The sequence below is a fragment of the Leishmania mexicana genome, chromosome 33 (genome assembly GCF_000234665.1).
Source record: "Leishmania mexicana MHOM/GT/2001/U1103 complete genome, chromosome 33".
NCBI classification, from domain to species: domain Eukaryota; phylum Euglenozoa; class Kinetoplastea; order Trypanosomatida; family Trypanosomatidae; genus Leishmania; species Leishmania mexicana.
Window position 1 is genome coordinate 957,949 of NC_018337.1, and position 129,007 is coordinate 1,086,955.

General features: G+C 56.7%; 27 protein-coding genes and 1 pseudogene across 27 annotated transcripts, besides 1 other annotated feature; all 28 read left to right on the top strand.

The window, feature by feature from the left end:
- Nucleotides 1-5,471: 5,471 nt before the first annotated feature.
- On the top strand, nucleotides 5,472-8,081 carry LMXM_33_2540 (conserved hypothetical protein; the record flags this gene model as incomplete). The annotated part of the gene is made up of 1 exon (XM_003878763.1): nucleotides 5,472-8,081. The coding sequence occupies one exon, from the start codon at nucleotides 5,472-5,474 to the stop codon at nucleotides 8,079-8,081; it is 2,610 nt and encodes an 869-aa protein (XP_003878812.1).
- Nucleotides 8,082-11,348: 3,267 nt separating this feature from the next.
- On the top strand, nucleotides 11,349-13,202 carry LMXM_33_2550 (hypothetical protein, unknown function; the record flags this gene model as incomplete). Its single annotated transcript, XM_003878764.1, has 1 exon — nucleotides 11,349-13,202. One exon carries the CDS (start codon nucleotides 11,349-11,351, stop codon nucleotides 13,200-13,202), a length of 1,854 nt encoding a protein of 617 aa, XP_003878813.1.
- A 4,751-nt stretch (nucleotides 13,203-17,953) lies between these two features.
- Nucleotides 17,954-22,624, top strand: LMXM_33_2560 (conserved hypothetical protein; the record flags this gene model as incomplete). Its single annotated transcript, XM_003878765.1, has 1 exon — nucleotides 17,954-22,624. The coding sequence occupies one exon, from the start codon at nucleotides 17,954-17,956 to the stop codon at nucleotides 22,622-22,624; it is 4,671 nt and encodes a 1,556-aa protein (XP_003878814.1).
- A 1,546-nt stretch (nucleotides 22,625-24,170) lies between these two features.
- Nucleotides 24,171-25,844, top strand: LMXM_33_2570 (conserved hypothetical protein; the record flags this gene model as incomplete). The annotated part of the gene is made up of 1 exon (XM_003878766.1): nucleotides 24,171-25,844. One exon carries the CDS (start codon nucleotides 24,171-24,173, stop codon nucleotides 25,842-25,844), a length of 1,674 nt encoding a protein of 557 aa, XP_003878815.1.
- Nucleotides 25,845-28,718: 2,874 nt separating this feature from the next.
- On the top strand, nucleotides 28,719-29,336 carry LMXM_33_2580 (conserved hypothetical protein; the record flags this gene model as incomplete). Its single annotated transcript, XM_003878767.1, has 1 exon — nucleotides 28,719-29,336. The coding sequence occupies one exon, from the start codon at nucleotides 28,719-28,721 to the stop codon at nucleotides 29,334-29,336; it is 618 nt and encodes a 205-aa protein (XP_003878816.1).
- Nucleotides 29,337-35,216: 5,880 nt separating this feature from the next.
- Nucleotides 35,217-36,623, top strand: LMXM_33_2590 (putative adaptor complex subunit medium chain 3; the record flags this gene model as incomplete). Its single annotated transcript, XM_003878768.1, has 1 exon — nucleotides 35,217-36,623. The coding sequence occupies one exon, from the start codon at nucleotides 35,217-35,219 to the stop codon at nucleotides 36,621-36,623; it is 1,407 nt and encodes a 468-aa protein (XP_003878817.1).
- A 1,024-nt stretch (nucleotides 36,624-37,647) lies between these two features.
- Nucleotides 37,648-37,917, top strand: LMXM_33_2600 (putative acyl-CoA binding protein; the record flags this gene model as incomplete). Its single annotated transcript, XM_003878769.1, has 1 exon — nucleotides 37,648-37,917. One exon carries the CDS (start codon nucleotides 37,648-37,650, stop codon nucleotides 37,915-37,917), a length of 270 nt encoding a protein of 89 aa, XP_003878818.1.
- Nucleotides 37,918-41,437: 3,520 nt separating this feature from the next.
- LMXM_33_2610 (putative ATP-dependent DNA helicase) lies at nucleotides 41,438-42,889 on the top strand (the record flags this gene model as incomplete). The annotated part of the gene is made up of 1 exon (XM_003878770.1): nucleotides 41,438-42,889. One exon carries the CDS (start codon nucleotides 41,438-41,440, stop codon nucleotides 42,887-42,889), a length of 1,452 nt encoding a protein of 483 aa, XP_003878819.1.
- A 1,006-nt stretch (nucleotides 42,890-43,895) lies between these two features.
- Nucleotides 43,896-45,959, top strand: LMXM_33_2620 (putative RNA helicase; the record flags this gene model as incomplete). The annotated part of the gene is made up of 1 exon (XM_003878771.1): nucleotides 43,896-45,959. The coding sequence occupies one exon, from the start codon at nucleotides 43,896-43,898 to the stop codon at nucleotides 45,957-45,959; it is 2,064 nt and encodes a 687-aa protein (XP_003878820.1).
- A 1,325-nt stretch (nucleotides 45,960-47,284) lies between these two features.
- LMXM_33_2630 (phospholipid-transporting ATPase-like protein) lies at nucleotides 47,285-51,736 on the top strand (the record flags this gene model as incomplete). The annotated part of the gene is made up of 1 exon (XM_003878772.1): nucleotides 47,285-51,736. One exon carries the CDS (start codon nucleotides 47,285-47,287, stop codon nucleotides 51,734-51,736), a length of 4,452 nt encoding a protein of 1,483 aa, XP_003878821.1.
- Nucleotides 51,737-52,593: 857 nt separating this feature from the next.
- LMXM_33_2640 lies at nucleotides 52,594-56,929 on the top strand (annotated as a pseudogene).
- Nucleotides 52,594-56,929: a sequence feature.
- A 747-nt stretch (nucleotides 56,930-57,676) lies between these two features.
- Nucleotides 57,677-59,503, top strand: LMXM_33_2650 (conserved hypothetical protein; the record flags this gene model as incomplete). The annotated part of the gene is made up of 1 exon (XM_003878773.1): nucleotides 57,677-59,503. One exon carries the CDS (start codon nucleotides 57,677-57,679, stop codon nucleotides 59,501-59,503), a length of 1,827 nt encoding a protein of 608 aa, XP_003878822.1.
- Nucleotides 59,504-61,575: 2,072 nt separating this feature from the next.
- Nucleotides 61,576-64,308, top strand: LMXM_33_2660 (conserved hypothetical protein; the record flags this gene model as incomplete). Its single annotated transcript, XM_003878774.1, has 1 exon — nucleotides 61,576-64,308. The coding sequence occupies one exon, from the start codon at nucleotides 61,576-61,578 to the stop codon at nucleotides 64,306-64,308; it is 2,733 nt and encodes a 910-aa protein (XP_003878823.1).
- Nucleotides 64,309-65,789: 1,481 nt separating this feature from the next.
- On the top strand, nucleotides 65,790-67,664 carry LMXM_33_2670 (NADPH-cytochrome p450 reductase-like protein; the record flags this gene model as incomplete). The annotated part of the gene is made up of 1 exon (XM_003878775.1): nucleotides 65,790-67,664. One exon carries the CDS (start codon nucleotides 65,790-65,792, stop codon nucleotides 67,662-67,664), a length of 1,875 nt encoding a protein of 624 aa, XP_003878824.1.
- A 961-nt stretch (nucleotides 67,665-68,625) lies between these two features.
- On the top strand, nucleotides 68,626-70,248 carry LMXM_33_2680 (conserved hypothetical protein; the record flags this gene model as incomplete). The annotated part of the gene is made up of 1 exon (XM_003878776.1): nucleotides 68,626-70,248. The coding sequence occupies one exon, from the start codon at nucleotides 68,626-68,628 to the stop codon at nucleotides 70,246-70,248; it is 1,623 nt and encodes a 540-aa protein (XP_003878825.1).
- A 1,244-nt stretch (nucleotides 70,249-71,492) lies between these two features.
- LMXM_33_2690 (conserved hypothetical protein) lies at nucleotides 71,493-73,214 on the top strand (the record flags this gene model as incomplete). Its single annotated transcript, XM_003878777.1, has 1 exon — nucleotides 71,493-73,214. One exon carries the CDS (start codon nucleotides 71,493-71,495, stop codon nucleotides 73,212-73,214), a length of 1,722 nt encoding a protein of 573 aa, XP_003878826.1.
- A 738-nt stretch (nucleotides 73,215-73,952) lies between these two features.
- LMXM_33_2700 (conserved hypothetical protein) lies at nucleotides 73,953-74,720 on the top strand (the record flags this gene model as incomplete). The annotated part of the gene is made up of 1 exon (XM_003878778.1): nucleotides 73,953-74,720. One exon carries the CDS (start codon nucleotides 73,953-73,955, stop codon nucleotides 74,718-74,720), a length of 768 nt encoding a protein of 255 aa, XP_003878827.1.
- Nucleotides 74,721-76,489: 1,769 nt separating this feature from the next.
- Nucleotides 76,490-77,842, top strand: LMXM_33_2710 (conserved hypothetical protein; the record flags this gene model as incomplete). Its single annotated transcript, XM_003878779.1, has 1 exon — nucleotides 76,490-77,842. One exon carries the CDS (start codon nucleotides 76,490-76,492, stop codon nucleotides 77,840-77,842), a length of 1,353 nt encoding a protein of 450 aa, XP_003878828.1.
- Nucleotides 77,843-79,256: 1,414 nt separating this feature from the next.
- Nucleotides 79,257-81,317, top strand: LMXM_33_2720 (conserved hypothetical protein; the record flags this gene model as incomplete). The annotated part of the gene is made up of 1 exon (XM_003878780.1): nucleotides 79,257-81,317. One exon carries the CDS (start codon nucleotides 79,257-79,259, stop codon nucleotides 81,315-81,317), a length of 2,061 nt encoding a protein of 686 aa, XP_003878829.1.
- Nucleotides 81,318-82,513: 1,196 nt separating this feature from the next.
- LMXM_33_2730 (putative gpi transamidase component) lies at nucleotides 82,514-84,715 on the top strand (the record flags this gene model as incomplete). Its single annotated transcript, XM_003878781.1, has 1 exon — nucleotides 82,514-84,715. The coding sequence occupies one exon, from the start codon at nucleotides 82,514-82,516 to the stop codon at nucleotides 84,713-84,715; it is 2,202 nt and encodes a 733-aa protein (XP_003878830.1).
- Nucleotides 84,716-87,479: 2,764 nt separating this feature from the next.
- LMXM_33_2740 (hypothetical protein, unknown function) lies at nucleotides 87,480-88,034 on the top strand (the record flags this gene model as incomplete). The annotated part of the gene is made up of 1 exon (XM_003878782.1): nucleotides 87,480-88,034. One exon carries the CDS (start codon nucleotides 87,480-87,482, stop codon nucleotides 88,032-88,034), a length of 555 nt encoding a protein of 184 aa, XP_003878831.1.
- Nucleotides 88,035-102,449: 14,415 nt separating this feature from the next.
- LMXM_33_2750 (methyltransferase-like protein) lies at nucleotides 102,450-103,733 on the top strand (the record flags this gene model as incomplete). Its single annotated transcript, XM_003878783.1, has 1 exon — nucleotides 102,450-103,733. One exon carries the CDS (start codon nucleotides 102,450-102,452, stop codon nucleotides 103,731-103,733), a length of 1,284 nt encoding a protein of 427 aa, XP_003878832.1.
- Nucleotides 103,734-104,759: 1,026 nt separating this feature from the next.
- LMXM_33_2760 (conserved hypothetical protein) lies at nucleotides 104,760-105,662 on the top strand (the record flags this gene model as incomplete). The annotated part of the gene is made up of 1 exon (XM_003878784.1): nucleotides 104,760-105,662. The coding sequence occupies one exon, from the start codon at nucleotides 104,760-104,762 to the stop codon at nucleotides 105,660-105,662; it is 903 nt and encodes a 300-aa protein (XP_003878833.1).
- A 2,657-nt stretch (nucleotides 105,663-108,319) lies between these two features.
- Nucleotides 108,320-109,351, top strand: LMXM_33_2765 (conserved hypothetical protein; the record flags this gene model as incomplete). The annotated part of the gene is made up of 1 exon (XM_003878785.1): nucleotides 108,320-109,351. The coding sequence occupies one exon, from the start codon at nucleotides 108,320-108,322 to the stop codon at nucleotides 109,349-109,351; it is 1,032 nt and encodes a 343-aa protein (XP_003878834.1).
- Nucleotides 109,352-113,176: 3,825 nt separating this feature from the next.
- Nucleotides 113,177-115,066, top strand: LMXM_33_2770 (calcineurin-like phosphoesterase-like protein; the record flags this gene model as incomplete). Its single annotated transcript, XM_003878786.1, has 1 exon — nucleotides 113,177-115,066. The coding sequence occupies one exon, from the start codon at nucleotides 113,177-113,179 to the stop codon at nucleotides 115,064-115,066; it is 1,890 nt and encodes a 629-aa protein (XP_003878835.1).
- A 1,754-nt stretch (nucleotides 115,067-116,820) lies between these two features.
- On the top strand, nucleotides 116,821-117,342 carry LMXM_33_2780 (putative 40S ribosomal protein S19 protein; the record flags this gene model as incomplete). Its single annotated transcript, XM_003878787.1, has 1 exon — nucleotides 116,821-117,342. One exon carries the CDS (start codon nucleotides 116,821-116,823, stop codon nucleotides 117,340-117,342), a length of 522 nt encoding a protein of 173 aa, XP_003878836.1.
- A 1,086-nt stretch (nucleotides 117,343-118,428) lies between these two features.
- On the top strand, nucleotides 118,429-120,231 carry LMXM_33_2790 (conserved hypothetical protein; the record flags this gene model as incomplete). Its single annotated transcript, XM_003878788.1, has 1 exon — nucleotides 118,429-120,231. The coding sequence occupies one exon, from the start codon at nucleotides 118,429-118,431 to the stop codon at nucleotides 120,229-120,231; it is 1,803 nt and encodes a 600-aa protein (XP_003878837.1).
- Nucleotides 120,232-124,461: 4,230 nt separating this feature from the next.
- LMXM_33_2800 (putative tuzin) lies at nucleotides 124,462-126,117 on the top strand (the record flags this gene model as incomplete). The annotated part of the gene is made up of 1 exon (XM_003878789.1): nucleotides 124,462-126,117. One exon carries the CDS (start codon nucleotides 124,462-124,464, stop codon nucleotides 126,115-126,117), a length of 1,656 nt encoding a protein of 551 aa, XP_003878838.1.
- Nucleotides 126,118-129,007: the final 2,890 nt, after the last annotated feature.

Below are 129,007 nucleotides of genomic sequence, written 5' to 3' on the forward strand. Positions count from 1 at the left end.
AAAAGATGAGGAAGTAGAGTGTGTAGTATGAGGCGTGAGAGGGTGCGATTTTTGACATGTCATGAGTTTCTATTCAAAAGCAAAGCGCTCGGTTCCGTTATATAGCAACGGAGCATTCGAAGACACACATCGAAGCATTTATTTCGTAATGCAGAAATAGATACTCTGTGGTGTCACGGTTTTAGTCTACCTTCTCGAAGAGAGAAAAACGAATCGCTGGGTTCTCTGTGTCTAAATGAGCATTATCACATGCTTTCCTAAGCGTACGAGCCAAAGCTAGGCTTCAGTTCCCTGCTTTAGCCAAGAGAAGCGTGAAAGAAATAGCACGAGGCAAAGAAAGCCTTTCTGTCCTTGTACTCCCATAGGATGTCTTTTCAGAGGCGCACAGGATCGGCTCTGTGTGCTTCAGAGAGAATGGATGTAGGGAAATGTTCAGCCAAGTGATCTCGTCTCGCTCAAGGCCGCTGTGATCAGAGAACGAACTCTTGACAAATAATGCACCATTTTACTTACTGCCGCTGCGAGAATATGCCTATATTCACACCCTACGATGTAAGCACTGAGGGTCCCCAGAAGATGCGATCGACTCATGGATGCATAGTGCATCTGTGTAGCTCGCTCAGAGGAAACGATGGCAACCTACCCCCTAGCATGTAGCAGCTCACAGTTGCAAGTAACATCTCGCGGGCTTTTCTGCATTTGAAAGTTGCGTGCATATCTCAACTTCAGCACCGGCACCACGTTTGCAGCCCATGAAGTTAAGGCCAGAAGTGTCGAGTTGTCACAATCCGACTACTTAAATGATGTGCCTACCGTATCTTCAACTGGACGTCGTGGAAAGAAGAGACTCCCCCGTCGACTCCTTCACGAGTCCCATGTGCTGCGGCACCTGCAGACTTTTTGAGTGTGCAGTCCTGTGGTAAGCCTTCACAAAAAAGAGTCTAGAGGACAATTTGGAATGAAGAGAAGATTAACGAGCAGTCTCGACTAAGCACCCTTTCCATTGCTTGGGCAACAAAGCCTCCTGGTTCTGTTGGCCATTTCTGTTCGTTCTTCTAAGAAACGACAACAGTGAAGAAACGAAATCTTTTGGGGGTATTAACAGCAGTTTCGGTGGTTCTCAGCGAGGCTATGGTACAGACTCACAGCATATGCGCGGAATCGTGGACTCGAGGTGCAAGCTCCGTGACACCGGTGGGCGAATGCCGACAAATGCAAAAGTGGAATTGAAACAGGTTTAAAACGGTATGCTCATTTGCGGTTGGGTATGCAAGCAGCACATGCAGATCATAAACTCAGTTGTCCTAGCACTCATAATTACAGTAGCCACACTACAAAAAAATCTTGTTCCTTAAATTAGCTGGTGCTTTCAGATAGACACGGCAGCAGCAGCAGATGGCATGAAGAAAAGCGAAAAGGACCCGCACACGAATTCTAGCCTGTCAGTTTTTTTTTCTCATCAAAGTTCACTGCAGATCACAAGATTGAGCCGGTGAGCATGCGAGAAAGGAACTTTAACAAGACATGATTTTGCTTTACAGGGTCATAGGGAAATGGCAGTAAAGGCCCACAATCAGCGCATCCCATGAACGATGCAGGGTGTGTCGGCATCACACTTGCCTCACCTCCATTAGCTTGAAACATCTCCGCTGGTCTTTGCGACTGTTATACGTTGCTCACCAATTCTAACTGGAAAGTAAAACAAGTGCATCACCTTCCAGCCTCGCGAGAAGCACTCTCACTTTTTGTTCAAGTGTATATGAAAAAGAAAACTGGGTGTGGAAACGGGTAGCGATGAAGCTGTGGCACTTGCAAATCTTGCTTTTCTTGGCTGTTAGAGACAGAGATTTCACAGGCAGTGCACAGACCAACGCAATAAGGAGGCAATATTCAGCATTCATGTACGGGCAGGGTTGCATATACATATATACGTATATTTGCAGATATATATGCATATGCCACGCTCATTACGTTTGCGAGGCAGAGAGCAAAACTGAAAGCTTCAGCTCAAATGAAAGCCTGCATTGTATCGGTACTCAGCGTTTTTTTTTGATTTTTTCTTTGTTGGCAACGCTACGACGAGGTCCTCCATTCATCGAGGTATCCACCACTTCGTAAAATGACAAGCAAAGGGAAGTAACGATCGATGCCTCCAACCCAAGGTTCGAAGCTGCATACGGCTGCCATCGCACAGATTCGGCAACGCCAGCTCAGTCATCCGAGCATGGACTGTGCCGCGAGCTCTGCCTGCCTTCCCCACTGAGCAGGTCGCCACGCGATGCGCCTGTCGAGGTTCCTTAGGCTTCCCACAACCAGTAGGTAGTGATGGCCGGGTCAGATGCATCTGAGTCACGCTAACACCCTGCCTACTCATAGAGGTGGCACACACATGTGCACTGCCGCAGGTCGCTCCGACGCAATACCATCCAGGATCTGACCGCCAACATGAATAGCAATAAATTGCTCTGGCCTCCCCGTGTCGTAGGCACCCGACCCTGACACCACCAGAAGGGGTTCTCAATTGGCAGGGGTAGGGGGCTGCTTGGCTTACCCACGAAATGGGCACTGGAGCGAGATACCACGCGCCGAGGTGCCTCTCGTCGTCAAGGTTGCAAGTAGGAGAGACGCGTATCAATGCCTTTACTGGCGAAGTTCTTAATACTGTTCGCCCAGATAGTCCGAGATATTGGTGAGTATTGCAGTTTTCTGCATTGATTCATATTCGTCTGGACGCGGTGCAACGCATTTTTCGGCGTTTGAAATCAACTGACCGTGTCGCTTTAGACAGTGCAGACAACAGATTCAACCCCCCCCCACGCGTCTAGAGCAGCCTTATGCACTACACCTCTCCACATCACTTTTTGTGAAAGGACCTGTGCCAAATCCGCTTTTCAAGCTCAACGGGTCCTTCATTCAAGAATTGACTGCTGAATGGCCCGAACACGATTGTCCCGCCTGTTATAATAAATGAGCGGGAAAGCTTTGCATTGTTTGTGCCTCCAGCAGGTTGACGAATTGCAAATGCACTGGTGGCGCCACTCGCCTCTTCTCGATTTCAACTTCCCTGCAGCGCCGATTTTCACTTGTCGAAGTGCTGAGAAGAGTGGAGCAAGCCTGCGAGACTGCTCCTCACAATATTAGCCTGTGTCGGCTTCACAGTAGAAGTCGAGCTTGTTTATGAAATGACGTTAGCAACCTTTGGCTTTCTAGATGCCAAACAGAGGTAAGTGACTGGGTAACAGTGCCTCACCCACCTAGTGACAGTTACGGTTTGCTATATCAACTGAACACACCACTGTTGTTTACCCAGGACAAGAATTCTGGCACACATTTTACCAAATCGTAAGTGGGACGCATTTTTCAGGTTACTCCCCACTGCAGATGAAGCTGAGTTTGTTTCTCTTGGCCCATATCTTTTGCGAGCTTTTTTTTCGCCGCTGCTGCTGTCTATTTTTTCCTTGGCTCCCCTTTGCCAGCTCTCAAAGAGGGCCGCCCTGCGGAAGGAAACTCAAACGGTTGCCATGAACCAAGCGTGCACCTAGGGTTTTAACCGCTGCAATACTCCATACTAGTCGTATCTTGCGAACCTACTAGTAGTGTTGGTCTTTCTTTCAGAAAACGACTCATGGCACTGAAAGAATGAAAAGCAATGGGTAGCTGTCCGCTCCTCTTATCACTCCGGTATACGGTGCCCGAATATGGTGGTGCTGTACTTTTTTCCTATTACCGACCTGTACCCTTAGGGCCTCACCTGTGTTCGGTAATCTTCCCTAACCATGCTCTGCAAAGGTGTATACAAGCATGCACATGGAAAGAGCAACACTTGGTCGTTGGTCTTGCACTTCTCAGCCTTTGCGAAACGACCAATGCGCTGCTTCTAGGAGGCTGTTTCTGAGTCAAGATGATCAACGGGTGCACCTAGCAATAGGCAGCTTGGAGCTAGCTTTCTTTCCCTCACCGCTTATCTCCTATTAGGTTGCGTTTATTGTAGCGAAAAGGAGCAGACCAAGTACTGGGGTTATAAATCCTGCAATGACATTTTCAAGCAGAACCACAAGGTCTCTTATTGGCGTTAACTCAGGTATACGAACGCCAAGACCCCACGACAACTCCTCGAAGTGCAATTTCACAACTCGTGTGCTCCAGGTTTACACCTTTTTACTTACTGTGAAGTATGAAGACATGAGAGAAAGCTTGAGGGGTGAAGCACTCTAACTCCTACTTGATTTGTAATTTGCTGCTGTGAAACGCACGGGTCCATCCCCGTAATTAGGACTAAAATCAAAAGTATGCGTGCTAACTCTCCTTTTGAATAAGGGGTCTGGTTTTCCTCTTCGGGTGTTGAGGGCAGCTGGCTCGCATTCTGGAGCAATTCACTGAATGCTCAAATCTACTGTATTCGAGACGCCTAAATTTGTCATTTTGCTGATTTGTTTCTGATTATTTTTCATCTCTACGTTTGCTTGCGTTCTCACTGCCAACGTACTATACTCTGCCCGCCTGACATAGTTAAAGTGCATCTACAGGAGGGGCTAGCGTTTCAAGCTACATTTAGGTTTGCTTTTTTTTTTGCTCTGTTAAGTCAGTGCTGACGCTTACGTGGATGCGCACATGTTCAGCCTAAGCCTCAGAGAGTACCTTAACACATTTCTTACCGTTGCAAATGTTTCTCTTCAAACGCCTTGCATCTTTTCGAGTCTGTATCTTTGTTTTTTTTTGCTTATTCTCTCTGCGTAGCAGGACGATTGCTTCGGCGTTGTATGCCGCATATGATTCTGTACCTCAAAAGGCACGCACGGGAGTATTTTTTCTCTTTCCCTATTGCATTTACACCTTGAGTGAGAATGAAATCCGTTGGATTTTGCTGAAGCGGATACACAACAAAAACAAGAGATGATAACAGTTTACATCACTACATGTGCTCTGGTATGACTACAAAGTGTTTTTTTTTGTTATCTCCTGCTCTATTTCCGCCTGTGTGCGGCTCTGTGACAGCGGGCGTTTTAAGCGACCCCATACTACTCGTTCTACCTCATTGGGGGAGGACGTGGCAACTATCGCACATCCTGTTGCAGCTTATCGCGTGCAGCTCTCCTTGTGTGGTGAGTAACCTGCTTTCAGGCTATGCTTCCCTTCTCGCATACTACTATGTACCTTTCATTGCCCTTATTTGTGCATTATTACTGTTGTTACCGAACTTCCTATTAGTAGAGTTTTCTTGCCACTGCTCGTTGCTGGCTCACAGAGCATTTTTTTCACCCGCTTTTTCTCAGCACTCTAGAGAATATACGAAGCTCGTATTAGTTCGGATTTACGAGTTGGTGCTATACGTAGACGTGAAACCCCATCGAAGTGCTAATCTGTTTTCTGCCTGAACGGCGCCACATCGGAAGGAGCTTCTGCATGCCAGATAGTGATCTCTTATCTCCCCGTTTTCAAGTGTTTCCGCTGTTGTCTGCTGTCCAGCTAAGATGTCCCGTATAGCACCCGTCGACTCTGTGAAGCTGCTGAAGGAACAACTATCGGAAAAGGAGTTTCGTATAGGCGAACTGGAGAACCGTGTCAAGGATCTCTTCAACGAAGCCAAAGAGCTCGATGAAAAGCTGCGTATCGCGAACCGCAATGCCCGAGTTCTTGAAGAGGAAAACAGCAGCTACCACATTCGAATCAAGAACTTTGAGAAGGATGGCGATGCTTTGGATATCTTTCCCTTGCAGAAAGAGGCGATGAAGCTCATCCAAGAAAACGAGGAGCTGCGGCAGTCGCTCACAGAGGCTGAGAGACGTATGAGGGAGATATCCGGCCGCGAGCGCGACAGCGACCACGACGCTGACAAGCGAATTCGCGAACTGCAGAGCGAGTGCGAAAGAATGCGCAAGGAAAGACTGCGCGAGTACAAAGAGCTGGAGAGCACTAGACATCTGTGCGTTGACTTGCAAAAACGCCTCGATGAAGATGAGGAGACGCTGAAATCAGCAAAAGAGCTGTGGGACCAGGAGCGCGATAGGTACCAGCAGAAGATTGACGAATTACTGGACTTCAATAAGCGTGCGGAACGGCCCCTAGTGACGCGCAGTGCTCGGCACAGGGATGGCTGTGCTGATGAGCCGCTGGAGCAATTTTTGTTGAAGGAAGAGGTTGCACAACTGGAAAGGACGTTGAAAGAGGTCCAGCACAAGAACTGGGAAAAGGAGAAGACGTGGGTTCGCACCGAGACCGAGCTGCGCCACCGCATCAACGAGTTGCAGGTGAGCGGCAGCTCGGAGAGCCGTAACGACAATGCACTTTTCCAGGCCATGAAGGACCAAGTCAGGGCTTTGCAAGACGAAATTCAGGCTCTTCGGAGTGACAGTCGTGGGTCGCGATCGGCACAAGGCGTGCCAATGAGCTCGATGAGTACCCCCTGTATTGTGACACCGGCTGTAAAGAGCGGTGTAGTGGAGGAGTGGGCTGCTCGCTATGAATCCATATCGAGGGAAAACGACAACCTTCGCGATCAGGCGGACGCAGCGAAAGCAAAAATTCTTGAGCTTCAAAACCTTATCGACGAGAAGGTGGTGGCATGCAAAGAGATGGAGCTTCGACTCGCAGCTGCACAGAAGCAACGTGCAACCGCTTCTCAGGCTCCAGTGGTAGACAGGCCATCATCTATTCGCGCGACCAGTGAGTGCAGTTATGGAAGTCGTTCAACCGGTGCTCCGCATAGGCAGGGTGATGCACGTGCGATGATGGTCATGAGGCAGCGTCTGCTTGACTTGGAGGCGGAGTTGAGGAGGCTCTGCAGCGCGCAAGAGCAGAAGGAGACGATCGGCCATGCTCGCCTTAAGGAGTATGAAAAGCAGATCGTGGAGTTACTACGGGAAAATGCAAATCTTAGAGATGCGAACATGGATCAGGGTAATACTGAGGGCGGATGCAGTGTGATGGATTTTTCGGATGGGGTGATGCGTTTGACGAAGGACAAGCGGGAGTCGGTAGAGGAAGTGATGCGACTTCTTGAATTCGCGTGGGACAGCGAAGATGAGCTGAATCGACAGCTGCGCAGAGCCAAGTACCAAAATGCGGCCATGGGTGCTCAGGGCGCCGCTAAGGACGACGAGATTCAGCGCCTCCAGAAATCTGTCAATATCTTGGAAAGCAAGCTGCGAGACGTGGAACAACGGGCGCACGACAGCGACGATTTGAAAGACGCCGTGGGTGAACTACGTAAGCAACGCCGAGGTCTGACCGATGAAAACGACAAGCTGCGGAAAAAGATTGGAGATCTGGAGAAGGCTAAGGAGGAGGTAGTGCGACAGCAGAACGCAAAGCAACATGATGCTAAGCGACGCATTGAACGGCTGCAGACTGAGATTGATGATTTGACGCACAAACTGGCCAACGCGCGTAAGCCAGGCAGCCAACCTGTCTCTCCACGCCTCAGTACCCGCTCCCCGAAACCCGGTACTCACTCTCCGAGACCCAGCGCCCGACGTCGCACACCTGAGGCAACTGCTCTGTCCCAGTTATCTGTCCGCTCCACAGATGAGCAGCGTCGAAGTGCTGTCCCTGAAGGTGCCCACCTCGCTTTCACAGTCGTGGAATTAACGGATGTGCTGCGCAACGGTCGACCGATCACTGAACCCGGCCACGTCATCATCAAACTGAAGTCCATTAAGGAGAAGTACAAGACTTCCGTAAAGGTGTTGTCTTCTGTGATCCGCTTTGATGAGACATTTGTGTTCTATCTCGCGCAACCAGACCAGGATGTCATCACTCTACACGTCTTTTATAAGCCGCATGGCGGGCCCCGTGAGTTTCATATCGGGGACGCCTGCTTCTCCATGGCGACACTGTACCGAGGACTTCCTCGCCAGCGCATAGCTCCCGTGGTGCAGAGTCCTGGAACAAAAGAAGCGCGTCGTGCCGCACAGGTCGAAGTTCGTTTGCAAACGGATGACTTTGGAAAAACGACGGTGCATACGGAGGAGGAAGTGAAGGAGAAGATGCGTTTCATCGAACTCGTGAACAGGTTTGAGAAGGGCTCCCCAGAGATGCTGCACGCGGTGGATGTTTACATGGCGTCCAACGAGCTACAGTAACTTTTCGCGTGCATCAACGGCACAGGCGCAAAAGGCGGAGTCTTCGCGGTGATTTCTTTTTGTGGCATTCGTATGTGTGCATGTCAGTGGGCGGGGGTGAGTACGTGTCTGCTTTTAGCTATTTTCCATTTCCATTTGTGTAGATTTTTTTCTCCCATATGCGTTTAGTCTCTTGAACGCTGGCTTCTCGTTTGGAGAAGCCTTAGCAGCCGTGCTATAGATGCGCGTGGAATGCGAACCGTGTGCGAGCGCGCTCTCTCGCGTGTCTCTCTTTTTTTTTTTCGGCTGCATTCGGCACGAGCCGGCTTCGTTTGTGAGCCTTTGTTTCCTACGCGCGCATTTTCTGTCGTGTGCATATGTATGTATATGTGTATGCATGTGTGTATGCGTGGAGGTGCACTGGAGCCGGATTTCGAGACAAAAAGGCAAGCAAGCCGACACACATCAGCAGTAGCGTTTTGCAAGCACAATGAAAGTGAAGGAAGGAAAACACCGCTTCTTTTGTTTTGTTTATCATCACACACTGCTCTCACTGCCCTACTTCTCCTGATACGCTGTGCTTTGTTTACATCTGGCTTCATTTCATCGTTTGCTTTGTTTTTTACTGGTTGGATGCGGTATTTAAATCGCAAGGACCAGTATAGTTTTGTGTCGTTCCCTGTTCGTTTCGAGACTGCAACAGCGAAGTGTAAAATTTTTCTTTTTTTTTCGGCACTCGGCCGTCACGCTACCGTTATCTTCCGCACATTTTTTCTTCGCTTTCTCTATGCTAGCTTTTTTCTTGGTGTGTTTGTGCTCACTTGTGTTCTGCGCTGTGTAGTCCGTCAAGTCCTCTCTCTCGTGCTTTCATTCGCCCTCGCTTCCTCTCTTCTCCGTGATGGCCACTCTTGTGAAGCCTTCCACGCTTTTTTCTTTGTGTTTCATCATTGCTCTTTTTTTTCTTTCACCTTTGCCTACACGATGTTCGAGAGCGCAGCGCACTCGGATTGGGTGCACCGTTTCGCTCTTGCTCTTTTTCTTTTCTTTGGGGCGGGAGAGGGGGGGGGGCTGAGTACTGCTAAGAGGACCTCTTTTCTGTTGATCAGCGGCGTATGTATGTTATCTTGAGCGATGTAGGCACGTAGCTGTACAACATGACTTATCATGAAGTCCAGTAGAGGTGACGACGCGTCTATAAAGAAGAGAACATATTGGATGATACTCGTTTTCTTGAAGCGCGCGTCATCATCTGGTTTTCCTGTGCGCTTCTTCCCTTCATCCGGTTTTCTCATCGTTGTCTTGGCGTTTGCGTGATGCGCTTTCCTGCACACCTTCCGACATCCACGTGCGACTCTCGACACGCACCACGTAGAAGGAACAGAACGGTTACGTTTCAGCTAGGCTCTCGCTGTAAGGCCCTTGTCGCTTCGTGACTCATGTCGGGCCTTCTGTTCGCTTCTACTTGTCGTTGACGACGCTGAGAAACCAAACTGGGAAAATATGGAAAAAAACGAACGAAAGAGGCAGCAATGCTTTTGTTTTCCCTACATCTCTGCCCTCTTGACTCTCGTCCACTCCCACCCACCCCTTTCGGAAGGCATATGCGCCCTCATCCTTCAGTCGACACTACCCTGGAAAAGGCGGCGGAAGGGAGAGAGTGTGATGAAAGGTAGAAGGGGAGCCCCCCTTCTCCCCGCGCACGCAGCAACAACAGAAAAATGCTTCTGTTCGTTCCAATGGAAAAAATCGCTATCCTCCACAGCAGCCGTAACGGAAAGCGAAACGAAGACAGGCGTCCTTTTCCGTGATATTGCCTCTTCTCTCCATCTTTCTACACAAGAACACCAGGATATAAGTGCACGGGAGGGAGGCACCGCCTGGTGTTCTGCTTCCTGCTTTGGCGCGCCGTTGTTCATCAGCACGCATCCTCCTTTTTTTCGTTTCGGATTTCCGTGCTCGAACTGGGACGCTTCAGTTTCGTCCTCTTCTTGACTTGCACTTCCTTTTTTCCACCTGTCCTTCTACCATTCCTTTTGTTTTCTACTTGGTGTTTTCGAGTTAGAGGGCAGCGCAGAGATATACATGTATGCATGAGTCTGTGTGTCTGTGTGTACTTGTAGATGAGATGGCGTGTGTGCTTTTTTTTACCAAACACGAACACATGAACAACGGAAGAAAAAACATCAATAGCATCAGCAACGGCTTCGATGCAGGTATGAAAGTTGCAGTCAGGGAGCCCCATCAGATGGGAAGAGAGAGAGGGAGGTGGAGGACAGCATAGCTTGAGGCGCAGCGAGGAGGTTCCAAACATGTGCACATACCATAAAAAAGGTTCGCTGATGCGGATGCGCCTTGGCGCGCCGTGTGCCGGAGGGTATCACTTCGTAGTGTCAGTTTCGCAGTCGAGATTTATCTCTCATTTCTTTTACTGCGTCATTGCCAGTGTGCCCTATGCGGACGACACAGAGAGAGAGAGCAAGCGTATCAGCCAGCTGCCGTGAATTGCCCTTCACAAAGCCCACCCACTCAGCAGTTCTCCGCTGACCTCTCAGGCGCGAGGCTGCTGCAGCCTACTCCTCAGTATCGTTGATGTACGATGCATATATATTTCTTGCCGTGATCTTGTCTCTCTGGAAAAGAAGCCATTCTATTCCTCTCACTTGATTACTCCTTCCGCGATGCGCTTCGCACTCTCCCCTTTTCGACCGTCCCCATTTTTCTCTGCATCGCGCTACATTCCGGGCTGTCATTGCACTCTGTCTGAAAATACACCATCTGTGCCTTCTTTTCTTGCAGAACGACAACAACACCACATTCAAGCACTTCAGAAAGAACACGAGCGCTGAAGGCATCAACAGGGCACTCCCATAGGAGGCGGCGACCACTTTTTTCCGTTCTCCTGGTTAGCTCTCTTACGATTCCCATTGCTCATTATTCTGGCGATAAAAAAAACATTAGACACACGAAGCACACACGAACAACCACACGGCCACAGCACACGATTGTTGCTTTCCGACCGCAGCACAGGCACAGCGAGAGACACGCGATTACATGTCTGTTGCACGCGTGACTTGACTAGATGGTCTCTTAGAAACCTGAGCGTTTTGTTACTGTACAGGATCCTTGTCGGATCACTCGCACATAGGGCCGCGTCACCGGCTCGTGTCACCTCCTCCTCCTCTTGCACTGGCTGCCTGCGCGCGCGTGTTTTCTCGCGCCAATTGCTGTGCCTAGAACGCCTGAAAGCTGGAAAAGGAGCGGAAGGGAAAGAAGGTGCGCGGCGCAGGCATGAACTCGATCACGGATAGGGTGATCGCATTTCGCCTTCCACAAGATGGGGTGGAGGAGGAGGCTTACGGCCTGTGCCTTCGAAGAGAAGGGAACACGCTGCGCGTGATGATGTTGCAGGAGAACAACCACGAGCGACCACTGAGGTCAGTGCTGCGCAAGCTATCCGACGAGGATGCCGTCGTGAGCGAGCTCGAGAACCGCTTTCAGTCACTACAGCCGAATCTGTTAGAGGAGAATGACGAGGCGAGGCAGAAGAAGTGCCGCTTGCAAAAGAGAATGCTACAGTGGGCTGTTCGCCGATTGGAGGGGGTCGATGAGAAAGAGTGGGCACTGATGTCGCAGCAACACCGCCCTTCTGCCATGGTTAGCTCTGTCGGATGCACCGCGGCTTCCATCGCTGAAGGGAAGAGTCTTGTGTCATCTACGTGGGTTGATGCGCAAAGACTGCTCCGCAGCGGCAAGGAAATGGTGCTGCAGCTGCGTCAGGTTGGCGAGCAGCGGATGGACAGATCTCTGTATGACTCAATCGGAGAGACGTACCTGTCCGACTCGACCTTGTCTTACTCGTCCGTTTTGCAAGAGTCGCTGTCGCTTGGCGTCCTGCACAAGTGGATCACGACTTTCATGGATTACCAACGTGTCTGCTACATGGAGGACGGGGGCGCAGAGCTGCAGCAACAGATGACCGCGTGTCAGAGCAGCCTGCAATCGGCGCGCGAGCGGCGCAGCTCGCTGGCGAAGCAGGCAGATCTCATCAAAAAAGGAAATTGCTACAGTCGCACCCAGACGGTGCGCAGTGTCCCCATAGAGGACGTCCTCTACCTCATGACGTTTGAGAAGGTTACCGCCCGGCAGTACCTTCTCAAGGAGCGCATCCCTCTCGAATCGCTGGAGGAGGCGCTGAGGAAGTCGCTTGTTGGTCCGCAAAGTGCCTGCGGGTTCCGCGACGAAGAGCAAGCTAGAATATCGACGGTTTCCTTCCCTCGGGTGGAACACACCGTCACAGAACCCACACACACCAATCGCACCCCCACCGGTGCCTCGACGCACCCTTCGCCGGAGGCTGAGTCGGCGCGGACAGGAGCGTGGGCGAACGGGCGTCACGTTCCACGGCTGCGTGCCTCCACAGACGACGGCGGAAATATGAACGATGCCGAGAGTCGCTGTGCCGCGGTGCCGTCCTCGGCCGATGCATTGAGGGAACAGACGGATGAAACCCACGTTGCGAGGGGGGTAAAACGTGCATCTCGCAGGAACAGCGGTTCATCGTTGTCGGATGGCAAGGTTGCAGTGACACACGCCATGACTACCACCACTACAGCAACAGGTGCCGTCACTGCTTCTTTTTCTTCGACCACCCAGGCGGTCAGAGAAAACGGTGCGTCTTTTCCGTCACGTGAGCCTAGCGCACCGTCAGCTTCTGGTGATGCCCAGCACGTACTCGCAGATATCAAGAACCACTTTAAAAACGTACAAGAGACCCTCCTGGCATGCTTGGAGGAGTACGAGCAGCTGGAGGAGAAGTACTCTAACACCGTAGAGCAGAGTAAACAGCTTCTGCAGACTTTGGAGGAGCGCGACGACGAGATTGCGCGGCTGCGCGAGGACTTGTCACAGGCGACACAGAAGCAGCTCTTGGCAAGCCGTGTAATTTCACCACTGCAGCAGAATCAGTTCGAGGCGTCAAGCGGTGACCGGCGTAACGGACACCAGAACTGTGGTGATGAGGTCCGGCTTCAATTTACGACTTCCAGCGCATGCGATGCGGGGGCTTTTGCGAGGCACGTGGAGTACTTGCTGGATGATACGCTGGATTTTGTACGAGGGGCTGCTGCGGCCCCAGTCATGTGAGCAGGGCCACTGATGAGTGCCTAAAATACAACCGTCACGTGGCACGCTGGAGCGCGTCAAAAGTCGCGCGCGCGGTGTCTGCTCCCCATCTCGCCCTGCCATGAATGTGCTGTGTTTTTTCTTTGTGTGTGTGCTCCGACGTGTGCAGGAGTAGATCTGTGGAGCAAAGAAGTGTGAGGGAGGCGATAGGAACAAAGGATGTACAGCACACGCTGTAGTGCATGTGTGCGCCGCTCTTTTTCTGCCTCTTTCCACCCCATTTGGCGCATGTGCATGTACGATGGAGGGGTGGGGTGGGGGAAAGCACATGCGGACAGGATGGAAAGAGAAAAAAGTAGCTAAGGGCATTTACGCAACTCATGGGGTCAGTAGTTTTCAAGGATTTTTTTTTCCGCGTGACATGTTGGCATCAGTTGTCACTATGTAAACTTACTCTAGGGACGTCCCGGAAGGGAATGATTTACAGGGGCGGGAGAGAGGTTGATGAGGTAGAAAAGTTAGTGCCGCACAACCATCGTGCCGCCATTCACGTGACTCCTCCCACCTCGAACCTTTCCCCTTAATCATACAGAGAAAGGCACCCGCCGAAGACCCTTTCATCGCTTGATGCCTTTTTCCCCGTTTGACCAAAATGTTCCTTTTTAAAATTTATTTCGCGTTTACTTAGCTTCTCCACTCTTGTAGTCCCTGTTGTTTGCTTTTTTTTTCGTGGTGTTTCTCTCCTCCGGCGTTCAGTAGGGCATAGAACGATCTCGGCGCCAGCGTCTCTCTGTTTGGGTGCGCGGAAAGAAAACGAAAGACTTCGTAAAGACAGGGATGAGGTGACCAACGATACACGCGTACGCTCACACACACACACACAGACAGGCCGACAACGCGAAGAAAAAAGGGGTGGGGATGCGGTTCTTTTTTTTTTCTTATCGCTACGGTGATTCATTTTTTTTTTTTCTGTCGTGTGTGTGTGTGTGTGTGTTTGTGCACTTCTCTCCGCTGCCCCTCTTCTTCGTGCACCTGTTTCGTTTTCTTTCTTCCTTTCCAGCTCCCTCTCTTTTTCGTCTACATCACGTGTATCTTTTTTTTTTCCTTTTGTTTTCCGTTGTCGCTCGCGTGCGTACATCTTCTTACCGTTACCTTTGACCACCACCGCTGCCTTCCTAGTGCTGCTGCTTTTCTTGCTTGAGTCATCCTGTGTGTTTCTGCTTGTACGCTTTTTTTTCCAGTTTGCCTCCTCATACAGCTCGATTTCTCCACTTGGTGCTCCTGCTCTTTAGCGTGCGCTTTCGTGTCTGTCTTTCCTCCGGAAAGGAGTTACCCACGCTGTACGCTTTTCGTTGTCGTCATCCCCCACTGTGACACCTTTTTTTTATATATATTCCTTTTTGCTCTTCTCTTCCTCACCATTGTAAGCCTGGTCTCCCAGTAGTGCATACGGCTGATATGCGAGTGGGTGGGAGGGAGGGGGAGGGGTAGAGAGAGGGATTCGTGGAGGGCCATTCCATCGAACGCCGTATTTGTCGGTTCTATTGGTGCTCCTGCCACTTCTGCAGTCTTCTTTTCTAGCTTGTCTTTCCACTCTTTGTGGCAGTGCAAGACTCACAGGAAAGCGGACAGGCTCGGCTGAAAGAAGAGTTGGAAGACACACAAACAACCACACAGCGGAAGTCTTTTCTTATTTTCGCATGTCATCTCGATGCGATTGCTACGCATTGGTGTTTCTCGTGTGCACTGCGTGGTAATGTGACACGACGGTCTTTGCGTTGTAGAGGATGTGTACCGACTGCTGAATGACGTGGCGGCCGTTGCCCATGTCCATGTCCAAAATGTGCACCCAAGCGTCAGCAGAATCCTTCCCCCCAACCTTCCACACTGGCGTAAGACTAGGGTAGCGCAACGTCGGCGGCAGGAAGGATGGGGGATGCACAGGTTCCGAGAGACTAGCTTTCCAGTACGAAAAAATGGAGCGAAAAGCGGCTGCCTTCCCCCACGAAAGTTCTTAGAAACGATACAGCACGGCATGCCTGCGTTTGTGTGCGTGCGCGTGCGCACTACTCTCCCCTTCACCCTCCCCCCTTCCCCCAACTCCAGCCCACCTGCACAACAGCAGCGACATAAAAAGCAACCGGTGAAAAACGGAACTCTACGCGAAAGGAACTAACAAAGTGAATTAAGACTTTGATTCAAAGTCACGTGGCATGGCATCCGCGCGACTCTGAGCCGCACATTAACCTTTGCTCTTATCGCCTCGGTGCTCTCTCCCGATGTAGTGCGAAGAGGAAAGAGGGAGAGTTGCACTCATGCAGCCTTGCGTAGGCGTTCCGCTAATGTGGCGCGCTACTCTATGCGACATCCCGGCCGCATGCTCTCCCCCCTCCTCTTGCCCCGTGCATGGCCTCGTTCGTTATCCATGTGCTCTTCGCACTCGGCCTCCTTCGCCCTCTCCACTTCCTTCTCCTTTCCTCTGCTCATTATCTTCCTCCCTCTCGTCTACTGTGATAACGGCTTTATTCTTTTTTCCCCCATTTGTCCCTTGCGTGCGCTCTGCCGCTCCCTACATCATGGAATGCGCCTCCTTCAAAATTTGGCAGGTGAGGTCCCGACAAGTGCACGTTTGCTTCTTTTTTTTTGTGGGTTTGTGTGTCTTGACGACGAGAACGGCAACATTGAGATTCTCATTTCGCCTCGTTGACCCCTCTCTTTTTTTGATGCGCAAATCTAGAAACTAAGCAACCCCCGCCTCTCCCTTACACCACATCCACACAGAGAAGAAAAACAAAGCGAAAACAACCGAAAAAAAGAGAGCCACGTGACAGGGGCCCTTCTTTACATCGACTCTCTGCCCTCCCTCCCTTTTTTTTCGCTCCTAGCGCAGAGACCTTGCTTCTCTGGCCCCCTTTTTTTTCGTTGTTTCGCCAGGCACATCGCCCTTTCCGTATTCGCACAACCTCACTAGATTCAAAGTCTGCCCTGAAAGGATCGCGTTCGCCTCCGCTCCTTTTGACTTTGTCAAGTCCCCTTCTCCCTGTATTGCCCTTCATACGTTTGCCCTCTTTTCCGTCTGCGTCTGGTCGGACGCTTCATCACGCGCGTCCAGTACACGGATTGACGGCACAGGTTTGTACCTCCACCTTCGTCTCCCGACTTTCTCTCTTCTCTCGAGACTACTTGGTGCTCTCTCTTAAAAAGAATTCCAAACAATCTTTTTGGTTTTCCTGTTCACGGATACCAAATTGAGCAGGCGAGGAGCCCCCTTCCGTTTCCCTTGCTCCGTCTTCGGCTGCTTTCGAGACCCTTCCTCCTTTTTTATTCGAAAATTTTTTTTGGTCTCCCTCCCTCCCTCCCTCCCTCTCTCCAGACCTATTAGAGTTGACGTGTGCCTTGAGCCTACCCACCCCGCTCTCTTTTTTTCCATTTTAAATTGACCTATCTACTTGTGTACGTACCTCCTCCTTTCCCCCTCGCTGTCTCCAGAGCGATCACACCACCTAGATTTTCTTTTATGTTTATTGACCAATTCTTTTCGTGTCAAACGTTTGTCTGTTTCACTCTAGATCCCTGTCTTTTGACTATCGCCTTTCTTCTTTTACGCCCCTTGTCCTTTTTCAGACACCGGCACGAGCACACCGAGACACTCCATCTTCCGCCTCACTGTTTTTTTTTTCTCCTCTTCGCCGCTTTTCGTGTCTCACGCACCACTCTCTCCCAAGAACAAAGGCCGCTCGCTTCTCTCCCCGTCCCCCGGAAGGAGAGAGAAGACAAAGAACGACAAACCGAAGGGACGTGAAAAGACGACTGAGAACAATTTGTGGTTTCCTTTTTTACCAATTTGCCTTTCCTCGCCTTGTACTGTTGAGTGTTGTGCCTCTGCTCCGTCTCTCTCTCTGCGTGTGCGTGTGGGTGTACACCTTGTTTTGAGTTTTTTTTATCGTTTCTTCGGTTTCTTCACCATTCGCCTTTTTCTTGTTTCCTCTCCCACCCTTGTACTCTCTCTGCCTCCCCTTCCTTCTTTGTATCTCTTACCAGTAAGTCAGCTGTGCATATACATCTATATGCATGGTGCGTGTGTGTGTCCGAAGATTTTCTCGTTTTGATTTCTTTCCTTTTTTCAAAGTGAGCAGACCAAGGAGGGCAAAGAAAGCCAAGGGAGTTTTAGCGTAAACACACACGCACGAAAAGCTGCTTCGTTTCTCTCTTTTTTTTCCTCGCTCTTCTTCAGTGTCTATCTCTGTCTTTGTGTGTGTGTATCTGTGTGTCGCTTCGCTCTCTCACTCTCTCTCGTGTGTCGGAGACTTGCCCCTCTCCTGAGTTGTACACATTTACGCGTGTGCACTGTCGTTGGTCCTCCCCTTCCGCCGAAGTGCACAGTAAAAAAATAAACGAACTGTGCTGCCCCCTCTTTTTTGCCCTTTTCCTTTTTGTGCTCTTCGCAGCTGTGCGTCTGGTGTTTGCCGTTCTAAAGTTGCTCAGCGCAAAGAAGCATCGAAGATACCGAGACCGACAGGTCGTACAGTCAAAGGCCTTTTTCTTTTTGTTGTCTCCTCCCTCTCTCTCCAATCAATACATCCTCCCCACACTGCTTCGTGAGCACTACTGCTGAGAAGGGGCGTAATTTGTGCACCTAGACACTCGCCCACAAGGAGCCCGCCAGCCGGAAAGCCCAAACTACAGTCTCCTCTACCCCCACACCTTCCCCTAATCACATATATACACTCAGCTTCACTCAGCTGGCGCTGGGAGTGTTTCGAACGGTTAAAATGGCCTCCATCTCTCCTGCCCGGCCGTCGATAGAACCCTCGTTGCGGGTTCGCGAGCCGTCTGCCGCCAACACTCGCCACCAGAAAACATCCATGCCCAGCGGCTACTGCCGCCCAGGACGTGCAGTGGAGGAAACGGCAACGCTAGAGCCAGCGGGATGCATTTTCACGACCACTGTTGCTGAGGAATTTGTGCGCGCAGACGCCATGACAGTATCGATGGTCACGACCCCTCTGGCGAGCGTGCAATGCACACCGCGGCTGCAAAGAGGCAGAGAAAACGCAGTTAGGTCTCCCGAGTCCATCCTGGGCCACTGCAAACCAGCGCGATCGCCACGTCCGTCGCAGGTGGCGGAGCTCCGCTTGACTGCAAATGAAGTCGGTGTGCTCAGCACACCACACGTTGGGCATGGCCTGCGGACACGCGCTGCTTCTGCTGCTGGCGGCACTCGTCGCAGTGTCACTGACAAAGCCGACGGCTCTCTCACTACCATGGCACTCTCCGCTGTTCTTCGTCCGCGGAGAAACAGTTTATGCGAGCTGGACAGGCTCGACCTCTTGTCTGCCGTGGCGGAATCCGATGTCGGCACGGACGACCTCGCTCCCACTGCCGCCTCCTTTCAGCTCACGTGCGAGGGGACGGAGTGGTGTGCTGTGGTCGCTGCGCACACCGAAGCTGTGCACCGGCTCGCAACAATCGATATCACATTGGGATGTGGGGTCACCACATGTGAGCTTTCTAAACTGACAATGATAGCCACCGAGGCAGCTGGGCTTCAAGTTCGCTTCCAGCTCGTTACGTGGGGTGACGCACAGCGCGAAGCCACCTTTCGTCGTCGGTTAGAGATGTTTGAGTTTCAGCGTCTTACAAGACTCTACCAGACCACCGTCACCACGACGACGTCGCGTCCACCAGCGGATGGGGAGATCATACAATGGTCTCCACGCTCCGTGGAAGATAATTCTCACCTTCCTGAGGGAGTCGTCGCTTTCACCCCCAACAACCACCGCTGGGTCAGCGAAGATCGCCGGCAGCTCGTTTCAGAGTTCGAGACAACATTGGAAGATATGCAATCTATGCTCTTTCAGAAGGAACAGGAGCTGCAGCACCTGACCTCCCAGCTCGAGGAGGAGCGTCGTTGCAGTGGGCAGAATGTAGCGGACTTGCAGAACCAACTCATCACAATGCGCCTGGACCATGCGTGCATGGATAAAGAGCTCGAGAGCATCTCCGCAGCTCTCCTCGACACGCAACAGTCCTGCAACGTACTGCGGCAGCTTGTAACCGAAAGTGAGGTACGCCACCGGTTTGAGATGGAGCATGCAGAAGAAGAATACGCAGTCCTCGAAAAGGAACGCGCACAGCTCATAAACCAATATAAAACTCAGATTACCTCGTTAAACGAGCAGTTACACGTAGCTAACAAACAACTCGAAGACGCAACACACACCAAGGACCTCACCGACACAACCTACACTTCCGTTAAAGCAGACCTTGAAAGCTTTCGCACTCACTTAACCACTAGCGGTGAGCAGAATGACAAGCACGATCCGCTTGCCTCATATAGGCGCGGCATCGTGGACGCGGTGCGCAGCGAGTACGAGGCACAGGCTGCTGAGCTTGTGGACTCCGCGGAGCTTGTGGAGGCCCGTGACGCGCTGGCGGCGGCGGAGCAGCGCTGCGACGCGCTGGCGGCTGCCCACGCGGAGGCTGTTGCTGCGCTGGAGGCGAGGAGCGCGGCGTCCGAGGGCGAGCTGGCTGCTGCGCGCGACGCCATACGCGCTGCTGAGGAGCGGCTCGCGGAGGCGGACTCGGAGCACGCCCGCGTGGTTGCTGCGCTGGAGGCGAAGGCGTGTGCTGCCGAGCGTGAGGCTGCTGCCGCTCGCGCAAAGCAGGAGGCCGTTGTGAGCTGCACGCGCGGCATCGTGGACGCGGTGCGCAGCGAGTACGAGGCACAGGCTGCTGAGCTTGTGGACTCCGCGGAGCTTGTGGAGGCCCGTGACGCGCTGGCGGCGGCGGAGCAGCGCTGCGACGCGCTGGCGGCTGCCCACGCGGAGGCTGTTGCTGCGCTGGAGGCGAGGAGCGCGGCGTCCGAGGGCGAGCTGGCTGCTGCGCGCGACGCCATACGCGCTGCTGAGGAGCGGCTCGCGGAGGCGGACTCGGAGCACGCCCGCGTGGTTGCTGCGCTGGAGGCGAAGGCGTGTGCTGCCGAGCGTGAGGCTGCTGCCGCTCGCGCAAACCAGGAGGCCGTTGTGAGCTGCACGCGCGGCATCGTGGACGCGGTGCGCAGCGAGTACGAGGCACAGGCTGCTGAGCTTGTGGACTCCGCGGAGCTTGTGGAGGCCCGTGACGCGCTGGCGGCGGCGGAGCAGCGCTGCGACGCGCTGGCGGCTGCCCACGCGGAGGCTGTTGCTGCGCTGGAGGCGAGGAGCGCGGCGTCCGAGGGCGAGCTGGCTGCTGCGCGCGACGCCATACGCGCTGCTGAGGAGCGGCTCGCGGAGGCGGACTCGGAGCACGCCCGCGTGGTTGCTGCGCTGGAGGCGAAGGCGTGTGCTGCCGAGCGTGAGGCTGCTGCCGCTCGCGCAAAGCAGGAGGCCGTTGTGAGCTGCACGCGCGGCATCGTGGACGCGGTGCGCAGCGAGTACGAGGCACAGGCTGCTGAGCTTGTGGACTCCGCGGAGCTTGTGGAGGCCCGTGACGCGCTGGCTGCTGCCCACGCGGAGGCTGTTGCTGCGCTGGAGGCGAGGAGCGCGGCGTCCGAGGGCGAGCTGGCTGCTGCGCGCGACGCCATACGCGCTGCTGAGGAGCGGCTCGTGGAGGCGGACTCGGAGCACGCCCGCGTGGTTGCTGCGCTGGAGGCGAAGGCGTGTGCTGCCGAGCGTGAGGCTGCTGCCGCTCGCGCAAAGCAGGAGGCCGTTGTGAGCTGCACGCGCGGCATCGTGGACGCGGTGCGCAGCGAGTACGAGGCACAGGCTGCTGAGCTTGTGGACTCCGCGGAGCTTGTGGAGGCCCGTGACGCGCTGGCTGCTGCCCACGCGGAGGCTGTTGCTGCGCTGGAGGCGAGGAGCGCGGCGTCCGAGGGCGAGCTGGCTGCTGCGCGCGACGCCATACGCGCTGCTGAGGAGCGGCTCGCGGAGGCGGACTCGGAGCACGCCCGCGTGGTTGCTGCGCTGGAGGCGAAGGCGTGTGCTGCCGAGCGTGAGGCTGCTGCCGCTCGCGCAAACCAGGAGGCCGTTGTGAGCTGCACGCGCGGCATCGTGGACGCGGTGCGCAGCGAGTACGAGGCACAGGCTGCTGAGCTTGTGGACTCCGCGGAGCTTGTGGAGGCCCGTGACGCGCTGGCGGCGGCGGAGCAGCGCTGCGACGCGCTGGCGGCTGCCCACGCGGAGGCTGTTGCTGCGCTGGAGGCGAGGAGCGCGGCGTCCGAGGGCGAGCTGGCTGCTGCGCGCGACGCCATACGCGCTGCTGAGGAGCGGCTCGCGGAGGCGGACTCGGAGCACGCCCGCGTGGTTGCTGCGCTGGAGGCGAAGGCGTGTGCTGCCGAGCGTGAGGCTGCTGCCGCTCGCGCAAACCAGGAGGCCGTTGTGAGCTGCACGCGCGGCATCGTGGACGCGGTGCGCAGCGAGTACGAGGCACAGGCTGCTGAGCTTGTGGACTCCGCGGAGCTTGTGGAGGCCCGTGACGCGCTGGCGGCGGCGGAGCAGCGCTGCGACGCGCTGGCGGCTGCCCACGCGGAGGCTGTTGCTGCGCTGGAGGCGAGGAGCGCGGCGTCCGAGGGCGAGCTGGCTGCTGCGCGCGACGCCATACGCGCTGCTGAGGAGCGGCTCGCGGAGGCGGACTCGGAGCACGCCCGCGTGGTTGCTGCGCTGGAGGCGAAGGCGTGTGCTGCCGAGCGTGAGGCTGCTGCCGCTCGCGCAAACCAGGAGGCCGTTGTGAGCTGCACGCGCGGCATCGTGGACGCGGTGCGCAGCGAGTACGAGGCACAGGCTGCTGAGCTTGTGGACTCCGCGGAGCTTGTGGAGGCCCGTGACGCGCTGGCGGCGGCGGAGCAGCGCTGCGACGCGCTGGCGGCTGCCCACGCGGAGGCTGTTGCTGCGCTGGAGGCGAGGAGCGCGGCGTCCGAGGGCGAGCTGGCTGTGCGCGAAATGGGGTCGTGTTATGATGATGTAAGCCCTGAGAATTTTCGTGGTTTGTTTGATGCGTCTGATTCTCGCGAGTTTTTTGTTGCTGGTATGCAGTACGGTGTTGAAGTGCTGCGGGAGGAGTTCGAGTCGCGTGCGAGTAAACTGGTGAGCTGCGCGCGCCGAATGGTTGGTGCGAAAGCTGCTGTGGAGGGAGCTCGGAGGAGGTGTGCGGAGGTGAGTGCTAAGTGGGCGCGTGCGGATGTATGTGTGGGGGATGAAAAGGAGTTTTTAAAGGGAGAGGTTGTGGCGGCTCATTCTGAATTTAAAGCCATGATGGATCGCTACCTCGAGGCTGAGGCGGCAGCCGATGCGGAAGAGGACGCCGACGAAGATCACCGGTGTGAGGCAATTTTCTGTGCATTGACTCGGGAGCTGAAAGGTGCCCGTGAGAAGCTGAAGACGATGCAGCAGATTAACCGAATGCTGCGGGAGAAGTTCCGGTCTGAACTGCAGTCATCGGAGAGAAGTATACCGTATTCATGTTGACGTCGGTGGTGTTTTTTTTTTTGAATTGTACCTGTCAAGGTCGTTCAGGGGCAGTCTATTCAAGGATTCTTCGACTCAGTGCTGCCTGCGTGTGGGTGGTGGGTGCGGTTGGACAGCATACCACCGCGGAGTAACCACGAATGGAATAGCGGACTTGCAAATGCGCGTAGGGAGACCGCTATCTTCCTTTGTTTTATTATTATTCGTGGAGTGACCGCGGCAGGGAGGCCTTGGCATGGCGCCCATATCTGCACACGGGAGGTTTCTTTTTATGCTCTTTTTTTCTTTCCCCTAGCGACCGCATCGTGTGCTTTGGTGCGATGCTCACTGCGCAGATGGGGAGTTTTTTTGCGTCGTGGTTGGAGTTTTGCGCTTTTCTGCGTCACCTCGTCGTACCTCCTCGCAGTGGCTTGTGCGCACACAGACACTGCCACAGAAACACAGGGCTTCCAGCTTGTGCGGGTTTCGTTGCGTGTGGTGCCGGTTAAGCGCGCCCTTTTTATATATTTTTTATTTTCAAGTGTATACGTTTTCTTTCTCTTATGTTTGGCGATGGGAGGAGAGGAGCTGCTTACGCTCTACACAAGATATGTAATGATGCGTTTCTTGCATCGTCGTGATTGCTTCTCACGAGGGCAGAGGCGCGTTTCTCTTGTGCCTGCGAAAAAAAAAGTTGTGCCCACTCTGCCTCGCCTTCTTTCAACAACAGCATTCGCTCACGGAGAACAAAAGACGAAGGGGAGATGCATGAACAGTTAATCAAGCTTAGCACACCACTCCTTTTACAAGTGGATAGTTGTGTGCTGTGGTGGTGGAGACGTATCCGAAGCGAAAGAAACAGAAATGAGGCGTTTGCCCACTGCCCCTTCCCATCATGCTTTTTGTTTTTCTCTACGGCTGACGTCAGCGCGGAGCGCGCGTTGATATGATCATCCACCGCCCTCTCCTTTGCCGTCTTACTTTGCTGTTTACTTGTTGCTTTGCCTGGAAGCTACTCAACAAAGGAATCGAAAAAAAGAACGATAAATGCGCGCGCTCGGTAGAGCACTTGTAGAGGCGCTACGCTTAACGGCACTGATCGCGGCACGCGCGCGCGTATTCGATCGACAGAGAAAGAGAAAGAGCTCACCAATGTGTGCTTCAGCCGCTTGTTGCACCCCCCCAAGCCGTTGCGCACATTTTGGTGTGTCTCTTTCCTTGCATGTTTTCTTCCCTCGTCTGTGTTCGTGTGTGTGTGTGTGTGTGTGTTGGGACTTCGCCACTCCCTTCCTCGTCGCCCCCGTTATTTTGTTTTTGATTTTGGTTGCTCTTTCGCCCAACCCATCCTCCGGTTCTTCTCCCCCTTTTTTTACGTGCGAGACTGCACCGCACGCCTTCCATCGACCCCCACACCCGTTCATCTCGCCTCCTCTATACAAAACAGTAGCACAAACCAGTGCGCATCTTCAGCAGCACAACGCGTGTACCTTCCAGCTGAAAACGACGTTAGTCCCTCACTCTTCCGCACATCCCCACAACTCCCTTTCGCCGCTCCCCCAAAAAGGCGATGAGCGCGCTTGAGCTCTCCTGGGTGAGCGTCCTCGGTGGCCATTCAGGGGCTTGCGAAGATGCGCTGGAAAAGTTTGTCGCGAAGGTTTCTGCGGCAGCGACGGAGGCGCCTTTGATCTCCACCTTGTCGTCTCGACTCACGAAAAAGTTCGACGGGGATGGCTGGAAGGACCTTGTTGCCTCCATTCCTTCGCTGCTCCATCAGACATTTGTCTGCGAGGCGAGCATTGCGCTGGAGGTTCCTCAGGAGGCCATCACGGACGTCCAGTTTCGCCTTGGCAGCCTTTACGTGACCTTCCACGTTACCCACGATGAAGACATCAGCCAAGAGGAGATGGCCCACCGCATTGAGGAGTACCCGTTCCGTGAGATGTGGCGCCTGTACAACCAGCGCGACGGCGCCCCGGACGGCTTGGATGCTGCCCTGCAGCGCCTCAAGGATGTCGAGATGGAGCTCAAGGACAAGAATCGCGAGTTGGAGAAGGAGCGCGGTGACAAAGAGCAGAAGGTGAACGAACTCAAGAAGCAGCTGCAGGCCCTTCAAGAGGAGCTTGCCGGCCCCGTGGCTGAGCGCGAGCAGAGCCTGTTGCAACAGCTGGGTAAAGAGCAGGGTGCTCGCAAAAAGGCGGAAACCCAGCTCAGGGCCGTTGATGACGAGAGGAAGAAGTTGCTGGAGGCCGTGAAGCAGGAGAAGCTGCGCGCCGAGAAGAGCGCGCAGCGCCACAACGACCTCATCGCTGCCATCATCCAGGAGAACAAGAAGGAAAAGGAGGCGAAGGAGCGTGAGCACAATGAGCAGATGGAGGCAAAGGACTATATTATTGAAAACCTCAAGTCCCAGCTGCGCACCCGCACGAACGGCAGCGCGTCTCCGCGCAATAGCATTCTCGACGTCGATCAGACCGAGGAGTTCAACCGGCTGATGGAGCGCATGGAGGACATGGCAGCGGTGCTGCAGCGCACGCAGGAGTCGGAGAACCAGGCTCGCGCGCAGATCCAGCGGCTGTCTGATCTGCTCAAGGAGTCGGAGGAGGCGCGCCAGGCGGAGTCGGTGTCGTACGACAACAACGTGGCTGCTCTCACTCAGCAGATCCACTCGTACCGCGACACGAAGATTGCGGAGGATCACGAGCGCCGTGCTAAAGAAGACCGCCAGCGCGGACGTGGCTCAGTGGGCGAGGCTTTGAAGGAGAACGCGACGATTGTGCGTCAGTACACCACCAGCCTTGAGAACCTTATCGTTTCCCTGCAGGATCGCCTGCACGCTATCAGCGAGGAGTACAACAACTACTTGGCAGAGGCAGAAGCTGGCGTTTCGCATGAGCGTCAAATTCTTTCTGAACAAGACGAGGATAGCAAGAAAACCCGCCAGACCTTCCGCTCCAGTTCGATTGCGCTGCAGAAGATCTACTGGGGCTCTCGCGACCCGGAGGCGCAGCAGATCATCCAGAACCTCGACGCCGCCGCCTCCAACGCGGAGAAGTCGAGTGCGGCGGTGCGTGTGGTGATTGCCATGCTTGATTCCAAGGCGCGCGCTTTTGGCGATCACCGGAATTGGATGGAGCAGCAGCATAAGATGATGCGCGAGCTCTTGACCTCGCTGCGTGACCTGAACCAGCGAGCCTTTGACCGGCAGCGCGCACTGATGGACGAGAAGGTGACCAAAGCGTAGTCCTTTTTCTGCTGTCTCACTCCAGCCTACTCCCCGCCCCCTTTCTCTTTCTATCGAGTGCCCGTCCACTTCACACTTCCCTGCGTGTGTGTGCGTGTGCGTGACCATGAGGACGGTGACGGCAGATCAAGGATGAAAAAGGAGATTTAGGGGACACGCACACGGACACATACGCATACACATATACAACAGCAACAACGAGAATCGCTAGCTGCTGTCGCTGGGTGTGCGGGTGTGCGGTTGTCTCCTTTTGTGACTCGCCCTCGTCGTCGTTTCTCTTCGCTGCTGTATGCCGATGACGACCCATGCGAGCTTGTTCCTTTTCAATCCCTCCTCCCCACAGGCCGGTCTGACCCCTCTTACATTGTTTCCTTGTCTTTACAGCTTTTTTTTTGTGGTCCTTTTCCTTTTTTCGAGTTGGTCCCCGTCGTGGGTCACCAGGCCGCTGCACCTCTCCCTCCCTCAATGCGGGTGTTGTTGTTGTGTGTGTGTGTGTGTCTGTGTGTCCGCAACGACATCAAAGCATGTCAAAAGGGAAGAAAAAAGCCGTTGAAACGACGAGACGAAAAGCCTGCCGCTGCCGCGCCTTTGAGTTAGTGCTGTCCAATCTTCTGCTGGGAGATGCGTGTGTGTCTTGCGTCACAAGCACGTTTGTGTTTCCGTTCTAGGTTGTCTTACTCTTTTCCGCCTTTTCTGAAAAGCACGGCAACGGCGGAGGCGGTGTGCGATGGGTATGGGCGTTGACGGGGTTGGGGAAGGGCTATGTGATTGCGAGCATGCCGTCTTAATCCAACTACGCAGCCGCGGGCTCCCCGTTTTTTTGCCTTCCTTTTTTTAACCATCACTGAGTACGCATAGACAGGCCACACACCCACACCCACACACAAACCTATTTTCAAGCATACCCGGACTCTTCTCCCTGCTTGCTCGCCAGGGCAAGGGAATACCGAAGAAAATGGGGCGGGTGTGTGGGCGGGGAGGGAAGGGCTGAAAGAAAGAGTGGGGGAGCCAATTTACCGCTGGCCGCCACACCTTACATGAGCAAGCTGTATGCGGGCGTATGCGTTGGCGGTGCCCTGCAAATATGCGTTAGCATGCCTTCTTTTCCTCCTCTCTGTCTCTTTCCTGATTGCCCCTTCCCTCCTCCGGGCTGGATTTTTTTGGGCGAGCTGGGAGGCTCTTCAGGTGATCATCATCACGGCTTGACGGAGGCGACGTAGTAAATGGTACCTGCTCTTCTTTTCTTCCCCTTTTCGTTGTATGTGGGTCATGTTCCGCCGCATTTGTTTTCGGGGGGGGATTCTCTTTGGCTTTCAAGTTTTTTTTCCCCTTCACCAGTTGCTTCCCTCACTGAATGCGTGCGTTGCTGATGCTCTGTCTGCCACCGTTAGCTTGTATTTACTCACTCCTCTGGTTTAGTGTTCTGCATCATTTAGTGCCACGTGTGCCGCAAGCATTCTTCTGTGTCTGTCTGTCTTCCTCTCCCTGTGTGTGTGTGCCGCGTTGTGTGTTGGTATTCTTGTTGGGTTAGGGAGAGGTTTCCGCTCCTCGTTCAATAGTGAACTCATTTTCCTTTGTGTGTCGTTTTCCCCCTTTTCTCTCTCTTCGTGTTCTGTTGGCTCGTCTCCGCTCGCACATGGAGGAAAACAGGACAGCAACACGCGCGCACATATGGACCAACTCCTTTTTTGCGTTGTTGTCGTCGTCTTGCCTTTACGGATCTGCACGTCCTTTCCTCCCTCCGTTTCTTGTTTAGCCTTTTTTTTCAAGTAGGGAGGTTCAAACAGTCGCGTGGCAGATGAACATACACACACACTTGCCAGGACACGCAAAGGAGGAGGGAAAACCACAAAGCAGCGGCACTATTTAGCCCACGAACGCAAGAATGCCCAGACTGCCGTCACACCTTCGACTTTGTGTTGGGTATCCCTAGAATGTACGGGAAAGACGTTGCAGATGTGTTTGTGTGTGTCGGGTGCGGGGTAGTGGTGGTGATGTGGAGGCGCTGGTGATCGTTTTTTTGTTTTGAGTTGTTTCTTCTCATTCACTCGTGAGCTGACTGTTGGTGTCATCATCCTTTACTTTGGCGTGCTTGCGAAAGGGCGGACGAGCTGCTGCGGCATACGCGGGGAAACCCTTCACTGCCCCGAAAAGATAATACCAATCGACATCATGCGGCTGAAGAGCGAATACGACGACAAGAAGTACACACACACACACTCGTGTGTAGCGGGGGGGGAGTATCATACGGACGGTAAACCCGTCGAGCAACGGGACGCTTCCAATTGTGAGAAGAAGGTACTGGAGGATGGAAGGAGTTGGAAAGGTTACTCGGGAGCGGATGGCTCTGTTTGCGCGTTTCTTGCGTGCACGTCCTGCCTGTTCCCCCATTCTCGCCCCTTTTTATCTCCCCAAGTACTGGGGACTTCTCTCTTCCACGCGTCTTGTATGGTGCTTCCTCCTTGCTTGCCGTGCGTGCTGCACCGTACCTTTCAGGCGTCTCTGACGACGGCCGTGTATGCGCATCCCTGCTCTTCTTTTCCTCGTTTATTTCTGTACCTGTTTGTGCCCACCGCTTTGGTTGTCTTCTGCATTCTTCGCAAACCCGCACGGCTGGTTGGTCGGTGTGCCCCATACCCGTGTCTCACCTCCTCTACCCGTCCTACATGTCGGTTTGATCCACCCTTTATCATCGTCCACATACGCGCCCTGTCCCCCTACTCGTGGACGGTTTTCACAAAAAAAGAATTAGCCTTCCTTCTCATCTGCGTTTTCGAAACGGTTTCGTCTCTCGCATCGCAATACAAACTGCCTTACTCTGCCCTGCATTTTTCCCCTTTTTACCCTCGCAACAGGAAAACCCGCTACGCAGCAATGCCGCCGCGTCCGTCCCGTGATGAATACCGCCGCGTCCGCGAGGGCCGCGAGAATCGCGACCGCCCCGAAGGCGCTGAGAACGAGGTGCGTGTGACTGCTACCCATGGCCAGCACAGCTACATCTCGTACGTCATCGCCGTGCTGAACGGTGAGGACGGCAAGATGCGCAACGACACGGTAAAGATCAGCGGCATGGGCGGCGCCATCTACAACGCCGTCAACATCGCCGAAATTGTGAAGCGCCGCATTGCTGGCCTGCACCAGGTCACTGAGCTGGGCTCTGAGCTGGTCCGCGACGAGTATGAGCCGATCGACCGCACCCGGAACCCGGAGAACGTCGTGGTGGAGCGCAAGGTTTCCACAATCCTCATCACGTTGTCCCGTAACTGCTTGGACAAGTCCAACCCTGGTTATCAGGAGCCGATCCCGGATAGCGAGGTGACGGAGCAGGAGAGGCGCGACCCCAATATAAGCCGTCGCGGCGGTCGTGGTGGCAGCCGCGGTGGCCGTGGTGGCAGCCGTGGTGGTCGTGGTGGCAGCCGTGGTGGTCGTGGCGGAGGCCGTGGTGGCCGCGGGGTAGGGGCCATCGATCGCCGCGATGACCGCGAGAACTAGAAGCGCTGGTAAAGAAAATAGCAGGAATCGGGGGAGGGGGGTTGGTTGGCTATTTCCTGGCGTGCATCTGGGTGGCGCGTGAGTGTTCCTGCCAGCTTTAGGGCTGTCCATGCCTGCCTTCGTCACATCCCTGCCCTTGCAGCTGCACCATCGTTGCATGTGTGGGTTGCTCATGGTGTGGGCCCTCAGATTGGTGATGCTGTGGGCGGACACTACACGAGAAAAAAACCACGCCGAAGCAAAAATCAAACAGACGCGAGACTCAAGAGTGAGATAGATGATGAGGTGTATTAGCGCGCTTGTTTTATGCGGTTTTCTTTTTTTTTTCACACACATACCGTAGTTGTACCACTCCCCTTCGTGCCTCACCCACTTTGCCTTTCTTTGTTTTCGGTGTGCTGGTGTTGGTGGTATTGCGCCGCGGTGCTTCGGCTCGCGGTGTGGTGATCGCAGCAGCGCCTAGCTCGATCTACTTGTATCTATCTTGCTTCCGTATCAATGTATGTCTTGGCGTGTGCAGGCGCAAGTCACCCGAAACGAGGCGAAATGAGCGCGGAATCCAAGATGACGGAAAGCAAAAGAGGGGTGATGCCGCGTGGGGTTTACGGCGTGCGCGCGAGTGACGAGAGAAAAAAAACGAGGGGATTGAGGCAGAGGAGGAGGCGGGGGAGGGGACCGAAGGAACAAAGGGGCAAAAGGGCCGCTTGTTTTTTTCCCCTGCCTCTGCCTCCGCCCCCCCTTCTCTGCCTCTCCGACTTCGCCATCTCCGTGCGCGTTTTTGTTCTCCCTCTCCTGCGCACATCTGTCGTTTCTTTTGATGTGTTTTGTTGCGGCTTGGTTCTTTGTTTTCGTTCTTTCTTGGTGTTTTGACGATTTTTTTGATTTTTTTTGATGTTGAGGGGAATGGGTGACGACCCTCTTCGTGTAGTGGTTGGACTGTCTCTCTCCACAGTGGCTATGCAGTCCGTTTTCTTTCGGTAGTATGCACAAACGCGTGTGTGGAGCCCGGTGAAAGCCTCACACTTTCAAAATCAAGAACACACACACACACACCCACACGCACACGCACACACCATGAGCAACGTGACGTCGTTCACCCTCTAACCCTCTTTTCTATTCTCTTTTCTTTTTCTGTGTTTGGTTGTTTCTTCTCTCTCTGTCCCCCTTTTTTCGTTTCTCTCTTCCTCTTCTCGTCAGACAACAGTGAAGAACACACACACACACACAGAAAATATATACAAAAAAGAGGAACAGGCTGTACGTGTATCTTTTCAAAGTCCCCCGAAACCCTCTCTGCGTCCCGGCGATAGTAACTCTGAGGCAAACGTAAACAAGAAACCAACGAAAAAAAAAAGAGCGCAGACGAAAACCCTTCCGTTTCCATCCTCTCTTCTTTTCTCGGTCGGGACGTCTCCTTGTCATGTTTGCCGTGCCATTTTGGAGTGGTGCTCCTTTCCACGTTTTTTTTTCGTTCCCACTCGTTGCTCCTTCCTCGTCCTCCTTCTTGTCGCCCTCCTCGTCCCCCCTCCCTCCTCGTCCTCCGTCCTCCTCGTCGCCCTCCGTCCCACCTCCTTGGCTGTTTCGATGAACCACAACAGGGGGAAAACAAATAAGAAATGCGTGCGAAATAGAGGCGAGAATGGGAGAAGAAGCGGCAGGACGGGGAGGGAATGGCCACAAAACAATTTATTATTATTATTTTACTGGGTAGGGGAGAACGGCGAAAAGCAGACGAGTGGGTACTTCGTTTTCGATTTCTGGAGAGAGGGCTTTGCATAGAGGCTTGCGAAACGGAAAAGAGAGGGAGCAAAGGGTGAAGGGAGGGAGGGAGAAAATGGATGTCGGGTGACAAAGCCCTCGAAAACCCGCCACGTACAAAGAACAACAACAGCAAAAAAAAGAAGAGAATCAATCTCTCTCCCATCACTTGTGAACGGACATGAACATAAATTCACACAATCGCTCTTCCAGCACCAGCCCTCCTCCTCCTCCTCCCCCCATCCATCGACCACTTACTCAAGAGTGAAACTAGCAAAGAACAAAGAGCTTCTCTGCCCCACCCCCTTTTTTCCCCTTTTCCCCGACGCCATCCGTGCAGACGGCATTTTGTTTGGCTCTCTTTCTCTCCACCCTGTTTAATGAAGCACTTTTTCCCCTCTTTTCTTTTTCTTCTCTCTCCCCGTTCAGTTAGGTTTCCTTTCCCTCTCAACTATTACGCGCCACCACCAGCATTATTACCTCTCTTTAATTTGACCCGTCTCTCTCTCTCTCCATCAGCCCATCTCTTGCCATTCTCGTTGTTTCGTTTTTTTTTGTTTTCTTTGTTGTTGTTCTCTCGGGCGTGTGCCGTGAGCCCGCTCATCATCGCGTCTTTTCCGCACAGCCTTGTATGCATGTCTCACGCAGCATGTGAAAAAAAAGGACGAGGCACCGCGGTGAGGGGACAGCGGGGCCGTCGCGCTCTCCCTGTAACAACAAAGAAACAAATAAAAAACAAAAAACAAAACAAACAACAGGAGAAGCTCAGGCATAAAAAAAGGGGATGTGAGGAGGACGCAGAGGAAAACGAAAACGCAAGAAAAAAAAGAAAGAAAAAAGAGGAAAAGAAGGCGAAGAAAGAATCGAACAAAAACAGGAATGCACCCACACCACCCACACACCCACTCACCCACCCACCCACACACACACACACACCGGCACATACACGCGCGCGCGTACTATTTTCGTTTGATGCTCTTTTTTTGCGTGGAAGAAAGAAAGACACCATCTCACACATGACGAAAAAAAACAAACAACAGCAAAAAACAAGCAGACCAAGCGTACACGTGGAAGAGGGGGAGGGGTAGACGACGCGCGAGAAAAGAGCAAAAGAGGCGCATAACGGAAACTAATATATATATATATGATGCGTGCATGCGTCTATATATGTGTGTGTGTGTGTGTCTGTCCCTCCCTCACTTCGCTGTTTGTTAGCTCGACTGTGCTTCACCTTTTCCCCCTTTCTCTCTCGATCTCTTTCTTTCGTGTATTGTACAAGGGAGATGTAGGATGGATGATACAGCACGCATATGCAGCGGTGAGAGTGACATTGGCTGAAACTGCGCAGGAGCGCGAGGAAAGAATACGTTGCTCTTCTCTCTTTGTGTCTCCGTTACTCCGCGTCCCGTTGCTGTTATCACCCCGAATCGCACTATCATTTTTCGCTCACTTCCTCGACTTGCCCTTACGCTTTGTTTCTCACTGTGCTCGTCGGTGTGTTTCGTGCCTCCGTTTTTTTTTCTTTTCGGGTTCTCTCTGCCTACTGTGTCCACTGCTGGTGTTGCCTCTTTTTCTTTTTCCCTTCGGTCCTCCATCTCCATTCACGCTTTCGTTTCTCTTCCCTCACTGACGCAAGCACACGTTATGTGCTTGTCATCGCTATAAAAAAAGAGAGCGAGGGATAACCGTGACGGCTGGGTATATGTACGGGAGGCGAGGACACGCGTGGCGCAGACAGCAAGAGAACGAAACAGAAAAGGAAAACAACAACACAGGCAGAGGGCATTGCTAGGGTTCTCGAAGACCATAGCCAACCTGAACGCACTGTCGCCGCCGCTGCCGCAACGACAAGAAGACGCACAAACCCTCTGAAAAGTGTTTTTTTTTCAATCTTCTTTTTTCATTTTTTTTTCACCTTTTGTTGGCGTTCTTCAAGTGCGATTGACGACGACGACCGAACAACAGGGAGGAGCGAGGAAAAGACAAGGAATGTACGAAGTGTTTTTTTTGTTTTTCTTCGCTGTAGGGAAAAGGAAAAGACCGAACCATCGAGGAAAGAAGAAACGGAAGAAAAAAACAACAGAGAGAAGCTCCTCCCCTTCCCTCCGCCTTCCCACCGCCCCCCCCCCAAAAAAAAAAAAGAAACAGATAAATGCCATATATCGAAAAAAAAATGGAGAGGAGCGAAGAACATGGTGCACGGAAGAAAACAAAATCAAGCCGACCCATCTTCTTCCCCTTCCCCCTGTTCACCAGGAGAAGAAAGCGAAACACGAAAAAAAAAGCACACCCACACGAACACATATGCGCAGACAGATCCTCAAGTTCGACGTTTTCGATCAAGGGAAGTGCGTTGTTCCTGAGCGGCGTCCCGCAGTGACAATGACAGTAAAGAAAGAAGATGAGGCTCAATATGGTAAGAGAACAATTTGAATGCACAAAAGGGCCACTGCACAACTGAAAAAAAGGTGGGAAAAAACCATATGCACAGAGAGAAGTCTGGTGCCCGGTGAAGCGAAAGCAAGAAAAAAAAAGGATCTTCCACGCTCCTTTTTCTTTTTTTTCCCTTCTCGCGCTTTTACTTTGTGTTTATTTTTTTTTTCCACTTTTGTGTGCGTTGCTTTTCTTTTTTTGGCTGCTGCTGCTACCAGTGCGATTTTTTTTTTCTTTCCACTTTTGTTTCTCCTTCGTTATCTTTCTTTTTTTGTGTATGTGTGTTCGGGTGATGCAGCTGTGTTGTCGTCTCTGTTGGAACTGCTGTTGTGTGCGTGCGTGCTTTTTTTTTACCGTTCTACTATCTGAATCCATCCCCCTTCCCTCCCCCATGCAACGCCCTCTCCTCTCCTTGTGTCGTCCATATTATGGTTCCTTGTTCGCTCTCGGGGTTTTTTCTCTTCGCTTTCTTTTTTGCTAAATCGCTCACTAAAAAAATGACGTGAAGCTCTGTGTGTTCGGTCGCACGCTTTTGTGGCTACGAGGACATCGAAGACACGCACTTCGCCGCAAACGGACTTGTCGCCTGCGGTGTTTTACCAAGGGTGAGACTATGAACGAGGGACGCATCGCCCAACGGCGATGATTTTCTCTGCCTTCTCTATCTTTGCTTATTCTGCAGACCGGAGATGGTGACGTTGCTACTGAGGGGAGGGGGGGGGGCAGGCGCTGCCTTCTGCGCGCATCTTTCTTTCTCCGCCACGGCAAGCACTTCTGCGCTTCGACCGAATGCGAAATATGAGGCGTTGGCAAGCACGACGTCACGATGTCGAGCAGGCATGCATCTTCCCGCTATCTCCACCGCAAGTGCGGGCGGCGCAGGAGATACCACGTACGCATTATCCCTACATTGTTCCACCGGTCTCTCTCTCTCTCTCCTTGTCTCGCACTTTCTGCTTACTCCAACCGATTTTGACGACTGGTGCCGTCTGGTGTCTCTTTCTGGTGTGCACCGTTATTACCCACTTTGTGCCTCCCCCCCCGTTGTAGCGTGCCTGAGAAGAACGCGCGGCGCCTAGGTGCAGAGGGAGCCGGTTCGTGTAAGAGAGGTTGTCACAGAATACTCTCCCACCGACTGTTGCTACTTCGTGCTCCAGGAGACTTTCATTCACCAACACGCTCACAAGAGGCAAGACTTCACGACCATCTCGTTGGCGCTGCCGTCTCCACCGCCTCGCCTCGCCCTATTTGCCTTCTCTTCACATGCTCTCCCCCTTTTTTACATACACGCATACGTCTTCTCGGAACGCGTATTGTACGTTATCGTGGTTTGCCTCTCGCATGGGTCACGCTTTATTGGCGATACACATGTATATATACATGTGTATGTAGACGTATGTGTATTGGGGGGTTTTCGCTGTGTCTTTCCTTATCTCCTCTTGTTGAGGCTGCATTTTATTTGGCCCACACCCTCTCCGCCGGTGCTTCCTTCTCCCCTCTCCCCTCTCCCCTCTCCCCTCTCCCCTCTCCCCTCTCCCCTCTCCCCTCTCCCCTCTTGTCGCCATCAAGACGCGAACAGGCAGGTAAAAGGTGGGTGCGGCATCTCCTTTTCTGTGTCGTTTCTCTTCTTGTTGCCGGTGGTGTGTGCATCGTGTTCGCTCTCGACGTCTTGTCACCCCGCGGGGCATCATGCTGTCATGTATTTTTTTGCTTAATGAGCATGGCGAGGTGATGGTGGAGCTGCAATTTAGTGAGCGAATCCCGCGCTCAACGTTGGAGGGATTCTGGTCCACCTATATGGCGCCATCGAAGGGAGGCAGGGAGGCGCCCGCGGCCATCGTCGCCTACGGCGGCACCGTGTTCTCGCACATCCACCGCAATAACGTGTTTCTCGTCGGCACACACCCTTCGGACGATACGGCGCTGGTGGTGATTGAGCAGCTCTGCCTCGTAGCCCGCGTTCTCACAGCATACCTGAGCGAGATGACGGAGAACACCATTCGAGAAAACTTCTCTACCGTCTATCAGCTACTACAGGAGATGTTTGATTACGGCTACCCCCTTACCACCGAGCTCTGCGGACTGGAGGAGCTGGTGCCGCGGCCGACGCTCGAGAACCGTGTGCGCACTATGCTGGACACGCCGCTCGTGAGCAAGGTGATGCCAGTTGGCAGCCGCACTGCCATTGGGGTTGGCAGCCGGCAGGCATCCAGCGTATTCGGTGGTGTGCCATGGCGGGACCCGGAGACGCGTCACAGCACGAATGAAATACTCTTTGACGTGGTGGAGTCGCTGGACTACTTACTGGACAGCGAGGGCCGCTGCGTCAGGGCTGCTGTGCAGGGGAGCATCGAGGTGAATTGCCGGCTGAGCGGCATGCCTGAGGTGGTGCTGCGCCTGCGCGATGTCGATGCCGTGGTGGACGACGTGGCTTTTCATCGATGCGTCCGTCTGGACCGCTATGAGCACGATCGCACGCTCTGCTTCATTCCCCCCGACGGCAAGTTCACGCTAATGAAATACACCTGCAAGTCTTCCCTGTCGATGCCGCTTCCACCGTTCTATGTGACCCCGCAGGTCACTTTCAACGCCACGGGTGGCCGCTTCCATTGCATGGCAGGCATCCGCGGTGGCGGAGCGGGCTTCTCTTCCGTGGCAGAGAAGGACAAGGATGTGCAGCGGCTGTCAGTGCGCCTCCTGCTGCCGCCAAACACGTCATCGCTCACAGTGACGAACTGCTCGAGCGGCACGGCCGTTTTCGACCGCTCCAAGGCGACGCTCACATGGAGCGTGGGCAACTTGACGCATTCCGCAACACCGTCCCTCGGCGGCGAGTTCTTATTGGTGCCGGAAGGTGGTGATAGCAGTGACGAGCGGGGGCGTGACAATGCGGCGCCATCGGGGTCGCTGCGGGCAACAACCCGTGGGGCCGGAGTTGGAAACGCCACCATGGCCGCCGTGTCGTTCCAGCTGCCGAACCGAATCATGAGTAGCCTTCGCGTAGATTCGGTTCAGGTTTTGAATGAGATCGGCAAGCCGTACAAGGGTCTGAAGTATCTAACGCAGTCTTGCAACTACTTCATCCGGGGCGCCTGATGCACATGCAAGGCCCAACGCATCCCTCCAAGCGTGTTCAGGATATCCGTGTGCGTCCGCGCATCATCCTCTGTTTGGCGTCACCTCCTCTCGCACTTGAGTTGTATCAGCTCACTTGCTTCGCTAGCGCGTGTGCTTGCGTGCTCCTCGTAAGCTCCCCGCTTCTCACTCTCGTCCCTTCCACACAATACACGCGCTTGTACTAGCCCATACATAACCACGCCACAAGCAAAACCACAGCAAACAGGGACAGCCGTGCGAAGCGCGTGGCCGCTGCGACTCGGAGGCGTCCCTCACCTTTCCCCCTTCTTCATTTTTGTTCGCTTTCGCGTGTTGTCGGTTACCGAGTGCCACGAGGAGGCGTTGCTGGACCTCCGATGATCACATACAACGCGGACCTAAGACCCTGCTAAAGACGACAGCGGGGGCCCTCCACACTAACCTACTATGTCCTGTGAGTGCCGCGGTCCAAGTGCGCACGCCCGGGACACGTAAGGCGACTCAAAGCTGTTCGTGAACGCTTCTGCAGTCGATGCATTCACACTGCAAGCCCCTGCATGTGTCTCGTTGAAAGCACGCCAGCTGCGCCTACCGTTCGTTGCTTGCCCACTGTCCCGCTCTTCCTCGATAGAAGGCCGCATCGACTACCTACCTCCTCCCTCCCCCTCCTCCGCGCCTCGCTGCTGCCCCTTCGCTTTTTTGTTTCGTCTCCTTGCGGCAGTGCCGCTTCGTCCACACCGGCGATACCACATTGGGTCTGTTGGCCCCGTTTGACTCACATACACACAATCATATTCCACACTCAATCGCGCACGCCCCCCAGGTGTCTCTCACGCGCTAGCCGATTGCTCTCTATCGTGGCTGATCCGCTACCTCTGCCCCTCCCCTTTTCTTTTTTCGCACCTCCTCGCACATCGCCTCTGCTTTTCCGTCACTAAGCGCTGGCGCTACTGCATAGGCGCACTTCCATACCCTATCCGCTCGAGAAGCGAGAACTGCGAAGCCCAAAAGCAGCCAAAAAAAAATGTCTGCCGAGGAGTTTGAGCGTTACAAAAAGTTGGTCTCCAACCTGCAGTCGAACCTGTCGATTCCGGAGAAGATCGAGATGTACGGCCTGTGGTGTGTGGCGACTCAGGACAAGTGCACACAGAAACAGCCGTCCCGTGCCAACCTGGTAAGGTACAGCAAATGGGCTGCGTGGAAGAAGTACGAGCACCTTGGTCAGAAAAAGGCCCGCGAGCTCTTTGTTGAGAAGGCAAAGACTATCGTAAACAAATACCCATCCAGGTTGTGATGGTGTGACCACGGAGGGGAAACACGTGAGCGTGCGAGGGAGAAGAGTCCTCTCTTCGCTGCCTTTTTTTCCTTCCCTCTCTTTGCCTGCAGTCAGGTACATGCTTAACGGCTAAAGTCTAACATCCGGACACCTCTATCGAGGCACGAAGACGACTGCTGCTACGATGGCGAATGGCGCTCCAGCGCTTCCTTGGAGAGCTCAGACGGTCGCTAAGAGTACTGCTGACTCTGTGAACGGGACGCGTGGCGGTGGCGGACGGCTTTGATCCGTGCGCGCCATTCTGCAGTCCGCCTTTCTCTGTATTTTTTTTTTCTTTTATGCCTTTACCGTGTGCCTGCCCCAGGACAGTCCTGCTGAGGTGAACCGTTCGATCCACCCCGAGCATGCATTTTGTTTTCCGCGTTACGAGCATGAGCGTAGTCTTTGGAGAATTCTCAGGACTGCCTGCTTTCATCACTCCCGTGGAGTTTCTAAGGCTCTTTTCAGAGTGCCGCAGAGCCGTAGAGCGCAGTCGTGCGTTGCTTGGGGGATTGGACTGTAGGTTTGTGCCAGCGATCGATGATGCTCGCATTCTTTGCGCTCGTCATCGCCCTTTTTTTTCTTGTTCACCTCAGAGGCGTAGCACCTGCTGCAAGTGGAGCGCGGCGTGCATACGCGTATGCACGTGCATAGGGACGCCCAGCGGGCAGCACCTTCGCGTTATTGACACCCCCTGGATCTGCGACGGACTCGCTCCCGGGGGTATTAGAGAGGTCTGAGAAGAGGAGCCCCCAATGCTATTGGCAACCATTACCAAAAGCCCTCTAGGCCCGTTTCCGGGCTTCTTTCAGTCTAATTTTTTTTTCGCGGGAGCCGCATTTCCGATACTTCTGTGCGTATGCCGAGCGGCGCACGCGCTGCTGTGTTCTCGTGGAATACCGTCGCAGCGGTGGTGAAGCCCCACAGCAGCTGTAACACAGGAAGAGGCTCCAGCCAAAGGCGGCGGCATAACCCGTTCCCATCCGTGGCATGGACAGAGGAAAGGGGCTATTCGAAACGAAAAAAGAAAAAAATGCCCCCAAAAGTGGATGCAAAGCGTTGTCAGCTGCTACGCCACACGGATCCTTCGCTTGGGAGGGGGCATGCAGCTGTGCAGTCATCCGCCGCCACTATTCGTTTATTTTGTGTTGTCGCTCGTTTAAATTTCGTTGCTCGTTTGTGTGCTTGTGTGGCTCCTTCATTGCATCTTCTTCGTTTTCTTTTTTTTCCACGGCCGCGGCCCCCGTCCTCTTTCTCTCTCTGTCGCAGAACGCGGCGTACGAGGACAGGTGGGGGAGGCGGCAGGGTACATACGCGCAAAGGAAAACGAAGAACAAAAAAAATAGGATACCACCCCCGCTTTGACCAACGCACGGATGCGAACACAGAGGAGAGGAGGTGCTTGCGTGTGCGCGTGTGTTGAGGAAGCGGGCAAGGGGCAAAAAGGTGGGGGGAGGGGGGAAGAGGATATCTCGGCTACCTGCGGCGCTTGACTTGTTCTCCTTAAGGCTGCGTTTCAGAGAAGGCCACCGCTGATAATCCCGCCCGCCACCGTGCGTGATATCTCAGCGCCCCGTGCCCACTCTTTAGGGGGAGGAGCCAAGCAGCCTGCAGGCCCGCCCTCGGGTACGGCTGGCGGGGGACCCGTGGTGTCGGCAGGACAGGTGTGGGGCTGGCGCTGTGCCGAAGAGACTTGCGGGCATGATGATGCTTGTGCGAAGTCACTACGAGTGGTGTCGACGGCTCAGCGAATATACGCGTCCACCCACTGTTTTTTTTGTGCGTAGGCTGCGCGATGTGGTGAATGTGGGCCCGGTTCCGTGGCAATGCTTCGATGAATGTCTGCATTGTGCAAGAGACGCATGTCACCCCAGAAGACCTGCGAGGCATTTGATCTGCCGGGTTTGGAGGGTTCCGGCGCAGCAAGAAAAAAGCGGCACGGCACTGGCGTCTCGGTGCTTACGCAATAGGGCATATGCACAGGTGTGGGGTCGATTACTTCATGTGAAGAGTCGCCATACCGTATTTGCGGGATGCAGCGGCTTCAGGTGACTGTGGGAGCGGCGTGGCATGCAGGCAGAGCACAGGGTGTCACAGGACCCTGACCTGCGGCTGGCCGGCATCGTCCCTGAGGTCGTCCGGCATTGACGGATGCCACCGCCTGTTACGTACACGACTGACGCCACTGCCTCTGTCCTGAAGGCGCGACCCTGGACGCTGCCCGTGTTGACCGAGGCATGCGGCCCGCCCGGGTCCGTGTGGCGCCCACCGCGCAGCACGTACCCGAGGAAGGGACGAGCAAGGAGAGGATGCGCCGGTACGACGCATGGGGCCCGATGGAACGGCAGGCAGTGCGTCCATGGCGACCAGGATGTAGCCGTGGTGCAACAGAGGCGTGTGAGCTGTTGGTGCATGCTTATATTTTTACTAGCTTTGTTCGGCGCAGGGAGAGCATGTTACAAGAAAAAAAAGCGCATTATAAGGCTCACCAGGAGAGAATTGGGTTTCTCTTTGAAGCGCGAGTGGCATCTCTGCTCTCTTCACTGGACGGCGCCGTGAGGAGAATGGAGGACGTTCCCCTGCAGGCACCGCATGCCCTCTCTCCTGAACGGAACCAACAAAAAAGTGGGGAGAAGTTTCTACTCTCCCCCGCCGTCTGTGCTGCTCTGCCGTATGACACATATATATATATATCTACTGTATTTGATTTCTTCTTCCACTCTCTTTCTCTTGTCGATGTGCATGTTGCGTCTAACCCGCACTTGGCTGCGCTTTGTTTGTGTGCTTTGTGCTGATTTTGGTTCTCTTTTTTTTCGACTCGCCCCATGCCGCCGACGCGTGCCTCTTTTTCGTGTGCGCCTGTTCCCTCCATCCGCCTCTACGAAACGCCGTCATAGTCGCACACACACACAGGCACACAAAAGCGCACGCACAGGAACAGCTGCAACTTCCATTGGTACAGCGATTTCTCATTCAAGCAAGCAAGAGCAAGCGAGCGAGCGAGCGCGAGAGATTGTCTGCAGCGGCACAGAAATCGTGCGTCTGTAGACACGATTCGCCATTGCCCAGCACCTGCACATACTTTACCATCATACACACAGACACAAAGTTGATAGATACCTTGTTTGGTGTGATCTATATTTTTTTTTTCCGTGGTTTCCTTTTCTGTCAAATATATAATTATTTTCCATCTCTCCGTTGTTTTGTATTCGAGGGAGATTGCTCTTCCATTCTTTTCTCTCTTGTGTTGCCTTCCTCTTCCCCGCTCCCCGCGACGCAGCGCGCGCTCTCGCTTTCCCTATCCACGCGCGGGAACGAATAGTCGTACTTCGCGGACTCTTTTCTCACCGCTGCTCGCATTGGCGGAACTCTTTCCCGACGTATTTCTTGGAGTGCAGACAGGACAACTTCGAAGACACTACGCGCACTCGATAGGCGCCAGCGCTTTTTTTCCCCCTCTTTGGTTTAGGGCGACGCTGCATTTCCTACGCAGGGCTCAATGGCGGAGGGCCCCATTCGTACTGTGGAGGCTCGCGACCTCACCCGGGTGGAGCGCGTCGGCGCACATTCCCACATTCGCGGCCTCGGCCTCGATGACACGCTCGAGGCGCGCGTTTCAAGTCAGGGCATGGTGGGTCAAATGGAGGCCCGCCGTGCGGCTGGCGTGGTGGTGCAGATGGTGAAGAAGGGCAAGATCGCAGGCCGGTGTGTGTTGCTGGCTGGTGGGCCGGGCTCTGGTAAGACGGCCATTGCGATGGGCATGGCGCAGGCGCTTGGCCCCGAGACACCCTTTACCATGATCGCTGGTAGCGAGATCTTCTCTCTTGAGATGTCCAAGACGGAGGCGCTGACGCAGGCGTTTCGTCGCAGCATCGGCGTGCACATCAAAGAGGAGACGGAGATGATCGAGGGCGAGGTGGTGGAGGTGACCATTGATCGCCCGTCTACGAATCCCGCCGAGGCCCATCAGCGCACCGGGCAACTGGTGCTCAAGACGTCCGACATGGAGTCGACCTTCGACCTGGGGCAGAAGATGATCGAGAGCTTGCAGAAGGAAAGGGTCCAAGTAGGCGACGTTATCACGATTGACAAGGCCACCGGCCGCATCAACAAACTGGGCCGAAGCTTTGTACATAGCAAGGACTTTGATGCCATGTCCGCCAACACGCGCTTTGTGCAGACGCCAGAGGGCGAGCTGTCGAAGCGCAAGGAGGTGGTGCACACCGTGACGCTGCACGAGGTGGACGTGATCAACTCTCGCCAGCAGGGCTTCCTCGCTCTCTTTGCTGGTGACACCGGTGAGATCAAGCCCGAGGTGCGCGAGCAGATTGACCAACGCGTCGCTGAATGGCGGGAGGAGGGTAAGGGCGAGATCGTTCCCGGTGTACTCTTTATCGACGAGGTCCACATGCTCGATATCGAGTGCTTCTCGTGGCTGAACCGCGCGCTGGAAAGCCCATTGGCGCCGGTGGTGATCGTCGCGTCGAATCGTGGCATTTCGCGTATCCGTGGTACACAGTACAAGGCGCCACATGGCATCCCGATCGACCTGCTGGATCGAATGATGATTATCACCACGAACCCGTACTCGCAGGAGGAGCTCGGCAAGATTATTAACATTCGGTGCGAGGAGGAGGATGTTGAGCTGACGGAGGACGCGTTTGTCCTCCTGACGACACTCGGCCAGAAGACGTCGCTGCGCTACGTGCTGCAGCTCATTACGACGGCGAACATGGTGGCGCAGAAGCGGAAGTCGTCGACCGTGTCGGTGGACGACATCAAGAAGGTGTACCTTCTCTTCATCGACCTTCGCCGCAGCGTGGAGCTGCTGCAGGAGCACGAGAAGGACTTTCTTTTTGGCGAGGAGGACGCGCACGTCGAGAACTCGACTCGCGTGCGCGTACGGGACGGTGAGGAAGATCGCGGCAACGAGGAGGATACGGTGCGGTAAGTCGCGTGCGTGTTTGCATGTACGTGTACTGGTCCTCAATGCGAACAAGGCGGCGACCGTGAAGAGACTGCGGTGGCGTTAGGGGACCTGGTCGAGATGACACCGATGGCACGTTTTTCGTTTCCATGGCGCTGTTTGCTCTTCGTGCCGCTCGGAACGTCTCAGGTGTCCACATGGTACGCGCGAGGGTTGCCCCCTCCCACCCTTTATCTTGTGCATGAACACCTTGTCACGGTGCACATATATATCTTGTTTCGCTTGTCCCACGTGTCTGTAACGACATCACATAACACAGCTCACAGCCCAAGCGCGGCAGATGACTGGTAAGAGAGAAGGACGACCATGATGGGCCTGAATGCTCGTGGCTTCTTGTGTGTGTGCGAGGAAGACGGGTGGGGGGCGTGCGAGGGAAGTGCACCCTTCGCTCGATGTGCATTGAGGAAGACGAAGAGGTGAGGGAAAGCGAGGTGGGAGAGGAAGGGGGGGGGCAGGTGTTGACCTCAAGGAAGGGGATGCGCTAGCGCGCTCGTCATCTTTGCGTCGCGACTCCTGTTCTCTCTCTTCTTGTCCTCACCCTCTGCATATCCTCTCCTTGTAAATGGGAATCGTTCACGAAGGAACATGTTTCGGTATCATATGTCTTGTACCCTACGCGCGCGCACTCCTCAGCCACTTGGGCTTACTTTCACTTCGGGGGGAGGGGCATCGGCCTGCATGGATGTGCTTCGTACATATGGCGATTCTTTTCCTCTCTTCAACAGTGTTCGTTTGACCGTGGTCTCACTTGCTCTTTCCCTTCTCTCCTCTTCGAGTTTCCGCGACGCCGCGCATTGTTGATATATATGTATGTATGTATGTGTGTGTGTGCGTCGATGGCATATGTGCACAGGCAGCTGCAGGCGCACCATCACGCCGACACGCGTCTGGCAGCTAGCCAAAGCTCTGCGGGGCGCACTAGATTATCGCACCCGTATTTCTATTGACGTGCTTTGGTGACTGCTACGGGATGGTCTGGCGACGGCCAATTGCCGCCGTTGGCGTCTCGTGGCCACTCGCGTCGCCGGCGAGTCTTCGCCTTGTTCGCGCGGCTTCGCCATCGCCTTCGACGTCTGCGCGGCAGCATCAACTGCACAATGTCTGTGACGCCATCTACCGCAGCGGCACGGCGAGGGAGGCTCTTCGCCAGGCGATACACGAGCCGTCGCACGAGAGTGCCCTCCGCTTGCTTGAAGAGTTTGAGAAGGATCCCGGCGTCTGGCGGGACGAGGCGTGGGCCACCGCTTTCCTAAACGCTTCCTCGCACCTGTCACGCCAGATGGACCTCTTGCTTGTCCGCTTCACGCAGTGGCACACAGTGCGCAAGGCGCCGACCAAGGTTGCCATGCACAGGCCATGGGACTGGTATCCGCAAGCGCGTCTCATGCGCCGACGCTTTATCTTCCACTACGGCCCCACGAACAGCGGCAAGACGCACGCCGCTCTAGAGGCACTGATGCAGGCACGCAGCGGCGTCTACTGCGCTCCTCTCAAGGCGCTGGCCGCACAGGTGTGGCACCGCGTGAAGGAACGCGTGCCGTGCGACCTGCTCATCGGCGACGAGCGCGTGTTTGGCGGAGCGGCGGAGCACGTCTCATGCACGGTAGAGATGACTCCGGTGGACTTGCCGGTGGACGTCGGGGTCGTGGACGAGATTCAGATGATGGCGGATCGCGACCGCGGGTGGGCCTGGACACGCGCGCTCCTTGGCCTGCCCGCGCGCGAGATTCACCTCTGCGGTGAGGCTCGGGCATTGCCGCTCATCCAGAATCTGCTCTATGCCACCCACGAGCGGAAGAACTTGTCAACAGTGGAGCACAAACGTCTCGTGCCGCTGGTGGTTTCCCCGAGCCTTTGCTCTAGACTGCGGCTGGAGACAGTGGAGAACGGCGACTGCTTCGTCTGCTTTTCTAAGAAGCAAGTACTGGACCTGCAGGATAACCTAAACCGTCTTCCCGGCGTGACGAGCTCCGCCATCTACGGCGCCATGCCATTCCAGGTGCGAGAGGCTGAGGCTGCACGGTTCAATCGCGGTGTTACCGAGTACATCAACGCTTTCGCTTCCTGCAGCGCCAACGCAAAAAACAACGCAGCTGACTGCAGTACCACGTCGCCGCGAGGCACTCAGCCTCGTGAGTCATCGCCGGAAACGGCGACGCCCACAAAGCACGTTCTCGTCTCCACGGATGCCATTGCCTACGGTCTGAACATGAATATCGAGCGCGTGGTTTTCACGACACTGCGCAAGTTTGATGGCAAGGGCATGGTCGAGCTGCCTGCCGCAACTGTCCAGCAAATTGCAGGGCGCTCCGGCCGCTTCGGCCTCACTCGACAGCATACTGTGGGCCGCTGCACCGTGCTGCACGAGTGCGACATGACAGCGTTTAGTGTCGCCATGTCCACGCAGCTGGAGCCGCTTGCAAAGGCAGGGTTGCTGCCCACAGGCGACATTCTTCAGCTGTTTGCCGAGCTGGAGTCTGCCAAGGCGCGCAAGGCGGGTAAGCCAACTTTGGGTCCAAGTGACGGATCATTTTTTGAACTGATGTCGAGGTTTGCCGCCTCGTGCGCGGGGTCGCAGAACTTTTTCCCCTGTGATATCCATCGCTCTCTGCTGCGACTGGCTGAGCTCCTCGAACCGGTGCGCGACCTTTCCTTGACGGATCGCATTGTGTTTTGTTATTTGCCGCTAAGTGACACGAGCGCTGCGTCGCTGCAGCTGATTGTGGCCTACGCCACCGACCACGCCGCAGGGAAGCCCGTGCCCTTGCGGTTTGACGCTTGGTGCGCGGAGCTGATGCAGCGGGCGGAACGAGAGGAAACGTGTGGTGTGGGAGCCGCACCTCCGCACCAGAGGCAGCAGCCGCAGCTCTCCGTGAGAGACCTGGCCACCGAGCTGGAGCGGTGCTTTCGACAGGCGGAGATGTACTGCTGGCTCTCCTGGCGTTTCGGCAAGACATTTGTGGAGCGCGAGAGGGGCCTCGAGTTGAAGGCCTCCATCACCGCTGCCTTGACACGGCTGAACGGGTCTGCGTGAGGTTAGGACTGGAGGCGCACTCTCTTCACCTCTCCCTCGTCTTTGTCTTGGCGGGAAAAAGAAAATGAGGTCGTGGTTGTGTGGCAGGTGCCCTGCCCCCACCGCTCCCCATGTGATCAAGATGCGCAAGACAGAGGGAGGCGGAGGCTCCCGTATCCCCTCCCACGGCTCCCGTCTGACTGTGAAACCTGCCTCTTATTTGCGCAGCCATCAGGGCTGAACAACACATCTTCTCTGCTCACATGCGCGCATGCCACTTGCACGTCCCCCCAAAAATAACAGCAACCCAGCAGCCGTGGCAGCGAACAGACGAGCACACGAAAAGAAGAAAGCGAGCCGGCTGGCAAAAAAAGGATGTGTCATTGCTGTGCGCCTTTCGACTAATAGACACTGGACTTGGAGCACCTGTGCGGCACCCACGGCCCACGCGCGCCGTTGCGTTCCCTGTGCAACTCCGTGGCATTATCGTCTGTACCCCCCCCCTCCGTAGGATGACGACGTCGCAGATTACAGGGGCAGACAACGGGTGCGGACTCGATCCCATTCAGTGACCTGTCCAAACGCACGCGCACCATCTGCGTCACTCTACTAAACGTATCACCCCACTTCCTTTCTCTTGCGTCATCCTCGGTCTCATTGCTCTTGTTCCTGGTCTCAGCTTGCGTTTTGCGTCTCGGCAGGTCTGCCTACCCGGTCTGTAAGCCACCCGACAACGCCTGTGAGGCGCCTTGATAGTGCGCTCCGTCTTTGCTGTATGGCTTGCGTTATTTGCTGTGTGCTACTTCGTTGCTCCTCACCACATCACGAAGCCCGCGTCTCTGCCTCTGTGTTTGGCGCATGTCTCTTTTTTTGTTGTGTGCGGTTTCTGGCTTCCCCTCTTCCTCCCTCCCCGACACACACACGCACACACGCGCGCAGGCACACACCGTATGCTGAACTCTTCATGGTTCGCTCCTGCATAGGTAATATATATATATATATGTATGTATTGTTTTATTTGTGCCTGCGTGCTCTGCTCTGCCATTTTTTCTCCTCGCTCTCTCTGCGTCCGACCTGTGGTTCTGGCGCGTGCGTGTGTTTTGGGTCTCTCTGCCCCCCTTCTCCCTCTCTCTTTGCCTTTCACGGATTCTCCTCCGATCCGCTTCAAAGTCTCCCTGCTCATCCTCTTATCCGCTCTTGATGCGGTGGTGTTGTCCCGACCCCTCCGCACTCAATGATTCCGCCCGTTATGCTGACTCGTCTTCTCACCCCTCCCTTCCCCATCTCCTCGATAGTTGCATTTCGTTCGAGGTTATTCGTCTTCGGCGGAAGACAGAACGTGAACGATGCGAAAGTGGGTGCAACAGCGGTTTGCCAAGCCGGCGAAGGACCGCTCTTGCGAACAGCGCACGATTCAGCTCGGTGACCCGCATGGCCGCACCAACTTCTGCGACAACCGCATCTACAGCTCTCGGTACAACATCTTTACTTTTCTGCCGCTGAACCTGTGGGAGCAGTTTCACCGCCCCATCAACATTTACTTTGTGTTGGTCGTGGCGCTGCAGTTCATTCCCTCTGTGGCGCCAGTCAGCCCCCTCACGACCATCTTCCCCATCACCGTCGCATTCCTCGTCAACACCGTGAAGGAGGGCATCGACGACCTGCGCCGCCATCGGCAGGATGTTGAGGTGAACGAGCGCGTGTACCAGCGCGTGCGGCCCGGCACACTAAAGTTGGAGGATGTGATGAGCGCCGACATCCGTGTCGGCGACGTTCTCATTCTGCATCCCTTTGAGGTTGTACCGAGCGATGTGGTGATTCTGCTGACCTCGCATGACGGCGGCAGCGCATACATTACAACAGAGTCGCTTGACGGTGAGACCGGCTGGAAGCAGCGGTTTGCGATCATGCATCAACTATTCAGGTACTCCCAGGCCGCCGCCTCGCCCGTGCCGTCTCTGTCGCATTGTGATGGCCCGACCTTCAGGGCGACAGCAGCGCCTGACAGCGACGCAGCCGGCGTGCACGCCTCGACAGAAAAGACAATGGGGGAGTTCACAGATGCTCAGGTATGGGACTCGCGGCGCTGCTGTGGCACAGCCGAGGATCACCAATTGCACTGCCTCCGGTACGCCTTCTGCTCTCGCCTGGTGCTGTGCTCTGAGGGTCCGAATGCGCAGCTGCACTCATACCACGGAGCCGCCACGGTGCGTGCGCCGCGCAGCTCATCGCAGACCTGGAGGGAGAGCTGGCCGTCGAGAAGCAGTATCGGTGGTACTGCCGGTGATGCGGTGAAAGCAGGAGGCGCGGCCCCAGAGTCGCCGCCTGGCTGCTGTTACGGGTCCTTTCCCGCTCCAGCGGCGCTGCCGATATCAGCGGACCTGGGCGAGGCATTTCCGTGCCATCTTCCGATGCCGGGGATGGTGCCGCTCCCTCTCCGCCAGCGCGCAACCCGTACGCCATACTCAAAGGTTGTAGACTCTTTTCCGTCTATTGTCGAAGAGCGCAGCCGTCTTCTGGAGTCAGATGGCCCATCGCAGGCGAGTGCTCTGCCTCGCCAGTCCTCATCGGAGAGGCAGGCAGGCGCATACGACTACTTTGACGGCCCGGAGCAGACCCTCTCCGTTACCATCGACAACGTTGTGTACTCGTCAAGTCGCATCGGCAACACGCACTTCGTCATCACCCTTGTCGTCTTCACTGGCCGTGAGACAAAGATGAGCATGACGCGCAACGTGCTGCCGAGCAAGTGGGCCACGATTGACAACCGCTTCAACTACCTGACGGTGCTAATCTTTCTGGTGCAGTTCATCCTGGTGTCGACGTGCGCCTTTGTCTCCTGCTTGCATCTCAAGGCCCACGCCCCGCTCTGGTACCTCGGCGGCTCGGTAGACCCGGTGAAGGCCAGCGAGTACTTCCCCATCCTGCCGCTGCGGTACCTGATGATGCTGTCGCCGATGGTGCCACTCTCCTTCAAGGTGATGGTCGAGGTCTCAAAGGCGTACGTCAGCTACGTCATCCGTTGGGATGAAGACATGCGCACCGAGGTGGAGTCCGTGTCGGTAAACAACTCCGCCCTGGCCGAAGAGCTGGGGCAGGTTGAATACATCTTGTCTGACAAGACGGGGACACTCACCGCGAACACCATGACCTTCCGTGCCTTGGCCACCGCCGACGACACCGTCTTCTCCGCAACCACCGAGGACTTTATAGAGTCGGACCTGCACCGCCCCCTGGCAGAGGTGGGCAAAGCCATCAAGGCAACGACGGTGCGTGGCCAGCACGAGGACTACTACCTCATGCTCAGTATGGTCTTCTGCAACACAATCGAGCCAACGCTGTCACTGCAGTTTAGCGCGAACGGCAGCGTGGCTTACGGCGCTCGCAGCACCCGCAGCAGTGGAGTCAGCACAAACGGCAACGCGTCCTTCTCAAGTCGCTGGATGTCCTCATCACCGGATGAGGTGGCCCTCGTTGAGGGCGCTGAGCAGTGCGGCTTTCCTCTGCGTCAGCGCAGCCGCACCCACGGAACGGTTGGGCTCTGGGGCGAGGCTGGTGCGCTCCTGGAGGTGGAGGTGGTGCGCACGCTGCCCTTCAGCTCCGACCGCGGCATGATGAGCGTGCTAGTATGCTGCCCCGCTGTGGCCGTGAAAAGTGCAGAGGCGGAGGTCAGCGACACCGCCAACGAGGGTAGCGCTTTTTCACCCATGAGCTATGTGCTGCTGATCAAGGGTGCTGACGAAAAGGTGCTGCCGCGCTGCACGGACGCCTACAGCCGTTCCCACCGTGAGGACATCGCGAACCGCCTCGCCGGCTTCTCACGCGAAGGACTGCGCACGCTCGTGTACGGATACCGTATCGTGGCGGATGAGGAGGTCAAGGAGGCACTGCGCCGCTTCGCCGCGGTAGAGGCAGGCTTCGCCTCCGCTATAGTTCGCGAGGCGGAACTGCAGCACATTTACGCCCTGCTCGAGCACGACTTCACGTACTGCGGGATGACAGCGGTGAAGGACGAGCTGCAGGAAGGGGTGCCGCAGACGCTTACTCAGCTTCGCCATGCCAATATACGGGTGTGGATGCTGACGGGTGACAAGACAGAGACGGCAAAGCAGACGGCGGTCGCGTGCGGGCTGCTGACGTCCGCCGACCGCGTCATCACGCTCACGCCGCCCAACGAGGATCTGCTGACGCCGGAGGATCACCTGGCATATGTTTCGGAGAAGCTCTTCGAAATAAAGGGGCTCTTGGTGCAGGAGGGATCCGCGGCGGAGATGACGATGCTGACGCGCTGGCAGAAGGTGCGCGGGTGGTGCCGCCGCTTCTTCTTTGAACGCTCCGGTCTCGAAGATTTTGTGCACGAGTTCACGCAGCCGGCGACGTGCGAGCGCATTCGCCCTGTTGACCACCCTCTCCTCACGCAGCCGCTGAGCGCCGTGCAGTCTCGCTATGGCCCAGTAAGCCAGTCAGTCACGGACATGGTGCCAAGGGTGTGCGGTGCGGCGCGCCGGGAACCTGGCTTGCACTTCGCCTCCGCCTTCAGCGCTTGCTCTGAGGTCGACACGTGTGGTCTAGCGCGAGGCTACTGCGTTACGCTCTCTGGCAAGACGCTCCGTCTGCTGGAGAGGGAGGATGTCACGTCGCATGGTCATAGCCCGGTGTTGCACCTCTTCCAGCGGTGCCTGTTGCAGGCGCGCGCGGTTGTGTGTAGCCGAACCGCTCCCTCTCTCAAGTCGTACGTGGTGGACCTTGTGCGGCGCTCTGGCCACATCACGCTCGCGATAGGGGACGGTGGCAACGACGTCCCCATGCTGCAGGCGGCGCACGTCGGCGTCGGTGTGAAAGGGCGGGAGGGGAGCCAGGCGAAGCTCGCGTCCGACTTTGCGATCGGCCAGTTCCGCTTCTTATCAAAGCTGATTCTCGTGCACGGGCATACCGCCTATCAGCGCACAGCCATGATTGTGCAGCAGAGCTTCTGGAAGACGGTGCTCATTGCGTGGGTGCAGGTGCTCTTCAACGTGTACACCGATTTTTCCGGCGTGTCCTACTGGGATTCGCTTAGCCTCACCTTGTACAACGCCATCCCCACCGTCCCCGTGACGTTTCTGTGCGTGATGGACATACCTCTCTCGCACTGGCTCCTGTGCACGACAACGCAGCTCTACACCATGTCCCAACGCGGCCGGTACTTCAACGCCACCACCTTCTACGGCTATGTTGCCCGAGCGCTTCTGCACGGAACCATGGTGTACTACTTCTCCGCCGCGCTTCAGCGCGGCGCTGGGGCGATCATGACGAATGGATGGGTGCTCGACCGCAGCTGCGACTTTTACGCGCCGTACATCGCTGTCGTGACGGTGCACACTTACACGGTGTGTACGGAGTCTCACGCCATCACGATCGCGCACTGGTTCTGCTTTCTCTTCTCTATCTGGACGTGCTTCCTCAGCTTCTGGCTGTACGCGCGCGCACCGGCGTCGCCGAATGAGACCTTCTCGGTGCTCCTCCGGAACCCATCCTTCTACTTGTCGTACCTGGGTCTGTTCACCTCCGTGTGCGTGTCGCTCGCCATCTATGCTATACCGAAGTTGCTGTGGTTCCCCGATACCCTGCAGCTGGAGAGGCTGCTGCTGGTGCATGTGCGGCGGACGCGCGCGTGGCACCGCGACTTGCCAGTCCATGTCCTCCGCACCTTCTTCCAGGAGGACAATCCCTCACACTTTTGGAAGTCCATTTCGCTTTATCACGCGCTGCGCTACTCTCCGCCTCCGCGGCAAACCTTCACTGTCGCGGCGGATTAGGAAGCGGCGGCTTGGTTGATATCCGTGATGAGACGAAGTTGCTGGCTGCCCCGTCCCTCCTCCTTGAGCGGAACGGAGAGCCGGAGAAAAGGAGAAAGAGGCACACTCGCTGAGCAGGCCTAATGTGCGAGGAGGCACTCGTCACCAAAGTCGAGCCGGGGATGCTGTCGTCAGTCGCGCGCACACAGCTTTCGTCCCCTCCTGGCTGACACAGGGGTGGGGTTCATGTGTGCGCGTAGCGGGTATTGGTCGTATGGGGTCTCTGCTTCTCTTGCTGCTGTCTTGTGCTGCAACCGTTGGCCCCTCCCCCACCCTCACCTGGCTGAAAGAAACAAAAAACGGACAAGCGCGTGCAGCTTCCTTGACCGGCGCGGAGGTTGGGCCATCGCGTCATCGCTCAGGCCAAGGTGACTACACAGCGAAGCGACGCGCCCTCTTCTCTTTTTCATCTCTGGACGCACCTTCCCTCGCCGTCTCCAGCCGGACACGTGCTCGCGCGGGGAAGGTGGTTTGGAGGAGCGCGCGAAGGGAAGGCGAGGGTTCGCGGTTTGGGTTCCACGCCTTCGACACGTTTGATGTGTTGATGTGCGCGTTTGCGCGTGTTGCGTGACACGGAGGCACGTTTTTCATGCTCTACATTCTCTTACCCTCTGCTTCACCTTGCCCGCGTCTTTGCCTCTCATCTTTGTTGTGTTACTTTCTTGTTCGCGCCGAGCAGACTCGCTCACGACACGGACGGACACAGAGGAGAGAGAGCGAACAAGACCGCCGGGCAACCACGGTCCCCCGAGGTGGCCACTGGGCGGCCCGCTGCGCGTCTTTTTCTCTTGTCTTTCTTCACGCATCTTCGATGCCGAATGCTTGCCACTCGCGCTTGCTTGCTCGCAGCATCCCAGCGGCGGGCTCTTTGGTGGCCACGCGCTAGTCAAAAGCCAGACGGCGTGAAATGCGCGCCGGATGATGCGATGGGAGCTTGTTTACTCCCTGACGCGGTGATTGACGCGTGTGTGCCACGGCGAGCAGCATCTAGCGTGGCCTCTGGTGCCTGTACGCCATGGCCTCCTGCTATTTTCGCGTCGCTCCTGTTACGCATTCCGTCTGCTCCAATGTGCCTGCGTGGGTGCGGCGCGGAAACTAAAGACCAACGAGCATCCTTGCCTGGTGAGGTACTGCATGTTAGCCATTTCTCTGGCGAGGCTTCGCAGACACCGGCGTGCTGCACTGTCGGCACGCTGTACGACGCACTAGCCCACGCACAGCGCTGCTCCTTGACTGCGGCTCCTTCCCTTGAGGTGTTCTTTGTGCATCTCGCATCCTTCGCGCCGCTGTTTCTGCGCCTTGCCCCCGCCAGCCACCCCGGTAGCACCGCCCGCCAAGACAGCGCTGAGATGCTTGTGGGATACTGTGCGGGGAGGACGGCCTCGTTATATTCCACTTTGCACCCCTTCATGCGACGGGTGATTCGCGAGGTGCGCGTGTCATGGCAACCGTGGCTATCTTCGCCCAAGATAGCAAGAGCCATTGCTGCTGCTGCTGGCGGTGCTGACATTGATGGGGGTAACGAGCGCTCTGTGCGCGAGCACGTCTCGCCGTCTTCCATGCGCAAGTCCGCGGCTTCTTCTCTGGAAACGATGCGTTGCTTGCCCGGTGACGGTGGCTGTTCAAGCACGTGTGCAGGCGAGCATCAATATGCGTGCACGTCACAGGATGCCGTAACGGCTGAGAACGCGTGGCGGCCACTGCTGGAGCATGTGCCGCCGTTCTTCGTGGCTACTGCGCGGGTACAGGCGAGTTTGCGGCGCGCGTACTCAGACAAGGCGCTGCGCCTGTTGGATGCGTGGTCATCTCAACGCCACGTGCATGTTGTCGCACCCCTTGCCGCCGTGGCACGCGCTGAGTGTAGAAATCCTTCACGTTTGCATTGGAAAGACAGCCGATGCTGTGGCCCGTACGTGGAGGCGACGCCGTGTGGAACGGCTATTCGAGCTCCATCGCTAGAGCAGTGCCTGCAGGCCGGCTGTCCCGCCCGGCTAATCTATAATCCGCCGCACACACCTGCCACACTTCACGAAAAGTACACGCTTTAACATTGCGTCGACGACTGCGAACCGGGGCTGATGCACATGGCACTTGCGCTGGTGTGCGCCGTGGTCCCTTCGACTCCTCAGCCACTCTCTGTCGTGCGCCAGATTTTCTCAGACCACCAGCAGCAGCAGTGCTCGCTCCAGCAGCGAGAAGGGCACACTGGAGAAGCAATGAAAGCGGCGGATGGGCTGGATGTTGCACCGGCAGCGGCTCGCGCCGTGTGCGCGTCTTTCTTCCCATGTGTGGAGGTGCTGCTGGACCATCCACAGCTCGCTTTTGCAGTGCAGGTGATAGACAGGTCAACCGGCTGTGTGTGTGTACGCTTTCCGGTACCAAGCGAAGCTGGTGCGAAGACGGCAGCGTCATCCAGAAGACTGAAAGAGCTTCAGTGCAGTTGCATCCGTTGTTTTCGCATGCGCAGCGTGGCAGGGCGGATGCGGCGCTCTCTGTGCCGGAGAAGATGCAGCACATGGCGGTGCTAACGGAGGTGCCGCGGCCTCAAGACAAGCGCGTCGCTCCTTTCGACATCTCACATGTGTGCACTGTTCGATTCCACGATGCGAGGGATGGGGTATTGACCGAGTCGCTGGAGGCTCTGCTGCAGCTGCTGGAAAAACAGGCAGCAACGACGCTTGCACTAGGGGGCGCATCGCATCCAGAGCAGGTCTCTTTTGTTGGCGTGAGCGAAGTTACAGGTCTCGGTGACGAGGCTCCCATTCAATGGGATGCATCGACAGCAGTGCATGAGGCATGGAACGCTCAGGAATCGCCGCGCCTCGTGCTTCTCCTCACCGCTGTCCGCAACGATTCAAGTGGCATGGATGTGGTTGCCGTTGAGGGACGTGCACTGTGCTCGCAGCTGTGGAGGATGAGGGCCGATGACGCGACTACGTCTGCAGCGGACAACGAACAGATGACAGCCGCCAAAGAAGGACTTTTGCCCTTTCTCGCCAGACTACTGCGCTCGCCGACGTTGGTGAAGGTGCTGCCATCCTCCGCGTTCGCGGAAGACTCTGTCTGTGGCGTACACAGTCTGCGGCAACACGGCCCTTCTGCCGTGCGCTGGCTACTCGACTCCCTTCGCAGTGAAGCGCTCACTAGTGTGTGCAGCCTTGAGCGCATCGTGCACTACGTCGGCTACCCGGTCGACGGTGCCATGCCGCTTACGCTGGCGAGCGAGGCCGACTCGCTACTAGCGTCCACCATCCTTGCTCGTTACAGGAGCGCCATTGACACAACAACAACACAGCGAGAGAGCGGCAGTGATCGTGAGACTAGAGTCTCTGCGCTAGAGCAAAGCACGCCTGCCCGTGTCATCTGTGGAGCTGCGACGATCTCTCTCGCTGCCTCGCTGCTTCTGCAGTATCACGCGCAAGAGCACCGGTTGCACATGCCCGACAAAGAACGCGGAACGGATAATGATCGGAGCGCGACTGAGTCGACACTGGGGATGGCCCTGTCGTGCGCCCTGCAGCGTTGGGCGCGGGAACCGGCTCTGGCGCGCCAGCACGGACTCGCCCTGCGCCTGGAGCGATTTCAGCGGTGGCTGGCACACGCTACGGCCGCAAAAGTGGACGATCTCATCGTGTCTTCTCGGGTCTCTTCCGATGCGGAGGCACGGCACCTTACCATGGCCTTTGCTGCCAAGCAGCGATGCCTTGGCAGCCCGGAAGTGACTCTTCGGGACCTTGTCTGCCGCTTTGGGCCGGAGCCGCTACCCAGCCCGTGCTGGATGCGTGGAGGGCAAACGGCACACGGCCAACAAGTCAAAAGCCGTTGTTGCGATGCCGGTGTAGCAGCGGTGATGGACACGGGGGCCAGATAGTCCGTGCAAAGAGACCCGACTCAGAGGAAGGTTCTTCTCTGCCGTTCTCTGCGGAGGTTTCTGCGTCGGAAGGACACGTGGATGTCGATGCTCTCGTGTATGACGCGGTGTTCCAGGAGGCGGCTGCGGTGCTTCAGGCAGTAGAAAGGCATGCGTCGCTCACCAAAGTAGGGGACTCGGGCGCCGCGACGAGCACTCCGCTCCATAACGACACCGGTCTCTCACTAACTCCAATAGTGGCGTCGACCGACGCTGCATGCTCTCCTCCCCCTCCGCCCCCGTGTTCGCCACGGTCGGGCACCTGCGCGACGTCAGGTGCGGGTGGTTTAGTCGAGGAAAACTCGCTACGGAGTTACCTGTCGACGCTTTTCGATGAGCATGACGCAAGGCCGATGACAACGACATCGCTGCAGACGCGTATCCCGGCTGCGCAGTCATCTGCTTTGACGTCGTCGGCACCGCGACCGGAGAGGGTGACAACAGGCGCGGAACCTGTCGCGGCACTGAATGTGATGCCGTCGCTGCGATCATCTAAAGCGACTTATGACGCAACGGATCTGTCCACTGACCGCCTCCCCGCCGCCCCTGCCTCTCACCCAGCTGCATGTGGTTTTGAAGATAGCGGGAAGGACGACCCACCCACGGCGAAGGACCCGGTCAGCAGCACTCGTGCTTTGCCGATGGGCTTTCTCTACGGCCCCGCCTCCCCCATCACCACCTCTAAATCTTCCACAGCACCAAGGCTGGCGAACGCGAAGAGCGGCGCAGGCGAGCTGAACCACCCCGTAAACTTTCCAGTGTCTCCCGGCTTGCATGGCAGTCAAGAAGCGCCGCGACAAGGATGGCCGCCGGCGCCGAACCAGTCAGCATTCATCATGGAGTCCGAAAAATCAGCACCGTCCTCTCCGCAGTCGCCTTCGGCAGTGCTCGCCACATACCAGCCACCATCGCGCGACGCCAACTTTGCACCAGTGGCGCGTTTTGACCGCTTCGCACCGTGGAGGCACTCAGGGCCCAGTGCACCAAACCGGCAGGGCTCACCTCCTTCTCCGCCACCGCAGTCGCTGTTCTCCTCTTCATGTGCGATGCCGTCCACGCGTCAGAACGAGTCAGCCCACCCGCCGCGGTCAGCGTCTCCTTCCTTCGCCGCACCCACGTGGTCGTCACTGGGGACGCTTTTCTCCTTCGACCCCACGGACGGCGAGCGGGTTCGCTTGAGATGGCTGCTGGTCGACACCCTTCGCAGTACCACTAAGCGACCACCGCCATCGCCGCGCCGTTGACGACGTCACCACCTGCGCCCCGCATCGACTCCGCATGGAGTCGTTTTTGTTTTGTCTTTAGCCTTGTTTTTGCGTGCTGTTACGGCAGCGCCACGCGGGTTCCCCTACCCCTTCACCTGCCGCCTCCGCACCTTGCGTGAAAGAGCGGCGAAAGCGCAAGGCGGTGTGCCGCCTCACGTCGAGTTGCTTCGTCTGATTTTTTTTTCTTCCGTGCTTCTTCTCTGCTTTAGCTCTGCTCTTGCGCCGCTTCTTGTGTGCGTGTATGCGTGTGCGTGTGTTTGGTTGGCTTCCGCTGTTTTGCGTGCTAAAGAATCTTGGTCCGTCTCTGGGCTTTGGGATGTGTGGGTGTGGGTGGGAAGATTGAGACGCTGCTGCACCCCGCACCACTGCTGGGGATGCGTGCCGCCAACCGCCAGAATCGGACAAAGGGACAAATGCCTACTCGCAGTCGACGCCGTCGTTGCCGGCTTACCGGTCCTCTCATGTGAGACGTATACGTTCTCTCTTCCTTGTGCACACCCTCCTTTCTTGTGCATCCTCCTCTCCCGTGTTCTGGCGCGCTCACTCGCCCATCACCAACGTCTTCCACCATCAACCTGTACAGGTACTGCATACATCACAGCTTCGTTTGGTTTCTTGTGTTGCTTTTTTTTGTGACGAACTTCACAGCCGTCTCCCCATCTGTTCCTCTCACTTTCTCGTCTTGCAGTCTTTCTCCGTTCCCCCCTCCCATATTTGCATGCTGCGATGCTGTTATTCTCGGCTGGTCAAGGCAGAATGCGGCTCCAACTTCCGTTCATGTCTGGCCGGCGCTCCGCCGCGACGCTGTCGCTTCTCCAACTCCTTCTTGCCCTCGTGCTAGCACTCGCTGCGTTCCAGGCGACGGCGGCCACAGCGGCCATGGGGGCTAAACACGCTTCCACGAACCATGCGGACGACGGGATGACAGCGGAGGAGTCAGACGGGGGCATTGGCGCTTCTGGATGGATGTCGCTGATTGTTGTTGACTCCATCTTCTTGCTGTTTGCCGCCCTCTTCGCTGGCCTGACGCTGGCGTTGCTCGGCCTCGACACACTGTCGCTCGAGATTATCGCGGATAGCGGCTCCGAACCAGACAAGACGTACGCACAGAAGATTTTGCCCATCCGTCACCTCGGTAACCAGCTCCTGTGCACGCTTATTTTGGGCAACGTAATGGTGAACACCCTCATCGCGCAGATCACCGACTCGCACATCCACGGCTGGGTGGCGACGGTGGTCTCCACCGCGCTGACAACGCTCGGCGGCGAGGTGATTCCGCAAGCCCTCATGTCAGCGCACGCGCTGCAGGTCGGCTCCAAGTCGGCGCCGCTCGTGAAGTTCTTTGTGTGCATCTTCTGGCCTGTCTGCAAGCCTCTGAGCATGATTCTTGACAAGTTCATTGGCAAGGACCCTGGCCAGATTTACGAGCGAAACGAGCTCAAGAAGCTCATGTTCATGCATGCCGCCCGCAGCGCCGAGTCTGGCATTGGCGCCGGCGAGGTCGATCTTATGGTGGGAGCCATGGAACTGCACGAGAAGACGGTGATGGAGGTGATGACGCCGGTGAGTGATATGCTGATGCTGGAGGCTAATGAGCGGCTGAACGAGGAGACTATTCAGCTGATCTCCGACCGCGGCCACAGCCGAATCCCGGTGTACCAAACCACAAAGAACAACGTCATTGGCGTGCTGTTCGCAAAGGACTTGCTCATGGCCAATCCGCAAGAGAACACGAAGGTGCTTCTGCTGGTGAAGTTCTACAACCGCCGCTGCCACGTTGTGCCCTCTGAAACAAAACTGATCTCGATGCTCAAGTACTTCCAGACCGGCAAGTCACACATCGCCCTCGTGCAGGAGGTGCAGCAGCGCCCCTACGGGGACCCGTACTACGAGGTGAAGGGTCTTGTGACCATGGAGGACATCATTGAGGAGCTTATCCACAGCGAGATCTTTGACGAGTATGATGTTGACCCGCATCAGATTCAGCACACAGCGCTTGGCAACACCTCTAATTTGGCGAAGCGGCAGATCGGCCTCACCTCCAAGTGCTCGCGACGCGTCCACCTGAACTACAACGAGCTGCGTGCCGCTGCTCTCTTCCTGTGCGAGTCACTGCCCGAGCTCAGCATGGAGGATGTGTCGGCGCTGATGCAGGGCATGATGGAGTGCACCACCGTATACCGCGTCCGGACACCGAAGGACTCACGCGGCATGACTGACGACGACAAGCAGAACGTGTGGCTTTATCGCGAGGGTGTGCCGTCGTCCGTGTTCACCCTCGTCGTGTCGGGACGCGTTGAAGTGTTTGCGGGAAAGGACTCGATCGCGCTGGAGATGGGCAGTTGGTCATTGCTAGCGACCGATGCCCTTTCCTCTGACCTGTTTGTACCCACATTTAGCTGCCGTGTCGTTCAGGACTCGACACTCATGCAGATAACGCGGGAGGCCTATGTTGAAATGCTGCGTATATGCAATAACCCCGTAAGCGACACCTCGAGGACCGCCTCGTCGGCGGCGAATGCGGAGCGCAAGGCGTCCATGGAATCTATCTAGAGGAGGAGAAAACAAATGGGAAAAAATAGAACAGGAAAGGCGATCCGAGTCTGCATGTTGGCATGTGCTGGGCCTTCCTCATCTCGATATGTATACGCGCAAGACGATGCTCCCTTATTCTTCGCTCGCTTGCTCGTTGTGTGCGATCGACTTGACATCACCGCAGAGATGCGTTTTTCTTTTTTTCTCTCGCGTTGATGTTCCCCTTTTCATCGTTACTGTGTTGTTGTCTTCTGCCCTGCGTATGTGCGTAGATTTTTGCTCGGGCGCCCATCACATGTGTGTCCGTCTCTGTCTCTCTCTGTGCGTGTGCGCACGTGGGGATGCATGCGTACCATTGCGCCGCCGTTGTCGTCTTCCTCGCCCTCCTCTTCAGTGGCCGCACCGCAGCCCTCACGTGTCTTTCTCTGACGCCCTCTCACTCTGCCCTGTACCGCAGCCGGCTCTTCCGCCTCTCCTTACGTGTTTTACCCCGAAGGACGCCCGCCCGCCCTCGATCGATATTGAATGCGGCACTCCACTCTTCACGAAGGGGGAGGGGGGACGCGCAGCAGCAAACGAAAAGGGAAGAGGGGTGGTGGGGGCTGCGCCTCATTGTGAGCGGTAGAGAATGGGCGGCGAGGGTGCAAGAGGAGGCCACACGGAGGTGGATAAGAGGGAAGCAGAAGGGGCTGATAAGCGCAGCGATACGCCAGGGGTGGCTGACGACGACATGCGTTTCGCAGCTCGCTTGTTTAATCCCTTTCTTTTGGTCCTGTTTTCACTCTGCGGCCTGCTTCAGGCTTTGTTCGACTCCGTCGCACGTCTTTTTGCGCATGTACGCACGGGAGTAACATAATGGGGAGGCGCAGGGTGGGATGAAACGCACGCAGCGGTGCATCTTTACATGTGTGCGTGTGCAGAGAAGACCAAAGGTGCTTAGTCCCCCCATCTGTTTTTATTTCCCTTCCGCTCAGCGTGCCCGTTTCTCTGCCATAAAACACGAGGCTAGGCTCTACTCTGCTCCCCACCCCCAGCCCTGCCACAGGCCCTCCATCGCATGGTGCGAGGCAGCTGCAGACACACGCACTTTGCAGCGAGGCCCCGACGCCCCCGTCTGAGAGCGCGGCCCCTGCCCTCAAACGCTACCCACACACATACAGCCCCACAGGTCGCCACACAGCAGCTCCTCCCACCATGCAGGCCGCCACCCCGGGTGCGTCCCCCCTCCGGGCGGGGCTCCGGCTCCCCACACCAGTTCGCAGCGAGGCCCGCGTGAGACGTGTTCGCATTGCGCTGGCACTTCCCCCATCACACGGATGGGTCACACCGGTGCACGGTCGCAGGCCGCAGCGATGCCACGCCAATCCACCACCTGGCCGCCAACAGGAGTAGCGCGACACATCGCACTCACCCTGTCAGCGCCAGAAGTGGCTCGGCATGGGCAGGGGGACATAGGAGAGAGGGGAGGGGTGCCGCTCAGCTCCCCCGCACGCAGAGAGAGCGTTGGTGGTGGGAGGGCTGTGCTGGACCCTGGGAGAGAGAGCACGCACGGTGAGGTGCCCCCCTTACTTGATCCGGAGTTCCACTCTTCTCTCAGAGAAAAAAGGCCACACAGATCAGCAGCATCTGCCCAACTGCATCAATGAGAAAAAGAACGTTAAAAGAACCCTGAGGGTCGTGAGCTTTATACAGACCACTCGGCCGGGCGCACACCTTTGCAGCGCTCGAGGCAGCGAAAGAAAGTGACTCATAGATTTGTGCTGTCGCTCACAGGTGCGGCGCCGCACCTGTGAGCTCACGTGCTGTTGAACAGCACGCGGGCTTTGCTTTAGTGGTGCCAAGAGGACGGGGATTTTTGCAGCGTGCAGCGCCCTCCTGTCCTGTGCCTCTCTATGACGGACCTTCGTTTTTTTTTCTTCGCCCCTTCTCGATCTTCTGCTCTTCACTTGGCTAACGGAAACTGCGCATAAGCAAGCATTCTGTGCCTTGATGGTAAACACGTGTGGCTCTTCTTCCAGAGGAGGAGGCCTGCCGCTGTGCACTTTGACTGGTTTCCCTTTTTGTTTGTGCCGCGTACGAGTACATCGCTGATGAGCGGCGGTGGCAGCGAGGCTGAAACCGCTGAGCTGGTCTTGTATCGGCTCGAGGAAATCGACGAGCTCCTCGCCGCTGTCAACAGCGACGAGGATGACTCGCAAGCCGCCACCCTGGCGCAGTACCTGCGGGATGGCCAGGATCTGGAAAGTGCGTTGAGCCTGCATGAGGAGCGGCTGCGCGGCTTTCGAGACACGTTCATCCAGGCCCATGCCAGCCAGGCGGAGAAGATTGCGCAGCTCTATCACGAGTTCAGCGCGTGCGAGCGACACATCGTTGACTTCGAGGAGGAGATTTTGACGTTTCAGCGCAAGCTCGAGGGCAGCGCAAATGACATTGTCTACATGCAGCAGCAGGCAGACGCCTTGGCGCGAAAGGTGAGCAACCGGCGCCAGGTAAGCAACAAGATCAACGAGGTCTACACCGCCCTTCAGAAGTGCGATTCGTTCTGTGATGTCATTTCGAACAAGAGCGTTGACGCCAACTATCTGGCCAACTTGCGCGAGCTGAATCGCCGGCTGGAGTTTCTCTCCGGCAACAAAGCCCTCCAGTTTTCTGCCGTGGGCAACGAAATTCGGCCAAAACTGACGGCCACCGCGCACAAGGCGGGCGATAAGCTGCAGCGCTTTCTCACCAAGAAGATTCTCGCGCTCGCCGAGGACCCATCGCGCACCGCCGACGAGCAGCAGTCACTGGAGGAGAGCGCGCAATTTGCGTTTCGCTTTCTTCAGCTCTATAACCTACCGGTTGCGGTAGATGTCACAAAGCTGTACATCCGGTACATGTCCCAGTCGTACGTAAAGCAGTTTCGCCTCTTGATTGCCCAGCTCTCGGAGGTGTCGGCGGTGCACGCTGACCCGCTCGAGCCGCTGGTGTCGGCGGAGGAAGCGCGTGACATAACGAGCAACCGTGACATCAGCGCCCCGTCTGGCAACCAGGTAAACCCTGTCCCTGTGAACTTCCCGGGGCGAACGTTGGCGCGTCGCCAGCGGAGCGTGTCGCAGCACATGCGCGGCTTCACCGGCTTCATGTCCAACGGTGCGGCTGTCTCGAGGGCTGAGTCGCTTCGTCTCTTGCGCGCAGCTACCTTTGAGGACGCTGTAAAGGCGGTGAACGCGCTTCGGGTGCGTCACGGCAAGCTGCACGTTGACGACGCCGTGGCAGAACAGCTGGACGAGTGCAACAGCTGGACGTGGCAGTTTGTTCGCTGCTTCCAGACGCTGGTGAACACATGCGAGTCTGAGTGCCGCTTCATCGGCAACTTTTTCTGCGTGGCTGGCGACGTCGAGGGTGGTGAGGACTTCACGAGTGCGGAGCGGATTGCCCGCGCGGTGCTGGGGAGCGCCGTGCACAGCGTGGAATCTTCGATCGTTGACGACCTGTCGATCGTGATGGAGCGCACCGAGGTGCTGGCGGCGTTGCGGGTGTTGGAGACGGTGAAGCAGCACCTCTGCACCTCGCTTGATCCCATCCCGCTCTTGTTACTGAGTGGCGTGCTAGAGATGTCGAAGTCGGCGTTGCGCAACTCGCTGCGGACGGCCTTCGAGAATGATGGGCTCGCTTTGGCTTTCCTGCCGACGCTGAAGCTTTCTCCTTTCTACCGCGCCGCTGCCGAGAACAGCAGCTGGGCAGGCATCCTTGGCAACAAGCCGTACTGCGCCACGTTGGGCCCTCACCCGGTGGTCTACCGCGTCTGCGGCGTACTTGGTCAGCTTGAGTACCTGAACACCGCGGCCGTGCGCGCCTCCGCGTTCACTGGTGGCACTGGTGTTGCCTTTGACCCATCTGTCGCCACCTTCGTGAAGAACTGCCTCGCGCACATGATGGCGCTTGTCGATCAGCTAAAGCGCCGCCACACGAGCCCGTTGGCTCAGCAGGTGTTTGCGTGCACCAACGTGTACACGGTGATGGCGACGTGGCGGGAGCTGATGTCGCTCAGCGGCGACGGTGAACCAAGCTCGCCAACTGCGTCTCGCTTAGCTTCTCCTGGAGCGAGGAACCGGAGCCCGAGTGGTGGACGCTCGCATTTCGACACGGGCGAGTCGGAGCTGCCGAATGTGTCACAGACAGAGGCTCCGGCTTCTGGCCGTGGTGCCGCTGCCAGCGGCATTTCTTATCACACGCAGTACCTGGAGGGCCAGCTGCAGAATGCTATTCAGGGGTGGGTGAGCGCCGAGCAGAAGAACGGCGAGGCATCGTGGAATCACCTTCTCGCGTTTGTCGACGAAGCGACCAAGGCGCTCGGCGAGGGTTTCTTCAGTTCCGCTAGTCAGCCACCACCTACTACGTGTTGCCAAAATTCGACGTCGGCAGCTCAGCGGCCATCCTCGCCGCCACCGGCCTCCGCACTGCCCGCAGAGCTGAGCGAAAGCGCCGCACTGAGGGTAGTCACGCAGCTCCACTCGCAATGGCATTCTCAAGCCAAGGCGGTCGCCGAGGTGGTGAGAAAGGCGGTGCAACAGTCACTGGGCCGCACTGTCAGCAATGGTAGCGGTGACGGCACGACTGCCGGCTGCACGGCGGCCGCTGCTGCAGTCCGTCAGCGGCAGTGCGATGAGCTGTCCACGCTTGTGATGTGTGCCATCTTTTCGACTCTGACGGAGTCCAATCAAAAGCTGGCCGTCTTCGTGGCGCACTACTACAGCGGTAACCGAGAGCTACAGTTGAATCTGGTCAGTAACGCGACGATGCTCCACGAACTGTCCCATTTACTGGAGTCGAGCTCGTAGTTCCGTCGTCACCTAGTCATTGCTGCGGCGCTTTTGGTTGTAGTCGATCCTGATGTTTCGCCCGACAAACGTGCGCGATGGCTGTCGTCGCGACGAGTATGGGGCCTCCCTTTTGGTTGCCGCACCGCGGTCTCTTTGTTTTGGCTGCTGTGCTGTGTCTGCGCGCCTGATATTCGTGGTCTCTGACGGGACGGCTCTCTCCCCCTGTCGCTGGGGGACTTGTCTGTGTGTTAATACTCCGTATCGCCACAATGCCAAAGACGGTTTCTCCTTTGTCTGTCTCTCGTCCTATGACTGCGTTGTCCGTTGTTTGTGCTTGTGTCTTTCTTTCGCTGCTCGCCCTCTGTATCTGTGACTGGGCTCGTCGTACGCGTGCCTCTCGCAGGCTTCTTCAGCCCGCTGCTTGTCCTGTGCAGCCGTCGGTGAGTCGAGTGAATGCACCGCACCCCCGCAGATATGGAATCACCCATGAACCTCCCCGCTTATCCTCTGTGCAAAGGCCACAGTCCCGGGCACAGCTGTGAACTGCAGTCGATGTGATCGACGTGAGCTTCGTGCCCCCTCTCACCACTCCGCGCTTTTCATGCTTGTCCTTTTTTTCCACCGCGGATAATCCCGGCCGCCACCGTGCGTGATATCTCAGCGCCCCGTGCCCACTCTTTAGGGGGAGGAGCCAAGCAGCCTGCAGGCCCGCCCTCGCGTACGGCTGGCGGGGGACCCGTGGTGTCTGCAGGACAGGTGTGGGGCTGGCGCTGTGCCGAAGAGACTTGCGGGCATGATGATGCTTGTGCGAAGTCACTACGAGTGGTGTCGACGGCTCAGCGAATATACGCGTCCACCCACTGTTTTTTTTGTGCGTGGGCTGCGCGATGTGGTGAATGTGGGGCCGGTGCCTGGACGTAGCTCGAGTGCAGCTGAAGCAGAGGAGGTGTGGTCGCGTGCGTCGACTTGTTCGCTGGCCTATGGTAAAATGGACACTTCGCATTAGCGGAAAAAAAGAATCTCATGAGTGACGCGCCAACCACCCTCTCAGGCTCCGTGCATGCTGAGCAACGAGAAGCGTCCTTTCTTTCACCCTTTTCACTGTGCTGATAGAGGGGCCTCGTTTAACCGAATGCATGCATCCGCGCACATGATGCACCGGCGTACATGCTACCATGGATGGGTGTGTCGTTGATGACGCCCGTGCCGTATGTAGAAAAATGCATTTGTGCACCACGCCTCTCTCTTCCTCATTGACAGAGCCATGCCACCTCCTCTCTTCACCTATGCCCCATCTGTCGAGTACTCGTGTACCCCCGTGGTTTGTGCGTAGGTTACGTCTTTACCCTCGATTCTTGATTGCTGTCGCGCATGGGTGCTGTGGCGATCAGTGAGCGATCTGCGTGACACTCATATCCGTCTGGTTGAGCCAGCAACGACCACAACCCCTGGTATCTTTGTTTTTCTGTTCTAGCGTTAACTCTTGGCCAGTGTGCCCAATGACCAGGCTTACGATTCTGTACGGGACGCAGACTGGCAACGCGGAGCGACTAGCGCTGCGCATCGCTCGACTGGCACTTTGCCAGGGGTTCGAGTGCGTCTCGTGCCTGCCCGCCGATGACTTGCCTATCGCTGAGTGGCCGCACACCGGAGGGCCTGTCGTTCTTATCTGCTCCAACGCGAATCAAGGTGATGCCCCAAACACGTTTCGCCGGTCGTGGGCGTCGCTGCTACAACCCACCGCCGCAGGCAGCATGGAGGGCCTGCAGTACGCTGTCTTCGGCTTGGGCGACTCTCTGTATCTCAAGTTCAACCACATGGCCAAGATGGTGCACAACCGTCTCCGGCAGCTTGGCGGCACCCCGATGGTGATGCGCGGGCTGGGAGATGAGAGTGACGCGAAGGGCGTGGAGGAGACATTGCAGCCCTGGCTCGCGGAGCTGTGGACAGCACTTGGGAAACCGGGCAAGCGCGGTGCTGCCGCACGTACGCCGGCTTACCCGCTGGCGGACCTTCCTTTCTTTCCTCTTTTCAGCATTGCACCCGCCTCGGCGTGCGACGAGGCAACAGCTGGCGCGCCGTCTTCTTCCGTTAACGCCTCCGCCGCGCCACTGCCGTATTTTGCTGACTCTGTATTCTCCTGCGAGGTGGTGGCGAACAGGCGCCTCACATCTGCTGCGTGCGAGCAGGTGGTTCATCACCTGGAGCTTCGCGCGGGTCCGGACAGCACGGACGCCGCGGCGTACGATGTCGGCGATGCGCTCGGCATCTACTGCCCCAATCGTGAAGAGCTAGTAGAGGAGCTGCTGCGCGAACTGCAGCAAGACGGGGCAGAGATGGTGATGGTGACCCCAGACGCCTCGCATGGACTCGTCCGTCAGCCCGCCCGCCCCTTCTTTGGGCGGCCTCTCTCGCTACGTTCGTTACTTCGTCACTACTTTGACCTGGACGCCGTGGTGTCACAAGAGTTCTTGTGGATGCTCGCGCATGAGGTGACTGGGGAGGAAGAGGGCGCGGTCGACGTGCGGGAACGCCTCTACGAGCTGGCAGATCCGGCCAACGTGAACGATTACCTGCAGTATGCGCACCGTGAGAAGCGCAACATATGTGAGGTGCTGCACGACTTCAAGGACCTTCATCCATCTCTGGAGCTGGTCTTGTCGTTTGCGATGCCGATGCTGCCGCGCTACTTCTCCATCGCCTCCGCGCCAGCAATGGACGGCGCAGGCCGTTTCGACCTCTGCGTAGGGCTGCTGGACTGGCACACGCCACTGAAGCGCCACCGCACCGGGCTCTGCAGCTCCTACCTAGTGAAGGCCGCCCCCGGGACACGGCTGACGTGTTTTGTCTGGCAGGGTTCCCTTGCACTTCCTGCTACACCGACGCCGCTGCTGTGCATCGCAACAGGGACGGGCGTTGCGCCAATTCGCAATGTTCTGCGGCAGGTCGCCGGTCTCTCCGCGCAGGGCTGGGAAGATGTGCCGGTGGTGCTTGTGTTTGGATGCCGACGTGAGGCGGAGGATTACCTGTACCGCGAGGAGTGGGCTACGCTGAAGGAGACGGGCGCACTGCCCACCCTCCGAGTGATCCCGGCCTTCTCGCGGGACACCGACAAGAAGGTTTACGTGCAGCACAAACTCGGCCAGCACGCAAAACTGACGTCGTCCTTTTTGCAGCCCGAAGGTGCCGGTGTCCCGCCTGGCGTGGTGTACGTGTGCGGAAACGCGAAGCAGATGCCGAAGGATGTGCAGCACACCCTAGAGCAGATTGTCGAGGCGACCGTGGCGGAGGTGCAGGACGAAGCCGGGGCGGCCGCGCACATCAGGGCTCTTGGCCGCGTGGGTCGCTATCAGGTCGACTCGTGGTCGGCGTAGGCGCGAACATGTGTGTGCGTGTGTATGTTACACTCTTTCAACGGCACGTTCTACTTCAACTGATCATCCTTCACCACCCACACCGCGGTGCCACCACGGTCGAGTCACAGCAGTCAAGAACATGAGGCAAGCAGTGCGGTGAGGTGAGGTGTGGGTAGATTGTTTGCATGGTCGTGCGTGTTCCTGCTCTTGATCCTTTGCCTGCTTCTGCACCTGTGCGACTAAGAACAATCTCTCTGGCAAGGAGCCCTGAACTGGGGGACACTCACCGGGCTGCTTGAGCTGCAGAGCTTGCGATCATGTGGTCATAACCATTGCCCCTCTGCAGGCGAGCTCTCCTAGCGCACCATCCTCTACTGGGTTTGCGCGACGGCGCTACAACTGGTATCTTTTCTCTTCCTCTGGTGCCCCCCTCTTCTCTCCCCGATGCCATCTCCGTCCTCTGTTATCGCTTGAGCCGCTCTTGACGTGTCGCGTTGCTCGCCCAGCCGTGTTCTCCCGTTATCCACGCGTGTTTAGTCGTCGTGCGCGTGTCTTCGGCACTGATCCTTTGCGCCCGCGGCACGTCGTGCGTGCAGGAAACGCAAACGCACGCACAGCGCTCTGCTTGCCCGTCACACACCCGTGCAGGCTCCTTCGCCATCTTGAAGGACACACCGCACGCAGTCTCTGCGCCACATACCGAGCGCTTCTTTTTTTTTCTGTTGGTTGTTGGTTTTACCCGCTCGCTGTCTGTGGCTGGTGTGACTGTTGACTACTCTGCATGAGCTAGAGCGGCGTTTGCGAACGCGTGTGTGTTGTGGACACTTCAACGTCACCGTCACTCAATTCCGGCGTCGCTCTGCGTGATCCACACTCTCAACAGTTCCATCCTCCCTCCCTCAAAACGCTCCTTTCCTCCCTCCGCTTCGCCTCATCCTAAACTCGGGCGATCGCGCCGTCGTCGCGGTTGAAGAAGGCGATGGCTGACAATACCGCTTCCTCGGCCGCGTCGCAGGGGGCTGCGAGCGCCTCTCAGCACCAGCGCATCCTCTTGCAGAAGCAGCTCACCGAGGCGCGGATGGAAAACACTATCCTGCGGCAACAACTGTACCAAGTGAGCACTCTGCTCGACATCGCCGTGAGCAAGCTGGGGACTATGGGTGTGTCGCTCGAGACACCCATCGACATCCGCGCACTGCGTACGGAGGCGTTGCAACGGGCACATGCTGAGACGGCCCAGGCACAATACAACGCAATAGGAGCCTCACCAGAGAGTGGAAAATCCCCTGCGCAGCATCACAAGAAATTCCAGATGCGCCAGCAGCTGCGCGAGCACACTAGGGCGGTGCAGTGCTGTGCCTTCTCCGACAGCGAGGACCTCATCGCCACTGGCGGCATGGACTGTCGCCTGATCGTGCAGAACTACTTAAGCGGGGCGAAGCTGTGGGATGCCACGGCGCACGAGGAGGCAGTGAGCGACGTTGCTTGGATGAATCACAACTGCCTGCTCTCCGCGTCGTACGACAATACGGTGAAGCTGTGGGATGTGAACGGCGGAACGACGAACAAGGACGTGCTGTACCAGTACACCACCCACGGCTTTGTGCTCTCTGCCATTCCGCTAGGACCGTCGCTATTCGCCTGCGCCGACTCGCGACACAAGACGGCCATCGTCGACGTCCGTGTCGGCGGAAAGGGTGTTGTGCAGGAACATGACTACCGCATCAACTCACTGAGCTATGACAGGGCCGCCCAGCAGCTGCTGATGGGGCAGAGCAACGGCGTTGTGTCCATTTGGGATATGCGGCGGCCTGATCAGGCTATGTCCACCGCCAGCAGCAGCATTGGTGGCGTCCTGCCAGGCTCGTCTTCGCCACCGCCGCCGCCGCAGCAGCATCAGCGGTGGGGCTCCATAAACGACATGAACGGTGCTACAGAAGGGGACGCCACACCTATGCCGACGATGGAGGACGGCGCTACCGGTGGCAGCAACACTCCCGGATTAAGCAGCGGTCTTGTGGCAAGCGGCAGCGTCAGCAGCGTTGGCGGCCCACCCCGCTTCACCCGCGCCACGGAGATCGAGAATGAGCCGTCGCGCTCGCCAATCTCCTTTATTGCCCACTTCCACAACGACGATGACACGTGTCGGCTTCTGTGTGTCTCGGGTGACAACATGGTGCGGCTTTATCGCGGCAACTTCAGCGCCTTCACCGGCGGCGGTCGAAAGGACGGCACCGGCCTTTACGTGCTGCGCAACGTCCTCGCAGGCGTGCCGACGCGCGGCAACGTTATGCGGTGCGGTTTCTGGAAGGGAGAGCGTGATAAGACGGAGATGTCGGTCTTTTTCGACGATGGCGAGATGGACGGCGTGGCTCGGCCGCCGCGGCGTCTGACAGAGTGCGACTTGCTCGTCACAGGCGGGCCCGACAACACCGCGCAGGTGTGTGACGTTACCGATGATGGCGGTGCGGTGGTGCTGGAGCGGCTGGAGGGTCACCGCGACCGTGTGACCGGGGCAACGGTGCGCCGCTTCCGCAAACCGATCATTGCCACGATGAGCGCAGACTCCACGGTGCACATTTGGATGCCTGTCAAGTCCTGATGCGGGGCATGTGACGGGCGTGGGAAGGATTGCCGTGGGCGGCAGGCCGTCCTTTGGGACGGGCTTGCATTGCATCTCTGCTTGTGTGCCGCCGTTTATGCGCCTCTACGTGTGGGCGTGCTCCTGCGCGTGTGCGCTTGCGCATGGTGTGCACTTGATTGTTGCTTTTATGGACAGCGGCGCCTTGGTCTATTCGAGGACGCTACTCATGCAGCTCGACTTTGGGCACCGTATGCCCTGTGCGACTTGCCGCTTCTCTTTTCTTGCTTGTGGCGCTCGTGCCTCAGATGGACAACACACCGACACACACACACACACACAAAACGAGAAACACACCGTGATGTCTTTTCTGGAATGCGAGCCTCATCCATTCGTCCCCGGTGGCACCCGCACCTCGTCCCCTTCCACTGTCCCAGCAATGCGGTCGGCGAAGCGGAAAACAGACATGTACACGCGGTCGGTGCCCGGGGGAGGGGAGGGGAGGGGGCGTGGTCTCTGTCCACAACGTCTGCTGTGTGCTACGTTGTTTCGCTTCCTCTCTCACAAGCATACGGTTCTTCGTCTCCTTGCGCCACCTTTCTTGTCTCTTGCCAGGTCAAGCTTCAAGTGCCCTGGGGCAGCGGAGGACCCTCCCAGGCAGACGCGCGAACAAATTCTCCACACACGCACACATCCCTCCTGTATGTATACATATATCTATCTATATATACATACAGATATACAGACACGCTCTGACCAGCGGAGACAGGCGCTTTCCTTTTCCGTTTCACGCTTTCCTGTTGCTGCATCTGTGTGGCGTGGCACGCACACGGTTCTCTCTCCCGCACGCATCACTCACTGACGCCACCACACCCTTTGACGGTGCACGTTTGCTTGCTTGCTTTCAGTTTCTGTGTCCATCTTCACCTGCCTAGACTTAGATCCGGTAGCACCGCCACCTTCTGCTGCGCGTGCGCTCCATCCTTATCGTTTCCTTTCGTCTGTTCTGCTCGTTGACCTGCAACCTGGCTGCAATCACCACTTCGTCAGCCGCCGCCGGACGTTGCCGTGGGTCATCGAGTTAGGGAAAAGGCTGGAAACCGCTGCGTCGTTTTCTTTATGCGTATTGCTATATATGACTGCTACGCGGTTGCGTCGCACCACCACTGCATCTCCCGCTAAGACAGTGGTCGTTGAGTGAGGCGACACAGGCACACACACACACACACGCAAAGGCAATCACCAACGCTCATACACGCTCACGGATGACCTCTGCACCACAGGTTCACGACTCTGCAACTGACATCCTTGCGTTTCACGAGAGCCATCATGATTTGATAAAGAGCACACTCGCGCCAGACCTGCATGGCAACCTTCCGCGCCACCTTCGCAGCGAGATTCTGCAGACAAACCCGGCACCATTTCGGCTACCAACTACAGGCGCGCCGCGGTCCTCGCCGTATCGCACGCCGCAGTGGACTGAGCTCAGCGAGTGCATTCGTGAAGTGTCGCCATTTCTCTTCCCAGATGAGGATGTCCATCGCGTCGCCGGATCCCGAGCAGAGCCGCTTTCTCACTCGCCATCGACGACGACTTCTTTGCCAGGATATGCGGTGGTAAGGCGCCTCGCAGATCTTTCGCAGGCATCCGATGTCGACCCGGCAGCCGTCGAAGCCGCTTTGCGAGAGGCTGAGAGGGTGCTGAAGTCTCCCCCGGACGCCGGCAAAAACCGTGAATATGCACACCGCAGCGGTGCGATGGCTGTCGAACGCTCCACAGACGAGGAGCGCTTACCTCTGAGTCGTGTACGAGCGACATCGTCGGTCGCGTCATCCGCCTCTGCCGGGCCTCGCGAAGAGGATGTTCAATCACGATGCCCGTGCCACCCCCACGAGCGCCGGCGGCATCAGCGCCACCACTGCAATGGGAGCCGTGCACTTTCACCCGACCACGTCACCGCAGCCTCCGGATTAGAGGCAGCATCTTGCTTCCACTGCCCCTCATCGTGGGGTTGGCCAGCCCCAGCACCCGTCCTTTCCAGATCGCCGGCGCCTCCGCGTCCCGCTCCCACTGCGACAAATTCGCCAGGGAACAACCACGGCAGCCCCCATGTATCTTCCAGGACAGCGGGCGTTCTTGACCCCACCATGCGTTGGTATGACGTGTACTACGTCTGGATGCTCTACTATCAGCAGGTGTACGCTGCGCAGGTGCTGCAGGAACGGCAGCGGCAGCGCGCGAAGCGAGGGAGAAGAGAGAAGAGAGAGAGTCACCGCAGCCCTCACGGCAGGCACGCTGCCTCTCGCGCAGCCAGCTCAGGGCCGGAGGCGTCGACAGGAAACCAAGAAGATGGCACCCACTACGCTCACGTGCCGCGACAGTCTCGCGCCGTGGCACAGGTAGAGCGATGCGGCGTCCCCGAAGGAGGCAGCCGTGATATGGCCGAGGCTTCCGTGTCAACGAGTGCACAGCCGATTCGCCATCGTCATTTCATTTCTCCACCAAAACCGAGTTTTCACACTTGCGCGTCGCAAACACCACGGGTGCCGGATGAGAAAAACGCCAAAGGTGCCGACCGGGCGGCGCATCTCCGCGCGGAGATGCGCCGCCTCGAGGAGAAGTACGCGGCATTGTCGTCTTCGCTGGTCGATGCCGAAGAGGAAGAGGCGCAGCCTCTGACCTGTGCTGATGGTCGCATCAGGCACTCTGCTGCTGCCTCTTCTGCCGCAGGCGCAACCATCGCAAGAGCGCGGCCAGCGTGGTCACCTGCGCCGGCAGAGCCTCGCACGCAGGGGGGTAAGTCGTTGGGCAGCCGCGACGACGCCGACCCAACCTCGCACCGAGGTTCTGTGGCTCCAGCGGAAACGTGGCAGGCTCTCTCGGAGCGTCAGCGCAACGGAACCTTTCACCCGATGGCGCGCGTCCGCACAAGTCGTGGTTTCTCACCACAGCCTCTCTCACGTCAGCGACCACAGTGGCGACATTGACGGCGCGCCGACGACGGCTGCGCTTTGCTTTCTTCCCGCCGGTGTTTCGGCGCAACGGTGCGACGTTACAGTGAAGCACAGGAGCACATGAGGAAGGAGGCAAACCACGTGAGCCACCGAAGCGCAGCACTCCAGCTCACTGTGCCGTTGTCGCACAGCCATGCCTGCAACACCGAAGACGAAAGGATCAATAGGATCTGGCGGGGAGATTAGCGCAGGGGGGGGGGAGGCGCAGAGCGACGGTTCCTTTTGTACGTCTTCCGTACGACTTGCCTTCAAGGGAGACTTGAGGGAGCTGCAGAGGGGGTCAGTAGGGAGACGCCGATACTTCGCAGGTGCCATGTGTCCCGTGCTATACGCCGACAGCGGCAGAGGAGCCGTGACTTTTGTATGCCTCCCTCCCCCTATGAAATTACTCTGCAGTCGTGCCCACTCCATCCACGCATTTTGTCCCCCTCTTTCAACTCCATTCTTGATCCTCTCTCTTTCTCGCCGGAGTTACCTACACACCCCAACTGCGCAGTCAACAACCGGAGGTGGATCACTTGACCTTCCGTGCTTATCCGCGCGTGCCGGCTTTTCTTTTCCGTTATCCCCGAACGACCTCTGTCCTTTTTCCCTTCTGAGATCTTTAAAAAACTTTTCTTCTCCGTTAGTGCCCCCATTCCCCATCATCGTCCACCCTTGTTTCTCCGAGCGAGCATTCCTTTCCATTCTCTCGTCGTCATCCGCATCACCATGTCGAACTGGGCAGATGCCGCGCAGGACGAGGAGCAGTACCAGGCAGCGTACGACTCTGACGACAACGACAGCTCATCCGAGTACGAGGAGCTGAAGCCGTCATGGGATACTGCCAAGACGGAGATCACCTTCGAGGTGGACGCCGATGGCAACCGCTTCGAGGTGATGCGGAAGGTGCGCTCGTACCACGTCGATCGCCCGGTCACGATGGCGGACATTCGCGCAAAGCTCGCGCACTTTGGCAAGGGCAAGGGCGACCAGTCGACTCTCGTCTCCGCGGAGCCGCCGCTGGCGCTTGAGATGGGCGCGGTCGACCAGTTCGAGCGCGAGAGCCGTGCTGAGGTGAAGCGCATGATTCACGAGGCTAGCGGTATCGACGTCGTTGTCAAGGACGAGCACCTGCGCGTTGTGCGCGAGATGGAGGAGAAGGCGAAGAAGGATCCAAGGGTAGTGCGCAGCGGCGCCGGCTCCACCTGGGGCGCGATTGCGTCCAAATCTACGGACAACCGCGAACAGTCAACCACCGGCATCCGTATTCGCAACTTGTCCGACGACATCACGCAGGAGAACCTGTCCCGTATTTTCGAGGGTCGCGGGTGGATCACGAAGAACGTGCGCATTCCTCGCGGCGACAACAACCAGACGCGTGGTTTCGCGTTCGTGATCTTCGAGGAGGCGTGGATGGCGGATGCGGCCATCAAGGAAGGCAAGTTCCACTTCAAAAATGTTGTGCTGGACGTCTCGCGTGCCGAGACCCGCACGTAAGGTGCCGAGAACACCTCCCGCCCGTCCGTTTTCCCTCATGCAAGTCGACGTTACTCCCTCTTTTTTGGTATTCGTGTGATGTGGTGTATGTGTGCTTGCGTATTAAGGGTTTGCTGCAGTGGGCCCGTGGTGTGTGTGTGTGTGCGCTCCATGTGTGCGACACCAATCGCAGAAGCCTCTGCTGTGCGTTGTCGACTCGCATGTGGGATCCCCTTGCGTGCGGTGCCAGCCTGCGCCTAAGTGGCGATAAGGGGGGAGGCGCCTGAAAAGGAGGCAAATGGCGACGGTGGGCGACACCTCCGTGAGGCTTGCGGCTGTCATTGCGGTTGGTTTCTGTCTTTCTCTGTTCTTGTTGGATTTTGGCCGTTTGCAGGGATACGGACGTGTGTTGTGGGTGCGCCGGGGCGCTCGTGTATTCCCAGACAGGGGCAGCGCACGCGCTCTCGTGTGTTGGGGTTGCTCGCTTCATTTTGTTATCATTATTAAGTGTATGCCTCCCTCCCTAAGGCGGAGGAAAACAAGCAAGAAAAACGAATCGAAGAGGACAACGCAAGAGACATGTGGTGTCGACGGGCGCCAACACACCAATGACACGAGAGCCAAGAGGGATTACCACACAGAGACGCCAAGACAGCGAAGACAGCTTGGCTCAGCGAGTCGTGTGTGTGTGTTGGTAGTGGGGAATTTAGTATGCTACCACCCACTGTTTCGTGCTGCCGCCGTGATTCTGCCAAGCGACGCCGGCAGCGGCAAGGCTGCGTCGCCTTTCGCTGTCTTGCAGGATGCTGTTCGGACGTGCCATGAACAAACACAGGCTGTGGGCGGCAGGTAGAGAAGACCGGCCCGCGGCGTGCGTTCCAGTGAACTCTCCCCACCTGTGGGGGACCGCCTTTACCCTCTCGTTCTGGATCTTCACAGGTCGTGGCCGTCGGGCTGTCTCTACCGTGACGCGTATCGACTCCATCGCACCTCCCAGCCGCATCCGGCTCCGGCGATCCCCTCTTTCAGTTCCATCATCTTCCTTTTCTCATCCTTGTGTCATTGCCTTTCTTGCTCCCTCTCCCTCCCTCTCGGCTTGCACAGTCATTTGTTTTGGCTTTGTCCGCTGTGGAGCCTTCAGTGGAGAGCGCAGACAAGCACGCACACGCGAACATAAGGGGGGGGGGCGACGGCTTGCTTCGACTGCTTTGGTCTTGCAGGCGCTTGGGTTTGTTAGCTTACCGGAGTCTGTGGGTGTTCGTGTGCTGCACCACAGACACATACACAAACACACACATACACACAAAGTGACGCCAGCTTTATATGCTGTGGCGCCTTGATCACGGGGTCTATCACCGGTGCAAGACCACTGCTTAACGCCACAACCCATCTGTATTTTCTTTGTTTTCGGCCCTGCGCTGATCTTCTCTTGCTGTGGCTATCTGTCTTGCTCACTCTCTGCGTGTGCTCACGTGTGTGCGTGTGTATCCCCTGTCATCGTGCACACTCTTGACACGTGTCGTGCTGTAGAGGCCACGAGGGGCGCTCTTGACGTTTGTGCGCGAGCGCTTACCGTTTTCCAGGCTCCGTGTGCTCTTGGTGCGCCGCTCATTCGTGTTCGTCTTTTCTCGTAATAACCGTGCGTCGCCCTTCATATTCCGTTGGGACTCTCTCGGTCTCGCTTTCGGTCCCAGTAGTGTGTTTCTTTTGTTCTGCTTTGACGTGGCGTGCGACAGGGTGTCGTACAGTGAGCGCATCACCGACAACCGATCGCATAAATTCCGCGCGCCATGCCTTCCAGGCGCGGCCGTCAGTGGCAATCATCGAGCAGGGGCGATGACAACGACCTTAGGCGCGACTCGTCGGCGGGATACTCCAGCTGCGCGCACACAAAGCCGCTGCTCTACGGCAACGGAGGTGGATTCCGCAGCAATGACTCCAGGAGGACATTGGACAAGTCGGACCAGTACTACGACATGTATGCACTTCAATGGGGCTGTGCATCGGCGAGCGGTGGGACGAGGGCCGATCGAGTGGATGAGGTACGAGGGGGATCCAGGTCTCGAGTTGGCCGGCGACGAGACGCTAGTCGTGGCAGCGGAATGCGTGGACCGGGCGCTCGAGGACGGAGTGGACGTGGTGGCAACGGGCAGTACGACGCGTCCTCCTTGTGGTCTACGTCATCCTACACCTACTCGTACTCAGGCAGTGACTCCAATGGCGACTCCTCGAGTGAAGAGGGAGCACGGGGCCGGAATAGTGTCTATGCTGGTTCGCGTGCACGAAAGCCGGATGAAACCAAATCATCGTGGCCAGCGCCACGCGGAAGTGCCAGATCCCCACTACGCGTCACAGCCGTTGGGCCTCCTCCGCAGGACGCGCCGCCGGCCGGTGCGATTCGGTGGGTGGACGATGGCCGAATAGGCAGGGAGGTGCATCGCGGTGAGGATGAGGCAAAGACTGGCTCACTGTCGCGCCAGCACACCGACGCGGATGAGCAGGATGCTGTGGGGATGAAGCCGGCGGCGTCGCACCGACCCCTTTTGTCGGCCAGGATACCTTCACTGCAGCCGACAGGCTTGCTGCGGCGTGTCGTCGCGGCCGTTGCGTACTGCCGCGGTGTTCCTCCACCGCCGTCCGTCCCGCCCGAGGTGATTCTCGCTTTTGACGAGTACGTGTCGCGTGGGTCGGTGATGCTGAAATTCACTTCCCGCGGTCCGCCTCACCAGCGCTTCTTTGTGATTCGCTTCCTGGACGTTGTGGCGGGCTCGGTACGGGTTGGGTGTGAGCGGGCATATGACCAGGGGCCGAACACTCTTCATGCGGTCTTGTCGTGGTACCGCAACGCGTCCAGTCGGCACATGATTCGCTTCTTGCCGCTTCACGACTTGATCGAGGTGAAAGCGGACGGGACAGATCACCGGTACGTTCGCCGGCGAACGGTGCAGCCCGGCATCTTACGTGGCCCACGTTCGGGATTCGTGACGAAGTACGTGCGCGCTGAATTCGTTGTGCAGTTTCGCTTCTGCTCACGCCTTTCGCGGGCAGAGGATACACTGGCGCTTATGGCGGAAAACCGCACCCAGTACTTGGCGTGGCTCGTGGTGGGCTCATTCATCAGCCAGATCGGCGAAATTTACTAGGACCGAAGCGAAGAGCGTTGTGCCTGTGGATGGGTGGTGTGATGGCTTGTTGTGACACAGTGTTTCCACGTGTCTGTAGACTTGTGCGCGTGTCTACGCTCAGTGCCGCACTCCTTTCTTACTTGGCTCCTCCACTTGGGTGACATGAGTCTCCCCTCCCTCCTTCTTCCTCTGTAACCTCGGAGGCGGTGCGTGCTCTCCGTTCTGCTCCTGTACAGCTCTAACTTTGTTTTCTCCCCTTCTTCCCTGTGTACCACTACACTTCTGATCGTGGCGAGGTCTCAACAAGCTGCCTCCACCTTCATAGTCAACAAGTTGATAATGCCGCAGAGCAGAATGCCCGCGCTCACTGGAGCTCCGCTTCTCTGAAGCTCTGCCATTCGCCGCTTAGGTTTCGGTTCGGTGCTCTGCAATGAAGCCCGACAGGGGCGGGGGTGGGGTAGGCTCGTAGTAGCGACTAGCCATGCTGCCCTTGTCTCACCCTCAGCGATCGTGGCAAGCACCTGACAAGAAGGACACTCACTCGAGCACGTCCCTTAGGGAGACATTGACGTGTCCTTTCTTTGTAGGTGTATGTGTTTTGCTTTGTGGCTTTAGCCGCCCCGCTGCCACGTTTTCCTTGTTCTGTGTGAATGCTCGTCATCGCGTCGGCGGCTGCCTCCGTGCTTTTACGCAGGGGAGGCTGTAGCGGCATAGTGAGCGAACATACCTAGACGCGAAAAAAAATGCGTTCTCGCCCTCTTCTTCCAACGTGTCTCTCGCTCTCTCGCTCCCTGACTCCGTTCTCCTCTCTGATGTTCTCTCTCTGCCGCTTCGTGGTATTTCCCATCCAGGAAAAAAAAACAATATTTTGTTCTTCACGGCATTGTGGCACGCGGCACTCTTCCACAGCCGCTTCGTGCACATCGCTGTGCATACTCACTAACGCGAGCACACACACACACACACACATACACAGGCCGAAGGCACTGAAGGATCCAGCGCACTCGTTTGCACAGTCCTCGTCACTTTCTTCTCTGTGGCTGCCTTTTGCTCTTTTTTTTTGCCTTTGTGTTGTCGCGGTTGTTCGACCGTTTTTGGGTTGGATTTGTGAGGGAGAAGGTGCAGGGGGGGGGGCGCAATGGTGCGCCCTGTTCATCCTTCTCCGCCACCCTCTCTCACTTACCGTGCGTTCCTGTCTTACGTCTTTTGTTGTGTTTCAAACGGGTCACTCTTCTTCTTTTTTGTTGCCACTCTCACGATAACGCGATCGCTTCTTCCGTCTTTCTCCCCCAGCAACGAACAACCCTCTGCGAGTGCGCGCTTCTCTCTCTCGTCTCGCTCCCGTTCCCCATAATCTTTTCCCATCGCCCACTGCACACGCATATAGGCGCATGCACAATATCCACTATGTGCGTGCACCCACGCGAACTCGATGAGGGAACAGCAACACGAACGCAGAGAAGCAACGATGCAGGCAATTTTTTCCAATACGGTTGAGGAGGTGAGACACTACACGACGAGCTTCCGTGCTTTCTTCACCATCCCGCCGCTTTCCGAGTCCATGGCCGGCGTTATCATTCTCTTCGTCTTCATGAACAGCATGGCCACCTCCATCTGGATGTCCAACGCGTGGCCGCCATTTGTGTACCTTCTCTTCAACAATAGCAACCTTGCCGTTGGCGTTGTTGCCGGTGTCAACGGCTTCTTCGAGCTGTTCTGTGCTATTGTCAGTGGCCACGTCGCGGACAAAGTCTGGGGCCCGTCTCGCACGCTCATCTTTGCGGTACGATTGGGCATGGTGAAACTCTGCATTGTAGCCCTGGCAATCTGGATGAAGCATCATTGGCTGCTCATTGTCGCGCAAATGTTTGAGGGCTGCTACATGGGGATGAACCTCACGTGTGTGGAGTCCGTGTTTGCGCAGTGCCTGCGTACAGGCGAGCGCGACCGACTCTACAGCTTAAAATTTAGTGTCGAGTCTGTCGGTCCCATTGTGGGGCTCATATGCTCTCTGTTTCTCTACTTTGTTGTTGGCACGGAATGGAATGTTCAGGTGCTGCAGATCGTCATGACATGCGGGTTGGTGCTGCACCTGATGTCCATGATCATCTTCTCGAAGTTGTTTGTGGCACGGTCGTCCCACCTAGACCAAAAGCGGAAGGTTGCCGTGGCGACGGATGTTGTCCTCATCGACGACGTCCACTGCGAGGGCGGTGGCGTGCCCAGCGCACCCGTTCGCACGTACGATGTGGAGGAGCCGCGTGTCATGAACGCTGCGGGCCATGAAGGAGAGGTAGATGAGGAGTTGTTGCCGTCGAATCTCGTGCAGAGGGACACGACGGACACCACGGATTGCGCTCGTATATCTATCGCGCACACGGCGAACGACAACTGCTCCCCTCCGCTAGTGAGTCATTACGGGCCCTCAGTGGGTGCCACCCGTAACACGGATGCTGCTGCGCTGCGGAGCAAGCAGAGTAGTGCGGCTGCAGGGATGGCGCTGTACCAGCAGGCCGCCTCGGCTGGCGAGGGAGCGACGAACGTCGCGGTTGGTCTGGATGGCGCTGGAAACCCAACGTCGATGATCCCTACCCGGCAAGGTGGTCCAAGCTCACTAGTGGACATCCACAAGATCCCGCCTGGCGCACATATCGAGTACGTGGACCGCGAGTACGAGGAGGCTTCCGCCTGCCGCCGCAGGGTGATGGACTGCTTGCCGTTGCGTGTCTACCCTATGGCCATGATCGTGTGCGATGTTATCCTTGTGTTGGGCAGCGGCATGATCACACGATACTTACCGCTGTTTTTGATGAAGAGCTACAACGCATCCCTCGCTACGATTTGCGTGCTGAACCTGTTCAACTCGTTGCTGATCGCGCTTATGGCCATCATCAACGGCTTTGTCGGCAAGCGGTACGGCCGCATTCGCGCTACTATGCCACCCAAGGTGGTCGGTACCTTTTTACTGCTGTACATGGCGCTGGCGCAGAAGACGCGGTACGGCCCGAAATTCTGGATGTCCTTGGCGTATGTGTTCCGTAATGCCTTGATGAACTGCACGGTTGGACTGTCTCGCGCGCTCATTATGGATTTAGTGCCCGAGCATCGCCACAGTCGGTGGAATGCGCTAGAGTCGGTGCAGTCTGCAGGTTGGTCGGGCTCGGCCATTCTCGGTGGGCTCATGGCGGACAAGTTCGGCTACGGCGCAACCTTCATCTTCACGTTCTTTTTCCACCTCCTCTCCACATCAGCGCTGCTCCCTTTCACCGTGCGAAACGATGCACGCCTGCCGCAGCCGGTGCTCGTTTACGACGGTCTTCCTCCACAGACGTCGGAGCGCGAAAAAGAACGCGGGGGGGGGCTCACGTCACCAACGCAGACGCCCGCGCCGCCCCCGATAGCGGCTAGGACGAAAGCAACGGTGGCAGAGCTGGCGACTGAAAATGTGCACAGAATCGCTTCATGCACTTCGGTGAATCAGGAAGCGGAGTAAGGCATATTGGAAGCGAAACGTAGGAGCGAAAAGTGACGTCTGCTGCGGCGGCCGTGTGCACCAAACAACTGTGTATCTGCTCGCCTGTGTGTTTCTCTTTTTTTTGTTTTCGAGATCGTCACTTCGTTGACTGACATACATATATCTATATATATCTGTGGGTGTATATATATATATATTTGCAGTGTCTTCCCTCACAACAACGGAATGCCGCAACCACAAGCTGCGTGAGCGGAAGAAGGGTGCTTGTAGGCTGAGGTGTGCACGCCTGTAACGCGGTTTACTGTTTCTTGTAAATTTTCGGTCGACTCTCCTCGCAGTGCGACGATTACGTCGCACAGAGGACGAGATGTTTTCGCCGACGGTGGCGACTACACAACGCTGATGCTTTTCCCCTCCCCTCTCCCACAACAAAACAACGATGGCGACGATGGCAACAACAACGAAAAAGCGTACAGTACAGCGCTCGTAAAGACCAAAACCAACAACAAAGGAGGGGAGAGAGACGGTGGGAGGTCGCCAGGGAAACAGACGAGGATGTTTCGCGCGCGTGCCACTCTCCGGGCCCTTCGCGGGAGTCTCACATACATACACACACGCTTAGACCGACACCGTGTAGGTGGGCAGCGGTGGTTTCAGGAAGGGCTAACGTGCCAGCAAGACCGAAGTGAGTGGCAGGGTTGGTGGTGGTGGTGGTGGCGTGTGAGCGGTGTCTTTTAGGCATACAGATGAACACCTCCATCTCGGTTGGTGACCACCCCCGCCCTTACTCTGTCGCCAGCGCCTGCCATCGAAGCTGCTATAACTGTCGACTGTCTCCTTTCCCTTGATGCTCTGTGTCTGTATCTGCGTCGCCCGCTTCACTCACGCCATGTGCCTTTTATTCACCTTCCCGCCCCTCCATCCCTCCCCGCGTCATGCCCATTTTGCAGATGCGGAGGCGAGCGTAGTGGCGAAACAACCAGCGAAAAGAGGGAGGAAAAAGTCACAGCGAAGAAACCTCAAGATTCCCACCACAACGACGCACGCCGCCAAACCTGCCCTCCTCTTGTCGGTGAGGTGGCGATTCTCCAAGGCTCATGGAACTGCTCTGAGGACGTCTAGTTTTTCTTAGTATTTATCCTGTTCTAGACACACACACACCACACACACGCACACACTTATACACACATACCGGTGCACTGAGGGCTCTCTACATGGCGCACGGCGACATGCATATTTTGGAGCGGCGGCAGAGCGCTTCGGGTGTGCTACTCGCCTTTGCAGTTGTCGTGCTCACATGGGTGGCGGCGGCAGCGACGGCTTCCTCGCACCCCTATGCAGCTAATACGTCGCGCCGGTACTCAATGATGGTCGAAGAACTGACGGGCAGTCTTGATGAGAGAGGCACCACCCCTACTCTGGTGTCTGTGGCAATGGAGATGTCTCTGACGCTGCCGGCGAAGCCTGGTGCCGCGATGGTGTGGGAGGGCGATGCCGAGGCGAGCGAAATCGACGACGCCGCAGTCCAGCGCTTGACTTTCGACGATGACTTTGACCCAATTTGGTACTACGTGCTGCGTCGCCGTGGCTTCGAGCGCCTTGACTGGTGCGGGTGCGGCGGCAAGTGGCGGCCCGAGTGGTCCATATCGAAGGCACTGTCAGCGGAGAATGAGAATAACAGCGTCTTGTTTGGCCGTCTGCGGCACTTCCTCGCCCACCACGCCGTGTGCACCTACTCGTCTGTCTCCTTCTGCGGCGCCAGTCACGAACGGGGAGCGGCGAGCCAGTTTCAGTGGGCGGCCCAGTTTGTGTCGACTCTAACCTCGTCGCCACTGAGCTGGACCGCAGCAACGCCCCGGCACTCGAGACCAAACGGGATCGTCATTCAACGCGCCCCCTCACACGTCAGCGGCGGCGAGGATGCGTACTGGTGCTCGTACCACCTCGTCTACCACGACACTCTGTGCACGCAACACGTGAGCCCCCTGCTCAACGGCGGCCGCTCCGGCCGCGGCGTGCAGGAGGGGCTGCCTCAAGGCATCTTCAACGCCGCGTTTCCGTCTTTCGTCACGTACTTTGGCGCCCCGTTTCAGCATTTTACCGTGAAGGCGACTCAGGAGCGTCTCCCCGGGAACAGCACTGTTGCGCAGCCGCCGACGGTGCGGCTGAAGGTCGAGGTTCGCATGAGCATGGTGGTGGGTGATGCGTCGGACTTGGAGGCGCTGAGCGAGGTGTGGTCACGCGAGCTGCCCGCCTACGCGCGGGATGGCCGTCTTCAGGTGCACATCGGCCCTGGCGGGCTCTCTCAACAGCTGCGCAGTGCGCTACCAGCCGTAGCGATAGTTTCGTCCCCGCGCGAGGGGCAGGCGATAGCGACGCCGCAGCGGCAGGCGTCGGCCTCTGCGAGCCCATCGTCTCGGATTGGCCGCTCCCCAGAGGTGCAGTACGAGGTGCGCGCCCACGGCAAGGATCACGGTTATCTGACCGTGAATCTACAGCCGGCTCTAGTTCTACTTGACCCCCACGTTGGCGTAGACGCGGAGAAGCACGAGGGCTCGGACGGGACCGAAGAGGGGTCGGGGCTACACCACTCGTTCCTCCTCCGCGAGGGCGACGTGGTCCGCACCCTTCTGCTCTTTCCTCTGCATCTTGTGCGCCCTTCCCTGTACAACATGGAGTCTCTACTTGGCTCCACGCGCATTGTCCACGCTCACGTGGACGTTGTCTCCAACACGCTAGCAGTTCTCCTCGAGACCACCGTAGCGACGGTGCACGTCGCCGCCTACGAGGCCGCGTATGCGCATGCCCGACAGTGCCACGAGATGGCCGGCGGCGACGGCGCCGGCGGTCGAGCCTGCCGCGCTCACGACGGCGTCCTGCTCGGCCGATTCCAGCTTTTCTTCGGCTGGTCGGCGCTGAGGGAGATGCCGCCAGACGACAACAGCAACCGACTCGTGCCGCAGCCTGTCGTTGTAATTCACCGCGCGAGGTCGTCGGCGGACCTCGGCGCGGCGGAGGCGTCATTCCAGTCGGATCTCTGTCGCATTCAGCGTCACCACGCCGCTTCGGTTGGCGCGATACCCCAGCTCGATCACGAGGACTCCCTCGCCGCCGTCTTCCAGCTGCTCAACCGCAGCGACGCGTTGCCGGACGGCAAAAGGGGGTCCCTGTCTGCCATGATGGCGACTCTCAAGGGGGACGACGCATGTGTTTACTGGGTGCGATCCACCGTGGCGAGCGGGACGACGATCCCAGGCCCTGATGGCGCCATGGTCTTCAATGTGCTCTCACTCGGACTCTTTTTCTTGTCTGCTGCTGCAGGCACGCTGACGCGGCTGACAAGGCGCTTGACGTGCAAGAGAGAAGATCTCGTCAATTTGCTTGCGCAGGAAGGCGCCACCACCGTCGTCAGGTGATTCCTTTTTCTAAGACCCCCCCCACACACACACTTTCTCTCCTCACCGTCACAGCATGTGAAGACGGTTCGAGATCTCCACGCTTCATCTTTTTTTTTTGCGTGGGACTTTCCTACTGGTACGCGAGCCGACTATGCACAGGTGGCTTCGTTTCTCTCCTGCGGTGCTTCGGTTTGTGTGACCGGCAGGGACTCGGCGGGGGCATACTGAAGCACTCGGGAGAGTGTGAGGGCAACGGTGCAGTGCGTCACTGACGAATAGTATCTGGTCGAGGTGTGCATGTGTACATGTGTCTGTGTGTGAGTGCGTCGGCCTCGTCTCGTGGTGGTCTCGCTGCTGCGTTTATGTGCCTGGCCCATTCACACCCGCCCGTCGCTCTCGCTATCCTCCCCATTTTGTTTTTCCTTTCCGCCTGCGTTGTTGCCCATGGAATCGAGGGTACCAAAAGAAGAAGTAACGCTGCACGACTTGTCGCAGGGCAAAATGAGTGCGAACACCACAGCACATTGGGCGAGGGAAGGAGCGTATGGCAGTCCCTTCTTTTTTTTCGATCTTTCGCTGTGCGTGAAGGCCCTGACGACGTTATCCTTTGCGCACATGCGCGTCTTTTTAGTCGAGAGCCGCATACAGCAGTGCGCATCCCACACTAGTGCACCAGCCGAGCACTCCATCGCTTAGTGCAGGACTCTCATGCATCTCACGAGCAGCTACATCCAGCGCTTTCCATCTCCGTAACTCGTCACACCCTTCACTCCTCTCTTCCGATTCCCTCTCCGTTTGCCTGCTCTCCATAAATGCACCGTTTCTGCAACGTCGTTGACGTCTCTCTCGGTGTCCATGCCACTTCCTTCTTCCCCTCTCCCTCCCTCCCTGACACCGACACGCCACATCTTTTCTCAACCTCACACGCACGCCGTCCCCGTGACCTGCGCCTTCTTCGCGCCCCTGCGCACACCTGGGCATCCTGTAGATTTTTCTCTGCCATCATTTTTCCACGCTCACAAACAAACAAACAAAAAAAGCAACAAGCAAAGGGTTTTCTCAAACGCGCCGCCAACTCCGTCAACCGCCACGACGACTAGTGTACCACGCTATCTTCTTTCTCTCCCTCTCCCCATTTGAAGGCTACCACAGTTGTGCCTCTGATCCGGTCTACGTGCTGTTCCTCCTCTTCTTGTTTCTCGTTTTCCTTTCTTTTTTGTTTTCTCTCTCTTCGCGCTTACTGTTCGCCATCCTTTCCTCCCATCTTCGGGTTTTGGTTTGGCTTGTCTATCTACCTCACACACCCACCCACCCACCCACACAACCTCACCTAAGCCGCTCCGCGACGGGAAAGCAATCAAACAAAAGGCGAAGGGAAACACAGCAGGAAGGACACACTTGACATGAAAAACACAGCACAAAGGCAACGAAAATATCAGTAAAACACGCGCATCGTACGCACTGTTTCGATCTTGCTCTGCCTCCTTCCCTCTTCTCTTTCCTATTCTGCTTCTCCCCTCCCTCCCTCCCCAATCTTACGTTTTGAGAGGCGGACCGCACACCAAGAGGGGAAGAGAGAACGAGTGTATGCTCTGCAGCACGAGAGAAACAAGGATACGAGAGAAAGTGCACAAGGTAAACCACCGGTAGTGTTGGAGGATTAAGTGAGCGACCCGTCGAGGTCTCACGTACACCAAGAGAAGAGTTCACGGAAGCCACGCGAAGCGCTCGCGCACAGCCCCTATCCTCTTTCTCGCCCCTCCTCCCTCCCCCCTTTCCCAGTGCGAAGAACCACTGCAAAAAAAAAGAAAAATAAAAGTGACACGAGAGCAGTGTTCGTCTGTCCATCTCTGTGTGTGTGTGTATGGGGGCGTTTTTCTTCTTCGTGTGTTCCTTCTGCTGGTCCTGCTAGTTTTATGAGTTAAAGAAGGATCTGTGTCTTGCGTTTTTTTTTTTCGCTCTTCTTCTCCTTCGGTTTTTCTCACTATTTATTTATTTGTTTCGATTGAACAACTCCGCTCTTCTTCTTGTGTTTGCCATTTAGCATTCCAATATCACTCTGTTTCGCTGTCTTTGCTGATTTTTTTTTTTCGTTCTGGTTCGGCCCCCCTTCCACTCTCACCTCCGTGGATATCATCGCGTCCTCCTCCATCTTTGATTATCATTATTATTATTTTGTATGCCGATTGTATCCTAGAGCTTTCGCTGGCTCATCTCTTTCTTTTTCTTTTTTTTGTTCAGTTGTTGGTTGTTCTCCTCCTTTTCCGTAGTGGACGCGACTGCACAACTCGCACACAACAACAAACACGCAATCAAACACGACCGAAACGACGGAGGCACAACCGCGCGTGAACGCACGAGCGTACGGTACACGCACCCATTTGCGAGGTGACGGAAATCTTTATCTGCGTGAGCCGAGACGCAAGGGACTTGCCCAAGGGAAAGGATTCATTATCCAGGAGTCTCAGAAGCACCAAAAAAAGGAAAAATGAGCCGTCTTGCCTCTGCCGCATGCCCGCTGTCAGACTGCACGCTCGCGGTCGACAACGCTGAGAACATTCGTAACAGCAAGGATGCCACCCTGCTGGGCCTGAAGGTTGCCACTGCCGCAACAGTAATCCCAAGTACTCCTCGCCAACGTGCTCTACTGCGCAGTGTCAAGGCCATAAGCCGCGCGGCTGCTGCGGAGACGGTCACCCCGTCTGCGTGTCGCGAGCGTGTTTCCGGCTTCGCATACCACAAATACGTCGCCGCTTCGACGACTGCTGTGAACACCGCCGCAATGATGCCGCTCTCCGCCGGGTGTGTGGCCTATTGCTCCTCCTCGCTCGATAGCCACGTCTTCGCCAAGCCCTTCACGCCTGCCTCGGCGCCGCACCGGAACGACCCGTACTCGCCGTGCCTGCTGAAAAGCAGCTGCACCCCGGAGGACAGCTTCTACGCGTGCTACAGTGAGGTGGAGGAGACTCCCGAAGTGGTGGCGGTGAACCCTGCAAACACGCCGATCCGCTCGCACGTCGTGGGCCAGAAGGCTGCGTTGCCGACCGAAACCCAGGCGCTGCTCAAGTTGATGTCAAAAGCGACCGCCTCTTCGTCCCCCTTCACGTCCCCAATGGCGACGCCGCTGAGGACGGCGGACAGTATGGAGCAGTCTCCCGCATCTTTGTTAGCGGGTGGAGGACTGACGACAGCCCCGTCGTTGGCCTCCACGCCGGAGCGCGCCGCCTCGCCGTCATCCCGCCAGCCGCCTGCCACCTCGGCCCGTGTGATTCGCAAGGTGGTGAGCTGTGGCGTGGACCGCACCTCGGGTCGCCCGGTACCAAAACCGAAGGACTAGGTGATGATGGCTGCACGGACCGTGCTTTTCCTTCTCCTCGACGCTGAATTGCGCCTTCTCGCAGGAGGAAGAGAGACAAGCAGGGACGCGTGCTGATATATATATATATACATATATAGATCGATGCGGCAACGAGAGAAGCGGCGGATGTGCGGGGGAGTGAAGAGCGACCAATAGTGTCGCTCTGATTTCATCAGGAACTGCAGTCGACAAAGGCGAAGGGTCAACAGAAACAGCAACAACAAAAAAGGAGCCGAGAGGTCACAGGCAGGCGTGCGTTGTGTTTCCTTCGAACTAGTTTCGTTCTCAGCTGTTCGACGGAGTTCTTTTTTTCCCTGTGTGTTCACATTGTCATCCTCCCCATGCCTCACTCCGCCAAGCTTTTCCTTTCCCAACAAACACGCACTCTTATCGCAACCGCATTTTATTCTTGGACGCCTTCCACACCCCCTCCTCCTCCTCCTCCTCCTCCCTCTCGCCGCTTTTCTTTCGATTCTATTTGGCCCTCTCCCACGGTTTTTACGTTTGTGTGGTTGGTGCAGGTGTGCTTGTATTGTGTGTGTGTCTGCCAACGCGCCGCTGGTGCGCGTAGAGTATGGTGTCTGCGCGTTTGCTTTCTTTCGTTGTGTGTGTGTGTGTGTGAATGCTGTCATTTTTTTTCTTGCCGTCTTTCTTGTCACTTTTTCTTCCTGTACACGCACTGGTGATCCTTTTTCCTTGCTGTCGGCTCTGCCCCACTCCGGCTTCCTCTTCACATGCATATATGTGTGTATATATGCGTGTGCGTGTGCGCATGTGTCTGCTCGTCCGTCGCTTTCTGCCGTCGAGTCCATTGCGGTTGACGACCATGCCCATGGGAGGGAGACGTCAGGGGTGGGGTGGGGGTAGGAGAATAGGGGGAGGGGTTGCACGCGCACTCCCTGTATCTCGAAATGCAGGCGCATTCACACACGCACAAACGAGCTTTGCTGTTTTATTTCGTTGTCGTCCTTACGAATTGAACTACGCACCCCCCGTATCTCTCGCTTTCGTTTTTGTTTTAAAAGGTTTATCTGTTGGTTTCATGTTCTCTGCCGCATCATGTCTATCGTTGTTTTGTTGTTGAACACAGACATACACACTCTTCCTCCCTCTGCTTTTCTTCCCGTGTATGCGTGTGTGTGTGTGCGTGTGTGTGTGTCTGTGTTTTCTGTGATTTGTGTTCGACTAGCTTTCTAACGTTGCTTTTTTTTAGATCTCCCCCTTTTCTTCTGATTCTCTGTTTGCTCTTCTGTTAAAAACCCTTTCTCCCCGCCTTGCCTCTATGTCGTTCATCTTCTACGCGTGCTTCAGTGTGTGTGTGTGTCTTCCTGCCCTCCTGCTCTGTGTTCGTCGACATCGCAAGGGAGGTGGCGGAAATGAATGAGCCCGTGATGATAACGATGGCGGCGGACGGTGGTGCGACAACGCTTTCTTTTTCGTTTTTTTTTCGCGTCTTTTCTCTCTCTATCACGTACTCTAGCATTAACGGATTTTAGTTTGATTTTGCAGGCCGGAGAGGGGGCGGTGCTCCGTCTCTTCCCCCGGCTTGTCTTCGTTTCATTCATTTCTCTGCAGCGTTGTCTGCGACGCCTCTTTATTTCGAACTGTCCTAATGCTTTTTTTTTGTCCCCCCCTCTCCCTCACCTCTGAGTGGCACCCACACCACCGGCATAGCTACGAAGGCAGACGATGCACACTTGCTTACGCACGTTTCCATCTTGTTACTCTCTTCCTCCTCCTTTCCCCTACACATACATACACACACCCAACTACCATGCCAAGGCATTTTATACAACGGTGGTGTCGCTCTACCTCTCTGTGGATCTCATTTCCTTCTTTCTTCTCTTTCGTTGTCGGTGGCTTGTTCCTCGCTTGCATACGTAGATGTGCTTGTCTGCGTGTGCGCGCGGCTCTCTCTCTCTGTCTCTGGCTTGATCTTTTTTTCCTCCCTTTTTTCGCGCCTCTGGGTCACACGTGGTGCGAGAGTGCCTCTCGCTCTCCGAATTCGCCTCCTCTTTTTCTCCTTTGAATGGTCTCCCTGAGTGTCGACTCATCGTATATCGAACTAGCAACAAACGCCAAGAATCCATTACCCACATCTGTCTATGTGCATCGGTATGTCTGTGTGCTCGTGAGAACGTGTAGAGTGTGCCCTTCTCTCTTTTTTTTCTGTATTCTGATGCTCTCTTTTTTTCTTGGCTGTTCTGCCCTCCCTCCTCTTCTGTTTGGTGGTTCTTGCGGGTGTTTTGCGGTTTCGGGACTGGTGGGCCTGTGCGCCGTCCACTTCCATCGCTACACCTGTGGAGTCAGGTCGGACTGAGGAATGACAGCAACAACGAAAAGAAAAAAAACGCAGTGCCTACAAGTCTGTGCACGGGTTGAACTCCACTGAGAGATGTGCGAGTCGACGACGAGGGACGCGCAGGAAAACACGACAGTTATGTAGGGGAGCTCCTTGACGTTTCTCAAGAAAAAAAATTTGGCGGATGAGAGAGGGGGGAGTCTGTGTAGTTGTGAGAATGCGAATCATTAGTGAACCTCGCATAGTTGATGCATCTCGTCCCATGTTATCCCCCCACCCTCCCATCGCAGCCGTGAGCAGAAGCTTGGCGCTTCAAGGACATCGATGCTGTAGCCTTGTCTCTGCACGTGCCTTGCACTCACACAGGCAGATAAAGTGGAGGGAGGAGGCAACTCTCAGGAATCCAGGCTATTTTTTTTCTTCCCTTCGTGCTTTTCGTTTTTTTTTTTCGGGGGAGAGGGCGGAGGAGATGGAGGAAGATTACCATCACGCGCATTGCCACACGCCTAAACACACATACATACACACACATGTGTATGTGATGACTGTGCACGACGAGCGGGTGAGTGAATGAGGTGAATGCCAAGCCGACCAGATCCTTCATCTGGTAAGCGATGAGGCCAAACACACCTATGGGACAGGAAACAGTTCTCGCACGAGGCACGTGCGCCTTATCGAGCCAAACGGCTATGAGTGATGCAGGCCACGCTCTCCTCCCTGCCTTTCCCCATCTCCGTCATCTTTAGCACGACTGTGTTCTTCACATGATCATCTCCGATTCTTTTTTATGTTTTGCATTCTTTTTTTTATCTGGAGCTCTCCATTGTGTCTTTCTCACGGCCTCCCATCCCTGCACGAAACCGCACACAAGCCAACTCCGCACACTGTGGGTTCTCATTTTTTCCTTTTTTTGTTTACGCTGCGTTTTGTTTTTTTGCTGTTGCCGATTTTTATTGTTTTTTTTTTCCCCGTAACCGCTCTCTCCTTCTTCTTGTCGTAGTTCCTGCCTGACAGCCTCTGTCTTCTCTTCTCTCTGACGTGTGTGAGTGTGTGTGTGTAGGGGATTCACCTTGCATTGACGTGTATGTCGTTTCTCCAGCGTATGTGCGCGCGTTTGTGTGTGCCCGCCGCTCTCTGTCTCCTCTAAATTTTCAATTTCCTCCTCCTCTTCTTCGGATTTCTCCAAAGTCGATCTGTTCGTGCGTCTTTTTTCTCCTTTTCACATATGCATGCTCTGATGGGGGCGTGCCTTTAGACCGTGAACGCTGACAGCCAACTCTCGCGCTTTCTTTCTTGTGATTACCTCCTCCTCTCTTTCCTATGCGGACAGGCGAATGCACCGGTCCCTGGGGAAATAACGTTCTTTTCCTCTCGTATGCTTTACTTTGGTAAGCATTTCTCGGGACACAACGGTGCGACGAGATCGAGGGTTGACGAAGATGTTTTTTTTTCGTTTTTTTTTTTTCAGCGCAGAAAGCTGAACGGACGGGGGGGGGTCACCGCACTCTCGTCCCTATACAAAATCATAGCATATACGTGTATGCATACTCTTGTATAAGTGACGCACTCTATTCCTATCGGTATGACCTCGGTGTAAGCGGCACGATCGCGCACACCCCAGAAACTGGACCGAGGCTCATCGCCTCGGTGTAGCCCTCTCTCGCTGCTTGAAACGTTCACCTCTTTCCCTCACGCTGGCGAAGGAAGGAGCGCACCTCCGTAGATGTGTAATTTTCGTTTCAGGCAGCAGTAGCGAAGCGACAAGCAAAAAAAGAAATGAGAAATAAAAAAAACGCTACAAGGCCCAATTGTAGTGGACGACTATACGAAGATGGTGTTGCGCACACGCACACACGCACGCACATACGTATACGCGCGCGCGCACACACATACACGTGCATGCTGGCAAATTCAACGAGGCGAGAGGAAAAGAGGAGCCAGTGATAGATTCTACAAAAGAAGTTTGAAAAAAAAAACAAGAATGGGTGCATGCGCCGAAGCACACAGGCGCAGCAGCGACAATGCGACGCCACCGTCACCGTCGACTGTGGTGTCTCCATTTCGACGCAATGTGAGTGGTGTTCGCTTCCCTCTTCGTAGCGTGTGCAGATGTGCGTGCGCATTCATTTTTGTTCTCCTCTTTTGGCGTCTCACAAACAACAAAAATGTTTTCCCAACCCAGCAAGCGACCGAGCGTTCACAGACAATGGCCGAGGAGGGCGAGGAAATCGGCCACATAAAGCGATGAAGTAAGAACGCTCGATAAAATGAAAGAGAAAGGATGTTTTTTTTTTCCCTTTGTACTTTACACGGCTTCTTCGCTTGCGGCGTCTCCCGCCCCTCTTCCTCCTCCTCCATACCCGCAGCGAGCAATGAAGCTGTGGTGCGTTGTGTGTCTGTCCTCAGCACATACACAAAGCGCGCACGCAAGCGGTAGAAGCGTCCTTCTACGCGAACAGCAACAAAAAACGTAGAGAACGTGTGCCGAGTTCCCTGTATCATGGCTCGGTGGTAGACAACGGTGTCCTCGCGTGTGTGTGCATTTTACCTTTTTCTTTGTTTCTTATTTTCTTCTGTGCTTGTGTTTACTCTACTCCAAGCAGAACGTAAAGCGAAAGTGGGCACTAAAATACACCCTCTTGCGCTTTTTTTTTGTTGTTCGTCGGCGTTTCTTTTATTATTTTATTTCGGATGTTTTCTTCATCCCATCATTTGACGTGTGTTTCTTCGTTGTCATCAAAAGTGGTAGCGGATAAACACATGCAGAGAAGAAAACAAAAAGAGCGGGGGGGAGGAGGAGGAGGAAGAAGAGCAAGAAATGGAGACACGTGAAAACGGGAAAAAAAAAGATGCGGAAAACAACAACAACAAAAAGAAAAGGGCACACAAACTTGAGAACACGGTCAAACCACGTTTTGCTGCTTTTGTTTTGTGGTGCCTCTGCTTTTTTTCTTGTTTTTCCTTTTTTTTTACTGTTGCGTTTCTTTTTTTTTTTTAACGCCGTTTCTCCGGTCTTCTCAACGCCTCGCTCACCTCCGCTGGACCTCTTTCTTCTTGTGGCGGTGTCGGATCCGTTTTCCCTTTTGCGCTCCTTTTCTTAAATTTTTTTCTTGTGCTTGCTTGCTTCTTTTGACATGCTCTTTTTCTTTCCGTTGCGTTGTTGTTGTTGTCGGTGATTTGGAATTGCCTTTCTGAGTTTACCGCTGGTACCCCCCTCGGGCCCTCGCCTCCCTGCCCGCATGAGGTCGTTATCATCAGCCGTCCTTCCACGAGCAGTGGCCGCTACACGCTATACACAACACGAGTGCAGCCATGGCTCTCCCCGCCGATGTTTGACGCAGGCGGAGAAAAACGATGATGGAGCGACTTGTGAGGGCATGCAATGAAAGGTAAACTCGCCCTCTTCCTCCCTCCTCCCCACACTGGCGTGGGGTAGAGGTGTGTGTGTGTTCGTCGTTGCTTTCTTCGCGCTCTTCGGTGCTTTTCGCTCATTAGCTTTATTCTTTTTTTTTCTGCCGCTGCTCTCACGCTTGCCTCCTATGACGACTGAGTTCGAACGCATATTTTTCCCCGTTTTGGAAGTTCCTGCTTCTTTGTTTGTTCGACTGTCTTCAAGCACCTTTTTTTTGTGCCTCTCCAAGTTGCCCAAAGGGAGTGTGTGTCACCTCTACTGGCTCCGCCTCTCCCCCCTCCCCTATCTTGCCCCCCCACCCCACACACACGAAACACATCATTTCTCTGTGGCTAAAAAAAACACCAACAAAAAAGGAAAGAAAACGGGAACGAAAGAGCGGGCCGAGAAATTGCCGGGGCTGACGCATGTGTGTCTGTGCTTATGCATGCGTGATTGTACGCTTCTCTTTTTCTGGATACATCTCTGTCTCTCTGTTTTTTTTCTCTTTGACCCTCCTTCTAGTCGTCATCTCCATGCCTCATTCCACAGCTGTCTCCTCTCTCCCTGAGAGAGGCAGATTGGAGGAGGAGGAGGAGGAGGGGGCGAAGCAAGGAGGCGCACTCACTTTTTAAGATGATGTTTCCCCCCTCTTCGCTGACAAACAAAAAAGGGCGTTCGCCCTTTTGGCCCTCACAACGAAATGCGTACTTGAAAGGGACAAAGAAAAACAACAACAGCAAAAGATGCATGCTGTGTGCTCGGCATGCTGAACTTCCCTCCCTCCCTCTCCTCTCCCCACCGCAATGAGTCTTCTTCTGTCGGCGGGCAAACGGTGTCTGAAGAAGTCTATCACAGGCACACAAGCGAGGAAGTCGGTGGGCAAAAGCGGTGTGTTGAGGTGAGGCTGCACTCTTTTTCCCTGCTGTGCTGTGTCTCATGGTTTGTTTTTGCGCTCTCGCGTTGCGTGTCTGGTACGATGGGTCGTTCATGTTGTCTGATGCGGGAGTGATCAGACCACTCGAACGCACTGGAGAGGGTTGGTGAAAGGGAAAACAACAACAGAAAGGCAAACGGAACAGAGACACGCACGTTTAGGCCGAGGTTCCTGTTGTGGTCGTTCTGGAAAACAACGACGACCACCATCAACGCCACCAACCAACCAATGACCACACCTCGAAAAGGACAGAAAAAGAGCGGTTTCACTGTCTGTAGGACTGCGATACGTTGAATAATTGAGGTGGGGTGCATCGAGATACACCGAACGTACATAACACTTCCTCTCTCACACGCCAACGATCCTCCTGTCACTTCCCGTTCTCGAATCTCACCTTCTGTGTTAACTCGCACTGTGACAAGGTGGCGTTCGTGGATGCGTTGCAGAAGTGTGCGTACATTTGCTTGTGCGCGCGTGTTTTTGTGTTTCGCATCTGTGTCGGCTTCGTTTTGACGCAGGCGGTCCTTCTCTTTCCCCCACGGTTCTCTCTCTTCACGCTCCCCCGTTTGAACCGCATTCTGTTTTCTTGTCGTTGTCTCTCCCGTTGGCGGTCTTCCGTGCGGTTTTCCTTTTGATTCGCTTTCTGTCCGCTCGTACACTGTTGGCGTTTGATGTTAGTTGACGCTGCTCCTCTGCGACTCCCCCCGCGCCCTCCCTCCCTCCATCTGTCTGCTCTTTCTCTCTTTTTTTTCCTCCTCCTCGTTGGTTCTCTTTGCTTTCTACCTTTTTTTTTTGGCTTCTCTCCCTGTCTGTGCGTCTTCGTCTTTATCTTCATGTTTATCCCGTTGACCACTACACACAACCATGTCGCTCTCCACGTCGCCCCCCTTCCCCCTCCCCCATCTTTTTTTAGTTGTTGTTTCCCCATCTATCTGTATCTATGTGTCTCTCTTTTCTTTTCTTTTGCTTACTCGCGCAGCCAAAAAAAAAGAAATGAAATGTAGGGTGCACCACAGGAACTCTGCTTTCTCCCTCCCCCTCCTCTCTCTCTCCTTGTTCTCACCCTCTTTCCATATCCCTTCTGTGTACCTTGTGTGGTCTTTGAGTGTGTGTGGGGGATGGGGGTGGGGGCGTGTTGGGAAGAGAGGGGGAGTGGAGAAGGGTAGGAGGGGACACTCGCTCGACAGATCTGAAGCAATGAGAAGAAAAAAAGGGTACACATCCCCATACATAGATGTACGCAGGCAAGTGCTTTCTTTATATTTCTTTCGCGCTCGTCTTGCTTCTTCTCTCTTTTTTTTGCTTTCGTTGTTTACTTGCAGTGCGCTTTCTTTTTTGTTTATCACGTGAAGTGTGCTTGCTCTTCTCCGTCCTGTGTTGCGTTACCTCTTCTCTTTCCCCCTCCTCCTCCCTTTTCCGAATCAACGTCCGCATACTATGCTTTTCGTTTTTTTTCCTGTGTTCTTGTTTGCCGGTGCTTTCTCTTCCCGCGTTCTTTTTGTTCCCTGCGCGTGTGTGTGTGTGTGTGTTTTTTTTCGCCCATCTTTTTTTTTTGGTTACGTCTATCCTCCTTCTATAACGGACTCTCCCCTTTTTCCCCTTTCTCCCCTCACTTAGCTTCTTCTTTCCAATGTTTTTTTTGTGTTGTCTTCACTGGCTCTTCTCGCCGCACCTTTCCCCCTCCTCTCGATTATACTCGATCTCTCCCTTCCACTCCGTCTCTGTTCTCGTATAGCTTCTCTTCCTTTGCTTCGTCAACAACGCGTTTGTCTCCCATTTTGCACTGCATCGCATTTTTTTTGTCGTTCGTGTGATGTGCGTGCTTGACCCCCCCCCCAAGCGTTGCACCCTCCGCTTCCCTTTCTCACACGCAAACGCAAACGCAAACGCTGCTGCTGTGGTGCGCACCACAGCAGCCGACTCAGGCAGTGAAGTCGTCAATGCTCTCCGTGAGTGCACACCCACGCACATGCATACGCAGACACCGAAGGGAAGCGCACACACAAAAAAATGGCGAACACCGCTTCCGCACATGTTTTTTTTTAGTTGTTCTGGCAGGGAAAGTTATGCTCCTTTTTTCCCTTTGTTTCAGATACCCTGTGAGTCTATGTGGATGTGATGTGTGATGCATGCAGGTTTTCGACATCCACATCTCCTACGTTTCTCTTTTGCTATCTTATCTAGCTTCTTTCTCCACGCACGCTCAGTGAAGAGGATGCGACCGGTGCCACACGTCTCCTCCTCTATATCATTCAACCGACGAAGGCGCTGCCTCTTTTTTCGCGTTCGCTCTCCCTCTCCGTGCTCTCGACAGAGCGTGGCCTTTCCTCCCTTTGTTTCACTTCACATTTCTTCTAACTCTTTTTTCTTTTTCTTGGCTCTGCCGTCTCGGAGTCTCACCACCGCCCACGCGTTTGTTTGCAACGGAGAGTCGCTCTCCCACTCTTAAGGCCTCCAAATGTCGTGCTTCCCTCTCCTTCTTTCCCTTGCCGCGTCATTCGCCCCTTCCTTGGTTGCGTGCCCTCCGTCGATAAAAGAAGACAGCGACCTCCTCCTCTTCAGCCCAGTCCTCCCTTCTGTTGCTCATCCTCAGTGACTCCATTCTGCTCCCATCTTTTTTTTTTAAACGGTGTATTTTCGACGGCAGCGGCGCATATCTTTGCTCTCTTTGGTGATTGCCACCTTCGCAGCTGTCATCTACTACCGCAGAGTGAGAGAGGAGTAAGGTCTGGTCCGGGTCGGTGGCGGGCACGAGGCATGAAGCGGGAGGAGGGGTGGCTGGTCTCTTTTGTTGTTCTTGCTCATGTCTGGATACACGTGCATGCGCGTGCGAGAAACGGCGGTGGAAAGGGACGAAGACGGCGCACACACGACGTGTGAAGAGGTGCGATGAGAAAGGGATCAAAGGGATGGCCATGAGGGGAGCACAGATGCAGTGGCAGCCGTGACAGCAACAGCAGAGGGAATAAACCGGATACACACGTACAGTGTGGAAGGAAGAGTTCGACTGCCTACTTGTTTTTCGAACATCAAGAGCGGGCACTTTCTCCATTTTCTCCCTTCTGCATTACATTCCTGCCTCTTCTGCTGTCTCCCTGTTCGCGCCTCTCTCTCAACTCCTTCCCTTCCGCTCCCCCTGAAGCAACGCAGCCCCCCCCCCTCCCCCGCCACCACCACTTCCCTTTTTTTTCGTCACGTGTGTTACACGCTCTCTCTCTTCCCTGAGGGGCACAGCGGCGCCCGCCAAGCTTGTGCTCTCTTTGCTTTCTTTGTTTCTTTCCATTCCTTCCGTTTTTTTTGTGTGGTTTCTTCACTTCATCTCTCGCACACACGTGTGGGCGCTTGTCTTCGGCGCGAGCACTTTCATTTTTTCTTTGTCGTCGCTGTCCTTCACTCGTTTTGCCTTGCCTTCGTTTGGTGATGGCGTCATCTTCTCTATGGTCCCCTCTTCCTCGAGTACTTTGTTTTGTTCTCCTGTTCTCGCTCTGTCCTGTGCTCCTGTATGCTCCACGGCGCGATCCGGCTCGCTGCACACCTTGAGGAGAGATGTGGCTCGGTGACGCCATCGATGACCCCAAACACCGGTGTGAACCTTCCACACAGCGGACCGGAAACTGTGCCGTACCGTGATTGGCACATCTGCCTGCAAAGACCATGCCCACCACAGCGGCGCAGCAGCGAGAACGCGCGGGCTTCGGAGTGCCGCGCTAGCTCCGACCATCACCGCAACCCGACGACGCACCACGGAGGGAAGGCATATCGCACATGCCGTTACACCCAAAACCAGCGCCACCACGCAGACGTACACCTGCAATGTGTCTCTCACGAATGCGGTGAAATTCATGACCAGACTTACAGCCAAAACCACCAGGAGAGCCGCCTTATGTGCTGGAACCTTTTATCAATCATTTCCAACTCCATAACTGATGCGGTCGGAAGCTGCTTTTGAGAAGGTACTCTGTGGCTCGCGCGAGCACCTCCCCCCCCCGCTCCGGTATGTCCATCAATGGGCTCCAAACGGCCGGTCTTGAAGGATGGGCACAGTTCTGCGACGCCCTCTCACCCTCTGGGAACCTAGATTTTGAGCACGGTTTCCAGCCTATCCATGTCCCCACCCTCCCCCCTTGCACACGGCGCACATCAGCAAACAGACGGGGAGACCGCGAAGGTGATACTTTGAAAAAAAAAACAACGACTATTGGTAGCCGTTTTCATCTTTTTTTTGCTTTTCTCTCCGGTCGTCCTGATGACGGCGAACAGGCGTCTGTGCGTGCTCTCTCTCCTAGGGTCCAGCACAGCCCTCCCACCACCAACGCTCTCTCTGCGTGCGGGGGAGCCGAGCGGCACCCCTCCCCTCTCTCCTATGTCCCCCTGCCCATGCCGAGCCACTTCTGGCGCTGACAGGGTGAGTGCGATGTGTCGCGCTACTCCTGTTGGCGGCCAGGTGGTGGATTGGCGTGGCATCGCTGCGGCCTGCGACCGTGCACCGGTGTGACCCATCCGTGTGATGGGGGAAGTGCCAGCGCAATGCGAACACGTCTCACGCGGGCCTCGCTGCGAACTGGTGTGGGGAGCCGGAGCCCCGCCCGGAGGGGGGACGCACCCGGGGTGGCGGCCTGCATGGTGGGAGGAGCTGCTGTGTGGCGACCTGTGGGGCTGTATGTGTGTGGGTAGCGTTTGAGGGCAGGGGCCGCGCTCTCAGACGGGGGCGTCGGGGCCTCGCTGCAAAGTGGATGTGTCTGCGGCTGCCTCGCACCATGCGATGGAGGGCCTGTGGCAGGGCTGGGGGGGGGGTGGAGCGGCGCCCGATCTCGTGTTTTATGGGAGAGAATAGAGGTATTGAAGAGAAGGAAGAAAAGGCCCCTCTTGTAGGCTTTGTTTTTGCCGTGCTCGGGCTCTTCTTCGGTGCAGCGGATTCATTGATTTTCTCCCCTGTGCTTGTGTTAGTTTTTGTGTGTGTTTTCTAGAGGGAATTGTGCATTAACGTAGTAAGGTATTCTGCATCTCCTCCTCTCTTTTCTCTCTTGATGCGTTGTGGTCAGGGCCAACCTGTACTTTGCTGTATGTGGGGGTGAAAACCGTTACTCTTCCCTTATGGTCCATCTCTACGGTACTTTTCTTTCCTGGGCCCTATTCACAAGCGCTTCTTTGTCTGAACCGCGCAACGAACTCCCCACCCTTGTGGGTTGAGTTTGAGCGGGAAAGGACGTGCGCACGTGAGGAGAGTCCGACATCTGTGTATGGTGGGGGTGTCTGTTTATGCTTTCTGCTGTGTCTCAGCCTCTCTTGCACGTATCTTCACGTTGCACAGGGACTGCTTCTCCTCTTCCTCTTCCATTTCTTTATGTGCGACGAACGCGTCTCCATCATTCTCACACGACGTCATCACCTCCTTCACTGTTCTTTGTTCCGATGTCACTCTCCCGTTCTTTTTATTCTCTCCTGTAGTAGTTTCTTTTTTATTATATATATATATATGCTCCGTGTGTGCTTCCCTATCCTTGCCTTCTACCACGTTTTTTTTTTTGAATACACTCATCTCTCGTGTTTGTGTCTCTCTAGGATTTTTTCGGCGATAAACTGGCGCCCTGCCGTCTGCACGACGCACAACACCGGCTACCCCGTAGATCTCTTCCCACCGCCTTCATCTCTGCTTGGTGGCACCACAGCCCGTAGTAAGTACCACAGGAGCGCGACAGCGGAGACAAACAGAGATGCACCGAAAACAGCCGTGCCTTCCTGTTTTTTTTTCTTCCGTTGTTTCTCTGGTACATGATTAGGTTGCTCTGCTACGCTGTTCCCTCATTTTGTCGGTTTGATGTGTGCATATACGGATGTGCTTTTCTTTCTTTTGCTATTTTTTGTCTATGTGTGTGTGCTGCTTTGCTGCCTCTGCTCTTCGTGTGCGGCCCTTCCCACTTGCTTTACTCTGTTTTCCATAGTTTCTCTCTCTGTCCCTCTCCACGTTCTCCTTTGAAGCCGGTTTGGACTCCCTCTCTCTCTTGCATGACTGCTCTACGATCTCCTCGTTCCCCGCTTCCATACTCCTCGTGCACCCTTTTGTCGCTCTCGCTCTCGCTCGCTGTCCATATGCGCCTGAAGACGTGAAGGCTTTTGCTGGAGCCGTGCCACGGCCGCAGGAGCATGTGCACTCGCAGAACAGGAGAGGAGAGGGGAGGGCAAGACCGGAAAAAAGGTGGAAGCACGCAACAACGACAGGAAAACAGTGATACGGACGAGAAGCAGTCGCGCGCAGAGCACGTGCCCAGCAGACGCTTCCATAGGCCGCGTCAAGACGTTCATGGTTCACTGTATCACTATTATTATTGGCTCGCTTCTGGTGCGTCCATCACATAGGAGAAAGCAGAGGAAACGGAAAGAAAGGAACGGCAACGACGAGGAGGCCCCCCTCGCCTCGCCTCCCACCCCAAAACAAACGAAAAGAAAAACAGAAGTGACGAGCATGGGACGCGGAGGGAATTGAACTTGGGCAAGCAAGCAGCAAAGGCAGACAAGCAGAAAAAAAACGAAAACGAAAAAAGCGCACCATTAAGCGCTACAACCTCATGAGGTGGAGGGGGATATAAATATATTTATTTAACATGTATAGGAAGCGGGAGAGAGAGAGACAAGGATAAAGGGACGTCGTGTTTATCAACGCGTGTGCCTGAATGCGTATGAGCACGTTTCTGTAAAGTTGCTGGCGGAGTTGCTTTTTTTCTTTGTTGTTTTTTTTTCTTTGGGGGCTCATATGTGGATGACCGTGATAGGGTGCAGAGTAGAGTTGTAGATCACATCATTGACGACGCCCCTACTCCCACGGCTACCGATATATATATATATATGTTTTTGTGCTACTTTGTTTATGTCGCCTGCGGACCTCCCTTGTCTTCGCTTTTCAATGTGTGTCTGTGTGTGCGGATTGCTTTTGCGTCTTTCCTCCTCTTGCCTTTACGGGCAGGAAGTGTGGTAGTAGCCAATGCCAGCTGCATGGCCCTCTTTCCATCTTAAAGAGGGCATGAATAGAAACAGTTATGATAATACACCGAGGAGGAGGGAGGAATATAGCAGCAGCCCTCACGAAAAGTGAGGGAAGACGAAGGATAGAGTTTGGGCCCTATCCCTTCGGAACGCATGGATTGGTGGCACGGTGGGCAGGTGGGAATCCTCTGACCCTTTTCGCCCCTCCTTCTCCGCTGCTCCTCTCTTCACCACTTCCAGTTTTTCATGTGGCGTCGATGATCGCATGTGCCTTCGTTCGCATGATTCCCCCACGTTCAGCTCGCTTTTTTTCGAGCGGGTGCGGTGCGTGGAATCCACGCGGATGGGGGAAGCACGTCACCGATGCTGGTGGACAGGACTCTTCCGTCCTTCTCAGAGTTCATCTGCTTGTGTTGGGCGTCGATGAGGGCTTTGAATCCTCCTCGAAGCCTGCTATCAAGTGTGATCGGGATCGATACTTACCACTGTACTTCCTTGTTCTCCACTCCTTTCTCTTTTGTGGTCTCCCACGTGCTCACCTTTTTCTCCCTTCCATCGCCTTGGCCCCCCCTCCCCCACACACACACGCGCGACTCTCCCTCTATGGGGTATGCCGTACCACCACAGGTGTCGCTGACGCTTTTGCTGTTGTTTGGTGCTGCTCCGTGCACGCGTGGAGTTTCCACTTGCTCTCAGCACCCCCGCAGCAAGCAAAAAAAAGCGGGAAGACAAGGAGCAGGTCCATCTGTTAGCCTTGCACGAAGGAGAAAAGAGATACCAAGGATGCCGGCCCCACGTCCAGAGCTGGAGAACCCGCCGGAGGTGTTCTACAACGCCTCCGAGGCACGGAGGTACACTGTGAGCACACGTGTGCGCAAGATTCAGCGGGACATGACTCTGCGCGCGCTGGAGCTGCTCAACCTGCCAAAGGACGACGCGGCGGCAGCCGCCGGTGTGAATAGCTCGGCCCTGCTGCTCGACATAGGCAGTGGTAGCGGCTTGAGCGGGGACGTGCTCACGGAGCAGGGCCACGTGTGGATGGGCGTCGATATCAGTCGTGACATGCTGCGCATTGCCAAGGAGGATGAGCTGAGTTACTACGACGTGAGTGCGGCACAAAAGTCGGCGGAGACGGAGGAAGCGTGCCTGACAAGCAGTAACAATGCCCGCTTCGACACCAGCCATGTGAAATGGGGCCTCATCACTTCTGAGGATGACCAAGAGGAGGTGAGCGAGTCTGAAGAGGGAAAAGGTGCTGACGGAGATGATGATGACGGCGCGAGCAGTGACTTGTCTAGCAGGGCAGCGGCAGGTAGCGGCGCGGGTGGCGCGGCGTCAGGGCCGCGCATGGTGGAGGTGCTTCAGAACGACATTGGCGCCGGGCTGCCGTTTCGCCCTGGTACGTTCGACGGCTGCATCTCCATCTCGGTGCTGCAGTGGCTATGCCACAGCACCAAGAGGGGCGAGGTGCCACAACGAAGGCTGATGGCGCTCTTTCAGTCTCTCTACAATGCGCTGCGTCGCGGCGCAAAGGCCATCTTTCAGTTTTACCCCAGCAGCCCGGAGCAGGTGCACATGATTACGCGAGCTGCCATGAAGTGCGGCTTCGACGGCGGCGTCGTCGTCGATTTCCCCCACTCGGCGCGCGCCAAGAAGTACTACCTGGTGCTGCAGGCGGGTCAGGTGCAGGGTGGGTTTGTGCCGCCGCCGGCCCTGACAGGCGAGGTGGAGGGCGATGGCGACGACGATGACGACGGCAGCGATGGCGACTCCGAGTACGATGGCGAGGAGTACTACGGCAGCGGAGAGGACGACGACGAGGACGACGACAGACTCCATAACCCGAATAGCCGCAAACGTGTTCGCGTAGAAGGGCGGGACGCCCATCACGGCAAGCGCGGCCGAGCTTCCTCTGCACACGGGCAGAAGCGCCGTCGCAAGGACAACCGCCCCGTCACCGGCACCCGCGAGTGGGTGTTGCTCAAGAAAGAGGAGAGGCGCCGGCGGGGTTATCAGACCACCGCAGACACCAAGTACACGATGCGACCGCGCAAGCCTCGGTTTTGAGCCGAGGAGAGGGACAGGGAAGGGCCGTTCTTGTCGCTGGAGGTGCGCACAGCCCCGAAGAGCTGTGCGAAAGACGGCGTTTCGGTTTTGTGGTCAACTTTCTCTGACACTTGTTTTGTTTTCCGTTGTTTGACTCGATTAATCGGCGCTGCGTTTCTTGTTCGCGCTGCATGCTAACAACCTGTGTGCGTGTGTGTGTATATCTGGTACACGGCCCGGGACGCCTCTTCTCCCTAATCCGCAAGTGCTCGTGTCTGAGGCAGGGATGACTGGCGCGGACGCGTCACCCGTGTTATGTAAGCGGTCTCCACAGCCGCACGAACCAGGAAGGAAGCAGTACCACGAGTCTACCGTCGTGACAGGCATGAGGGCGAAAGAGAGACTGGGAGGGCATGTCCTGACACACGCTGCACCATCTTGCTGCCTACTTCGTGTACGCGTGTACTTTTTTTTCGCTTCTCCCTTGTGGTCCGTGTGTCACATCGATGTGGTTCGTCCTTCGTTGTTCTCTTACTCGGCGTCTACCCTGACGGTGGGATGTGCTCGCGCCTTCTGAGCGTACGCCGTCCACATGGATGCTTCCGCTTCCGCTGCGTGGAGGCGCTCGGGCAAGTGAGGCACGTACTGTTGAGTACGCCGAAACGTCTCTCTTTTTCTTTCGTGCGCATACGATACTTTTGCGGTAGGTGTGGGGGTTTTGTGCAACCTACTAGACACACACACACCACACACACACACACACACACACACACACACACGTGCTTGCCTTTTCGCCGCCCCGGTGCCCATGCTTTCATGCCGTCTATTTTTTTGTTTTTTTTCCTCCCCCTCTTCCTCCGCTTCTTGTGCGTCTCCATCACTCAGCGGGGCAGTTCTGTAGCAACCATCGAACTCTCCAAGCGCACCACATCACGAAAGCACGCCCGCACACACGTACACCCTCCCTCTCGGGAAGCTAATCCAGGCTTTCCGGTGCGCCTGTCTACTCACCACGCGCGTCTACTAGTTGCCCCCTTCTTCTTCCCAATGAACCCGGACGACGGGTCCGAGGCGGGCAGCATTGCCGAGCCGTTGCCGCAGGAGCAAATCACGATGCTACTCAATGTGCAGGACTTCCAGGAGAAGGTTGCACAAGACCTGGCAAACCTGTGCTGTGTGATGGTGACGAGCACTCTATGCCGTCATTGCGGCATTCGCCGCATCCCGTACCCGAAGGCGGCTCGCCCAAACGACAAGACCAGCAGCAATCAAGGCGGCGAAAGCGACGACGAGGACGCTGACGCTGACGGCGATGACGGTTACGGCGACGAGGAGGACTCACAGGCCGACGGTGGCGCAGGGCACAGCGCCCGGGCTGGTCACTTCTACCGCGATATCGAGGAGCACCTCGTTCACAATAGCGACACAGCGGCACAGCGGCGGCACACGCGCTTCTTTCACGTCTGCGCGTGCATGGAGGAGGAAACGTGCGTCGACTTTTTGGTCGCTGCGGACCCTGCGTACAGCTTGCTCAACAAGCAGCCCACCGCACACGAGCTTGCGCTTCTGCATAAGAAGGCTCACCACCAGCTAAAGGAGCTCCTGAACTTGCTAGAGGTGCGTAGCACGCCGTCAATGCGCTTCTACCTTACTGGGCAGCCACTGCGGTACTCGGCGATGCTGTCGAACTACAATGACGCTGCCGCGCCGAAGGATGTGACCGCGGAAACGGATGTTCTGCAGGTGTCAGGGGCGAACTGGATCAAATGGTTCCAGGTGCTGCAAAACGCGGTGGTGGTGCGCAACGAAGTGATGCGGTCGTACGACACAGAGGAGCGGGAGAAGGCGCGGGCTGCGCGTGCGGAGGCGCGCCGGGAGGCCCGTCGTCAGCGTAAGAAGCAGGCAGCCGCGGACGAGGAGGAGGACGAGGAGGGCGAAGAGGACGGCTAAAAGAAGCGAAAAGTGTACGGCCTGCAAAGGATGAGAGACAGGTAAGGACGATTGCGCCCCAGCTCCACCGTCCCTGCGGAGACGGTATACCCTCTCCCTCTCCTCTGCGTCAGGGGTGGAACTTCTCCTTTTTCTCCTCATGCAAGTTGACTTGTCACTTTTATGGGTGCAGAGGTTGGAGTGTGTATGTGCCTGCGCGCGTCTTTGGCAGCCATGCAATCGTAGCGTCAAGAAGAAGAGGCCGAAAGGTAGAAGATGTAGACTAGCGGATAAGCACAGCGTCATTCTTGTCCGTGCGCGTGCGCGTCCGACGTTTTGAGTCGGCAAGTGTGCTCTGTGAGCAACACTGGACGAAGGAAAGAAAAAAAGGATAGCGCCCCCCCCCCCATTGGGGCGCACCACTCCCGCGTATCGAGGGACAAATTAGATCAGGCAGACACGCACGCCAAACCGCGGAGTCTGACGAGTGCAGAAACCCCCTGTAGTGGCACCTCTGCATGGCGGCGCTGAAGGTGGTAGCGAAGAGGAATGGTCACGACGGAAGCGGGCTATCACAGACGGCTGACGTAGTCCGCGCTTCTGTGAACACTCCCCAACAATGGCGCCGTCTCAGGGGTACGGTGATGGTGTCCCTATGCCCTTTGTAACGTCCTGCACCGCCCTGGAGAACCGCCCCGGTTCTGTTCACTCGCTCTAATCCATGCTTAACGCTGTTCTCCCCGATTTTGCTTCTACATTCACCACCGCCGTCTTGAAACGCTCCCGCTCCATACACACAAGCACAGGAACTTGCATCTCCAGCAAGTGCGCTTTCTGCGGGTCACTCGTACTCTACGTCATGGATAAGCAGCACCACCGCGGGATCACAACAGGTCCTTGTTGCCGCGTCCCGGGGTCGTGGTCTGCGACGAGGTCTGACGTTTCCTTCCTTCTCTCCTAGAGTCGTTTCCGATTGTGCTCTTCCCATTCCCATCCAGACACCTTCGCAGTGTCTGTGCACCGTCCTTTTTGCAAGCCTGCTCGGGTGTGGCCATCTCTGCTTTCTCCCATCCCTGCATCTCTTGTTGTTTTCGCTTTCCTTGACGGCGGGCGTCATCACCGATGACGGCGAACAGGCGTCTGTGCGTGCTCTCTCTCCCAGGGTCCAGCACAGCCCTCCCACCACCAACGCTCTCTCTGCGTGCGGGGGAGCCGAGCGGCACCCCTCCCCTCTCTCCTATGTCCCCCTGCCCATGCCGAGCCACTTCTGGCGCTGACAGGGTGAGTGCGATGTGTCGCGCTACTCCTGTTGGCGGCCAGGTGGTGGATTGGCGTGGCATCGCTGCGGCCTGCGACCGTGCACCGGTGTGACCCATCCGTGTGATGGGGGAAGTGCCAGCGCAATGCGAACACGTCTCACGCGGGCCTCGCTGCGAACTGGTGTGGGGAGCCGGAGCCCCGCCCGGAGGGGGGACGCACCCGGGGTGGCGGCCTGCATGGTGGGAGGAGCTGCTGTGTGGCGACCTGTGGGGCTGTATGTGTGTGGGTAGCGTTTGAGGGCAGGGGCCGCGCTCTCAGACGGTGGCGTCGGGGCCTCGCTGCAAAGTGGATGTGTCTGCGGCTGCCTCGCACCATGCGATGGAGGGCCTGTGGCAGGGCTGGGGGGGGGTGGAGCGGCGCGCGAACCCATGCTGTATGGCAGAACGCACATATTGCAATGAGTTCCCCCTGTCGTGGCGGTGCTCGTCTCTCTCATTTTCTCTCGCTGCTGAGTCCCCTTTTTTACTCCCACCCTCCTTTCCCCTTCTACCGGGTGAGTGACGCGATCACTCACCACCACCACCACCGCCACCATGGGCGCATCACCTGCGTTCCGCGCCACTCTGCAGCACCCATCGCAACCTTGGTGCACGCAAACACAACGAGAAGCAACGGCGGAAATACACCGAATCCATCAGCACTCTTCGACGGCCATCACCACTGCAAAAGCGAAACATTGCTCGAACTACTTTGCACTTTCCTTTCATCCCGTTCCCACGAGCGGCATTTCTTTTTTTTCTTTGTGCTTCTTGTGTATGTTTCGTCTCAGATACGATATATATATATATATTGCTCGTGCTCCCGCGTTAGCCTATCTGAGTCTCGTTTGTCTGTCGGCGTCTGTGTGTGTGTGTCGCTGATACGGTCTGGCGTCTCCATCGGTGTTTCCCCTTCCGGCTTTCCTGGCGGCTTGTGACTTCGTCGGCGTGCTCTCCTTCTGCCGGTGTTGTCGCTCGCTCGCTCGCTCGCTCGCTCTGTCTCCCTAATTGCCGCGTTTCGCTTTCCCGCTTTTCCTCCGTCGTTTCCTCCTGTGGGGTGAGTGGTCGTTTTGCGTTTGCCCGTTTCGCTCTCTGTGTCGTCGACTCCCGAACCTGCGCCTCTTTTGTTCTTCCTGGTTATAGCCCTGCTTCACTGTGCCGTTGCCTGGTACTCAATCCTTTTTTTTGCTCTCTCTGTGTGTGCTAGTGTGTGCTCGACTGACGCGAGCTCGCTTGACCTAAAAGCCAAGCTCTAGTCCAGCTTAGTTGGGGCTCTGAGCTGCACCAAGCTCTGCTCTCACCCCTCTTTTTTTCACGCTTCGGTAGAGGGAGCAAAACCTAGCTGGCTCAGATCCTCAGCTGTCTTCAGATGCGGCGCCAATGGTGAAGCAGTCTGCTGCACAAGTCCCTCTGCGCGTCCCTTCCATGCGAGGGCGCGACGAATCGCATTCTATCGATGCTGACGGAAAGCGTAAGTGTTGCCCCACCTTGAAGGTGGTCGGTGCCGCTGCAAGAATACCTTCGGCTGCGCTAGCGGACGCACCGGTGCGCCGCAATCGTGTCCCTGCTGTACTGTCGACACCCAAGCGAGTAGGAGGGTGGAATGCTGCCTGGCAGCCCCGACACGGCTCTTCTGGCACCACTCCAGATGAAGATAGTCGCGAAGCTCGCGAGCATCTCCGGCACTCTCCCTCTGGTAAAGGACGAGGTAATAGCATTGGGCACTGCAGCCATAGCGCCGGCCCTTCGCATCACGCTCAGCGCCAAGCGAGCGACATGGTCACTGTAGGTCTTTCGCGCATGTACTCATCCCCACAGGCGGTGACGTCTGCCCCCGAAAATGGGCTAACCGACGACGATCTTCTTCTTCTGTGCGGCATTAAACCTGGGTCCTCCAAGGCTCTCTGGTACACCACGCTGCGCGCGCAGCTGGAGGCTCGCGCGCTCGCCACGTCAACGGAATATAGCGACCGGGGCGACAGGGCGACTTCAACTAGACCGAAAACAGGGGTGGACCCGTCGTCATCGTCGTCACACTTGCCAATGCACGGAGCTGACGCTAGCTCTGGACCTCTCGTGCTGCCTACGGAGCTCTTGCTTCTCACCGAGCCATCTGGCCCGAATGCAGACACCATGGCCGCGTCACGGTCTGCTGCACAACAAATAGAGAAGATACCACGTACTCACTCGGGCGAGGAGGAGGCCGAAAGAGTAGACGAGGGCGACGGTGCTAGCAGCATTTATACCCGCTCCCCTTCCCTGTGCTCTGAAAGAGTGGCGAACGCAATCGCGGTGCAGGGCACGCCTAGCGTGGTTCCGCTGGTCCCCCTCCAGAAGCTGCGACTCTCACCAAATCAACTAACGCAGATGCGTGTCTCGGTTCTCTCTCTTCAGACCCTCGCCGGCTTGTGACGCCCGCTGCTTATCCGGCGTTGTATCCTTTTTTTTGTTTGAGATTACGCGCCTGCCCGGATGGTGCCGGGCGCCACCGTGCGTGATATCTCAGCGCCCCGTGCCCACTCTTTAGGGGGAGGAGCCAAGCAGCCTGCAGGCCCGCCCTCGGGTACGGCTGGCGGGGGACCTGTGGTGTCGGCAGGACAGGTGTGGGCCTGGCGCTGGCGCTGTGCCGAAGAGACTTGCGGGCATGATGATGCTTGTGCGAAGTCACTACGAGTGGTGTCGACGGCTCAGCGAATATACGCGTCCACCCACTGTTTTTTTTGTGCGTGGGCTGCGCGATGTAGTGAATGTGGGCCCGGCTCCGTGGCAAAGCTTCGATGAATGTCTGCATTGTGCAAGAGACGCATGCCACCCCAGCAGACCTGCGAGGCATTTGATCTGCCGGGTTTGGAGGGTTCCGGCGCAGCAAGAAAAAAGCGGCACGGCACTGGCGTCTCGGTGCTTACGCAATAGGGCATATGCACAGGTGTGGGGTCGATTACTTCATGTGAAGAGTCGCCATACCGTATTTGCGGGATGCAGCGGCTTCAGGTGACTGTGGGAGCGGCGTGGCATGCAGGCAGAGCACAGGGTGTCACAGGACCCTGACCTGCGGCTGGCCGGCATCGTCCCTGAGGTCGTCCGGCATTGACGGATGCCACCGCCTGTTACGTAGACGACTGACGCCACTGCCTCTGTCCTGAAGGCGCGACCCTGGACGCTGCCCGTGTTGACCGAGGCATGCGGCCCGCCCGGGTCCGTGTGGCGCCCACCGCGCAGCACGTACCCGAGGAAGGGACGAGCAAGGACAGGATGCGCCGGTACGACGCATGGGGCCCGATGGAACGGCAGGCAGTGCGTCCATGGCGACCAGGATGTAGCCGTGGTGCAACAGAGGCGTGTGAGCTGTCTGTGAATTCGTATATTTGTCGACGTGTTCGTGGAGGAATGACTTGTTGAGGACGAAAAGCAAACTCTGAGCGGGTTGTTGTGTGATTTGTTTTTGAGCTGGCGGGTTGAATGACGAGCTGATGCACGACGGGTGCTGTTGGGCAGCACTGGCACGCACAAGAGGGAATGTGGAGGATGAGCGGGGGAGGAAACGTGAGGAAAATGAGAGTTGCAGGCCGCAAGGGGTGGTGCGTTTTTTTCCCCCACTGCTGCGGTACAGTATGACATACTCGTTTTCATGTAGTCTCCACTTTCTTTCGCGATACCTCCGTTCTGTTCGCTACCGCCTGTTTCGTTTCATTATTTTTGTTTTCCGTTCCGCTTTGTGTGGCCCTGTCGTTTTCCAGTGGCGGAGTCATCTCAGCGTGTGGGAGGCTGTCCCTGAACTGGATGGGCGTGCTGCTGTCGCGTTTCCTGTTTCCGGAATACACGTGTGTGTGTATTTCTTTTGTGTGTTTACCGGTTTCTGTCCTGTGTACCACTTTTTATTGCACTTATTCCTGGTTTCTCTCCCAGTGAATCTGTTGGAACGCTCGCTCGTCAAGAAGCGATGGACGAGCCACCCCTGTCGTTGTCCCTCGTTCCCTTCGCCTTATGCTAGCTTTTCGCGTGAATGGCTGTTCCCGAACTGTGAGGGCACGGGAAACGCATGCGCGGGGATCACTCGTTTGACGGAGGCGTTGATGTGTGTAGAGGTTGAAGGTCAACGGATGAGCTGACGTCTTGGCACTCGGCTGCTTTCATGCGACACAGCTGCGCATGCTAAAAGCGCTGCCACCTTTGTCGCCAGAGCATTCCGCTGAGCCTCTCTTGCCGCTTTCCTTCGACTCATCCTCAGCGCCTCTAACATCTCTCTGCTATCGCTTTGCTGATACCCCCCCCTCGCCTTCATTTCCATCTCCACCCACATCGCGTGCCGATCGTAACGGACTGCTGAAAAGTCGTGTTCGCACGCTCTGCTCGCCCTTTCGCACGGCGAGCAGCACCAACGAGATATCAACAGCAAAAGATGATGTCGAGAGGGCGTCCCCCTCCCCCCAAAAAAACAGCAGCGGCACGAAACGAAGGGGAGCGCAAGAAACACGTTTGTGTCTTGGTGACCTCCCTTTCCGTGGGTGCCACCTTTTTTGTCGCTGGGTAAGCTGTATGTTGCGGCTGCGACACCGTATTCTGTCTGCTTGTATGTGTGTGTGTGTGTGTGAAGAGGATGCCGTTGGCTTTGATCGGCGACGCTTGAGCACCATGTCTTCTCGTTTTTTTTTGTTGGCAGCGGTGCATAAAAACCACGTTGCATATCCGTTTCCAACACACACACGTGTCCGTGCTTCCGCACTCATACACGCCGGTGTTGAGTTCCGGCTTCTCCATGCCCTCGCAAACGCTGGCTCGAAAAAAAAGCAAAACACCCACACGAGAGCAGGGCTCAAGAGGAAGTGACGTGACGGAGACTTGGCCGCCTTTTTTTTTCCACCCCACCGTCTTTCTGTGCCCGTGTTCATGTGGTTGCGGACGGTGCCTCTTCTATCTCTTCTTCTCTCCCTTCTAGCCTTTTTTTTCCTTCTCGCACCTCTACACTTTATGGTTTCTGTGCGCGCGCCGCTCTCTCTTTCTGACAGCAGTACGCCTTTCTCCGTTGGGTACGCTTCTTTGAAGCGACGTGACCCGCTCTTTCTCGTGTTTTCTGTCGCTGCTTTCTCTCTCCTTCTCCGAGTTGGCCTGCTCGGGTGTGGCCATCTCTGCTTTCTCCCATCCCTGCATCTCTTGTTGTTTTCGCTTTCCTTGACGGCGGGCGTCATCACCGATGACGGCGAACAGGCGTCTGTGCGTGCTCTCTCTCCCAGGGTCCAGCACAGCCCTCCCACCACCAACGCTCTCTCTGCGTGCGGGGGAGCCGAGCGGCACCCCTCCCCTCTCTCCTATGTCCCCCTGCCCATGCCGAGCCACTTCTGGCGCTGACAGGGTGAGTGCGATGTGTCGCGCTACTCCTGTTGGCGGCCAGGTGGTGGATTGGCGTGGCATCGCTGCGGCCTGCGACCGTGCACCGGTGTGACCCATCCGTGTGATGGGGGAAGTGCCAGCGCAATGCGAACACGTCTCACGCGGGCCTCGCTGCGAACTGGTGTGGGGAGCCGGAGCCCCGCCCGGAGGGGGGACGCACCCGGGGTGGCGGCCTGCATGGTGGGAGGAGCTGCTGTGTGGCGACCTGTGGGGCTGTATGTGTGTGGGTAGCGTTTGAGGGCAGGGGCCGCGCTCTCAGACGGGGGCGTCGGGGCCTCGCTGCAAAGTGGATGTGTCTGCGGCTGCCTCGCACCATGCGATGGAGGGCCTGTGGCAGGGCTGGGGGGGGGTGGAGCGGCGCGCGAACCCATGCTGTATGGCAGAATGCACACTTTAAAAAAAACACAATGCCTTCATTGTACACACATCTCTTCTTTCTCTCTCCCCTCTGCGATTGGTGCTTCACCCCCTTGCCGAGCTGCAATAAGCGTTGGCGCTCTCTCCTCGCCGCCAAGAAGTTCGCCGATGGCACTCGGTGGCCCACAGCTTTACTTTCCTCGTGATCGTACTTACCTGTTCTTGTCCTTGTGGACGCGGTCGCTACTAAGCGGTTTGCTCACTTGAGAAGTAAAGTGGCAAAGATAAGAGAAAGCGTACAAAGAAGGAAAGCGGAGGCGGTGTGCGTGCGTGCGTGTGTGCCCTTGCTGATCAGGGAGCCTATCACCACCCGGTACAGCAGCAAGGGAAGTCGTTGTCGAGACCTTCGCAACACACAATCTGCTTCCGTAAAGAGTGCTGGGCACAGCTGATCATCACCGAGGATTACCTGCTGTCTGTAGCAGTGCCAAGATGTACGGGTTTGACAGTAGCGATGTGCTCTATTACCTGTATGACCCAAATCTGGTCCCCCCCGCGCGTGGCAAGTACACCCGAGTCATTTCAGAGCTCCTTGCCGGCTACTCTGACTCTTCCTACGTCGACAACATCGATATTATGGACATCCTGCGCGGCGGGACGATGGAGGCGGTGGAGCTGTGCGAGGATGCCAAGAGCATTCTCTCGAAGGAACCCACGGTGCTTGACCTTTGTGTGAGTGATGCGGACGATTTTGTTTTTGTAGGCGACATTCATGGCCAGTTCAACGACTTACTGCACAGCGTTTTGTCAGTGCAGCTGGCCAGGTCAGCGTCAGTGTCGCGAAAGGGCACTAAGGTGGCTACACAGCCGGGACAGCGCATGGATGGCGAGGATGACAGCGGTGAACTGAGCTCCCCACTGCCAATCGCTGCCACCCCGACACTGTCGTCAACCTTAGCACCTGTGTCCTCCAGCACCGCCGTGCCGCGCCACCACGACGACAGCCACGGCTTTGGGCAAGACGCGGGAAAGATCATACGGTTTTTGTTTCTCGGCGACTACGTTGACCGCGGCCCGCGCGGGCTGGAAGTCATTGTGCTCCTCCTGGCTCTCAAAATCGAGTACCCGCAGCATGTCTTTCTCCTGCGCGGCAATCACGAGGAGGCGCAGACTAACCGCCTGTACGGCTTCTTTGACGAGTGTCGAGCGAAGTTCTTTATGGCGCACCATGCCCATGACCACATGTCTGTCGTAGAGCCGGGGTGCGACGGTGCTTGCTCCTCCCTTATTCAGCGCTCGCCGATAAACGTTGCGAAGGAGGCGGTAGGAGCGGAGTGCCACAATTCGCATCAACACTTTTCGCACCTTGAAGGTGAATGTGCTACCCATCTTCCTGGCACCTCTGGCAGCAACCGAAGCAACAACAGCAGCGCAGAGGTACACTCTTCCTTAGCCGATACCGATGCGGACGCGTGGATGTCGTTCAACGCGACCTTCTGCTGGCTCCCGCTGGCAGCCGTCGTTTGCTGCTGCGCGGGGTCTTTTTTCTGCACGCACGGGGGGCTGAGCCCCACTCTGCGCCGCATTACGCAGCTGCATCGCCTCAAGCGCGAGACGTACGGGACCGGACTGTGCGAAACAATCACGTCACCGCTGAGCAGCGGCTGCAGCGTAACGAGCAGTCCGGAGCGGTCACCTCGGGGCATCTACGGCAGTACTGCCTCAACGCGGGAGCCGAACCAGATTATTGATGGCCTCCTGTGGTCCGACCCATCTGACCACGGGACAGGCTGTCACGTGAACGTGCGCGGGTGCGGCTACTCTTTCGGCATGGACGTTACGCGCCGCTTTCTCGACGCCAACTGCGGTTATGCCGCCTCACAGCCATCCTCGCTGCGGGCGGAAGGAAGCAAGGATGACGAGGAAGAGAAGCGCTCGTGTCCCGGATCCGCACCTCCGAGGAACGCTCAGTACGGCAAGTCTCAGCGCATGCACTTTATCATGCGCGCTCACCAGTGCGTCAAGGCTGGTTTTCAGTGGTCCCAGGAGGGGTTGATGGTAACGTTGTTCTCCGCCCCTAATTACTGCGGCGTGAACGGCAACAAAGGCGCCATCGCGATGCTTCGCGGTGCGGCACAGGCTTCTGGTGAATCGATTCGGCTCGAATTCAAGGTGTACGACAGCTACAAGTGTGCCTTGTTCACCACTGGTGGATCGAAGGTGACCCTCGGTAAACTTGAGCACAGGAAGAGTGGAAGCAACCTTTCGGCGGCTGGCGGCGCACCGCCACGTTGCCCGGCCTTTCCTCTGCGTGACCGCAATGTTGTGAACAATCCCATTTTGGAGGCATACTTTGGCAGCATTGCAAAGCCGGACATCTGACGTGACAGTGTGAGGCGGATATGTGCTCATTGCGTGCACGTGTGTATGCGCTTGTGGGTGTCTGCCCACCATACCACTTGCCCAAGGGGCCCCTGGTCACGCGCGGCCCCATCACCCACTTACGCGTCCGCTGATCGAACGCTTTTTTTTCAGCTGTGCTCACCTGCCTATCGCTCGCGATCTGGGCTGCTATTCCACGTATGGAAGCATCACCAGCAACACCGCACAGGCATCTTCTTAGAGAATGGGGTACCCAGGACTCTGAAGATTCCCCCTCCCCCGAAAAAAAAACGCTGCAACGCAGGATATGTCCCAGCACCTTCACCGGACCTGCTTCGTTCACGGTCCACCTCGACCCCATCCAACGGGGTCGGCGATCTTGTAAAAAGTCGTGCCGTCGGTGCGTGACCACCGCTGCGAAGAGTTCCCCGAGCGTCTGCGGTGTTGCCCGGGTCTGGAAGAAGAACAGCATCGTCACGGAATTGCCGACGCCAGCGCTGCAAGGATCGCCTTCACAGTCCCCCTCTACCAGTTCTTCTGTGAGCTGTTTGGACTGCCCGACCCATCCCTGCCCCCGCCCGGGGAGGCACCCGACCCGTCTCCACCGTCGGTGCAGACCGTCCAAAGTGCCTCTCTTTCCATCGTTTCTGCATTATGCGCTACCTCGGCTTCGCGCTCTCACCAGCCAGATGGAGAGCGGTTGCCGGCGGGAAGAGTACGTGAGCCAACGGAGAGAAGCTTCCGTGCACAGGAACCTGTGTCGCCAACCAAGGTGAGTCCCTCGGCTTAAGTTTCTGCGCGGGCGCACACACGAAGAGGAGCTCGGTCACAGAGCGTCGAACAGTCACAGATTTTGCCTCGCTGCAGTAGTACTCGACGCGATCATTCCTGAAAAAAAAATACATCGTGTCTTCTATTTATCTATCTATATATTCCATGCCTGCTTCTACCAGGTCCTATCGAGGGAGTGCTTGTGCACCTCACATGCCCCCCACCCCCCTCCAACGGACGCAACGGTTTTTTCTTTATATATATACATTCAGATCCCTCCAACCAGTGGACTTGACGTTTGCGTACATCTGGTGTGTGTGTGTGTGTCGGGTTACATGTATATATATGCACGTTTACAGACACATCTATATATATACCTGGATAAGTCAAGCTGCGGCATTCACACAAAAAGAGAGCGATACACAAGCACGGCTTTTCTCCCCCCCCCGCACCCTCTGAGGTGTTGACGTTCGTTGAAGTGCACGCTGCTTGCACGTGCTGGAGGTTTTTTTTTCGTTCTGTATTTCTTTCCGCATCGGTTCGTGACGGTATGCCAGGTAGGTCGAATTCTCTGTCGTTCCTCTCCGCTGTGTCTTGAAGGTCGCATGGGAGAGGCAACCCACCCCACTTTCCTCCACCCGCTCTAAGCATGCGGTGTTCCGCAGTGTACAGAACAGCACATTTTCCAGGCTCACCTCTGCATCACGTTCTAGCTGCGTGGACAAGGGAGAGGGAAGGCATAATTCCTTCAGGGTATCGTCCTTGTTGGTCTTGCAGCGCTGCTGGTGTACTTATGGCGACTGGCAGTCTGTCTGTGTCTGTGTCTGTGTGTGTGTGCGTGTGAGTGCTTGAGCATTGCCTTCTGACTACTCCTGCTATCCTCACCCCTCTGTTTTAACCTCGCGCTCGCGCTCCGTCCTTTTGCTGTCTGTTGCACAAATTCCTGCCCACTCACACGTACATCCGTGCCCTCGCCGGCTCGTATGTTTTTCATTAGAAAGGTGACAAATCCATCTTGCATCATGGCTGCTCTGAAGAACAAGATCCGTCGCGTCGGCAAGAGGAAGGGTGCGACCCTGAAGGACGTCAGCGCTTGGCGCTGGATCAAGACGGCGGCGCGCCACTTCAAGCAGGAGGGCAAGATCTTTGTGCCGAACTGCACCGAGATCATGAAGAGCTCCCACGGCCGCGAGCGCGCGCCGCAGAACCCGGACTGGTACTACATCCGCTGCGCCGCCGTCCTGCGCGCCATCTACCTGCGCCCTGGCGTGGGTTACGGTGGCCTGAGCAAGCGCTTCGGCAACAAGAAGAACTACGGCAGCCGCCCCGAGCACACCGTGACCTCCTCTACCGGTCCGCTCCACTGGGCCTGCAAGTCGCTGACGAAGCTCGGCCTCGTGGAGCCTGGTGCGCAGTCTGGTCAACGCCTGACACGCAAGGGTCACAAGTTCGCTGACTCCCTGGCCTTCCAGGTTCAGATCCGCAAGTTTGGTGCCAGCAAGTAGCCTCATTCTTGGGCAAGCGTAGCCGCTCTGTCGCTGTCTCTCGTATCTCTCTATCACGCGTGCATGTGCGGCGAAGCAGCAGAGGGAGGGGTGGGGGACGGGGCAAAGGAACGTGAGGAGAGGTTTTCGCTCTCGTTTTCCTTGCGTCTCCCACCGCGTCTCGCTTGCAAACGGGCACACACTAACGGAGCGAGGGCAGAGTGAGGGCAGAGCGCGGGCTTTCTTGGTTCGTCTGGCAGGTGCGCTGTGTCGATTGATTCGTCCCTTATTTTTGTTGTTTCGTGTTTTTGCTTGATTTCGTGTCATTTTTCCCCTTGTTCCCAACGCTTTGTTGGGGATACAGTTCCCACAACACCTTCCAACGAACAAGAACAATATCAACGAGCGGAAGTGCTCTTGGCTGTGTGATCGCCGATGTCGGATGTGTGCGGTTGCATCAATCAGAGCTGGCGTATTGGTCGAGAGTCTCGGTCGCCCATACGGAGTACTCGACGGGTGTCGCGGACTAGGCGGTGATTCACCCTGATACGACAGGTGCCACTCACGATCTCATCTGTCCGCTGTGGTGGTGAACTCGCTCGTCACCCAGACCTCTCCTCTTCTTTCTCTGCCAGCGTGCAGCGGGTGCCAATCTGAAGTGCTGCTCTCATGGGGCGAGCAGCGACAACCAAACAGAAATTCGCTTCTCGGCTGTCAACCTCTCCGCACTACGAGCACCCTCTTTTCTTTCGTTGTTACCTAAATGCCCGGGGTACAATTTTCCCGTCCTGCGACTGCTTTTATGTGGTGTGACGATACATCTGAACGCGCGCGCCATCGATACACACACGCACACACTTATTCATGCAAGCCCGATCAGTGCCTTTGCCCCTGAGCACGAGCGTGTGCGTGCCCGTGCAGACATTTCCTGTGACTTCTTTACGAATTGTGGCGCCTCTTTGTTTGTGTGTTTTCTTTTTCGCACCGATTTTCGTTGTATCGGGCGCTGCCACTGACGTTGTGGCTATCTTTGCGTGCCGCACTCTTGTCTTTACCTCTCGCATTTCTAGTGACGCGGCTGCGCTCTCGCCGCCATCACACCGAACCATGGCGTTGGACTTTGACTTGACGCTTTTTATCAAGGAAACACAGCTGCAGCACGGTCTCCGCGCCGAGGACTATGTCCGCTATCACCACTACACTACGAACCGTCTCGCCACATTGCGGGGGCAGCTGAGCTTGTCGAACGACAAAAAGAAGTTTTTGCACAAGGAGGTCACTGCGCAGAACGCGACGGATGTTCGCCATCTGATGCTGCTCGCCTTGTATGCTGAGCGTTGTTGGGCAGAGGCGGAGGCGATGCAGGTGCAGCTGCAGACTAAGAAGGAGTCGCGCGGCACCGATGCCAACAAGCCAAAGGGTGGTGTGCCACCGCAAGATCAGTATCGCAAGCGCCTGAACAAGTCCGTCAAGTGGGCCTCGAAGCTGCACGAGGTAGCCAAGGAGGTTGCCTCAGACCGCGTCAAAAAGGAGTGCACAGCGTACTTGAAGGACACCGCCGGACGCTGCCACGCCTCGCACGGAAAGTTCAGGGAGGCGAAGGAGGCGTTTTTGGAAGCCCGCAAAACTTACGCGACGCTGCGCTCCAATAGCAGCGAGTCGCAGTGGGTCGTGATCGCGTGCAAGATGAGCGAGCTCGATGACCGAGTTACCTACTGCATGCAGCGCCTCGGCGAGGACCCCACCACCTACCGACCCGCGCCGATTTTCGTCGCCGCCAGCGGCGATGGTGCGGCCACAGACAGTGTGGTGCCGATGAGCGGTGCGTCGCAGCTGTCGTGGAACGGACGCACTCTGAATGTCTACAGCATCAAGGTCAAGGATGCGCTGCGCGAGGCCCAGGCGGTGGAGGTGGAGTTGAGCGAGGCAAAGGTGCAGGAAGGACGCGGAGTGGTGCCGGTGGGCCAGTCGAACCGTGTTCTCGATCTAATGGACCGCCGTATCAACTACTACAACGATGCGCTTGCACACGCTCGGCAGGACCTGCGCACGGCGCCAGAGGGCGCCGGCAAAACCGAGTACCAGCTTATCGTGCACTACATTCTTTTCCACGTGGCTCAGGAGACACTGCGACGCACCCGTTTTCTGGCGGATCTTTACCGCCGCCGTTTCGAAGCAACGGAGCGGACACTGAAGAGCACCGCTGCCTACTCGGCCCCGTCGTCGTTTCCTCGTGGGCACAAGCAGCAGCAGCATCGAAAGAAGAGGGCGGAGGTCGCGCCAACGCAGTACGTGTCGCCACTGGAAGTGGTGCGCCTCTACCAGGCGGCGGCTGGAAGCGTGGACGAGATGGAGCTGCTGCCCGGCGTTTCGGGGCGTGAGGACGTGGAGGCGCTGCATGCTGTCTGCTCGGCCGGTCAACTCTTCTTCACCGGCGAGAGCTGGCGGCTGTCAGAGGCGTGGTCGACGGCGATGACGTACTACTGCGACGCACTGGCGCTCCTGCGGGAGGTGAAGGGTCAGCATGTGGCGTCGATGCAGGAGCACATCGAACAGCGCTTGATGCAGGGGGCTGCCGAGGTGGTGCTTTCCGCATCATCCATGGGTGCGGGCGGCAATGCACGAAGATCGACTCCGTTGATGACTTACCTGGTCGACGCAGATGAGGAGACGACTCAGGTGGCGCAGGGAGTCGTGCGCTTTCCGCCCGACTACCAGGCAGCCCCGTGCAAGCCTGTGTTTGTTGACGTAGCGTCGACCTTCCTGGACTACCCGGCGGACAGCGTAGACGAGGCAGATTCAGATGACCGTTCGAGCGCAAAGACCACAACTATACCGGCAGAGCCGAAGAGCGCGTCTGTAGCAGCTGGGCAACCGAAGAAGGGGTGGATGTTTGGCTGGAGAAGTTAGCTCGGTTGTCAATTGAGCAAGAGACAACGGGACACAATAGGGTGTGCTGCACTGCGGCGTGCGGAACGCTGCGTGAGGGACGCTATATGTTGATTACACTGCGCACTCCTTCACACATCTTTTTTTTTGTTATTCCTGTGTAAGAGGGGACTAACGCACGTCTCCCCCTCCCCCGTTTCCATTCCAGCGTTGGTGCGCCTGCGTTTCAGCCTCGAGGCTATTGCTGCCCTCTATCTGTGTGTGTGCGCGTGGATGCTGGCCTGGGTGTCAGTCTGGGTGTATCACGTTTGGTTTCTCTTGTTCGCCATTTGCGCTTCGGTTAGTCCTTTCTTGGATGCCATTTCCCCCCTTTTTGCTTCACTGTGACAAAGGCAAGAGTTGGCGGTCAGTGCAACAGAACACCTCGATTGTCGTGTGTGTGTGTCTGACGATGGGTGGCGGGGAAAGCGAGTATGGCATCGTCGCCGCTATAGATTATGGGGCGCATCACTGGACAGTAGGTGGATCCTGCGTGACGAGTAAAGGCAACGTTTGCGTTTGTCCTACCTCCTACAGCTTCTGCCTCTGTGGCCCCTCCTCTGTAAGCACACAGTGAGGGACATACTACACTAGGGAGCGGCTATCGTGTGTGCCCGCCACTGCCCAGAACACGTGTTGTGCAGCGCTTCATGTTTGCGCATGTAGCCGTGTGTTGAGTGCGATGCTGCCAATGCTCTGTTCTTCGTCGGGCCTTTCTCTTTCCACTGCTTATGTCGGCCTCTCACGCGCTTCAATGCATTTCGTCATTTTTCAGCAGCGTCCCGACGACGGGAGACACAATCACACACACACACTTAGGCACGAAAACCTTCACAATCGAGGCTCTTCTGCCGCGGTTTGTGCACTCCGGTTTCCGCGTGTGCCTGCAAAAATCTTCTGCAGCGACTTCCCTCTCCCGCCCCGCTTCCTTTCGCGGTCTTTGATATGCTCGGAGGGACACTCACCCCTGAGGCACGTGCGCGTCCACAGCGGCGCCCTTGCGCGTGCATGTACCATCACAGAATCGAGTACAACATGGCAACACAACACAGGAGCAGGGTCAAGGATGAGACCCGGAGCTGCCGTTTAGCCAAGTAGAAAGGCGCAGACACCTACAGTGATTCTTTGTTATCCTTCATTTTCCTTGAAGGAGGCTTGTCCGTGCGTGCGCACGTACCGACCCCAAGACGGCCATGACAACAACACTCTTGCTACTGCGCCGGCGCTGGATGGTGCCGCCCACCTATTCTTGCTCATTCTTTTTCTCTTGCAGAGGTGTGCCTTCGGGTGGCCTGCGGGGCGCTTCTTCCTTTATGGGTTTTGTCTGACGCTGCCGAGGCGACTCCGTCCGCTCCGCAGTTTACTTTTTTGTTGTTTGCTGCGTCTTTATGTTCTTTTTGTCTCCATCGTGGTCAACCCTTGCGGCTCCTCGCGTTGCGCCTTTTCCCATCCCTGCATCTCTTGTTGTTTTCGCTTTCCTTGACGGCGGGCGTCATCACCGATGACGGCGAACAGGCGTCTGTGCGTGCTCTCTCTCCCAGGGTCCAGCACAGCCCTCCCACCACCAACGCTCTCTCTGCGTGCGGGGGAGCCGAGCGGCACCCCTCCCCTCTCTCCTATGTCCCCCTGCCCATGCCGAGCCACTTCTGGCGCTGACAGGGTGAGTGCGATGTGTCGCGCTACTCCTGTTGGCGGCCAGGTGGTGGATTGGCGTGGCATCGCTGCGGCCTGCGACCGTGCACCGGTGTGACCCATCCGTGTGATGGGGGAAGTGCCAGCGCAATGCGAACACGTCTCACGCGGGCCTCGCTGCGAACTGGTGTGGGGAGCCGGAGCCCCGCCCGGAGGGGGGACGCACCCGGGGTGGCGGCCTGCATGGTGGGAGGAGCTGCTGTGTGGCGACCTGTGGGGCTGTATGTGTGTGGGTAGCGTTTGAGGGCAGGGGCCGCGCTCTCAGACGGGGGCGTCGGGGCCTCGCTGCAAAGTGCGTGTGTCTGCGGCTGCCTCGCACCATGCGATGGAGGGCCTGTGACAGGGCTGGGGGGGGTGGAGCGGCGCGCGAACCCATGCTGTATGGCAGAACGCGGCAGAGGAAAACAGAAAACGCTTCTTATGTGGACGTGTTGGTGTAACTGGGCGAGTGTCATCGGTAACCTTTATTCGCTCTTTTCTGATGTGCTGTGCCGCTCGCTCTGTGGTTTCTTCTTCGTCAGGCTGTGCGTTTCTCTCTTTTTCCTCGGCATTGAATCTCCTATGCTCTCATGTTCTTCGTGTACTGGTGCCTGCGCTTGTGCCTGTCCAGTATTAGCTCTACTCACTGGGTCACTTTCGCATTTTGGAGAGCCTTCGCCAACATAGGGAACCATTGTGTGCTCGACAAACTGTGTGCCGTCATCCCTCTTGTGTGCTTCCATCTCTGTCTATCTGTCTATCGTATCTCTTCTGACTTTTTTCCCTCCTCGTTGTTGCAGGGTGTGCGTTTGCGTGTTTTTTGTGCGCCATTGAGTGCCATGCGATGACGAACGTGCGACAGCCACTCATGGGTCTGAACACGGACCCGAACCTGAGTCGATCTTGCCTGTGTACGAGCACATTCACGATTGCCTCGCCGCTCTCGGCATGGAGGTTTCTCTGGACACTGTGTGCATGAAGGGAAGCGGCGTGGATGAGCTGCTTGCCTCCTCTCATGCGCACTGCGTGCCACCGTGGGCGTACACGAACCTTAAGCGTGCCCAGGCGATGCGTCAGCTGCAGAAGGTGTAGGGCGATGACGGACAGCTGAAAACGCTAGTGAGGCGTCTCGCGCCGTTGCCGCACAATGAAGGACAGCAGGAGGGCTGCCACAACAGGAGCCACGCCTATCCATCACTGAGCGAGGTGATTTACTTACTCCACTGAGCAGGGCGTTGGACTCTTTATGGACAAAGTTCAACACACCGCCGCCTTCGGTTCGCTATGGGACAGTGTCAACACAGCGCGAACGAAGGAGCAGAGGCAGGCACCTGTGCGTGTGCCCTCTCTCTTGAGAGATGCCTGCAGGTACTCGGCTTTCTGTGTGCGTCCACGGACTTCGTGCTCTGTCGATTGCTGCTGACGTACTCCTCGAAGGGGAAGGGAAGCAGGGGAATGCGATTTAGCGTCCATTCGCTTCTCCGGATATCGGTGTTAGTCAGGCCACCCGCATCAACTGCAGGCAGCGAGTTGGTGGCTGGACGGTGGTGGTGTTGCCGCTGTGCGTGATGCTATGGACGTCACCAAGGCCGAGCGCAGCATCAGCAGCAAAGGAGAACAAAAAAAATAGAGCCAGATACACGAGTTGGCGGTAGTGCTTCACCTACCATGCACCGCATCCGTCGAACCTGATGTTGACGTCATTTCTTTCGTGTACTTGTGTGCCTGCTCGCTGCTCCCTTGCTCTTCCCTCCGTCCCCCTTCTCCTCTCCACATCTCTCGTTGGCTGCGGATCTTTTTATGCTGTTTTTCTTCACAACGGTGCTCCCTCCTCTCTTGCCCTTTCCTGTCGTTTCTCTTCGCTGATGAAAACACATGTGAGGTTTATACAGGCCCGCACACTCCCACCCCCTCATCCTCATAGAGCGAACCCACCCAAATACGTACGCCCCTACGGGCACTCGCGTGCGCAGGAGGGAGGCCAACGGCACGGATGCCCGTGGATGCGTGCGTGTCGGGACCGGAGAGAGCGGAATCGCTGCATTGCTGCGGAGAAGGCAAGGCCACAAATACACGCATCAGCAGGAAAGAGGGGGGGGGGAACAACGAGGGACGATTTCGGCCACTTTGTGGCTTCGTCGGAGCTGCGGAGGCAGTGCCTCAACTCTTTTGTTGCTTTGCTGTAGACGCAGAGGCACAAACATGTGTGTGCATGCGCAGGGAGGTGCGCGCGGTACGTGTGTAACATGATTACTCCTTGTTGTCTCTGCACCCCTCACTCTTGGTCTTCAGTGCGTAAGAGCACCGTCTCGGCGACGCAGCGCTCCAATGCGCTCTGTTCTATCGCAGTCAAGGTCGAGCCTCCACTGCATCGGCGCACCAGTACGCTGCTGTGCTTTGTCACACAATGACGGCTTTTGCTACTTCACTCGCGCAGCTTTCTCTGGAGCGGCACCGACAGCGCCATCGGGTCTGCCCGCGTGCGCCTTGGCAACGCCAATCTCGACGGCGCCGCCGCTGCCCTTCCACCTTACCCGTGGCATGGCGGTGAATGCTTTTTTTGCGAAGAGCACAAGCGCCGCTCTTGCCCCCATCGCGGAAGGCAGCATAAAGTCCAAGATTGCTGGAACCGTCTACGCCGTTCACTTGCAGCATCTCTTTCTGTCGCCCATCATCGAGGTCGGCTCTCGCGTCTACATTGAGCACGGCAAGGACGAGGAGTACGTCGGCGCCGTGGTTGGCGGCGTCGTGGTCCGCGTCAACGGTAACGGAACGTATGGGGTGTTGCTCGACAACAACAGCTTCGACATGGCTGTTCCCACAGAGATGGTGCTCTTTTCAGAAGGCCGAGGCAAGTTGGCGAGCGACGCTGAGCACCGCGAGGTGCTGGAGTGGTTGCGCAGGGCCGGAGTGGCGCGAAGGGCCCACCAGGAGACTTTTGCGTGCGTCCTTTTTCATCGCGGCTGGCGCGCGCACAGGTTGTACTTGCTGCAGGCCTCCGACGTGCACTGCCTGACACACATTCCCAAAGCGGTGCGCATGCGCGTGTTGGATGAATCAGAATGGCAGAGAGACCACCATCGCCAAATGCGGCAGTTGCTAAAGGAGCGGGTCATGGAGCGGGACTTCCGCTACAAGCTTACCAAGTACAGCGGTGTGGTGAGCGCGTCAATGGCTCTCCTGGGTATTGCCTTCGCGTTTGGGTGGAATGTAAAAAATTCGCGCACGCAACAGCGTGAGCATCAGCTGAAGGTCGCCGTCAAGGCTCTCATGCAGACGCTGAATCACCAACACAGCACTCTGCAAGGGACCACATCGATGACACAAAACTTTGTTCGGCGCGACAGAGAGGAGAGCGCTGTTCGGCAGGCGCTGCGTCGGCTCGATGTGGCGCATCCACGAATCATTGTTTTTACTGGCTTTCACGGCTGCGGTAAGAGCACCCTGTGCCGCAACGCCGTGCTGAAGGAGCGAATACCGGCTGTCTACGTGGATATCCGCGGCACCGAGGACACGCTGCGCAGCGTCGTCAAAGCGCTTGGTGTGAACAGAGTGGAGGTGTGCTGCGACTTGCTGGAGTTTGTGGCAGATTCGTGTCGGAAAGCGAAGGCTACTAACGGCCAGACACCGTTGCTCATACTTAAGTTGCGCGAAGGCAGCAGCTTTCAACGAGTGTACAACGACGCTGTGGCGCTGGCGTGCGACCGTCGTCTGTGCCATGTCGCCATTGAGGTGCCCATAGAGTCGCTCAGCATGGCAACCGCAGGGCTGCCGCGCCTCGACTTCTGCATGATAGCCGCGTTCAGCCGCGAGCAGGCCTTCGCGTACACGCAGCACACCATCGACGCCGTCAGTCTTAACCACTTTGTAGACATCATTGGAACGAACAGCAATGATTTAGACGAGCTCTTTGCGGCCGTACATCAACGCCGCGTCTCAGCTGCACACTATGCGAATGAGAAGTTGCTCAAAGCAATGCGGCAGCTGCAGGCGGCGTGTGCCGGCCGCCCGCAGCTTCGTTTCGCGCTACAGCAGCTCTCCGCTCTCCCCTACGGCGACGGACAGCACTCCGGCGGAGACGCGGCGGCGCTGCGGAGCGCGGCGCTAAGGGATATAGTCTTCTACGATCCCGTGCAGGATGTGTGGCTGTTCCGCAACAAGCTTTTCCACTCCGCCTCCCGGTGCTGCTGGCGGTAGACGCGCGGTGAGATGAGGAGGTGGTGGGGAAGGGCGGGTGGTGTATCTGCGCGAGCGCGTGGGTGCCGGGGTGGAGGGGAGTGTGCACTGATGTGGGTGCGGCCTCGCGTGCTGCGACTGGCACCCCCGCCCTCCTCGCCCCATGGCGCGCACACGGGGTCGCTGCTGCGCGCATCCCCTGCTCTTTGGTGATGTTCCTTTTGCTTTTTGTGGTGCAGGGCTGCGGCGGTGCGGGGTGAGTGGTGCAGCATCCCGCCCGCACAGACACCGAGGCCGCCCCGCCCCCCACCCCCTGCACACACGTGGCCATGGGCCTCACGCAGGCGCCCCTAGGACAACGCGGACCAGAGAAGAGCGCAGCAGGCAGAGCGCCAGGCGGTGGGCTCTGCGACTGCGGGCCTTTGCGGTCTCTTCCCCTCGTCCTCGCTGTGCGCAGCGCCGCTTTCCGCTGGCGCGGCCAAGCGAAGGAGGCGGGGCCGAGAAGCACAGAGGGGGACGCTGCGGGTGCGATGGGTGGGGCGAGGCGATGCGGTGAGGGGCGTGGGAGGGGGAGGGGGGGACTTCCCGGATGGTGGCAAGCACTGCCCTCTGTCCTCTGCGCTTGGCCGCCGTCTCGTGCGCTTCCGCCCCCCTCCCACGTCGCTGCCGTTGCGGTGCGTCGCACACCCAGCGGCCTCCTCTCGTGAGCCTTTTCGCTTGTGCGCATGCCATCCGGTGACCCATCTGCTGCCGCTGTGCACGCCTCGTCGTGTCACCTGCCTGTCTCGCCACCACTGCCTCCCCCAATATCTTTCTCTCTCCTCGCCTACTTTGTCTCTTGCTCGCGTGGCCCGTCCCTCTGCCGCCCTCTCACGACACACGCGCACGAACGAACGAACACCGACAACGCGTACGTGCACGTGCACGTGCGCCAACAACAATACGCATATGGACATACATAGCTAAGGCTCTCTTCGCCTCTCTCCGCTTTGCCGCCCTCCTCCCTCCTCGCCAGCGCTGCTGCGCCATCCCGACTCCCATGTGGTCCGCTTTCAGGCGCACCTGCGCTTCACGTTTCGCAGAACTGCGCCGTGAGTTGGCGAAGGAGTTCAGGACAGGCGTGCTTATCTACGCCGTCGTCCAGCTGCTCGCGTTCCTTTTTGTGCTGATCGGTACGCCGCTTGATATGTTTCGTGGTGACCGGAATCAATTTGACGAAAGGCCGTGCATAACTTTATGGGGTTTTAAGCTTGAATGCGACACCATCGTTTATGTCCTCGACACGGACGATCGGTGGATGACATGCCACAACCGACGGGATCGTTTCCGCGCTGCTGGAGCGTTTTCTGTCATCTCCATCATGGTGTACTGCGCGGCGTTCGTCTTGGGAGTCATTAGGCTGTACTGCTGCTCTTTCCTCCGCTGGGTATGCCTGGGGCTCAACGTCGCTGGCATCATCACGCTGGGCATCACCTGTGGACTCATGGTGCTAAGCTACGTTCAAGACGATGGGGGTCTCTGCGTGCCTATCCGGATGGACTTCAACTTTGGTGTCGGCTTCGGTCTCTTCTTGGTGGCCTGGATCCTCGATGTCGTCAACATCTTCTTTCTGCTGTTCCCAGTATATGTTAAATACTCTGTTGAGGTTGAGGACGCAAAGAATTACCGAAATTTGGAATAGGAGAAGAGGTGTTTCAAGAAGGTGGAGGCGGAGTGGCTATCTGCGCGGTGGGCGTGCGATGACCCGCTGACGGAGGGGCCGGTGGAGCGTGTGTGAGCGGGACGGAGGGGGGCGAGGGCTGCGGATACTCGCCCCTGCCTTGCGCCGGCAGCTCTCCCTCTGTTGCTCGCTGCCGCCTCGTGCGTGCGCGTGCGGCGGACCTGGCGCGTTGTGGAGGCGGCGCAGACGTGCAGGCGCGCTGTGGCACGCTCATGCCGAGGAGCGGCTCTCGCTTTCTGCGCCTCCGCGTCTCTCTTCCCCTTCCCGTCGTGCTGCACTGCTCTCGGGTGCGGGTGCGGTGTATGCGAGCATCTGCTGACGAGTTCGAGGTTTCTCCCTCGCCGGTCGTCGTCTTGTCGTGCGTGTGTCTTTTGTTGAGCTTCCGCCTCTCTCTTAGCTGTTGCGTTTTCTGCTGATCTGGACAGCGGTCTGCGTGCTGTGGTGGGCCGCTCCCCCTTGGCGAGACGAGAAGGCGAGCGGAGAGGCGTGGGGGAGGGGGTTGCACGGGCGTCGCCTGCCGGCCCATGGAGGGGAGACGGCGGCATCCGTGCACCCGGAAGCGACACACAGGTGCATACGCAGCGCTGAAGAGAGGGTGTGAGGCTGGCGGGGTGGCGGGTGGGCGACCTCACGTCGGACGTGTGCGTGTGTGGTGCCGCCTGCGCCCTTTGCGTTGTTCTCGAGCCCTCTTGGTGTTTGCGCGCGCCTGCCCTCGATCCGCCACTGCCGCACACGGGACGTGCGTGTGTGCCGGTGCATGCGCCCCTGTGACCGTCCCTCCCCTTCCTCAGCGGATGCCCCCTCCCCGCTGCCCCTCTCTTGCTGCGGCGACTGTCCGGTGCTCCCCGCAGTCCCAGGGAGAAAGAAGCGCCACCACGACAGGGGAGCAGCTGGGCGCACCCTCTGACCCGCCCCCCTTACGTTGTCGCTGCTTCCTCCTCTCGTCTCGTGGTGTTGCGCGCACCCGCCGCCGCGCGTCTTCACTTGCCTTGTTGCTCTTTTCCGTGTGCCGATACCCGCGCTCCCCCTTTCTCTCTGTCCCCCGCAGGCCACTGACGTGTGGGGCCTGCCTGCCTGTGTGTGTGCGCGTGTGCCTCTCCCCGCGTGTGGGCGAGAGGGGCTGGCGGTGACGGCGAGGGACACGGCCAGCACAGCGCAGCGGAAACAGGGGACGGGGAGTGTGCGACGGCG